Genomic DNA, 129882 nt, shown 5'->3' with positions numbered 1-129882 from the left:
GTAGGGCGCAGGCAAAATGTTTGGGGCGTAATGAATCTTCCGCAACCCCCAACAAAACCGTTTCGATATAAAAAATTTTTTAAAAAGACAAGGCTAAACAGGAATGGATGAATCATAAAAACGTTTGTGGATGAGGGCTGTTGGGGAAAAAAAAAACCTTAGGTAAGAAACGAACGGAATTGGGAATTTAAGCAATATATGAGTCACCCCGATTATTCTCATATTTCAAATTTTAAAGTTCCAATAGTCAAATTTAAAAAGGAAATGCAGAATTTCTTGCCGGAAAGCAGTTATGGGGCAGGCAACCCCCAGACGGTCATAATTGCTTAGATTACCTATGCGTGATCCTTTTTTTTTAAAAATTTATGATAAATTGTTTTACTTTTACAATATATGTAGGTAATGTTTTTTAAAACAATTTTAAAAACATAATTTATGCGGGAAAAAATAAAACCAATATAATCCCCCAAAAAAAAAATTCCGTAAAAATCTGGAAAAGGGAATCTGTGTCATTCCTTTGGCCTGAATAAATTTCATATAGCCGAAGATCACCACGATGCTTGCCCGTGCGCAGCGCTTCCCCCTGCTTCTCTTTTGGGGAAAAAAAATTAACTCGGTAGTTCCAAATTTGAAGCCCAGATCACGTCAGTCCCCCTGATCATAATAGGTAATTCCCCGGGGTTCCCTGCCCCCTTAAAAATGCTTTCCACAAAAAAAATTCAGTCATTTCATGTTCAAATTGAATTGGAACTTATATTGTAATATGATTGCCTGCTCCCTATAATGCTTTCCCCGGCAAGAAATTCTAGTATTTCCTTTTCTAATTGACTATGGAACATTATATTGAATATAGAAAAATCGGGGTTTCCCCCCCAAATTTTTTTTGCTTAGAATTACCCCACTTAAAATTGGGTATTGTGGCATTTGGCAACGGCGTGGTTTAGCTCTCTAAACGGAATTGTTATTGACAAGTGTTGACACAGGAAAAGTTATGGCATGAAGTTTATTAAATTTTGTAAATTTTTTTTGGACAAACAACAACAGAGGGTTTTGTTCGGCAAATTATCAAGGCCGAGCGGGGGGTATGGATAGGGAGCCCTTTGCTATTTTTTACCGATCATAAATAAGTAAAATGTTAGGTACTTGAGATTTAGGGGATGGAGATAAAAATAGTTTCAAAAAAATATTGCAGAAGAAACCTTAGGGAAGGGGAAATTCGGAAACTGGAGTGTATAGGGCCCTTTCAAAAAGGAATGGGGCTAGGTAAGGGAAAATAAAAAGAGATCAAAAAGGGTAACACTTTCTGATGGCGGCAAAACAGGTGGAAAAAAATAGACTAACAGATGGATAATTGACAATTGAAAACCTTTATGGAAATGCTATTAGGAAAAAATTATAAACCTACAAACATGAAGGCGGGCGGTTTGGGCCTATTTTTCAAAATTTTCGAGGACGACAATCCTCGCAGGCCTTGCCCTCAGGAGAAATACAGGTGTAAAACAAAAAGGGCCAAAGCCACTAAAGGGCCATATTTCATAAAAACAGCATTCCTTCAGCTATAATTTTAGCCTTGAAACCAATCTTTCGGGCTTTAGCAAATCCTGCCTTCTTCGAAAATGTTTACACGGTAAGACGAGAATGTAAAAGAAAGCATCAATAATGTCTTTGGTCTAGAGTCCCAAAAAAAAAGTTTTTGTGACATTAAAAACACACTTGAGTTTGGTGCTTATGATGCTATTTCTCTTTTAAATGATGGCAACTGCAAATGCAAAATGTTAAAGGCGTAGGCTTTGAACCTTGAAAGAGGAAAATTGACGCATGAAAATTTTTGATAAACGGTGCGAGAGCAAATTGTCGATAAGTGACTTTCAAAACAACAAGGAGAAAACCGGGAAATTTTTAAAAGAAGGATTGAGGGGGATTTTGAAGAGGAGCCTGCATAGACCCGGGAATGCCAAAACTTTAATAAATTGCTGTTTTTTTTCTATAATTTTGTTATTGTTTACTCTATTTGTGGCTGGGTATAAGTTCTATTTCATAATTTTCTCTGTTATTTCTCTTATAATGTATTCTAAACTCAAAATGTTTGAAAAAAATATACCCAAATTTAAAATTTTTTTTTATTATCTTTCACTCCGTTAGCTATAGGCCAAACCCCGCATGCGTTACTTTTGTTCTTTTTTTTCCCAAATATAGATAATTTTAAAATATTAAAAGCATTATACCTATTCTATTAATATAAAGACACATTTAATATAAAAACCAAATTTAAATTCATATATAGGTAAAAATATTATAAAACATGCTAAATGGGGCTTATTTTCGTTTTTTGCGTTTCCCCCCAAATTTTATTTTTTTTACAGTTTTTGCACACAAAGGTACACGTTTCTCAGAAACACGGGAAACAATCAACTTAAACTTTTACAAAAATTTATTAGGTATTTTGGCACCTATGATTTTTTTTTAGATCCTCCTATTATAATTAGGTCCTAAAAAAAATATTCTAAATTCCAAAGTTTGAATTTCAATTTATGGGTTTGAAAAAAAAATCATAAAAAATTTTTTTTTTTTAAGATACAACACCAAAAAAACTCGTATTGCTTAAATCCAAATTATGTTGATAAAAAAATTTGGTTGTTTGGGTCCATTAGTTTCTGAGATAAGGGTCCTATGTTAACATTACAAAGATAGGGTCCCGCTCCCCCCTTAATTGCTCAAAAATGATTTTATTCTGAAGAGATAGAAAATTTTCTTATCACAAAAAGAAAAGATCCGGAAAATCTCCAAAACCCAAATTAGTACGAAAATATGATTAGGACAAGGTACTGGGCTATAAATAATAATTGTAGGCCTTTTCTTCTTTCCCATATTTCAATAAAGACCATAGATGTAAAAAGCAAACAATGTTTTTCTTAAAATCTCGAGGGTACTTTTTTTAAGCAAGGGAAAACAAGTTTTAAATTTTAAGTAGATAAAAGTCCTTGTTGGAATCCTTGACAAAATAAAAAGAACCTCATCTTATGGGCCCATTTTTAAGAAGCTGCAACCCATTTTTAGATACTCACGTACCCTCCATTATAAAATTAAAACATGATGCAATTATACCCTCTGAGGTCAGACATTTAATTTTTTTAAAGCTATTCAGAAAAAAATCCCATTAATTTTGTGAAATTGACTATTTAGAGTGAAGGAAAAGGATTTTTCCGGGACTTTGCCATCGTTCAGTAAACAAAAAATCATAAACCCCCCATGAAAAAATGGAAAATGTCCAGAAAAATCCTCTTTCCTTCCCCAACCTTCCTTGTCAAAAAAAAACTTAAAACAAAGAATTGATTTAGAGCCCCTTTTTTTTTTTTTTTTAATTTTATTTTTCGCAATTATAAAAGCTTCTTTTTTAAAAAATTACAACAAAATTTGTTTAGAAAATTTTTCCCAAAATCTTTGCTTCATTCTCATGTTTTCACATTCAAATTGAGACAGGATAAAACTTCTCCAGGAATTTTTCAGCCTATTAACCTTAAAAAGCCTTGAAAAATTTTCAGAAGGATGTTAAAACCAAGACTTTGATATTAGAGAACAAATTTTTTATCGTCTCTTTTTAAAATTTTTGTCTAGGTGTTCTTAAAAAAAAACATGGATTTTAAAAAAATTTTTAAAAAAGTTAAAGTGTGAAATGTTATTCATATCTATTAGGCAAAGTTATATAGGGTTGCTCCTCAAGAATATGAATTAAACCCCTACAGACCCCAAAAAACTGTATGTAATTACCCTTGTTTTTTATTTAATTTCCAATTTTAAGTTTAAAAAAAATTACTTAGCCCAAACCTGAGATCTAATTTTATTAGAGTAACAATACCTCATTAATTAATTACTTAATTCACTTCATATTTAAATGATAAATGATAGAAATTTTCAAAATACTGCGAATTCAAAGAAAAGGGGGGGAACATTTAAAAAGGGGGAAAAAAAGGTAAAAAGTAATCCGAAAAATCACTTTGGCTGTTTTAAAACCTTCCGCATGTATTACTTTCCGTCCTTGTAACATTACTTATGACATACAATATTTTAATTTGTTATGATTTTTTCCCGATAAAAAAATCAGGAATGTTTAAAAAGTTTTACAGGGCTGTGTTCTTTAAACATTTTACAGAATCCCGAATTTAAAAAAATGTGTAAAAATATCAAAATTTTTATGGGTCATGGAAGCCCTGATAGAAAAAACTAATGTTGGGCATGGGCTTAAAGAAAGGAAATGCATGGCCTACATTGTTATAAATGTGTTAATATCAGGCCCTGAGGGGGTTAAATAGGTTGGGCTGGGTACTAAAGGGAACTAGTGTAATTTAATGCTGACCCCTTTTTTTGAAAATTTTGGTCTGTACTCTTGTACACAAAAGCACTGGGTAAACCTAACTTTTGATCAAGCCACTTTCTGGGGATATCATGTAAAATATGATGAAATTAATTAAAAAAAATCTTTGGAGCCTCTTCTTTTGGGTTTTTCTTTGTGTGGTCAAAATTGCAGATAAAGGAAAAGCTTTTAAAAATGTGGGGTCTGCCCGTTAAAGGATATGGGGAAAGTCCCCAAATTTCGAAAAAAAAAAAATAAGAGTTGGGCCCCTTTTTTAAAATTTGAAGATTTGCCAAATTCTCTGTAGTAGGTTAAAATTAGCTCCACAATTGTAAGTGTTTTGTATCACTAATTTATGGCAAATTTCCCCATGAATCCTGTTTCCTTCCAATCCTTCCATCGTCAAAAACAAATTCAAACAAAGAAAGGTTAAATTAACTGAAAATTTTTTTTACTATTGGCAAAACACTATATTTTTGTGACAAATGACATATTGTGGTATTTTACTTGGGACAATTGTTAAAGGAAGAAAGTAACTCAGGTAAGTTTTTAATCGTGTATTGTAAGAAATTTTTTTTTTTTCAGTTTCCGGGGTTTCATTTTTACGTATTTGATAGAGTCACAATAACTTCCTATCAATTTATTAACAGAATCTTAAAATTTATTTTCAGCATCATAAAATCATACTATTTTTAGTTTTGAAAAGTTTTTACAATGTTGTCTAGCCTCAAACGAAGATTAGATTAATCTGTTAAACCATGTAAATTTTTACTTAAAAAATTAAAATTACCAACAAAATATGAACATTGATTTTTTAAGAACTTATTGGGGAAATTTTTGTCATTAGAATAGGTGAAACGTGACGGGATTAAAATGTTTTCTTATGAAATTTTGACAAATTTGTTGAAACCCAATCCTTCCTTTGCTATGTAATTCTCTTGACTTCTTCAAATTACTACACCATCCCCTTTTTCCCTAAAATTCTTTACATACTTAATCCTATATATAATTTTTCCCCCTCTATACAGGATTTTTCGGGACCCTTGTGCTATCTATAGAGTCAAAAAACGAATTCGTAAAATGATTAGGAACTTTTTAGAAGTGGGGGTGTTTTTTTAAAGATTTTCAAATGGGAACATGGTCTGTAAACCCCCTTATTTTAAATTTCTGTTACCCTGAGCATTTTGGCCCAAAAACTCAATATTTGGGCCATTCTATGCACAGGGGTAACAAAAAGTCTAATTTAGGTTTTAACAGTAAATTCTGCTTTAAGCCCCCCTTTGACTTCCTAGGGATACTTTTTTGTATATGTTTATTACATACCCATCAGGAAATATGGAGTGGCAATTTTTTTACTTCTTTTCTCTAATTTAAAAAAAACATAAAAAAATTAAAAGATTAGAAGATACGAAAAGTCAAATATTTTAAATAGCAACCTATGCTACAAATACACCCTTTAAAAAACCCTATTCCCCTTGAGGCCAAGAGGCGATGAGAGGGCCTCAGATATTTAAGAAAAGTCCGGGGGTAGTGAGGCTTAACTGCAAAAGTCACACTCCCCACTTTTTAAAAAATTTTGAAAATACAAAAAACTGTACTTGCATTATAAATAAATAATTTGGAAAACCATTATAGTTCTTAGAGTTGGCATTCCCACAAATTAGATTTAAAACCTTTTTTTGTTAAAAAGCACTCTAACATAGTGAAAAAATGCCTTTAAACTTTGGAGAATGGGGGTTTTATTCTCAAAGGGAGAATGTTAGTTTTGCAATAAGTAGGGAAATTGTTACTTTTTGACCCCAAACATTGTAGCTTTCAAAGCAAAAAATAGTAAAAAATTAATTGCTTAGACAAAATTTTGGGGGTTTTTATAAGGTACGGTATTAAAACTCAAAAAATAAAGAAACGAAAACCCCAAATTTTATTGCCCTATTCATTTAGGACTTCACGTATTTTAAAATTTGGTAAAAAGGGCATCTCTTGGCTCTTTGGAAACCTTTCCCTCTCGTCACCAAATTATTTCGACTTCAGGGATCTAATCATGTCTAAAAACTCGGGGGTTTCATTCTGTCCCCATTTTTTTAAAAGTTTTAGTAGAAGGTTTTACTCAGCCTTTTTTTTCCTTTCCAACATGTTCCTTTAACAAAGTCATGGTCTTATGTTGTTAAGGTTCCCCCTTTTTTTTACTATATTTTGCTGCTTTTTCGGATTTGCTTTTAGGCGATAGGTACTTTCTCCTTGTCCCAAAAAACCGTTTCATTTTACCATTACTCTCCTTAGTAAAGTAGACCCCCCCTACAAGACTGGATACCAAAAGCCCTGACTTTTTCTTGCGTATGTGTTGCTCCACCTCGATTTCCAATCAAGGTTCACAGTATCAAGCCAAGTTTTTTTTACTGAGCAAAATTTCCTTTGATGCAATGTACCCTGTGGGCTTACAATTACTTCACATCGCTTATCTCCTTCTCGACTTGCCAAAACCCTATTGGGGGGGAAAAAAATATGACCTGTCATTGGGAAAAAATAACTGTACCCCTGAGTTATCAGGTGCTTTTACAAACCATGAGACACCTAGTAATTAAAATTTAAATTTTTTTTTTGACCCCCCAACCCCTCGTAATAAGTCGAAAGTCTGTAGGGGGTCAGATCAATAGAATTCAAGTGTCATATAAACAGGGTGAAAATTCCTTTTTTTGGTCCTTAGAAAAAATCATTCTTTTCCATGTAAGCTGTTACATTATCTTTGTCAAGTTTGGATTTTGAATGGCCCTTTACAACACAAAAATTATTTAAATATAGCTGACGGGGGTAGTAGGAGGACTGACCCGGAAGTTTAGGAAAGGGGGTTGATTTTTTTTGGCAATCGAAAGTTTAATATTAGGAGATCTTCAGGGTCTTCTTGTAACAAACCGAAAAAATGCTTGTGATCGTAGCTTGTGGACCCGTTTCTCAACAAGAACCATGTTTCGCTCGGCATCACTCTTTGTCGGACTTTTTTTTTTTCTGCCAATTCTAGGCAAGTAGAACATATTCCACCTAGGTGATCCGAATCCCAAGTTGTATTTTCTATTAAAAATATATCTAAAATAAACTGTCTTTCACTTTAAGGTGATCTTCCGCATTGGTCTGATACATTCGCCAGAGCTTCTTTATATTTAGTTCTGCAGGCAAATTTTTCCGGCCACTTCGTTTTTTTACAGTAATGAGTTTCACTGCACTTTAAACTATTAATAAACGTCATAATACTTTCTTTTTTAGCCACAAATTTTGTTACCGATAGTGTCACCGCCTCTCCCCTCCTTCGGGATTTCATGTTTGTAATAAAAAAACCCGGGCAGCAATTTTATTAAATTCTAAATCTGGAAATATTTAAGGCCCCAGAAAAGTACCCAAACACACCGGGAACCATTTTTTCTCACGGTTTGTTATGAAATATTTTGCTCTAAGCTTGTTTTTTAATATTTTTTTTGGTTTTTGGGGCTTCTTCGCTTTTATCACGTTCATTGTTATATGCTTTAGAACAAAGTTGTCTTGGTATATTTTATCATGTTCCTTATAAAAAGCAGAATGAAATCTTCTTATGTCCTGGGCTGTCAATGATCGGGAAAGGGTAGGGCGCCTTTGGTGTGGTTACACGTAGGAAAATCCGGAAAAACCCTTCGGAGCATATCTGAAAACAAAAAAATAAAAATAATATGCTGATTCTAACATTTTATTCAGCAATTATTTCTATTTTCTTTTTCTCGGGAGAACCACAATGATATATTAGCATTCGTGTCAAAAGTAACAAAGGCCTAAGTCCTATTTGCTAAAATTGCATACGCTAGAGAATGAAAAGCATCCAAAAGCTATGCCTCAGCCCGGGTACGTAAGTTAATATAGTTAAATAAGTAAATATTTATGCAATAAAAAGTTTTATTTTTTAAATTTTAACCCGGTCTTTGAAACAGGGGCAATAGGTTATGAACATAGAGGTTATGTTGAAGGTTTTGGTTACCTTTTCTTTTTTGCCTGGGCTCTTTTCCAGTGGTTTGGTGCTCGAACCTTCTTCCTGGGTGGTTTCTCCTTTACTTTATCACTTTTGGGCTTACACTAATATCCATTTTTAAGCTATTTAACGCATTAAAACAGAAACAGTACACCACTACACGGACTTCCTACTTACAAAAAAATTAGCAAAACAGACGATACAGGGTGGGAGTGTCACGTGACTCAAACAAGCCTTCCTATTGGCTGAAATGGGAGAATGTGAAATTTTGCATTCAAAGACTTGGAGAATGTGAGTTTTGAAACAAACGTAATTTTCAAAAGTTAAAATTTAAAGTGGGATACTGTTGTTTTGCTTTAAAACTCTTAGATCAATATGTGCAAAGCTATGAATATAATTAGAAATAACCCAAAAGGGCAATTTCGAAAAAAATTGGAGAATGTGACTTTTGCAGTTAGAGCCCTCAGATGACATCGCTCGCGGGTTTTTTTTCCGAAAAAAGTCCCGGAAGGCCTACTAGATGGGCTTTCGAATATTCATTATTCAGCAAATGTTGAAATATGGCATTTTTAATTAGTCTCTTTTTGAAATAGTTTACAGTTATAACATTCTGAAATTTGCTTTAAAAGTACACATGCTACAAGTTTGCACCTTTTTTGTCACCTTCTTTTTAAAATTTGTTTCGACATAATTTTACATAAAAGTTTTTGATTATTTTTAAATAATAATACTTTTTTTTCGCTTGATCATAAAAAAATTAGTTTTTATCATAATATTTCACATATAAATTCATAGCTGAATTTTTTTAAAATTTTCCCCAAACTCCATCTAGAAAAATTGAAAAACTATATTACACTAGCCTACACCCTTACCCCAAAGTTCCTAAACGGGGCTTAAAAATAACGACGAAATGGTGATTTTTTATTTCAAATTACATGTCATATTTTATAATTAATTGTGGGCTTTCAGTAATGTGTAAATTTCAAAATCTCATTTTTTTTTAGTATTGGTCGGGAAAAAAATGTAAAACGCTCTCATATTTGATATTTGGGTTGCACGATCTTCATATATAAGTACGGTTTTAAGGGACAAAAAGTCTTAGTCCCGAACATTTATCATAAAATACAAAACCAAATTTTAAAATTTTTTCTGGTAAATATTCTGTCATTTTTATACTCATGTTTGACATAGAGGACCTTCACTTGCAGAGCCAATGCCAATCAGTCAAAATATTGCCTTGGAAGTTGAGTTTTAGTAGCAGCAGTACAAGTAGTAGTGGGAAAAATTATTTATAAGTACCATAACCTTTTTAACCTGGGTATTCCGCTTTTTATTTATTTTTTAAAAAAAGTATCCTCGTCTCCCAAAAGGGGGTGGTCTTAATCTTTTCACTAAAGGCTAAAGGAGCTGGCATCTTTTTTCTATAAAAAAACTAAGCCAAAGCAAACATCGGGAGGCTTCGCATAATGTCTTCGTCAAAATTTTCTGTTGTCGATATATGTCGAAAAAGAACTGCCCTGTACGATCAAGTTTGCATGAAACAAATTTAAACATCAGGAATGAGTTTTGTGATGGCCCATACATGGGATTGGGCTTAGTTTCATTAAACCCCATAAGTGGTTGGTAAAATTTTATCTACCCGTCTGCCAAGGCCCCTTAAAATAAAAATGAGCTATAAACTTGCTTAAATTTTTTTCCTGCTTCATCAAGTTTGTTACCTGATATGCTCGTGTCGAGTTTTGTTAAAAATTTGCCACGTTTGGCTTTAACCCCCCCTTTTGGGTGAAGCAAAGAACCAACCCTTAAAAGTCGAAAGAAAAGGGCAACCCGCCATATAAGCCAGCGCTGCCTTAAGAGTTTGGGTAGTCGGGTAGCTCCCCCTAGTTTTGTTCACAAAACAGTTTTAAAAGGGTAATAAACAATAAAAAAAGTTTTCCCAAATAAGCAAAAAATTCCGTGCAATAAATGAAGTCCGCATTTAAAAGAGCTTTTAGTCAAAAACGTCAACGAGGTCTTGAGTTTTTTGGGACGTAATTAAATAATTTTGATTGGAAATATTCTAGGCTTAGTGATTTTGACCATTTTTATCTTACAGTTTTCAACAATAAAAATATTAATTCTTTACTCTGTAACCTTATTAACATCGTTTTACAAGTCCGATTATTTTTTTAAAGGGGCCTTTTGGGGCATTTTATAGTTGTACCCAAATGCGTCGAAACGTACTTTCTTACGATTTGAGGGAGTAAAGAACGGGCAGGGGGAATTTTTGCAGCCCTCTAGGGGGCAGGCAATGGCGCCACTGTTAAGGGCCCACTAAATTGGTGGGTTTTCGGTCGTTGAAAAAAGATTATTTAAGTGAAGTGGCTGGTGTTTGAAGTTTTACCCTCGTTTCAACTGACAAAAACAAGGTGTATCAGTTTTATGGATGTACTTGTGGGTGACTTTCTTGTAGCTAAAGTGCCCCATGACCACAAAATGGGTGCGATATAGAACCGGAACTGTAAATTTTTTTAACAAAAACTCATTTAAGACACACTCCGCATAACGTCGCCTGAAAAATTGTTTGTTCAGTGGGCGCAACGGCAAATTTTCTCGCCGCTTTCCAAATAATCGCTAAGGATCGAACATCTGGAATTTGTCCATCGCATTTCAAGAAGGTGTTTACATTGAAGCCTTCTCCAACGTAACAGGGTGCGCATGTTCAGAATGCGTCCAAAATTAAAGCAAGGACAAAACCCATAGCGAAACCTATGGCATCGAACATAGAACAAATGGGAAAGGTCAAATAATAAATCTCGTGAATCAAAAATTGTTTTAGAAGCATGTGGTGATCTGCGATGTATTAATTTGCAGTCATCCTCCGGATTATCACGCCTTTTTAAACCCGTTTGGCCCGTCTGGTAATTTGTTATCTTGGGACAGAATACACGGCGGGTTGAAGTTTCCATGATAAAATTTACGTTACTTATGGTTTGAGGCAAACACGCTTAAAGGGTTTTGTGACTTTGGGTTTACTAAATGGGAAAAAGATTCTGTGGGGTGTGCACAGTGAAGTTATTATGGTTGTGTTCTTGCACCCTTTGGGGAAATTTTTCTAATAAAAAAAAGAGATTAACATGTGTTTTTAAATAATCATGAGAAATATAACTTTTTTTACGAGTTTTAAAACCTTGAAACCCTTTTAAAGGGTTAAGTAAAGAAAAATAATGAAGTAAACAAATTTTATGTTTCAGTGGTTTGTAAAGCGTTATATACTAAACCTTTCAGGGTTTTTAATTTTTAAATCACTTAAATCTGTGAAAACGTCCCCATTTTGGTAGCTTTTTTTTAAAATGTTTCTCTTTTTTTTTTATTGCGAATCTTTTTTAAAAAAAACATTTTTAATATTTTTAGAATATATTTAACTTGTTTTTTTCCCATCGTTTTGCAAGGTACGCCCCTTCCAGATCTTTTCAAAGGGCAACAATGACCTGACTTAATAATTTTTCTAGAATGTTAGACCCTACGTACTGGGGCAGTCAAATTTTACAAAATCAAAGATAGACGAAATGATAATATTTATTCTTACTCTTTGAATGCCAAGAGTAAAAAATCATTTTGTTTTTCAAAAAATTGCAATAAGGGATGAGATTGATCATGAGTGTGTAGTGTTTGTTTTGGGTATGCTTTAATATAGTTTTGGTAGGTATAAATACAAATTTTATTTTTTGGTATTTTACCTACTACCAGTTACTACTAGTTTTAATTCGTCTTCTAGCAGTTGCTTAGTTAATAGTTATCACGTTTGGTAAATTGATGTTGTATAGCATGTAAGTATCCAAATAATTTATCGTGTAGCTATTTTTCAGGTTTTTAGCTTTGTTAAACTTTTTTGTTTTGTTTGAATTCATATGGAAGGTTTTTAAAACAGAAAAATCTTTGTGAAAAAACAAACATTTTTTAAATTTTTTTATTTAAAATCTTTTATATTCAGCGTTACCTAAAATTGTTTATGTTAAGGACTAAGACCGAAAAAATCTACTTTAAAGAATCTTAATCATGAGGTCAGGGAAGAAGAGAGCGACAGTAAAACTTTTTACTGTGGTAATTTGTCAGAAGAAGTAACAGATGAAATTCGTTATAAATTTGTTTAATCAGGTGGGCCTTTTTCAAATATTGAATCCAAAGCAAATTAAACAAATTTGTAAAAAACACTGTAAATAGCCTAAAAATTTTGTAATTTTTTTTTATTTTTTTTTTGTGCACAAAAAATTACTTAAATTTGTAAAAACAAAAAATTTTTAAACAAATTCCTATAAGTAAAAAATACTGTTATTGGGGCTGCAGTATGGGCTAATATTAAGCTTCCAACCTCGAGAAAAACGATAATTTTAAAATATCTTTAACCGATTTAAATGCTACAGACATGTTTGTTTCCCCCCCTTAATTAATTCCCTATTTTCTTTCACATAAAACTATTTTTTCACTATAACTTAAACTGTTTTAAAAGTAAATAACAAATCAGTTCGACCATTATTGTTCTAAAGTAACTGAAAACAAAGTTAAGCCATTGGGGGGTATTTGAGTTAACCGTTGGGACAGGAAAATACTGTTGTTTGTCAATACCAACAAAAAAAAAACGGTTTTTGAGTTTTATGTTCCCATGCTGGTTCCCCGTGGTACATTTTAAATAAAAAAAATTCAACTAGGGTAATTCAAAATTTAACATAAAATAAAACAATAAATTAATAAATAATTAAATTCTTTTTGACTATACCACAATTTTTGGTACTACCAAAATCCTTGACTATACTTTTTTATTAGCTAACATACGTAAAATTATAAATTAAAAAGTTAAATTTACCTTAACGGGGCATTAGACCACTTTTAAAATACTTATTATTTTAAGATCACTTTTGCATTAATGGGTAATAAAAAAATTGGTATCATAAATTTAAATGGGGGTATCGTTATTAATTATTCGCTCATCCTCCTGAACAAAAATATAATTGTAGAAATTTAAAAAATTTTGTCATTTCCCCCCCCCTTGAAACCTTACTTTGCAGGGTTCAGGGGACAATAGGTATAAGTTAATAATGTAAACTCTCTTTTTTGCCATCGGGCGAAATTTTCACATAACAACAAATTAGCAAGTCCCTCTGGGAGTTAGCCTTTTTCCACTATCATTTTTTTTTATTTCCTTTGGTGTAAACCCTATGTCTATGGGAAAAAAATAGGGTTACATTTTACATATTTTAAGGGCCTTTTTTTAAAAAGTTGCCCCAAATTTTTTTAAAAAATTTTTTTTTCAAAAACATGTTTTTTTAATGTTACTTTTTGGGGAAAAACCCAATAAACAAGTTTTTTTTATTCCCTCCCAAATTATTTAAAAACCCCATACAAGGTTGGTGGGGAAGATGGCAAAACTTAACAAACATAGATATTGATATGTATTACAACATGGCAAAAACATTGATTAAAAAACAAATTTTTTAAAAAACAAATTTTTTAATTTGGTTTTTTTCAACAACCATTTTTCTAATAAGATTTGTTGTATTTTCTGAAAAAACAGACGCCTTCTTATTTAAATATACAAATTTACATAAACAAATTTAATAATATAAAAAAAATAATATTTAGGTAATTGTCACTTTAACACCGAAGGGGCAAAATACGAGTTTCTGTTAGTAACTTTTTGGGAATTCCATGGAACAAAAAAAATAAAGTTTTGACGGAGGGGAAATGGAAATAATGAAGTTCAGAAATCAAAATGGAACAACTGTTCAAGCGCTGAGCAATTTTTTCCTGTTCTACACCCACACGGGCACAGTGACCTTTAGTGACCAGATTCAACCTCGGATGACTCATCGGATGCACGCCATCTTTGCAAACAAAATGAAAAATAATATGAAAGACAGAATTTTTGACCCAAAAGAACAGTTTTTCTTAAATTTCGAGTAAAAATAAATTAGTTGTTATCGATTGAGACAGTGCCTGGGCATCAGGGGGGCCTCGGCCCCACGCTGCCCTGCGCTGATTCAAGGAATGAAAAACACCCTCAGATAGTACCTATCATAAAATCCAAATTCTTGAGGGCTCAGAATCAAAAATATAAATTGAATTGAAAGGAAAGGCAATTATGTACCTATAAAAAAATTAATACATAGAATACCCCAAAATTTGAATTCGTATTAAATGGACTTTTAATAGAAACACTTACCTTTTGGTTTTCCCACGAATGTACAAAAAAATAACCTTTTCGGTCGAAACGAAACCCCTTTTTAACATGCCCAACAAACCCCCCCCCACACCCAATTCACTACGTTTGGTCAAAAGTGGTTGATCCATGATCGTCACGCACTCACTTAAATCCAAACTAGATACACTTACTGTGAAGCACTGACTTCTGCCAGGAGCATTCAGATAACAGAAACGCTATCAGTCCCAGCCGCAATAATATTTACGACACACCAGTTCACTACATTGGTCAATAGGGATGGTTGATCCATGTTGTCACGCACTCAGGGGAACCAGACAGTAAATTTTATTTCTGACTTCGGGCCCCAGAGCGCTCAATAACAGATACCTATCAGCCCACCTCAGATAAAATTTAAAAAATCAACACAGCACACAAACGAACATTAAAACTTTAAAACTTAACATTTTATGTATATACCCTCTAAAATCATGTTATTTTCATTTCACCCCCTAAAACCATATATTTTTTTTTTCGGATAGAAAAATCGTTGAAACTTCAAATTCGTGATTTTGCCCCTCGCCCTTTTAAATCTTTTAAATTTTCCCAAATATTTGTGTTCTTTAAAAAGAAAATTGTAATATAAGTAATGTAAACAGTTGAATAAAATTTTTTAAAAGACTTTTACAAAGTGACTTTTAAAAAATTGTTTAAAATTCAAAGTTTTACAATTTTAAAAATTAAATAAAATTACCATGGGACTCAGTGAAATCTTATTACCGATTATCTGCGAAGCCATTCAATAGACAATGTTTGGATAAAAGTTTTTCCCCAAGTCTATTTCTTTTGGGCGTTATTGTGTCTCCTTTTTCGGAACAGCCCAAAGGGACTGGGGATACAACAGGAACCAAATTTGCTTAGCTAAAATATATTTTTGGGGATAAATAGTTTCAATCCTTAAAAAGCTTCAAGGGGTTTTTCCCTTTAGGTTTAGATGAAACACGGTTTGTAGACAACTACATATTGAACCGGGGCCACTCGGTATTTTTTTGCAGCATTATCTAGAATGGGGGTGGAATGGTACCCATGTTACTGTAGAAAAGGATTGGTAATTAAATGAGGATTAAAGAAAATTATATTTAACGCATATTAAAAATTTTTATTGTTAACAATATTAAAAATTTTTTTTAAATGTTTTTTTAAGTAAACAAAAATCCAATTTAGATGAAGTAACACGTGTAGCAGGGGGGAAAAAAAATGTTTTGTTGCAATCACAAGTATAGCATACAAGACTTGAAATAATACAATTATAATAAAAATGTACCAAAAAATGCAAGCTCAAAGAAGTCATGAAATTCTTGTGATTACCCAAAATAAATCCTTTGAACGGTATCTAACACCCCTTTTTTTTAACAAAGTTATGAGATTTTGAAAAATATTTTCAAAAGAGTGTTTTAAAGTTTATTTTTGAAAAACCAACAAAAAATTTTAACTCCCCAACTTCTTTGCGGGTTTAAAAAAACTCGGGGGACAAAAAATTGAAAAGAGGTGGGGGTGTACAAGGATTTTTCTATTAAATGAAAAAAAAAACGTACAAAGTAAGCAAGGGAAATCAGAAAAAAGTCAATATTAAATACACCCAAATCGTCTTTTTTTTGGGGGGAGTCCCCATTGTAAAAATCTTTACTAATTTTTCAATAAAATTTTCACAAATCTTTTTCAACTTCCATTTACTTTGGGGGGGCCTAAAAACCCACCAAATTTCTAAAAAAGTTTAAAACACACTTTCTTTACAATTTTATTTGGTCATACACATTTTTTTCAAAAACAACAAAGTAATAAAAGAAAGATTTTAAATTTTTTCTATAAGAAAGGGGAACATACTGAAAAATTTCAAAAAAAATTTGGGATCACGGAAAATGGGGTAACCCAAGCCTATTTTAAAATTAAATATAAAATATTTTTTTATTAGGTATAAAAAATTTAAAAAATTTAAAGTGGGTAAAGTAAATATTTATTTGTTATTATCTAATTGCACTCTTTTCTTCTAACAAACTTTAAAAGGTTTTTAAGGGCTTTCCATTAAAATTAAAAAATGCTACAATCTGCCCCTCTTGGATTTGTTTGGTACAAAATTTTGGGTAAGGGGTAGATCAAACAAAAACTAACGCATTTAACATTTTCCAAAATTATTGTGTCAATCAGTTGTTTTTAATATTTTTTTTTTTATAACAATAAAAAATATAATTTATTAAAAATTTTAGTATTTTTTTTAATAGAAGAACACCATATAGTCTGTCCAAAAATTCCCGACCCCCGACCATAGGGGCCGCGGCGTAACCGACCGGCTAAAACCGGTTTTTGGAAGGGGGGGGAATACATTATATAGGCTTTTGAATACGACCCGGTCACTCGTAATCACAGCGCTCTGTTCCATACTACTGCCGTGTGTGTGCGTCGCATTTCAATATGACTGAACGTGTTTACAGCGCATTTGCATTGAATTTTTTCCTAAAAATTGGCCATTACTTTTAAGACGATTACTACATCAAAAGTTTATGGGGAGTGTCTATGGGGGATACACAAATAAAAAGTGATTAGGCGGTTAAAATGGCCGCATATCAGTGGGGAGTGTGACAATCTGGGAGGCCTTACGGGCCAAAACGCTGAAAATGTTGAAAATGTTCGTGCAGCAATTTTAAATTTTGAAAATAATTTTAACACTAATGTTGAGTTTTGTTTTGAACATAATAGTTTTTAAAAAATGTTGCAATTAAAATTCGCTATTGTTCACATCCACAAAATCAGAGATAGAAGTAAGAATATCATGCATGTAGATTTTTCCCTTTCATTTTTTGTTCCTGTTTTTTGATTTAAGGACAAAAGTGATGTGCAGCTTTTGGTTGGATATTATTAGAATACATTTTTTGTTAGACAACAACACATAATATTTTTTTTTTTAAAAAACAATTTAAAATTTAATCGATTAGACATCCAACAGGGAAAAATTACAACCCAAAAGAGGGGAAAAAAAACCCTGGTTTCAAGTTAAATCCCCAAATTTTTGGGTTGTTTGGGAACCACTGTTTTGGGAGATCATGTGGAGCCTCCAAAACAGAAACAGAGTTTCCCGAAAATTAAACTTAGAAAAAATTTCATACTCTGTTCCCCCGAAAACATTAGATTTGTATGGGTTGCTCATCTAAGGGGTTTCCCCGATTCAATATGGAAAAAATGTCTGGGAAAAATACCTTTTTCGAAAAATTGTTCATAGAACATTGGTAAAGTTTAATTTTTTTAAAATTTAAATTTGAAATCATTTTTATTTTACTTGTTTTTCATAATTATATAAAACATTTAATGTAAACTTTGTTAAAGTGCTAATATTTATTCCCGTGAGTTTAAACTGATTTTTTTTTGTTTGTCTAAAGGGGCCCTGATGATGCGAAAAAAAGTTTGGCATATATCACTGTCCTATACTAATTTGTCATCTAAACAGTATTCTTTACAGAAAATGTTTACTTATTTCAAAGTAAACCTAAAAGGGAAGACTACCAATACTACTCTCTACATTTATTTTTATAATGTATTTTACCATGTGATTAAAATTTAAACAAAGTTTATTTAAAATTTTTATTATGTTTTATGAATTTTGTTGTAGCTGGTCCTGTGGAAGTGTGCAAGGCCCCAAAAACAAAATGGACGACCCAAATCATTTTCATTATACCTACAACATAGTGCTCATACCTTTTGCCTAGAATTTTTCGTTTAAAATTATTTAAAAGGAATTTGAAAATTAAATATCGCAGCATCTTAAACATACTCCCATTTTTGATCACATCTCTCAAATTTATTTTACCTCCCCCTTCCTGGAAATTATGGTCAGAAGTTTTTATGAAATAATTCAAAAAAATCGCAAAGAACAAGAATTAGAAACCCTGGAATGGAGAAAAGGAACAAATTTGAACGGGAAAAAACGAAGAGAAGGGAATTTGAAGGGACGAAATGGCAAGCACAATAAAGTAGAGATCCAGATGAACCCAAAAACATGGGCAGAACTCAATCTTTGAAAAGGGAAAGGATCATTTCCAAATGGTCACCACAGGGGGACTTACAAAGGCAAATTTAAAATGTGAATCCAGTTCAAGAAGCGAAATCCCGCAAGCCGGATTATAATACCTTTTTGCAAAAGGGGCAACAAATGATGTTACCTGGCATGATGGGATGCCGGAATGATGAAAAGAATTCCCCGATGGGTTGGGGCCCCTTCTGGGGGGTAACAATATGTTTTCCCAGCATCTAGGAAAAAAGAACGGAGGTAACAGAGTTTTAAAAGTAGGGATGAGGGGAAAAAAGACCTTCAACGGGTGGAAGAGGTTCAAGAGGGTCACCCTACAATGAGAACAAACCCAAGTTATCGGGGATGTCACAGCACAGATCGGGGGGATTCTTCAACACGTCTCACATGACGAGAGAACGGGGTAGAAGAATTTTGCTGGGCAGTGAGATTAAGGAAAAGAATAAAGTTAATTGGACTAACAAAAAAACATAATATATAGTTTTTTAAAAAATTAAGTTTGTTTGGATTATAGTTTTTTAAATTTTAATGAATTCAATATTACATATTATTAGCAAGTGTGGGAAGGCAATATTTTTTACATTCGTAAGTATTTTAGGTGTTTTTATCGTTCTTTTTTACTTTATAAACGCCATAGAATCATTTTACCAAAATTTAAAAATATGGCTATGCATATAACAAATTTTTTTGTAATATTAGTAATTCATCATAAATGGTTTTTTTTCCCAAAACAACAAAATTTAAAATTTTTTTTTTTAACCTTTTCATCAAAGTAAATATAATTTTATTGCATTTTAGGTTTTGGTTAAAAAAAAAACCCTTCGGCAACACTTGTTGTGGTTTGGTATATAAAGTTGCATGTTCCCTGTTTTTAGGGAAATATTTTTTTTCTAGACAAAATTTTTTTTTCACCATTTTTAATACTTAAAAATCACTGGGTTTTAAGAGTGTATAGTGTTATTTTTTATTTTTGTTTAACATTAAAAATTTAAAAAATCTGATAGCAAAAAAGCCTCATTTTATTTTGCACACTGTTTAGGACATTAAATAACTTATTTTTGGATACAATTTTTTTTTAAGGATTAATAAAAAATTTAAAATCTGTTTAAAGAGTACCTCAATTTTCAATAGCTTAAGAAGTTAAGGGAGAAAAGGAATGGTTTCTTATATTCTAGGCTATCATTGGTTTCTATACCAATCCAAAACATTAACAATTGATATCACTTTAAAATTATCTTTTTTTTGGGAAACCCAAAATTCTTACCCTATTCTTACCAAAAAATATTTAATTCCAATGCAGACAAAAATATTGTGGGCTCAAATTTTAAACCCCCCTTAGCCTAAAAGTTTTAATACATAACGCATAATTATGGGTACAAAAAAATCACCTATTAACTGAAATTGTTTTCTGCCGACAGGAACATCTGCCAAGAGGCTGCAACGCTGGTGAACAAGTATGTATCATAGGAAACAGGACTGCAAATTACTTTTATTTTTTAAACAATAATTTGTTAGTCCCCTTACATACCTCCCGTTTTTTTTAAAACATAAAGTACAAAAAAACAGTTTTTAGTGATGGTAATTTTTTGTATTACCGATCAGATGTCGCAAAAAAAAATTGTGAGATGCTGAATATAAACATAGAAAAAAAAAAAATCAAATTTTATTTTTAAAAAAAAAAATTATTATCATTAACTACTACTCCTTTCCAAACAAAGTAGCCCAGCAAAAAATGTTTTGGGATTTTAGTAATTTGCTTATGCGTCCACTGTCTTTGCTATTGGCTTTAGAAACCCAATGAAAAAAGCCCAGTTTGGAATCACCCATCCCGGGTTTTTTTTCCTTGCAAAAAAACTGTCCAGTGTTTTTAATTAAATTGCAATTTTGTATAAAAAATATATTTTTTTTTTTAAAAATTTTTTTGTTCTTACAGATTTTGGAAAATATTTTTAAAAAGATACGTTGAAGTTAAACAATTAATTTTTTATGGGGTTTAATCATGGTCAAAAACGCAATTATAAATAAATTGTTTTTAAATTTTTTACTAAATTGGAAGAAAACCATATTAAAAATTAAACTTTTTTAAAATTTTTTCAATTTGAGTGAAAATAACACACATTGATTGATTTATTAATCTTTTCTCAATTCTTTAAAAAAATTTGCTGATCTTGTTATGTATTAAAAAACGAATTCCCGCACTGCACAAATTTTTATCATTTTAAGAAGTTTCTAAAAACTAAATATTTTATTTCAAAATTATTTTTTTGCCTTTATCCATAAGAACAAAATACCATGTTTTTAATTAGTACAAAATTATAATAAAAAATTTCACAATAAATGTATTTTCTAAATATTACAAATTTAAAACCATGCAAGAAAAAATACAAACACACTCAGTAGATTGGGAAGTAAAATAAATATAGCCTTTTAAAACAAATGTGTTCTACAAGTCATGAGTAAAAAAACTTAACCATCATGCCCAACAGGATCACATTAAGCTTTTCAATGGAGATGAAATGTATACTGATTGAGTTTACCCTTTTGAGTTCGCAAAAATTTTATTGAATAATGGGTTTTTTGTTTTAGCCATGAGTTTTAAATCTAATGGTAGAAGTCCTAGAAGAACTTCAAGTGGCAGTTATGGGGGTTTCCCAAAGCCTTTTTTTATTACTGTCTTATAGACAAAATAATGATTTTTTTTAATTTAAAGTAGATTGCTGAAATTTTAATTTTGCAAAGTTGTAACCATATGGGTTTAAAAAAATGATACCTGTTTTTTTAACTAATGTTGAAATTTTAATATTTGTTACATTAAAATTAACTTACCTGGGCCAAAAAACCCCATTTTTGGGTAACAAATTAGTCACAGGAAACACAGGCAGAAAAACTCAAACAGAAATGTGAAAAAAAAAATATCGGAATTTGAAGAAAGGGTTTTTTAAAGGGCTTTCCCGATACTTCCCAAAGGGCCCCTTTAAAATTTTAAGAAAAAATTTTATAAACTGATGGGGTGAAAAAAGTAGTTTGATAGTTGCCACAATCCATCTTTTAGATTAAAAAAATAAATTTTCTGAGATGACTGGCAAAGGGGAAAGCATTATAACCAACTAGCCTGAGATTCTATAAAAGAATGAAATTCTAATCCTTTTTGGGGCAGGGAAAAGACCCGGAAAAAAAACATCCCTTCCCCGTGATTTAAAATCTGATTTTCCATGTAACATTTTTTCTTTTTGGCAAAAAGCTGAAAATTTCACTATCAAAAAAGTCCTTTTACTGCTTTCCCGGGGGACGAATATTTGGATGGGGGTAGGGGCCCTCTCCGTCAAGATTCACGAGGGGAAGGCTTTGGGCATTAATCTGTCATGCCTCCTTGGGAAAAGGGGAGGCCACCCAGTACCAAATCTTCATCAAAGCGACAGGGCTGGACATCCTTTTTTTTAGGGAAACAAATGCCCTTTAACACTTATTGAGCCCCCACCAACAGTCATCCTCCCCAATAGACTAACCTACGATCTACCCTTGCATTCCAATACTCAAATCTGCGGTTAGTGATGGCCGTTCCGGATATCCAGGGGTTTTTTAAATTTTTTGAAGGGAGTTCTTTTTACGGCACAGATTCTCAATTGAAATTTTACTAATGTTTTTATGGGAAAACTGTCTAAACTACTAACAATATTTACATCTCCAGGAATCAACCCTGCCCCCTCGGTTAGAGAAAAGCAGCCTTGTACCAATCCCAAGATATTGTGAGACCTTTGACTGTATTGGTTAATCTGTCATCCGCACAGGATTTTTCCCCCCCTTACTCCAAAAAAAATCAAAGAATCCCAATTTTCAAAAACGCGACCCTACACCACATAGTTATCGGCTTGTCCGATTTTGCCCTAATAAGCAAAATATTCAAAAAGCTCTTTTTATTACGAATGGTTCAGTTTCTTTAAAAAATACAATCAGCTCTCAAATGAACAATTTGGATTCAGAAAGGCAAAAACAACGATAGACAAGTTGGAGTCTTGTTAAGATAATTGGAGGGCTAGAACGCAAAATCATACATTAAGTGTGTTTCTCGTTTTAATAAAGCATTCGATTTTGTTGACCCCCTTGCGCTGTTGACAAAATTGGGGTCCATGGCATCTAGGCATGCCTCCTTGTGGCTTAGTTAATTTTTTAAATCAATCATCACTACCCCACGAAAAAATTATGCAATATGCGGATGAATGACTTGTTTTAAAAAGCAAAAAACAAAATCGATTTAGAACAAAAAACCTTTGTTGTAGTAAAAAGTTTGTCCAACATTTCACGCTTCAATCTAAAAACAACCCTTCAAAATCCCAAATTTTTAAATTTTGCTTTGGTAATATGGCCCGGGCATTGTGTTGGATGAACCTATTGAAGAGGTTTTTTCCTCGAAAATTCCATGGAATTTACCTTGATCAAGGTTTGACAAAGAATTTCATATTTTTACGTTTCTATAAATTACCTCAGGTATTGAGGTCTCTAGCTAAATACTGCTCTATTTAAAAGGGGATAAGGGCTTATTATGCTTGAATAACCATGTCTCACCTAGGACTAGTGAGGCCAATCTTTAAAATGCGTTTTAAGCTTCAAAAAAAGACGATCCATAATTGCAAAATTAAAATTAAAGTCGGCAAAGCCAGTTTTTAAAAAAATTGCAACTGTTACTTTGCCAAGGTCTTACATTTTAGAAATGTCATTTGTATGCTTAAATGCACCTTGACCAACGATGGGATGTTCACTCGTACGGACAAGAGGCAGAGAAAACTTCCGAACCGGGAACAAGACGGAAGTTCATGAAAGTTTGCCCTCACAGGCAGGAGTTCATTCTCAAGAGATTGCCAAATAAAATTTTTATTCACCTTGTATAAAACTTAAATCCTGTTTTAAACGTTGTTTTTTTCGAATGCATTTTATATCTCAACATTTTTTGGTATATAACTGGGAGAATGCACAATCAGAAACTTACCTCAATTGAGGGTGGGAAAAAAAGGGGAAGAATGGAGCGATTTGTGTCAAAATGTATGTTAAAAGAAGTTTGATGTGGCTGTTTTGTCAAAAAAATTAAACTTACGTTTGCTACACAAATGAAAATTTTGTCTCCACAATTTTTACTTGCTATTAAATAAACCACGCTGTGGGAAGGGTTGCCCAGATTTTAATGTAACGTCACTTTTTGCTGTCCCAAGTACAACTGAATCGTACAAACCAGCCAAAAAAGAAGCCCACTGGAAAATCTTTAAAATTTTTATATGAAAACAATTTTTCCCGGCTTATCCACTTTTTCATGATTGATTTTTAGTCTGTATCTGTATTACTTCTTGACAAACTAAATTGTCTAGAAACGCAATCAGAAAAAAGAGTCTTGAGGAGAAACTTCAGCCCGTCCTTTTGGAACTAAAATAAACTTGTATCGGTAACTTCAAGGATCACTTATTAACAGTCAAAAACCATTTTCATAGTCAAAACAATGTATTGAGGGTTGTTCACCCTTTAGTTTATCCTTTTTAATTTCAAAGCTATTTCTGTAAATGCTTTTGATACGCCCCCCCAGATACGTGTTGCCTTTCGTAGTACCCTTCGAGATACCCTTTTGCAACTCAAAACTTTGTCCATGGGCTAGTGCTGGTCCAGCCTTTCATTTAAAGGATGACCCGTTGTTATATAATAAGTAACACCTGTTAAGTCAGGGGCAGTTAATTTTAAATCTACAACGCGGGTTTTCCCCCCATGTGTTGGATGGGTTTGGTTATTTCCCTGTTGATTTAGGACTAAGTAAAGGTGTGGTAACCTAGGGGGCCCGTTCAAAAAAAATAACCTATTTTCTGAAAGAGGGGTTTCCTGACAGCCCCGAGTATTTTAAGACAATTTTAGTTTATATCTGAAGAGTTCTCTCAAAAATTTTATATTATATATTTTTATATATTAAATTTAAATTAGATGGGGAATATGAAGATTGTTGAACAGATATAAATAAAATAATTCTTTTGCTTTTGCCTGTTTTAAAAACTTTACAGCTTTACTGGTCCAAGTTTTAGATACGAAGAAGAACAGGGAACCCCGAAGACGAAGAAATTTATGTTGATGGGTGAACCAATTTTGGTATAAAGGTCTGGAGTAAGTAAAATATAATGACCCCCATATATTTGTGATATATATATATATACAGGGGGTTTCAAAAGTCCTGCACGGTATAATATTTTTTGAAAAATAAAATAAATCAACAAGTTTTTGGTACACAATACTACACCCAAAAAACTACTTTTTTTAAGGAACTTCAGTTTTTCTGTAATATCATGGGACGTCCCGCAAGGAGTCGGAAAAAACTTAAAAAGGAGATAGGTCAATAGCACATCATTTTAAAGGGCTTATCACAGAGTTTAATGCCGAAAACCGCACTCAAAAAGATTGATCCAGTACAAAATGGCGGCTGTTCAAAGGTTTTACTTGGTTGCATTTTATTAGTAGCCATAACCCCATGTAAAGCAAAACTGCAACCAAACGAATACTGCAGATAACTACTACATTATGCTTGTCAGTTGTACAGAAGTGAATTATGACGTTAGTTATCCTCAAGGGTTACAAATTGTGTCCTAATATATTGATAATGGGGAAAACCTGATAACAGTAACGATTAGAAATCTCTTATCTTTGGTCGCAGTTAGGACTTTCTATTAGCCAGTCTATTCGTAGTAGGCTATTCTGTAATCAATATTGTGTTTTCGGACGAGTGTTCATTTATGCTGAATGGAACCGTAAACAGGCACAATTGCCGTTACTGGAGTAGCGAAAATCCTCACTGGATACGGGAGGCACATACGCAGTATCCACTAAATGTCAATGTCTGGCTTGGTGTGATAGGTAACCAGTTGGTGGTTCCTTTCTTTATTTGAAGGAAATTTAAATGCAATATCGTACCAACGTTTGCTGGAAAATGAAATTACACCAGCACTTTGAAACATGTTTGAGAACATTTCCAGAATATCTGGTTTCAACAGGACGGAGCACCCCCTACACTACGGCATCGACGTAAGAGCCTATTTAAACAATGTTTTTTTGGCAAAGGTGGATCGGAAGGCGGGGACTCTAGAATGGCCAGCACGTTCACCAGAATCTGTCTCCATTAGAATATTTTGTTTGGGGTTTCCTTAAGGACAACGTCTAAAAACTAAGCCTCAAAATTTAAATGAACTGAGACAAAGAATACTTCAAGAATGTAAGACGATTCCTCAATTTTATCTGCAAAATTCTGTTAATAGTTTTTATGTGCGTCTTTCCAACTGTCAAATAACCGAAGGTGAACAATTCGAACATTTACTTTGAAAAATTCGTAATTACACCATATTTTTTAAATAAAACATTTGAACAGCCGCCATTTCGTACTGGATCAATCTTTTTGAGTGCGGTTTGCGGCATTAAACTCTGCTAGATAAGCCCTTTAAAATGATGTCCATATTGACCTATGCGGGATGGACAGCACTACTAAAAACAAGAAAACTAGAATAGCCTACTATAAATAGACTGGCTAATAGGAAAGTCCTAACTGCGACCCAAAGATAAGAGATTTCTAATTGTTACTGTTATCAGGTTTTCCCCGTTATCAATATATTAGGACCAAATTTGTAACCCTTGAGGATAAACTAACGTCATAATTCACTTCTGTACAACTGACAAGGCATAATGTTAGTAGTTAGCTGCAGTATTCGTTTGGTTGCAGTTTTGCTTTACTGGGGTTATGGCTACTAATAAAATGTAACCAAGTAAAACCTTTGAACAGCCGCCATTTTGTACTGGATCATCTTTTTGAGTGCGGTTTGCGGCATTAAACTCTGCTAGATAAGCCCTTTAAAATGATGTGCAAATGACCTATGCTCCTATTTAAGATTTCCTTCCGACTCCTTGCGGGACGTCCCCATGATATTACAGAAAACTGATAGTTCCTTCAAAAAGTAGATTTTTAGGGGTAGTATTGATGTACCAAATCTTGTTGATCTATCTGTTATCGTTCAGAAAATATTATACCCGTGCAGGACTTTATGTACACCCTGTATATATATATATATACAGGGTGATTCATGAAGTTCTCCCCCCACTTCTACAGCACATTGTACTAGTAAAAATAATGAAAAAATGTTATATAAACATAGGTCCGAAAACGCTTCGTTAGCGAGTTACAGCTAGCGAAAGATTTCGCCTGAATTCCTGGGTAAAGAGTAAAATAAAGCCATACTGAACTTTTGGAAAGGTTAATTAAGTAAGAAATATCGTGGATTCTTATGTATTTTTACCTGATAAAGCTAATAAAATAGGTTTCAGAACTGTACCTGTAGTAGTTTTTGAGGGATTCAGGGTTAAATGCAAAAAATTGGGCAAAGAAACAATGTTTTTTTAAGTTTGATGTACAATAACTTTGTTAAATTGGTAATAAATACATAAAATCAACAAACATTAATTGTAGAGAATTTAATTCTGAGAAAATTGATATAAATCAAAGTTAAAATAAAACAGAAATAATTTAAAAAAAAAAATCGATTTTATTCAGTATAATACTTTTACTTTTTTTAAAGGAAAATTAATCGGGTTGGGCCCCAACCGTAGCCCCTTTTTTATAATAGATGTTCGAAAAATGGGGGCCTTCTTTAATCAAAATTTTTTGCACCCAGTTTGTGTATTGCTTTTGTTGCGTTTTTAAATTTTTTTTCAGGACCCCCCTGTATCTCCCACACCCGGAATCCATAATAGGGAAAATTAAATTTCATCACGAGAATTCACTTTTGTCTTGTTTTACAATGTCTTTCACCCATCCCCAGTTGCAAAAATTCCCAATGGAGATAGATCTGGTGATCTTGGTGGCCAAAGGGTGAGGCCCTCCACGACCAATCCAGTGCCCAGGAAATTGAGGGTTTTAAAAGTAAGCAAAAAAGGGAAAACGTAAAAAGTGGGGGGGTGTTTCCCGTCATGCGGGGAAGTAAAAATTTTTGGGGTTGAGATGTAAAGGAACATTCTCTAAACGGGTTTGCGGCAATTTCTTTTTAAAGGGAAAAATGCAAATAGAACTCAGCTTTTTAGGCCCCAAAGGTAATATAAAAGGGTTTCCAAATAAAGGCCGTTTGTGAAAAAGGCCACCCCAAAGGCATTGCGCTAAATCGGTGTTGAAAGTTCTTTTCCCCACTACCTCATGGGGTTTTTCTTCTCCCCATGAGTGTTCATTGTGCAATTTTATTGACACCATCCCGAGTAAATTTGTCCCTCATCCGTAAAAAAAATTTACGCTTGTAGATTTGGATTATTAAATATTAAAAAAGTTGAAAAACTCCAAGCGAAGCGGACCATCCCCGCTGTAGATTTTGCCCCCTTTTTTTTATGAAACGGTTTAAAATTTGTTTCGATTAAGTAAAAACCCCACACCGTTGGGACTGCAAAACCCTCCTACCCGGCCTGGGAAATACGTCGTTTTACTTACCCCGGGGGACTGCGATGAACAGCTTTTAATAAAAAATTCAACATCAAGTTGGACAGTTTGTTCAAAAATTGGTTCTAGATTGGTGGGTGATCCTTTTTCCCCCGAAGAGAAACGAAAAGTTCCTGAAATTTTTTTTGGTATCTGGAATCCTCCTATTAGGGTAACGTAGTTCATATTCTTTCTACAGCAGCTTAGCTTTAAACCATTAAAATTTAACCCCAAAAAAAAACCATATCAGCTTTTTCCCTCTATGAAAATTTAAGTAAGGTTTTTTTTTCGCTGAAAAAAACAATCGAATTATAACTAAACAGAAAAATTGCATTTTTTTAACACGATTCACAGAACCCGATCTCCTGCTGTAGCTTCCAAAAAAAAACCAATTAAAAAACACGTTCTAAAAAGTAACGTAAAGAAAAACCTTTTTTGATCAGCTGTTATTCGTGCGTTAAAAAACTTAGAAATTAATAAAACAAAAAACTGCATTTCGATGATTAGTAAACAATTTTTTGGGGGGAAAAGTTTTCTTCATTTATTTTTTGGGAAAAATTTTATGTAAATTTTTATTAAAAAAAAAAAACAAAGTAAAAAAACAGTATTTTTATTTACAAAAAAAATTTATTTAACAGTTAATCTTTGGGTTTTTTTTCAATTTATCTCATATTAAAAGGGAAAAAACTTTTTTTTTTTGTTTTTTTTTAACTAAATACCTACGGTATTTTTTTCAGCTTGTAAAAGTATTATTTCTGAATAAAATCGATTTTTTGGTACTTATTTCTGTTTTATTTTAGACTTTGATTATATTAATTTTTTTCAGAATTTAAAATTTTCTTTCAATTTAAAAGTTTGTTATTTTATGTATTTAATTTCCCAATTTTAACAAAGTTATTGTACAACAAACTTAAAAAAACTTGTTTCTTTCCCCAAAATTTTTTTCATTTAAACCCCAATCCCTCAAAAACTATACAGGTACAAATTTTGAAACCTATTTTTTTTAAACTTTATCAGGGAAAAATTTCATAAGAATCCAAAAGGGTTTTTCCCCTTTCTTAATTTTAAAATTTCCAAAAGTTTTAAATATGGCTTTAATTTTACCTTTAACCCCGGGAAATTTAGGCGAAATCTTTCGCTAGCTGTAACTCGCTAACGAAGCGTTTTTGGACCAAAGTTTAAAATAACATTTTTTCATTATTTTTCCCAGTACAATGTGCTGTAGAATTTTGGGGGGGGAGAAAATTCATGAATCACCCTGTATATATATTTTTTTTGGGGGGGGGGGTGGGGGGGGGGGGGGGTGGGGGGGGGGGGGGGTGGGGGGGGGGGGGGGTGGGGGGGGGGGGGGGTGGGGGGGGGGGGGGGTGGGGGGGGCCAATGCTGATTTAAATATATTAATGGAGGAATTATAGATTGCTCCAGTGTCACAAGACAACTTAGTTTAATAGCGAGGGAAGAGGCCGATTCTTGAGAAGGAAAATATACACTTCAAACTCAACATATTATTAATATGGCTTCAGCCGCTCTTTTGATTAAATCAGGAGTTTCAGGGCATGGTTTAGGCCCTTATCAAGGCATCATCTCATAACGTGGACAGATTTGCTGATATTCTATGATATGCCCCTCGATAAGGACTCAATCACTTCCGTTTATTTATAACTTCTCTTATGGTTGCCAGACCATTTCCTTGAAGCAAATACTCCTTAGGTGATTCGTATACGTGAATAATTTTGGTGCACAAAAATCGACCATAGCACAGAAAAATTAACTGTTTCGTTCACAACGAATTATTAGTTGAAAATGATAGGTTTATTTCGATGAACAACAATCTAAATGTTTGACAGGTGACCAAACAATCTGTAACAAGTGAATCTGAATGCGGCGACAAACCGATCAGCGTGATCCGGGACAATCCACACGGGAATTACGCCGGCTAATCACACAAATAAACTGTCGCTGGCTCTGACCAAATATCAGTTATTGGTAAACATTTCCGTTTCATTGAATGTAATGAATAGCATTTCAATTTGTTATTGTCTAGGAATTATTGAAAACCATAAAGTGATTCTAGAAGTTGTTTCGTGTCAGCTTAAATTTATCACTCTAGATTATGCAATAAAGGAAAACTTTATTGAATTGTGTACTTTGCCTGTGTTAAAGTCACGTGTATTTAGGGAAATCTTTTCCTTCCACAAAGCAGTAAGAGGTAACGTGTCATAATGCTACGTGGCTCCGCCGAGATGTTTACTACACATTCTACTCAGAATATGGCTCTCTCTTTTTACTACGGTATTAGAAAGTGGTCAGTAAACTAAGAGATTATATTTAGTAGAAAAATTAATTAAAATTTAATCTGTATTATTTGTTAGTGAAACGAAATATTCAATTAATTTATACGTACGGATAATCCAGTTCTATAAAGATAAATATTGTTATAGTTTTAATCCAGTATAAGATTATTTTAATGTAGGATAAAAAACATACAGAATGGCATAATTATGCGTAAACAAATGCATACCACATTAACACATTAAACAGTTAAGATAACCTCCTAGCAATGTAAAATTATACGTGCGGCAAAAAATGTATGTATTCTAAAATAAAAATGCCTGCAAAGATCCGTTATGCATGGTATTAAATTTTCATTCTCCGTTGGGTACCAACCTAACTATTAAGGATCCTACCTTTTACATAACCTTAATAAACCTATTCACCTCAAGTTGCGTAAGAAATTACTGGTTTATGCTAACATACCCAAGTTTAAATTCCTTAAAAAACACACAACTGCATCTAGTTGTACACTCTAGAATTAAATATATGATATATTGTTTCAGTATTGGATTTCATGCCAATTTAACTAAGTGGTTCAGATTCATATCCTTTTTCACTCCAAGATTCTTCAACTAAACAAAGTTAAATTTCATCCTTGTCCGCTGTATTTTTGTTAAACACGCTGATAAAAGAGTTCACAGTCAAACAAGTGAGAAGGAGGGCAAATATCATATTTGAACATAAAATATACAATTAACATATTTTCTTGTGAAGATCTAAACGCAGTTATATTTTTACCTGAGGGTATATAACAAAACTGATTTACTCTAAAAATTGAGATCTCATCATACTAGCTAATACATTCTCCATAAAAATGAATATTCACAAATTAAGCCATCCAAACAATTTATTTAATAAATAATATAATAACAACATAAATTAATAATTGGTTTAGATGAATTTTGACATTTTAAATAAAAACCTGGCAGATGATAAAAAAAAATGTAGGCTCTAGATATAAATGCTGGAATCAGAGAGAAAGCGAGGATGATTTCTCTAAGGAGGTCTCATGTCTCTGATAAGCCCGAGATTAGTTCCTTAAGGTGTATATGAAACACAACTTTTTCTACTTAACATTTAATTCATCATCTTTTCATCCATACTAAATTATTTCTTTTAACATACTACCAAGCGGTAAATTTAGTCACTTTTTTCTGGATCTAGCACGGATTAAAACTGAGATTTCAAATAAACATAGAAACGGATAATAAGATTACAATATTTAGTAGTACCAAACGTCAATATAAATTTTGCCATGATGTTGTATTTTACTGCTCATTTTGACAGCCTTATAAATTGGAACGAATCAGTTACATATGTATGTATATGTAAAAATTAAATTTTTATAAATATTATTGTGCTGATAAAGTGAGTCATTAGCGTTGTTAATATATCGATAGAATATACTATCCAGCTGTAGTAGATACCATGTAGAGCAAATTAGTCGAAGCCAATACAAATAAAAATTAGAAGACTAAATTACCTACTGAAGAAGCAATTTGTAGTTTACAAATTTAAATCCTTCTGAATCTCGATTCTCAGAGGTTTTATCAATCCCATCCTATTTTCATTGGACGAGATAAGTGCATTGAAGATAAAAATTATACATCAGATTTGGCTAGTGTTCTATGGTGTTCCTCAGGAATCAGTACTTTATTCAGTTTTATACAATGTCCCATGTCAATCAATAATAAAACTTCAACAATACAAAATATTATCATGTAACATCCGATTTATACAGTTTATATTATTTATAATAACGATTCATTATTTCTCATATTTTCTTCCTAAAATTTAAACTAAATCCCTACCATGATGTTTTATTTTGTTAAATTTGTGGCTACAGCTTTTCACTTACACAAGGTCTTGAGTGATGTAGTCATGAGGAACACTATTTTCTTCCACATCTTAGTCCTCAATGTTTCTCATAGGGATTGAAATTTTCTATGCAGTCAGTTTCAATATTTAGAAATTATTGAAAAAATAAGTTTTTTTTTAGAAAGAAAGACCCCTGAGAACACTTTTTATGTAGCTCAGGCTACATATATATATATATATATATATATATATATATATATATATATATATATATATATATATATGTATATATATATATATATATATATATATATACAGGGTGTATATTATGTCTGGAAACACCCAAATATATCCTTTAATAATTTAAATATAAATTTGAAACCTCTTACAATCGTGATAGAGATTGGGCATCTACTTTTTGGAACAATGTTTTGTTATGTCACACCAACGGGGGACGTCCTGCCGAGGGTATCGTGAATATTCTTAATGGAAGCCTATACCTTGTGATACATAATTTTAAAGGTAATAGCTTACTGAATTGAATGCCACAAACCGCATCTCAAAGGAATTATTCTATCAGAAGATAGAGCATTTTTAGTATTGAAAATTTACTGATGTTCAACAATGTAATTTTAACATGGTTCTTGCCACAAAATGTGTTACACTAATTTTTTAGCATTTTTTAAATGTTCAATTAAAATAAAATAAACAATTTATTTTTAAGCTGGTTTCATTAGTACAAATTTACCAGTTTTTATTACAATGAATAAAACTTATGAGTCACTTTCTCTGATTACTTATGAATCTGTACTTGGTGTTTTCCAGTCAGCAGGAAGGTTTAAAGAGACAAAGGTCACTAGCCTATGAGAAACATTATTGTGTTATTAATCATCTGGTCTACAGGTTTCAGTTTGTTGAGCATGGAGCTTTCACTAGACAGGTCTAAGCTTGGGAATTACAAATGGACAAAGGTCATATCATTCCTGTCGAGTTAATCAGTGTCTCTGAAGCATTGCTGTCAACAAGTTATCTAATTACAGTAGTTCAGTTTTTATTTGGCATTTTAATGGAATTGTCTGAAAGAGAACGAATTACTCTGTTGATGATGCGAGGATATGGCGATCGTCAAAGATCTTATCGGGAAGTTTGTAATTTGTTTAATGACACTTTCCCAGAAAGGAATCCCATAAGTGTTTCAACAATATCAAAAACTATTGAGCGTTTTGAAATGACAGGGAGTGTACGTAATCGGCCAAAGTCGGGTAGGATACAATCTGCAACAGATGAAGAACATGCACTAGATGTTTTGCAAACATTTATTGAAGACCCACATACATCGCTCAGAAAAGCTGCACAGCAACATGATATGCACCCTATGTCTGTGAGTAAGATTTTGAAAATTAATAAATACAAACCATTTAAAGTTCATTTAGTCCAACAGTTAAGTGAGGATGATTACGACAGAAGAGTTGAGTTTTGTGAACTTGTGATGCGCAAATGTGATGACAATAGAGATTTTCTGACCAACATACTATTTTCTGATGAGGCAACTTTTTTCCTAAATGGCAATGTTAACAGGCACAATTGCCGTTACTGGGCTAGTGAAAACCCACATTGGATTACTGAGTCCCATTCACAGCAACCACAAAAACTGAACGTATGGTGTGGAATTTTAGGTAACAAAATTGTTGGACCCTTTTTCATCAATGGAAATTTAAATGCCGAACTTTACTACAATATGCTCCAAAATGAAATAATCCCAGCTATTCAAATTGCATCAGGAGAATACTTTGATAATGTATGGTTTCAGCAGGATGGTGCTCCACCCCATTATGGGAGACAGGTAAGAGAGTATTTGGATTTAAGGTTTCCTCATAAATGGATTGGCCGAAGAGGAGAAATCGAATGGCCTCCAAGATCTCCGGATTTGTCACCAATCGATTATTTCCTATGGGGTCATTTAAAATCCAATGTTTATAGAAGAAAGCCTCAATTTGGAAGACCCAAGAAACAGGATTATAGAGGAGATTGCTTTGATAACTGAAGAAATGTTAGGCAACTCTGTCGAATCATTTTACACAAGATTGGCTCATTGTCAAACCGTAGAAGGAACACAGTTCGAACAATTGCTTTGACACCAAATGCAGGTAAAACGTTTGTTGTAAGACTTTTCTAACAGCATACATTATTTTTTATTTGTAATAAGAAATCAATAACATAAGTATTTCCATAATTGTACTGTAATAAAAACTGGCAAATTTGTGCTAATAGAACCAGCTTAAAATGAAATTTTTGTTTTATTTAATTGAACATTTAAAAAAAATGCTAAAAAATTAGTGTAACACATTTTGTGGCAAGAACCATGTTAAAATTACATTGTTGAACATCAGTAAATTTTCAATACTAAAAATGCTCTATTTTCTGATAGAATAATTCCTTTGAGATGCGGTTTGTGGCATTCAATTCAGTAAGCTATTACCTTTAAAAGTATGTATCACAAGGTATAGGCTTCCATTAAGAATATTCACGATACCCTCGGCAGGACGTCCCCCGTTGGTGTGACATAACAAAACATTGTTCCAAAAAGTAGATGCCCAATCTCTATCACGATTGTAAGAGGTTTCAAATTTATATTTAAATTATTAAAGGATATATTTGGGTGTTTCCAGACATAATATACACCCTGTATATATATATATATATATATATAAATATATACATAAGTAGTTAATGTATTGTCACTACTATCCCACTTTCAGAGCAATTCAAAATTCAAATGAAAATACTGTCTTAAATATTATAAACAGATCTACAAAACCATGTTATAAAAATTTTTACGACTCCTTTGTAGCTTTAAAAAAAACAGAAAGATAATCTACATATGATGTAACAACTAATCTTTAAAATCAAACTGTAACATGTTAACAAACATTCCAAAATCTATAACATTTATTTTTTTAAGATTTATAGAAAACATATTCATTTTTTTACGTAAAAAAAGTATAATACAATTTTACAAAAATTTTAAATTGCAATTTTCAAAAAATGGATGAAACATTTTTCAAATTTATTTGACAAAAAACTTATAATTATTTCATACTGTGTCAAAATTGTATGACTACTCATCATGCACATTGTGCGCCTACTTTATAAGCTTAAACCTATTTCCAGACATAACATTTGTATTGCTCATAACATTTTCTCTATGAACTTCAATAGTCTGACTTTGAATGTCATGTGTTTTCACCCATTTAGTTCCAAGAAAACCAATAACAGCGCGTACTCAAAAGTTGGAGCCATTTTAACCCTTTGGAGGCCAACGTCTGATCCATCAGATATTTGCACTATATGCCTGAAAAACTAATGTCTGATCTGTTGGATATTTAGGAAATGTATATTTAAATTAAATTAAATAATTTTATTGATAAAATATAGTATCATGTGTTATTTATTAACAATGTACCTAATATAACAATATCTGCAATTAATATACATCCACTACTTTCCAATATTTCATTATCAGCTGCTGCCAGCTACCACTGACTGCATGTAACCTGTTCCATTCCTTATTCTGTTTCAGTTGAAAATGGTGGGTTTTTATCTCTATTAAATTGCTCCTATATTTGTTTGATCATGTTCTAGAGCTCATTTAATTAATTGTGTGCTTTACTTTACGATGAGCAAGTGAAATTTGAGTGATCTTCAACTCATGCCAGCAATGTTTTTCATAACATCTTATAAGCCTGTTGCAAACAATTACAGAACACAATCATCAAAATAAAATTGTAAAGAATAATAATAATAAGGAAATTTAAAGGTATAAATTTTAATTTGAGTAAAGTTTGTAGTTTTTACAATTTGCAAAGATTATATTTACTGCTTTGGTAAATTTTTTTTTAATATAGAAACCTTGCCAAAATTCAAACAAAGGTCTGAAATTGGGAAACAATTTAGCAAAATAGTAGTAGAACAAACAAAAAACCACAAATACAGTTAACTATAAATTAAAAAATATTTTTCTCATAATCCATGAGAAATATCAGTTTCTTAACATTTTAATTCTTAAACTTTCAAAAGTTTACTTTCAAAACTTTAAAGAGGATATGATAAGGAGTAAATCAACATAAATATCATCATTGTAGGTACAAGCATTACAAAGTCACAATCATATTGGTAAAACTATGCAAAATACCTCAATTGAGCCCTGTCTTTTTGGTTAGTGTTATTTTTTTGAGCAGTCTCCAAAGAATTAAACATTAAAACACAAAAGTATTGACAGTCTACTGTACATGGTGTGCATGTATCAAATGCTGATCACAATGCTTTTAACAACCATATACACTCTCCTATTCAGAAAGACTTTAAGTCATGAAATTATGAAAGAGAATTCTGTGAATGTGACTGCTACAAGGGTTTCAATTTTTAAAGGAGCCTTCGATATAAAATCATGTGAGAATAAACCAAGCTTTTACAGTCAATGATTATAGACCACAAAACATTTATCTGCACTGACTAATAAATAACAATAATTATACTTCCATTTTTTAATATTTGTTGTTATTTCTTATATACTCTAGTCTGCATATTCCAGGGTATAATCTGCATTGAAGACAATTATGTGTCTAGTGCACAAAATAATTACTGATAATCATAACATTAATTTTCATATATTAAAAATAAATATGAATTTGCAATGTCTAAAAAAGCATCCTAACTAATATTAAAAACGCAAAAGTGAGTTTGTTTGTTTTGTAACAAATATTATTAATTTAAAGAGCCTGTTAAACATAATCGATTGTTCTGTGTAAACATTGTTTTATGATAGCACAACCATATGTTAAATTTAACCACAATTTGTCAGTTTGTTTACATTTAACCCTCCGTAACACACGTGACGTTGAGTTACACAATCACACGCGCGCGGATGAGTGTGACTCCACTATTGATATATTTTACATTTTCTTAACAAATCCTAATTCTATGAAAGATTTTGTAAACCTTTTTTAGTATTTAAACATCTAATTGTGTGTTTACACATGCTTTTTTTAATTTTGGTGGGGTGTATGCATGTGTGTTTTGTAATAAAATACGGTCAGTTTTTATTGAAGAATTTAGTTTATTTTCTCTACAACTAACATTAATAATTGAAAAGAATCACATGTTTAATTTATATAAATGATAATAAAATTAAAAAACATTATTTAGCATAATAATGAAAGTAAAATATATGATAATTTTAATTTAAAATATTGTAAAAGTTATGTTTAACTTAGAAAAATTGCGTTGAATGAATAACGTCTTGCCAGCAGTCAGTCTTTGCCTTGTTATTTCTAGTACTTATTCATGACTAAAACAATAACTGTTTCATACTTCCTATTCAAGACTTTACAAGTACAGTATTTTTACAACCAGATAATAATTTATAATTAACGAAATGTTTAAATCTATCAAAAAACAAAATGCCTTGAGTAAAGTTCTATAACAAATTTTGTTCAGTTGGAATCTGAACCTTCTTCTATAATTTGAACTTTGGCATCACAGTCCCTGCACACATAGCTTTGAATAACTGTTCCATACACAAATATTTGTGGCATCCCTTACATGTGAATCGGGTTGGCCTGTTCTTTTTTCTGTCCACAAAAGCTACACCTTCCATGAGTTTTCTCCCTTTGATCCAGTACATGATTTGGTTTGAGTTGCTGGCAGTCCAAAATTATTCCCCCAGACGTAATCTTATTGACGTTGGGGATGTTTGTCTTCGCAACTCTTGCTCTGATGTAGTCATCAAGTAGGTCTTTGGCCAGTGTTTTAAGAAAATCTTTTCTCAGCAGGTTGGTGTTTCCACTATTGGCCTTATGTATTACATAGGCATTGATGCCTCCAATGTTCAAAAATGAAAAAAATACCACTAATGTCCACCTCCTGGTTATTCTTGCAACAGAATAACGAGCACTTTCATCTTCGTCGACTTTGTCTACACCTGATTTTGTTGGCATTATAAAATGTAATAATTGCTGGTTTGTGCACTTCATTATTTTCATCACTTTCCACTTCATACTCGTTCGTAATGAAGTGTTGACAGGGCCAAGACCGACCTTGTTTTTCTCTCGGTTTGTAAGAGACAAGTGTGGTATTTTTCTCTAAAAGCGAAAACACTTGAATCTACTGGGCGATTTTTTACTTCTTTCATGAAGTTTGGGATTCCCCTTCGTTTTTTTTTTTAATTGTACCTACAAGAGTAAGCTTGTCATTTTCCAATAAAGTCTTGAGCTAAAGGTATTGACACAAACCAGTTGTCACAGGGTTATATTGCGGCCACTGTTAGAGATTGGGCGCACAAGACGTTTTAACGATTTCATGTGATGAGTTTCCGCATAAGTAGGGTCCTGGTTGCTGCCGCCCACAGTAAACCTCAACATTGTTTGTGAAGTACATCTTAGCATCACACAAAGCAAAATATTTTAAGACCGTATTTGGCGGGCTTGCTTGGAATGTACTGTTTAAAAACTGCAACGCCCACGGAAAGCATCCAACATTTCATCGATGGTTACTGTTTCAGATAAACTGTAATGTTTCATGCAGTTGTTGTTAAATTTGTCCAATAAGAAATCTCACAGCTGCAAGCTTGTCTGTAGCTTTCCTCGTACCTCTGGTCCTATAATCATCAAACGCAAGCATTTTAAAATGAACTTGAATCGGTTAATATTCATTGTCAGCCTAAAATATTCTATGCCTGTACCATCAGTACGCCATAGGTCACTCAAGTCTTGTATGAGATAGCTTCATGGAGCCTGCAAGGAAAAGCAGCCCTAAACAGGCCTTCAAGTCAACAACAGTTATGTCACTTGCGTCTCGGGTCTGGTAAAATTAGGGCGTTGGCTAGAAATATAAATGTTTGTACATCTCACTATCTCCTGTAACATTTCATCGGTAAAAATAGCTTCAGTGGCGTCCAAAGGGCTTTTCCGCATTACGAGCATCTGCACAAACGCCAGGCAGATGTCGTAGAAGATCACACGGTCTCTTCTGACCCTCCAATTTTGATCCGGTGTCATTCTCCACACAGTTCCATCGTCTGCGACATACAGGTCATTAGTAATAACATTATTATTACCTCATTGCCACGAATGTCCTGGCCATTATCCTCCTCGTTTTCAAGAACAGCTTGGTTTAAAACTGGCTCATTATCACTGCCTTCAGCTGACTCCTCACTCAGTGAATTGTGATCGCTTTCCTTGAACATTGTCTTCTTCTGAATCATCCGATGCCCCAATTTCATCTCCTAGAAGTCGAAGAATTTCTTCTTCATCTGGTTGATGCATCTGAAACCAAATAAGAAGTATAATACAAGGTAATTAGGTACAAAGTTCTGAATACATATTTATTGGTTTGAGAACATCTTTTATGAGTAAAACATACTCAGGCTATAAAATCAAAATTACAGATTTTATGTATCGAAAAAACGTGTTACTTACCTTAAAAGTACTCCGGTTTTAGGTTGAACGTGATGAGAGATGACTCTAATGATGAATGCAGTGTAGAACGCCGCGGAGCGATACTCCGTTATATCAGATAATGAAAAGAACGCATGCGGAGCGTCACTCCGCGGGGATGTTCTCAATGTTACTGCTCAGTAGCGACTGAACGTACACGCCCCAACAACCGCGCCACGCCCTTTCTACAGATGGAGGGGGAAGCTACACGCGGGCTCAAGGCTCAACCCATTCTGACCACTATTCTAACAACAAATATACCTACATGCATAGTGTCGCTCCGCGGCGCGTGCGGTGGGGGGTTAAGAGAAATTGAGAAAGCATAGAGGAAACTCGATAGTACAGATAGATTATTTAGAAATGAACCTGTTCGAGCAAGGAGGGGTGAGGAGTTTGAGGGGAGTTGTGGTCTGGGTGAGGCAAGAGGAGTGGGACAGCAGGTGCCTGTAGGCTACTAGCACAATTGCAGATATTAGGGTGATGCGCGTGTAAGCTTCCATCGTACGTGACATAACAATCTGGGGTACTGTTTCTCCTTATATTTAAAAACATTGTATATTATTTCATCACTTTTTTAAGTTTTTGAAAACGAAGCATTTGCGGTGTCCATTTTAAGCACTTATACTGATACGTATATTTTTACCCAAATTTGTTCACACTTAACTCGTGGACCAGACAGATCTGAATGTCTGGCTAATCAGATGAGTGGACCGCCATGCGTGTAACGACGTTTGTCCACTGCACAACCACAATAAATTACATTTTTTAAACCAGGCCTTATATAAAATTTCAAAAACAAAATTTTTAACTTTCAAATTTATTTATTTACAAAATATTACATATATACAATAATTAATAAAATATAATAATTTGATCTATATCTTATGAATCTGTAGTCATTAGTGAATAAATAAAGATACGACACAAAGCAACACAATTTATTAATAACTAAAATATTACACTAAAATAAATAGAAAGATAAATACTTTTCTGTTGTTCATTTAAATCAAATACTTATCAATTCATGCACATTTAAAATATATAACTTACTATACTAGAAGTCTCCCATGTATCAGTATATCTATATTTATGAGCAAATATAACTATTAGCCGTAGTTCGACTTCAAATTTAGAAGTGGATAATTTTACTATGAGTTTAAGATACAAAATCATGAGGCACCACAAACCATTCCTAAAAACAACAAAAATTAGCATAGCTCTACTAATTTTAAAGATTTTAAGGAGGAAATGTAAACATCTATTAAATTATCCTTAAATCTACTAGATATATTATTACCAACAAAAGAAGGTAGCAAAGTGTAACCATGGGAGTAATATATTATCAGTAGTGATTTACTTTTGGATTTTTAGTGATGTAATATAATACAACATTTGATAGCTTTAAAAACTAATCCTTCACATCACTACTTGATAATAACCCTTGTGAGTGTTACATATTGACAGAAACGGCCAAGTACAAAATAATTAATATATCATATTAACCGTATACCGTACTTTTTAATAAATCGTAAAAAGTAAGGGCTCTATGGTGTAGTGGTAGCGCACTCACCCGACATGTGAGAGATCCTGGTTCGAGTCCTAGCAGAGCAATTACTTTTTATATTTGATTTAGAAATTAATACATTTAGTAAAAAATGGAAAATAGTTTTTATAGCTTTCAAGCTACACTTTGGTATTCAACAAGCCACAAAGCCTAGAACGTTTCAGACAAAACAAAAAAAATCGCTTAGCACACCAAGGGTTAACAAATGAACATGAATAACTTTTTATAATTAATTAGATCATTATTATGGATAATCTTTGCATATTCTTGACAATCTGTCATAATAAGAAACGCTGAACGCACAGGCAGAATAACCTTAAAAAGAGATTGGAAAATAATACAATTAAACAAATTAGAGTTGTATGTATGAACTGTTGTTGTTGACATGTAACTGTGTAATAGTACAAGGCACAAGAGAGAAAAATCCAATTAATACAAAACAAAAAATGGAAATGTACAAAAAAGTAAACTCTATTGTTTATTTTTAAATTTTAAACGCTTTCAGCAAAGATGAGAAAATAATACTTTTTTATTTTGAAATCTAGTAACAAATAAAAAACACACTAATTTACTTACATTTGTAGTAATAATTTAAAGGAACCAACATAACATTTTTTAGCTCTAAATTTACAGCTACATATTCAAACCATTCATTACAAATGGTACCAAATCAATCAAAACCAAATATAACAAAACAGTTTATTTATTTAGACTTCAACAATTCTCAAAATCCTTAGTAATATCTGATTTTCTGAACTCATTGAGCAATTAGTAGTATAAACAGTGTTTTTATATAACAGTATTCACTTATACAGCATCACATTTTAGTTCTATAGTTGAACTTCAAATTTAAATATGATCCTAATGATTTCTGCATACTCCTAAATAAAGAAAAAGAATCAGAGAAAGGATAAAGAGAAATGATAAGGCCTAAAGGGAAGGAACTTTTGTTATATGATGTAATATGAATAAAACTTAAAACTGAAAATAAAATATTTGCTTATTTATGTCAGAATAAACAAACTACACGTGAACTTAATCTTACACACTACAGGAAAGGAACTTGGGCTTTTGATTAAGTATACAATGTTTTGATTTATAAACACCATTAATCAATGTACTAAGTACAATCGCGATATGTACTGAAGATCTTTTCTTAAAGATGTAACAAAGTGAATCCATCATTGTAAAACACATCTTGAAACATACATGTTTTATGAAACCTATAGATATAACTTTTAGAATTATACATTATGTGCAAACATTAATACTACACCGGTGTAAGTTGTTTACCTAGAATCGTAAACATGATCAAGATCAGTTTCAAGAAATTGTTTTTTTAGTTACAGATCAAAAGTTACATTAATTTTAAAGTGATCATTTAAAATATGAGGAAAACGAAAGATCTATTTTGTATTGTTAGTTTTTTTGCAAACAGGGTGAAGACATTAATCAATCAGTTCAATTTTCCTATGTAAAATACTAATTTAATCTAAATCTCTTATTTGTTGTGAATTTGAAGTTTTCAACTGAAACATTCCTGTGAATTGCTAAGTTTAAACTAAATTCAATCACTATTAAACAGTATCTTACACCATTGAAACTAACTGAACAGTACTAATTTAAACAAATAAAGCTTCTAACAATACTGACATGGGATTGCACATTTCCACCGTGGCTCACCGTTTGTTCAGCTTGAACCATACAGAGAATATCGTGAGAATATAGAATACAACACCACAGAAGAGAATGTACTTGATGTCGAATTCGATGTTCACGTTGTTGAAGCCCATCTCCTTCAGGAACTTGGTAGGGTTCTTGTAGTGACAATAGAACTCGTCACAGATCAGCGTGGTCCTGTTGAATCCGTACAGGGAGTAGAAAGAACCTTGGAACGAAGCCCGGAAGTACGACAGATGGTACATGCTTCGAAAGTGGGTGGGAATATCCGAGTAGCGGCTGGTGAACCCGAATATTGACAAGAACACGGTCATCACAGGCCCAAGAAATACTGCAATCTGTAATACATAGTAAACACAAGATTAAATCTGCCCAAGGCTCGCTAAAAACTTTTGATAGAGTAGTTTACAATGCTTTGTCATCGTAAGGAGCAAAATACTTAAAATCAAACTATATTTCTTTGATATTCACAATTCGTTGGAAATAAAACAACAAATTTGGACTGTTATGAGTGTTATTTTTGAAAATTTACTCAAAAATAGTTACAGGATCACCAAATGTTTTTACAGCCGATTAACCATTCAGATATTTCTCTTGTTTTTTGGTTATTAAATTTGAATTAATACACCACTAATTTTCTCCTAACTTAACCCAGACCAACTGGTTTAGATAATAGTTCAATTAAGTTTAAAAAAAGGCACATACAATACACAGTTTTATGATCATGGAGTATACTGATATGACTTTATGGTTGCATACTAGTTTTTGAGAACTCATTTAATACTATATAAAGTCAAAGTGGTATAACCACTTTTTACGTAACCTCATTATAATACCTTATTTTAAGTCGCAATATATTCTTGTACGGTATGTTTTATTTTGTGTAATAATAGTCTACACCAGGGCTGCCCAACCTACGGCCCGCAGGCCGAATCCGGCCCACGAGTCAGTTTTATGTGGCCCGCCTTTTTGCCAAAACAACCAAATTTTTTTACAAGCATTTGAAATATTAAATAAATACAAATTTTGAGAACCAAGCAGTCCAGCCGATTTCACGTATTCATTTGGTGGAGTATGAGTGTTGAAAGAAGTAAAGTAGTTGCATACAGATTTCACTGACTACGGTGGTGGCTGGCGGCTGGCGAATAGAGCGCGTGAAAAGCACGGCACAGCGCGCAGTTCGGCGACGTAACCCCTACCCAACTCAAGGTCACCACTCGCCACGTAATTTGTATGTCCTAGTATCCTAGTAGGATTAATTAAAATCAATGTATTCAATTTATTGGTGACTTTTTTATTGTTCCCTCAGAATTAGAGCAAACATCCAAAAGTCTGGGTTTATATTTATTTCTACTAAAAGAACCTAAAAACATAATATATTATAAGCCTTTACCTAACAACTAATAAATAATAAGAAATTACAATAATCAGGAATCAAGGGCCAAATAACCTTAAAACTCATATTTTGCACAAGATTTCTGGAACAAACCCCGGGCAATACGTTTTGTTTGGGGTTCCAAATCCCCTGGGATGTTGGCCCGCCTGGCCATAAAGGCTTTACAATGTGGCCCTTGGGTAAAATAGGTTGGGCACCTCTGGTCTACACATACATGGTTTTTCAATACACTTGTTAAGTACATTATACATTTAATAGTAGAGGAGTCTTTAACTTTTTAATTTAATGTTGGAACAAGGTGTATTTCCACTAGCTCTTAAAGCTACAAAAACAATACCTATCTTTAAAAAATAGGATAAAATATCTGCAAAAAATTACAAACCAATATCTCTTTCACCTATATTTAGTAAGATATTTGAGTACTGTGTCAAAGAGCAATTATATACCTTTTACCATCACAACAAACTCCTACATAAGGAACAATTTGGTTTTTTGCCACGGCTAAATACAATCAAGGCTGTAGAAAAGTTTAAAATAGATTGTTTAATTTTGAAGAAAACAGTATTACATGTGATACACTAATTGATTTGTCAAAGGCATTTGATTGTCTTTCTCTTACCTACTTCTAAAGTTGTATGTGTACAGAATAAGAAGTAAGGAATTAGAGTTGTTTAAGTAAAACATAGTGATAGGAAACAAATGGTTGTTCAAGGAAATAATAAATCTAAGTTTAGAAATGTGCAAATTGGGGCCCTTCAAGGTTCTGTACTTGGGCCTTTTTTTATTTATATTTTCAATTAATGACTTTGCTTCTATGACGACACAACATGCATTAAACATAATTTTAATAATCTAATAACAGAAGAATAACACTCTATGGAGATAGCACTTGAGTGGTTTCAGGCAAACCATTTATCAGTAAACAAGAACAAAACTGAAAAAAAAATGTTTTCTCTAAATAGTCAAATATACCATAAATTTAGGCCGGTAAAGTTACTTCGTGTATATCTGGCTAGTACCCTTAGCTGGTCTAGTCATGTCAAGCAGCTTTCTACAAAATTATCAAGAGTGGTTTATTTGCTCCATAAATTAATAAATTGTGTAAGTTTAGAGAATCTCACCAAAGCCTACTATCCATTCTTTCATAGTAAACTAAACTATGAAATAACACTTTGGGGAGGCAGTAGTGAATTACAAGAGCTTTTACAGCAAAAGAAAGCTGTAGGGTTATAAAATAGTAAGTGATAGGAATTAGTGCTTACAATTTTTTTTAGAACTTATAATTATATCATTACCATGTATGTATATTTATAACTGTGACCTGAATGTAAAAGAGAATTTAAGTAATTATCAAAACCGTCAAGATATATATAGGTATAGTACAAGAAAGAGATATACAGTATATGGTTGACCAATTTTCTATAAGATTACAGAAAACAAAAATGAACCACATATACATGAAAATTAAATTATTTAATGAGTTGCCTGAAAGTGCATGGGAAGTTACTATTAATAGGTTTAAAGTTATTCTAAGCAAATGGCTAAGGGAAAGGTGTTTTTACAGCATTGATGAGTACCTGGTCTGTGATATTACTGGCTTAAGATTTTAATTATTATTAAGTATTTATTATTCTATTCATTGTTTGTTATTTGAGTGTATTTATTTATTTTAGGTTTTAATCTTGTTATTATGTTGTATTGTACCTGCTTGTTGACTGTTTTCTTAAATAATGTTAAAAGATGTATGAGTAGAATAGTTAATATAATAATTATAATATAATAATAATAATATAAAGAAGATATAATAATTGACCATGATTATAAAAATTTGACCATATCTATTGCACCATTATTGCCTAATGACAATAAAGATCTGAATCTGAATCACTTGAATGATACAATCACTGTACAACGCTTTATTAACTTTAGAATCACACAAGATTTCACACTTTTTATTAATCCGTACTATTTAAAAGATGAAATAATCTAGCTAAGTATCCATTGACGATACCCACACCCAATTCTTTTCTAATTGATGAATTGTGGCCAATGGTTATACACTCACACATACTGTATAAACACACATGATTCAATGCCCATTTTTTAAACCAGAGGAGTGTTTCCAGAACATATATTTCAGTTGAAAACCAATATTTTATTATTTTACCATTAAAATATTACCTTCTATGTGTACCAAATGAAGCTTAAACGATAACATTCAGGAACTAAATAATACACAAAGGTATTAGATTCAACTAGTAAGAGCATAGATATGAAGATATAAAACTTCTGAAGACAAATAAAAACTTAATCTAAAGTTCAGTAGACAATTGGAACTGAGCTCAAACTCCTGTACCTCTGGTTACACTTAACATATTTATTTATCCAAACCAATACAAAGTCCTATAATATTAGTATTCTTAAAATAAATTAACTGATGGTTATTGTATTTACGTAACTTTATTTGTAACTTTAAAATAATAAGTTTACCTTCACAGGGCTTTTAGCATCTATATTGCTTTAATATATTTTTCAGAAACAATATTCTTACCTGGATATTTGGGATTGTTTGTAATTTAGTTTTTAACCCTTTTAATGCACACTGTTTTTTGTTAGTTAGCTACAACTACCAAGGCATATTTGGCACAAAATGCAAATTTTTGTATAAATTACAATAATTTTAAGTAGTCTTTTGAGAAAATCTTTTATTTTTGTCTGTAGGTAGTTAATTAGGCTTTCTAGCATTAATAATTTACAAGATATTTTAATGTTATTATATATTTACTTGTTTTTAATTTAATCAATTATTGTTGCCAAAAACACATAGACATAGAAAATCACAAAAATATTTTTAAACAATACAATTATAATAGAATTGTTCTAATTGACAAATTAACACTTTTTTATTTGTAATTCCAGAACTTATTTAAAATAAAGTGTGTTCGGTTTAAGATCTAAGACTGACCCCAACAGGCAGAGTGGATCCTATCATGAAGCCGTAGCCTTGAGCAGTCAAAGATATCGCTGTGTGGAACAGCACAAAGTACCCAAACCTCATCAGCTCCAGAGGCTGTCCTGTCATGTAGTAGGCTGGTACCAGATATCCGCAGTCACACAGCAACTGTACAGCACACAGTTGTTCAATAGGCAAATGACCCTACCACTTTAAATACTACTGCAAATTTTGATGATGTAAAATGTTTGTTCTTAATACACTTTTAGGGTTTTCTGATTAGTCAATGATAATGTATTTTTTTTAACCTGGAAAAGACACAAAATGTTTTATTTAGTATCAGAATTACTGTTTTTATACATTCTGACAGTGTTAAATTTCTTGTTTGATTTACTCTCGGATTGGTGCAATGTTAATAGTCTGTCTTTAAATTTAGAAAAGACACAAGATTTAGCAATGTCTTTAAATAGATGTAAAGAGATTCAGTCTGTTAAGTTTCTTGGTGTTCTGTTGCAATCTGATTTAAAATGGTTCTCTCACATTAATTATATTTTACCCAGGATCACTAGAGGTATCTTTATGTTAAGAAAATTAAATTACACAGTTTCTAATGATGTTCTTCTTCTAATTTATTATAGTTATATACATTCTTTTTTAATGTATGGTGCCATCTTTTGGGCCAACTGCTCTTACTCTCATTGTCTGTTTGTCTTGCAAAAGCAGGCAGTTCGATTGATTTGTAAAGCTCCAACTAGATCCCAATGTAAGAATTTATTTATTAAGTTACAAATTATGACAATTCCATGTATCTACATTTATCAGTGCCTTATTTATGTAAAACAGAACATACATCTTTTCAAATCTAATAGTGATTACCACAGTTATGAAACTAGAAATAGGCAGGAACTAAGAAATGATTTAGTATCCTACAGTACAACACAAAATAGCTTTAAATATACTGCCATTAAGTTATATAATCATCTGCCATTATACTTTAAAAATCTACCATCGAAAAGTTTTAAATGCTGTATTAAAAGATTGTTAACAGACAATAGTTTTTATAGTGTTGATGAATTTTATGCTATAATTAGTTAATGATTATTTTATTGTATTTTTGACTCTGCCTGTACAATTATGTAATGAATGTTTTCTTGGCAATAAAGAAATGAAATGAAATGAAAATTGTAACTTTTTAGATAATTAAAAAAGAAGATTTTCTTCAGACGTTTATTTTTCTGTATATCAGTATAAACTATATTAGGGTAGCAACTTTTTTCAACTTTCAGTCAATTTTTAGAAATGGTTTTGTACTATATTTGTATATATATGTACTATATATATATATATATATATATATATATATATATATATTATATATATATATATATATATATATATATACATTCAACTGTATAAATGGCAATAGCCTTATTTAATTTCAATTAACATTGAATCGCAAAAAGTACTTGCTCCGCCGGGAGTCGAACCCGGATCTCTCACTTGCCGGGTGAATGTGCTACCATTACATGTCACATATGCGTTTAAATAAGCAAACTAACATATGATCGGAAGACCAAATACCTGTCAAACGACTTTTATTTACATTCAACTATATAAATGGCAATAGCCTTATTTAATTTCAATAAACATTGAATCGCAAAAAGTACTTGCTCCGCCGGGAGTCGAACCCGGATCTCTCACTTGCCGGGTGAATGTGCTACCATTACACCACAGAGCGATTACTTTTTCCGATTCAATTATTTTGTATTTGGCCGTATCTGTCACATATGCGTTTAAATAAGCAAACTAACATATGATTGGAAGACCAAATACCTGTCAAACGACTTTTATTTACATTCAACTGTATAAATGGCAATAGCCTTATTTAATTTCAATAAACATTGAATCGCAAAAAGTACTTGCTCCGCCGGGAGTCGAACCCGGATCTCCAAAAATCTTGTTAAAAATAGATGAATGGATTTTTGTGTTTTAAATATAAAATATTGCGACGAATTCACACCATGATATTTTTCTATCATTTTAATATTCCTAAAATATCACAGAAAAAATGCAGAATTAAAACCCATTATGTCCAATACTGATACAAAATTCGTTAAGTTTCCAAAACTGCTGCAATTATTGTTATGTTCAAACTTTTTTAATTTTTCCAGTTCAATATAAATGTCAGATTTTCGGCACCAATAACCTAATAAAAATATATTTTTTACAAATTTTTAAAAATAGATCCAAATTAGGGTGTCCAAATAAACAGTTCACAGTTTTTCCTTCTCCGGAAATTTTGTTTATATGGATATAACGAGTTTTGAAATTGGGCTACTCATTTAATATCACCTGTTTAAGTATGTATGAATTATTATACTTGATTTTTACTATCTATTGATTAAGCTAAAAGAGGGAGTTTTCAAAACTGGTGGGGCATAGCCTGGAGGAATTTTTGAAAAAGGAATAAGCCTATTTGTTAACCAGGGACCCTAAGAATTGTCCATGTAAAATATCAGTGCAATTAGTACAATAGTTTTTATATGATTCAGTAATACACACAAACACACAGAGAGAGACACCATAGATGTTTTTATAATAATATAGATTAAAATTAATGTTACATATAGGTAATTTAAAATTTATATAATCAATATCATTAATTGTAATTATAGAGTGAAGTCCCTGTTTATTTACTTATATAACGACTTCACTATTTGCAATAATATCATTACAAGGTATAATAAATTTAATATACCTGTTGACTTAGCATATTTGATGTATTCTGACATTGTTAATATGCCATAATAATAATATTGTGGTTGTTTAGACAGTGGAGTGTATAATGTGACACTAACCTTATTACTGAATTAGTTACAACTAGTTAATTTTTTGTTGTTCAATCTTGAATACTATTTTTATTTTTTATTTTGTTCCTAAGTGTTACGACAGTACTAACAAAAGGAATTTCAAATTCCTTGAATGTTAATGAAGGCATTTTCACAAACTCTGAAAATCTCTATGAGACTATTGAAAATCCATAGGTATATGTCTAAACTTATAAAATCTAAAGCCTAATCATCTCTAATTATTTTATCTGACCTTCAATTAAATAAGACCTTAGACCAGTGCTCACCTGGAAAGGTATCTCAATGAGGACCACAGAGAGACAGTATGGTGCCAGGGAGTACCATCTGTTGAAGTATTCCCTCATCAAGATCTTGAACTCCAGGGGAACTAAACAAATTTTAAATCACATTAAAAATTGTACTCAAAATCAGTGGCGACTCGGAAATATTTGCTTAATGGTTCACAAATAACTGGTACAGAATATTCCTAAACCATTTTAAGAACAAAACTTATTTTACTGAATATTTTTTAGTACTTCAACTATAGTACTATAATACTATACTACACTATAATGAATACAGTTTTAACACACTTTAATGATTTCAAATAGTGTACATGTAAGACAAAAAAATCTTAACATGGAAAATAGAAATATCAAATATAAAATAAATAGCTTACTGATTTCTTTTTATATGACTATAATAAACAAATTTATATTTCTAGTATGCATTTGTATATTGTTAAATCAATAAAATGATACAACTACAGCAATTGTAACTGTATACAAATAAAGTCTGTGTATATGGATATTTAACACACATTAAACTTAGAAAAAAATCCCAATGCTTGCAAAAACAGATAAATTTGTTCAATAACAAGGTCTGCAACTCATAAAGTAGTTGACCTGTGTTTAGTTAGCAAGTGATCACTTACTGGATTGGGTTAATAATAACTCTTTGTATAAAAGTAACTATTCGTCCACTCTCCCTAACTCCAACACCCTATTTTCATTGTTTAGATACATATAATAAACATTCTGCTCAATCTAAGAAGCTTTAAGGAGTGGTTGTATTGTGCTTATACAAATTTGGGAAATTCCAGAATAAAATAACAGAAGACATTCTATTGTTTACACACTTAGTCTGAGTATTTCAGCAATTCTTTTGAAAATAATTATGTAATACTATAATTGTGTTTAGTTGAATAAATTAATCAGTATAAAAAACAAAATACAAGGATATTCAAAAAGAATGCTGGGATTTTGAACTGCAGTTATTTCTTCTTCTATGGGGCGGCCTATTACCATGCATTTAAGCCTCAAGGACCTTTTGCACACACGGAAGCACACCAAGAGGCTGACCAGTCTTTGGTTTCAGCAGTTCTACAAAACACCAAAAACAACTGATCAGGTCCCCCTAGGGAAATTTACCACCCTTGACCAGACTACCAAAGATGGCATACCGCTCCCTTGCTATTGCAGGACAGTCAAAGAGCAGTTTCCTCCTGCTCGTCGCATATTCTACAGAGTGGATCCTCACGAAGGATAGATGCTTCCTCAGGTGACCATGTTCCCTAATCAGACAACACCAATCTACTTATTGAGAGAAGATCAGACATCTTCCAAGGGGAAGGGTAATGTAGAACCATTTTACTTATTCTCAGACCCGGATGCGGCCTCCACCTTCTCTCATGTTCAGCGTAAACCCACTTCGTGACAGCTCCAAATATTTTTTTCATACTTTAATACGAGGGTCATTCAATAAGTCCTTAGAAAAAAGTAAACATAACCAAGAAATAACTCAACACATTTGTATAAGACTTTTTCAATTTTTTAAACCGGTCAAAAAGTAGGATTTTGGAAGATCTTAAAAATAGGCATTTGTTTGGAGGTTACTTCCTTGTTAGACGTAAATCGTTGTTCACCAAGCTATTTCTTCCAGTATTTCTTTAAATAAGAAATAGTCACGAAATAGGGTGCCAAATTTGGTCAATACTGTGGATGTTGTAACAATATGAACTGTAATTCTATAATCTTGGCCATCGCAACTGTGCATGTGTGCACCCATGCATTATCTAGATGAAACAGAACCTTTTTCTTAGTTTGAAGTTTGTTTTTGACGATGGAAGGATTATCAGGGAAAGATGGCAAATGTCCGGAAAGTATTCAGGAAAGTATTTGCACCTGATTTCCACAAGGTGGCCAGATCTGGATTCATCTTTTGTCGTTGTACGATAACATTTAACTAATTGTAAACAGTTGCAAACATAAACCATATGTGCCATGAAATTAATCCAACTATGCTTTGATTTCTTTCAGCGTCAATCATTTCAAATACAAACAAGTGTTTAATCACTGATCGAAACTCACTTTTATCCACTTTTATGGACAAATTAAACTTGTTTACTTCAATCGACAACAACAATTAAACTATTTTTTTTGTTTAAAGGTTATTTTTTTTTTTTTTTTTTTGACGATGGAAGGACGATGGAAGCTACTGTGGTACTTGACTCAGTTAGCGTACAAAGAAAAGATTGCGGAAACTTTAAATACTGGCAAATATACAGTTTTAAATCTACTGTGGTACTTGACTCAGTAGCGTACAAAGAAAAGATTGCGGAAACTTTAAATACTGGCAAATATACAGTTTTAAATAAAGACCGACTGATTCATTTGAACGCAAAGTAGCAAACACCTTAAGAAAACATAAAGAATTTTTTTTCAGATAAATTTAGATCTAAATTAACTCCTCACCACTCAAAAATCCCCCCATATGTATGGCCTTCCCAAAATCCACAAACCTACCATCCCTCTTCGGCCCATCATTAGTTCTCGTGATTCACCTTGCAGGGAATTGTCTAAAGTCCTCTTGGACATCTTAACGCCATTGGTAGGAAAAACTGACTCTTTCATCAAAAATTCCAGGGATTTCGTAGAGAGAAGTCAAAATCCCTAAAGTTGACTGAAACTGACAAACTGGTAAGTTTTGATGTCGAAAGTCTATTTACAAAATGTACCAGTTCCAGAAACTCTCGGAATTATTAAATCACGTCTCAAAGAAGGACCAAACATTAAAGGATAGAACTAAACTTCCCGTGCCAGTAATTATGGAACTGTTTAGAACTATGCACTCAATGCAATTATTTTGAGTTAGAGGGTAAAATTTACCGTCAAGATGAGGGGATGGCAATGGGTTCTCCACTGTCTCCTATTTTCGCCAATATCTTTATGGAGGAATTCGAGCGAAAAGCTTTGGCTTCAGCTCAGTTCAAAAACCGAAGATTTGGTGGAGGTATGTGGATGATACCTTTGTTATTTTTTCTCATGGGAGACATTGAATTAAATAATTTTTTGAATCACATTAATAGTATTTCTCCTTCCATCCGCCTCACAATGGAAGTGGAAGTCCAAAACAAGCTTCCCTTTTTGGATGTGTGTGTATTAAGAGATAGGGATGTCCTTAAGACAACTGTTTTTTCGAAAGATAACACACACAGGAAAATATTTAAATTATCAATCCAACCATCAAAAATTTGTCAAAGAAGGAGTAGCCTACTCGTTGTTTGATAGAGCAAAGAGCTTGTGCTCAGATAAAGATGGACTAAAAGAAGAATTTAAGAAAATTGAATCGGATCTCAGAAGCAATGGATACCCTCAATTAGTAATTAATAAGTGCAAACGAACCAGAAGAATCATTTCCTGAGTCAGAAAAACAGAATTGTGATAAATTTGCGTTTATGTCAATCCCTTATGTGCCGGGATTATCGGAGAAAATTAGAAGAGTAGGTAGAAAGTACAACATTAGAACCGCGTTTAAATCACACAACACTCTTAGACAAAGTCTCGTAAAAACAAAACCAAAAAATGGCACACAGGATTCCAAAAACTGTGTTTACAGTATAAAATGTAGCTGCAATAGGGAATACATAGGCGAGACAAAAAGACCACTAAACGTAAGGATAAAAGAACACAAAGAAAAAACACGAGGAAAGGGTTTCACAGAAAAGTCAAAAATTGCACACCATTGTTGGTCCGAAGACCATCATATGAATTGGGATGAAGCCCACATAATACATCGGGAACCACATTTCTTCAAAAGGAAATTAATTGAGGCAACATACATTAAATTGGCAGACCAACCAATCAGTCAACCATCAGTCGAGATTAGGCCGCTTTGGTTGCCAATTCTAAAAAATGAACTAAAGAGAAAACCAAAAGTATCAAACGGATCGGATATTAGTAATAAACCAATGCGGAGTCACAATATGGTTTTAAGAAGTTCATCTCGCATGAACCAATAATAACGAAAGGGCCCATTCCTGTTCCCCTTCCCTTGTATTTCCGCCATCTTGTTTTAGCCAGCCGTCACGATTGCCATTGGCTAGTCCCTCTGGTCAGTCGTAGGTGGTTAGTAGGCGAGTGAAGACGTATTGTGACCTATATTCCGTAGTTTAGTTTTTAATGATTAGTGTTTTGTATAGTTTTGTATTAAGTGCATGTCTTTAGTGTTAGTGAAGTTGACAACAACATGTAGGTTGTGATTCCTGACTTAGGCGTGCCACAAACGCTTTAGTAAGATTTGTTTATTTTAACCTTGTTTGTAGTTTTGTAATTATGTATTAGGTTAGTTCTTTACCTGAAGAAGAGATCAGATTGCAGATCTCGAAACGTAGTGTTACTGTTTTTCTTGTTTCACTGAATGATGGCAAATGTCCGGGAAAAATCCTGTTTCCTTCAATTAAACTATTGATGGATACAGCTGAAACTTAACAGCTGCCTACTTTAAGTACAAGTAAGGAGTGCTACTTTATAGCAAAAATGTATTTTCAATACTGCGATTGCGTCTTCATTGAACAACCCTCGTATGTTTCGATGTGAGCTCTATTTGTTGCTCTGAGGATATCAAAATGGTATTCTCTGTTTAACAACTTCTGTCTCAATGTTTATGATTAAATTCGTGGACTGTTGATTTGGGTATGTTTAACTCATTGAGGAAGCAATTAAACTAGTATGTCTAGGACTGAATGTTTGAATTGATTTTGGCAAAAAATGCATGCGTGTACTAAAATATTAATAGAATGAGTTTGAATACAGATAAATTAGTCAATTTTTCAGGACATTTTAGTTTATTTGGTTGATCTACAGGTGTTACTTTCTCCAAATATTTTTTTTATTTAATTTTTTAGTACATATTTACAAATTGTTTCAGTGAAAAAAATCAAAAACAACTGCAAATATTTTATTACTTTTTTGCTTATCTGTTTCATTCATATTTTATTCAAAACAGCACAATGTTTTTTATATGGAAAACCCCCTTTTTTATTTTATTACTTAATTATAAAGCATAATAACAAAATAATCAAAATTCACTTACATTTTTTCACTTTTTTATGATTTTATGATAAGCTCCTGAATTAGTTGTCTGGGAGATGAGATAAAACTGTATGTTACATTTAACTGTTAAAATGAACTATTTACATTACATACAATGACCATTCATTTACTTTTTTTTAATTCACTTTTGTGTCAGTCTTAAAGTATCTTTGATATCTATAAGACCAAAAGATCTCAAAATCCAACAGATCTGGTGTCGTTGATCTGTACAAGTATCTGTCTACTTCTGAAATATGCAAATTGTCTCCCATGAGATAGTGGAAAAACTAAAAACGCATTCAACAACTATAAACAGTTAAACAATAAACATTGAGAACACGATACATAGAATGTAAGCAGAAATTTAAAGCAGACATTTAAAGAGACGAAAATTGAGCACATGGCAAAATGCAAACAATAACAAAACAAGCCTATATTAGTTGTGGTCCCAGTGTGCAAACATAACAAATCGAAACGGATAATTACTTATAAGGATTCACAAAGGCAAAAAACTGCGATCCAGCAGAAAAACAAACAGTTCAATCCCACTCGGCCGCAACGAGTGACGCCCGGGCAAGCTCCCCATTGGGTTAACTGAAGACTTCATCGGACAATTGATTTTTTTGGGCTTCCAAAGCAAGATTGTCAGATTTCTTCGATTTTGTAATCACTTGTTTTTGACCGACCAGTTGAATGTCCTTTCAACACAGTTCCTGTGTCCCGAAACTGGTTAGATCAGCAATGAATTGGTGAATGGATCTGGTGAATTTTGACCTCTATACATAGCTAGAAAGCAACGCTGCACATTAACATTATATTGCAATTCTGCGTACCACAGAACACACTGTGCCTTCTGTTGCGCTGTAAACATTGTGCTCGCGACTTGCGCCAGGTGTGTCAGTCATGATAGCTGACTGCCACCGCAAACTGTTCTGCGCTCGTCAGAGTCAACATTTCCTCCCATGCTATACAGAAAATAAAACTTAGTTATTTCAACTTCAATTTGACGTTTAAATCCTTTATTAATCTTAAATAGTTTTTAAGTAAAGATATTCAAAATCCCGGCAATTATTCTAAATGCATAAAAATTAAAATGTGTTTTTATAAATATCTTTGGGTGCTTTTGAAAAACAAATCAAATTTGCATTAGCAATCTTCTGTATAATATGCTTTTTTTGAAATAAAGATGAAAGCTATGAAGTTTTAAGTACTAGTGAGTAGGTTGTATCAACTTACGTGACCATATCTTAAGTCCTTTAACAATATAAAACCTTTACTAATTGTTTAGCTGTTCAAAATTTTAAAAGGTGCAAGAGTAAATAGATCTTTGATTTTAAGTTATATGTCTTATGCGAACGACTCACAGGCAAGAAGAACAGACATCTGGCCTGTGTAGTGAAGGAACAGGTTACTGCCATAGACAAAGATGTAGTTGGCCATCAGTGTGTTAGCGTTGTTTCCAACATCGCGGTAGAGGTAGCCAAACAAGAGGGCGATCAGTATGTGGATCACAAACCTCAATGCAAATGAACCCTGAAATACACATGCTTAAGTTATAAAAATCTATTTACAACTTTTGGTTTATTAATGTAAACATATTTGTGAATTAATTTATTATGTAAACTATATAACTCAGTTTGAAGAACGTTGAGAAGACAAGTTTTAAAAGTTTATACTTAGTAGCCTATATTGTTTTTTTATATATACACGAGATATGTTCAGAAACCGCCACTGGAGTCATCATACATTTCAAATCACCCAATATAAATATTATTTGAGCAAAACATTTTTAATTTTCATGATATTTTTATCCTGAATTCCCTATGAGTAGATATTCACAAAAATCCACTTCAAAATTTATTTTAACCATATTTTTTATTTGGCAGTTAGTGCTTAAATAACCGTTTACCGAATTTAATGAAAAAACATGGTTTGTGGAAAATTTAACTGTAAAGTCCTTTTTTAAAATTTGTTAAGCACATCAATGTCAATTTTCATACATCAATATCTGAAAAGGAACAGAATGAAAACAATTGACAATTTTATAAAATGTCCTTTACACTAATAAGAATATCTCACGAAAAACTTATGAGCCAACTACATTTTGAGTTATAGAGTTGTGAATTTCAATAAAAACAATACCTTTTTAATACACTCGTGCAATGCTAAATTTGCAACTAAAGGCTTAAAAGTATCTTAATTGACAAAGTTAAATGATACTTGCATCTAGAAATTATTATTTAAAGTTTTAAATAATTAACTCTATATTTTAATTTTTTTATATATATATAAAAAGAAGAAACCGATCTCCTTTTATGCCTTAATCTGCTCGTCCTCATGAGCCTGTGTGAGGATCTTATCAATCAGAATAAGGGGGAGAGTCGATACAGTACAAGGTCGATGGTACTGATAAAAAGTGCAGTGGTCATAAACAGAATTCGAACCTGCACTATCTCTAACTCAGACTCAAAGTCCAACGTCTTAGACCACTCGGCCATCGGCATTCCCATGCAATACTTGAGTTAAAAAGTATGCTATAAATGTTAATTTGTTTAAAAAATATGTAAGTATACTATACAAGTATGTTTCTAACTTCTAAAACCCTTCGTCAAATGTCAACTGACACATCAGTTCTCGTGTTACAAGTTAATATGAGTTCTACAAGTGTAAACTTGCACTCTTCCATCTCAAACTGCTTGTAGCCTACAGCCTACATCTTTCCTGCACTTAAATGTCTCTGTAAGTGGTGACATGAACAACTTCCCCCCCCCCCCCCTCTAAACATAATATTCATTGCTTTAGTATGAATGAGGCTCAGTTGGTGATAGTTATTTCACTAGTGAACCCTGCTTGGTCTTACAAAATGAAATTGACAGCATTTCTGATAAAGTAAGTGGGTAGTTTTCAAACAGTGTGTGCAAACCGATAGACCTGAGCTCATAACCCAAGTAATGCCCATTTAGGAGTTTCTGCATTCTCTTACTCATAAGCTTATGCTTTTAAAATCCTATCATTTTCTATCAACACTCAAGTTCAACATTTCAAGGGAACTAAAGAAAACTTGAAACATAACCACAGTTTAGAGATCAGTAATTTTGCAGAAAACTTCACATTCACAGTCTAGGATCAATTACATTTTCATTGGACTAATACACAAGCAACTCTTCATCCGTTTGTAATACACTACAAAAAAAGTGGAAACATGTGTTGCAAATCTATTTGTGTTACTAGTGATCACCTCATGAGGGAAATTTACAATATTGTACTAAATATTGACATGGTTATGTACTTCAGTGATGGCATATTCAATACAAAAATAAGAAACATTTTGTTCATGTGTGCCAAAACAGCAACGATTATGGTGTGTAAGCCGAGTGGATTTGCTTTGGCTCATCGCTTGGAAAGAATTCTTGTGATGGGATTAGTGAAACGATGCAAAAAGTAACATGAGCATCCCTTAAAATGTGTGTATCTTCATCTGAAATTGAGTGAATGGAAACAACACTGACTGATAGATAAGAATATTGTTTGCTGGTGAAAGGTACAAGAGGCTGCCATAGGTACTGGATGTTCCCAGTAACAATCAAATGAGGTTTTTTGCTACTTCCAAAGGCTTGAGCTTAGATGATAATTGGACTTCAATATTATTTACAAATGTGTCATATTTCACGAATAATGACATTGTTGCCTATATATGATGTGAAATAATGGCTTGGAAAAGTTAAAAACTAAAGTGAAAATAATAATTATGTTTTGGTGCATTTCTTTCATCCTTATGCACCAAAAACTGGCTTCCAGCTGTCAAAAGACGATACTGCTTGGTTACCTGTAAAGAAAATAGCACATAAAGTGACTGCATTGGAACTCACAACAGTGTCTGGAAGAACACACAACATAAATGATAAACTACTGTGCAATGAAATATCACGTTTGTTCATCCCTTAATAAAATTATAGCTACAAGTAGTTACAAGTAAAGATTAACATAAAAACATAGAGAAAACCATAAGTGTGTGTACTTTATGCCAGTGTAATACATGAAACATATGGGTAAAGTTAAGTTAAAGAATTATTCCTGAGATACTATAATTACTGTCCATTTTTATTGTAAAAAAGAAGTAATTAGGTGTATTGTTAGTTTAGTAATTTAAATATCATTTAACTTTGTCAAATAATTATAAGCCTTTAGTTGCTGATTTAGCATTGCACAAGTGTATTAAAAAATGTAGTTTTTTTTTTTTTTAATTCACAGCTCTATAACTTAAAATGTAGATGAATGTATTTTTTTGTGGGATATTCTTATTAGTATAAAGTGCATTTTATAACATTTTTATTTGGTAGCCTTCATTTAGTGACTTCTTAGCAACTTCCTTTTGCCAATGTTTTTGATCAATATTCAACAATTATGGGACAAATTTTGCTGCCACATGTTTCATATCCAAAACATTTTAAACAATTTCACGGCATGAGCCAATTGATATGCCAACATCATCAGCAACTTCTCTGATAGTAATATGGTGATTTTTCATAACACTTTCCTCCAATTTTTGCAGGTTTTCGTCAGTTGTTAATGTGCTGGGACGTCCGAACCAACCATCATCTTCATTGTCTTCACAGCCATCTTGGAAACGTTCATACTCCTCATAAACCCTTGTTTTACTCATAGCAGACTCACCATAGGTCTTTTTAAACAATTCTCACACTTTGTTACACATTATTTCATTTTTGACGAAATATTTGATAGAAATTCTTTGATTCATTTTTTTAACAAACGAAAAGAACTAAGTTCATAAATCATGCCTAACCTTAGCAGGTGCCACTTAAAAGGTAAACAATGAATACAGTTTGGAATTTGGTTACACTCTAGGAGCATGAGTACCAACATAATAAAAAATGTGTTTTGACAATCGGCCTCTCGAAACCCACAAAACGTAAAAATTCCCGTTAATTTTTGAATACACCTAGTATACATAAATAAATATATTTTGTAAATACCACCTTATTATATTGAGATGTATCATGATGAACACAATACACACACACACACACACACACACACACACACACACACACACACACACACACACACACACACATACAAATCTTAATTATTGCTAAAATATATATGAAATATAATAAAATGTAAGAAAGAAGGTTTCACATAACTTCTATAAATGCACTAAAATGATGTTTTAATTTCATTCCAATTATTTTGAAAAAAAAACAGCTAACATTTTCCACAATTAAGCTAATAAATAATACATACTTGAGATATATAGCCAAAAGTTTTGTTTAACACATTAGTTTGACTATCAACATTTCGAACTACTAATTCAAATATAGGGTCTCCAAAAAAGAACCCAGGATTTTGAACAGCTGTTACTTAAAAACTATTCAAGATAACTAAACTATTTAATAGTCAGATTGAAGTTGAAATAACAAAGTTTTGTTTTCCGTGTAGCATGGAAGGTAAAATTGACATACGCAGAACAGCTGCACGGTGGCATTTCGCTATTATGACTGACGCGCCTGGTGCCAAACATGAGTATATAGCACACAGAAGGCACAATTATGTGGGTCTGATGATGTGTTCCTTGAACATGAAAGGCCTCCCAAATATAAAATGTAATAATTATTGGAGTTTTTGTTTATAAATTAAGTTTTTACTGCCTGTGTATAATTTATTTTTTAATATAAAAGAGTAACACAGTTAACAACAGGTTTCCAAATGGTTGGGTAGGCAGGAGTGCACATATTCCCTGGCCTCACAGGATATCCGATTTGACCCTATTTAATTTTTTTTTTTTTGTGGGGTTACTTAAAGAACATTGTTTATGCTGTAAATATTCGTGATTTTTCACATCTGCGATCCCAACTATAACACCAGAGATGCTACATAACACTTGGCGAGAAATTGAATACCACTTTGATATCTGCAGAGGAACAATTAAAGCTCACATCACAACATTGACATATTAAGGTATGAAAATAAAACTTGTTCTTTTCTCTTCAATGTGACTTTTAAATCATTTAGTTATCTTGAATAGTTTTTTAAAAAATGGCCATTAAAAACCGCAGCATTCTTTTTCAGTGATCCTGTATTTTGAAATAAACAGAATCCAATTTAAAAAAAAAAATTAAACTACAGTTTTACAATTGTTGCAACATAAATTATCACAGGTGGATTTTTAAAGTAAGAACTGAAGGATTTTTGAAGAACATGATGGGGTAAAACTCACTAGACTTCTCCTAAGGATGATAATGTTCCTGGAGTAGAGATGGTAACTTTGTGCCCACAAAGGTGCAGGTTTGGGCTGACACGAACTGAACTCTATCATCTCTGCAGCAGTGCGCTTAGACGATTTTATCACCCGCAGCGGTACACCTGAGGCACAAACTTTACATAAATCTGACTGTCCTTACATTTTCATGGCCAACTTAATAATACAACAGTTGAAAAAACCAGGAGATAATTGTAATCTATTTAGAAATTTTTTAATAATACTCAGGTTAAATTTACAAATCCTGGATATGTGTTTCATATAGTTCAACAATAAAACTTCTTCCACGATAACTTATTAAAAGTTCTGTAATCACCAAATAATAAATTTGTTATTCATATTTGCAACAATTTCTTCTCTTTAAAAGAATAATGACATTTTTATGGAATCGAACTAGATTCAAATAATAAAACTCTGAAAAACAGTACAGCTATTGCTGAATACTTAAATTTTAATTTCTTAAAAATTGGTCTCAATGTTTACAGATTTCTGTATTTGAGAAATGCAATGAAATATTCTTTGTGTCAAATGGATTTTACCACAAGTAACCAACAAGGCTCTTAATACATTTGCATGGAATTACTTTTGTAATAAACTGATACAGCTTATTTGGAAGAAGGAAAAGAAGGTTGTTTTTAAATACAACAAAAATACTATTGTCACTGATTCATATTTTAAGTGAGGCTGATATCTGAATTGTTTTCAAATACATTTAAAGATTACATAATTTTAACCTTAACATGTGTTTCAGATTTTTATTTAATACAAGAGTTATTTATAACTGTTTTGAGTGTTTCCACCTGGAGACAATAGACTGCAGCACACTAATGACATATAGCAGAATGTTCTATGATAGTGTGTCAGCTTTGAAAGCCTATAATGGACCAAGAAATGGATAACAACCTTGTAATGGATTATCGGACATGCATGACTAGCCTGGGTTAAATGTCACAAGGCTATAAAGTTAAACATTATATACCAAACTACTTTTAAACATTCATTTCTGACATCATTTTGTGTTTACTAGGAAATAAACACATGTGTTTCAACAATAAATAAGTGATCATATATATGAAAATGAGATTTTTACATGAAACACATCTAATCTTTAATTACATAAATAACCAAAACAGAATAAATTGCTTTTACGACATACAATACAAACCTGAAAACTACAATATAGGGAGTAAAAATCCTAACTCTTCGATCAAACACACACTTTATCAGGTGTGTGGTTGAACTTGGCATTATGTGCAAATGGAGGACTGGGAATTATGAAAACCCTCAGTGTCAGATTTCACTAAGGTAATTGAAATGTAAATCACATTAACTTGCAACTAACCATTGTCTACTGTGGACTCCTCGTGCTCCGAGTGTGGGACTAGTGGTCTCTGGTTCTGGCTGGCAGCCTTGGCCAGTGTCATGGTGTCACACCCGTACTCCCCCACTGCTACTTCTATCACTGTTAATACAACACCGTGTGGATCAGACGGTTTCCTTGTTAAAACTACCTAGAGGTCATTTATTATACATGGCTTAACAGAAGAATATCTAAAAATAGTACAAAAATTGAAGTGCAGAACTTCAGGGGAACTTTTTCATTTAATTTCAAACTGTTTGTTAGAATCATCAACAAAAATATTTTAAAACGCCCAATATTACAACTTAATAATAACTAAATGTATTCTTTTGCAGACATGACTATTTAATCTATTTCAATAAAGATTACACAACTTAGCTTTAATTGTGTTCTCTGGTAATATACAAAAGCTTTTAAATCACTAAAATGTTTAAAGAGCCGGCTATAGTGAAAGTTTCTCCCCATAACAACAACAATAAACTTCAAACACTTTTACACCTTATTTTTAATTGCAGAATTAGGAAGTGACAGATAGACATACAGACATTAATTAACTTCACTAACACTAAGCCAATAACATATTTCATTGTTTGGATTTCAGTCAGACCCAATTTGTTGGGGACACAAATTATTGGGAAATACAGTATAAGGCAAAGACAACTGCTAGAATCTCATTTTTCTCTCAGATTATCACTTAGGAAAATGTATAGCTCTATGAATATTTTTTGTAAGGACATTAACTTAATAACTATCAGACTAGTACAAATAGTTAACACACACTGATAGTCCAAAATTATTTTGAATGCAGTAGAGATACTAAAACTTTAGTTCACTTTGATAAAAAAAATATCCAAAAATTTCCAAAAGTATACACAAGTATTTTTTGTTCACTGTCAGATCGAAATCTCTTGAGAGAGAAAATCATTACATAAGTTAAACTTTTCTGCTTTGTATTCTTGATGGAAGTGAGTAGTAAAATATTTGTATGATTTGATATAAACAAATTTCTTCCCACTCATACAGTTTTAATAAGCTATATATCTTTGAATGGTCCCAAATTAACAGACTAAATTATTTTATTTTTTTGTATTAAACCAAATTTAATATGGTCTGAATTAAGTAATACTCAGTAAAGTTAAATATACTACTACTATTAATGCTTTAGATGTTTTTTTTCTTGTACCTCAATTTTCATAACATTAAAATATAAGCTAGATAATAAAGAAGGGTTCATTCAAACAACAACAACCCAAAAAAATTAAAATAACAACGATTTAAGAGAACAAAGGTGTTATTTAACACTATTGCATTTCTTTTTATGGTTGTATCAATCATATTAACTTTATGTTCCAATCAAACAGTTAAAATAATCAAAAATGTACCACCGCGCATTGCAAATATTAACACATTGTAATTTACACCAATCAGGTGACTCACAATAACTAATAATATTCTAATTCTAAAAATGGAATAATTTACATACATGGTTAGTCAGTATATAATAAATAAATAGTTAATAATAGTAAATGGAGTGTATACATATTCTTTCTTAAACTTCAATGTGATTAGAGAGTATTCTAAAAATCAAAATTTTTATCAAGTAAACAGTAATTCTCTGAAGAGTATTCTTCCTCATCAGGGGAGGCATAAGTGATTCCAACACCCTAAGTAAGAGAAAACTTTGGCCCTGATACTTAGTGCACTTTATCAAGTCATAATATTTATTTTAATATTTTTAGTAACAACTTAAGAACTGTCCAGAAAGTAAACACTGCCATTACCTTGCTGTTCACTAATATAAGTTAGATCCTCTACAAGGTTTGTCTGTTAATTAACAAGACTGGCAATCATGTGGTACTGCAATCGCAAGCAGCACACTCCCAGGTGGCGCAAGTGTGTAAGCTAAACTGGTAGTCACATCCAAACACTGACAAAATGAGGGCCACACATGGAACAAATGCTGTTGAGTATTTGTCATGACAGAAAATATAACATACAGAAAACAGAGCATTGGCTGAAATAGCACTACACTGTTAAACATCGCTTTCAACCGGACAAAAATGCTTCAGAGATGCTTGAAGCAGGTTTACAAAGATGATGTCCCGTCAGTTGCTCACATCTTGCATTGGCTCACAGAGTTCAAGAATGAATGAGAGACAGTTCAAAATTGTGTAAGATCTGATTAACATTTAACAGGTGGTTTGGACAAAATGGGGCCAAATTAATCATTTTCTGAACTTCCTCTGTGATTTATGTGGGACTAATCACTGAAGGTCTCAAATGAAATGTCAATACAATATTCTCCAGGGAATTTTTTGTACAAAATCATCAAATGGAAACAACTAGATTGTCGTTCTTTGGAAGCTTCACCACAACAACACTTCGCCCTACTCCAATCTCATTGTGATTGTCAACCCGACTCAGATAGGGGTTGTCTTCTAGCTACAGCCAATGTACAGCTTCAATGTGAGTCCAGAAGATTTTATATTCCTACAGTTCAAGGAAAGCCTGAAAGATCAATGTTTCGAAGATGTTTTCACCATCCAAAGGACAATCACACAGTGTCTGTGAGAGATTATTATTATCAAAGAGTCTTTGCAACATGGAGTATTGATTTCCAAAGAGAAAATTTTGAATACTTATACCAATTGGGCCCATAAATTCTTTTCAGACACAGTCTCATTAATTTACAGACAAATCCTGTCTATATATGAATATTCAATGCTATTTGGTAGAAATAATTTTTAATAAACTCTAAAGTTAAAATAAATTGCTTATTGATATAAAATTCTAATTTGTTCAGACATCAACATCAACATTGTGTTGTGCTGTAACAAATATTTTATTTAAATGGAAGGAAATACGTCATTAGAATTACTATGAATAATGATTTGTAGTGAAACATTCTTTATTTTCTGGACAGTCTTTCTACATGCAAGAGCTAGAGTACGAAGCAAGCAGTAGCACCTTCACCCAACAAACCCAACATGCAATGATGAATTACATACCAGATGAAATGGTAATTGAAATAAACAAGGAACACGAAAGCGGGAAGAAAACAAACCAAACAGGCAACACAACCAAAATACTCGGGAGGAAATCCAAGATCTTCTGGTGACCTGCAATCGCTTTTAGTCCATATACTTGCCTAGGCTAGAACAATGCACTACTATTAAGTTCTTCATTTTTAATCCAAATAAACAGTTCATTGTGGCAATATGAGTCTTTTGTTCAAAATTTCTTCATTATATTATTCTAACTTCCTTTTCTGATATGTTACATTACATAAGATAGTCAATATGTCTTGAAAATGGTGTGAAGAATGAGACACAATCACACAGTATTTTGTTAGATGTGAAATATATTGGTTTATTATGATATAAACATTGACACAAATCTTAACCATAGTAAAACTATATGAAAATATAACAAAAGCTATTAACAATACATGGATTTTAATACCCTGTCCGTTTGAATTTTCTGGACCCTGTTGTGCTTTTGTTCGTGTTTGTTCCATTTATTTTTTTGGTAAAAAAGCATGACTTTAAATAAAATATTGCTATGACCTTATTTAGATTGCTATATAAGATTTGTTTATATGTGCTGATTAGGCAATGTATTAACAAAAAACTAATGGATAAAAAACTAAAATAAAAAATGTATATTATTTGTAGGGCATAAACTAAAAATAGAAATAAAAATGTTTCAACTCAAGCATTTGTGAATATTTTGAACATTTTTTATGTGATATAGAACAATTATTGCAATAACTGTTCTATATCACAATAATTGTAACAGTTTAACTGTTGCAATAAGTTTTACTCACGTTTCTTACACATATAAAACATTCAAATATATACTTTTGTTTTCTTTCACATTATTTTGTGCTTCATTTATTTCAAAACTTATTAAGAATCCATAACCCTATTCAGCATTATCAAAATTTAATAAAAGAGTATGGAAAGCAATTTCAAGGATTAATGGGCTATATTGATTATCCTGAGATTCAAGAATGTTTTTAGCAAAAATACACCAAACATACTACCATACTACATTTAGAAATAAACACAGACTAATAGTGGTACAGGATTTTTAATTAATTTTATATGCAAATGAACTCTAATTGTTGAATAGGAACAAAACTCTTAATACAAATCACTAACAAAAAATACTGTACGGCATTTATATCAAAGTTAAAAGGGCTTCTACAAACCTTAATGACTAGATTAAACAGTTTAAATAATAACTGTATACTATAATAAAGCCGTATAGTTGTCAAATAGCCGATAATGCACAATGTCGTAAGAGCAGCAGCGTTCGAGTAGGAGTGAAATTCAACGACGTCGCCAAAACGACGATAAGTGGAAAGGATTTTTTCATATTAACTAATTCCCATCTTACTTTTCCATATTTAATTGTGAAATTAACAGTTTTATTATTATCAATTAAAACACAACTAAGTTTAACTAAATTAATCGTACCACAACACACTCACATTTCATAAAAAAACAGAAGCGTTGTAAAAAAACTTGAATAGTGAGCTTCATATAAAGAACTTTATTGAATAGGCACTTGTATTATATATATAATAATACTACCAGATTAAAAGTCGTAAAATATAAAAAATAAATATGGATCAGTATTTTTGAAAATGGTTTTAATTTAAATAATGCTGAATCGTTATTGAAATATAAGTTGCAAAAAATACTCTACTATTTACTGAAATAACAGCCACAAAACTATTGATAAGCAATTTGACATGAATTATAAAATTGTCGTGCTTTTCTATTTGATATTTGATAAACAGTTAGTAGCTGTGATCATCCATCACACAATCTGGGTTGATTTTATTTTCAATTGTACACATGTATAGTTATCTCTTTTCATTATTTATAATATTGCTACTAGTATGAGTTACCAGCAACCTACTAAATTCACAGTTTTGGACCAAGACGATTTATTACACTCTTCGTTTTCCTTGTACAAAGAAACATTGAAACAAACTGCTATGAATGATATGCAAACAAGACAACAGCAACATGCTGACGACCACATAGTGGCGGACTCACAGAAGTCGGCAGGATTGTGGCTGCGAGGACAGACCAGGCCAAGAGCAGCAAAGTGCGGGACGACGTTGGGCACCGTCCCGTGGTATATACAGTGGCCACCCGCCACCGCATAGAGGTTGTCGAACTTCTCGAACACAAGGGCACTAGGCTGGTGGATAGTGCAGACGACGGTGCGGCCCTCCCGTGCCAAGTCTTTGAGCAGTTGGACACACGACGATGTTGAGGAACTGTCTAGCCCTCTACCATGTAAACACAGCTTCATTAGTGTTAGTCACTAATCCAGAACAACCACATATTTTATTGTTTTAAATAATTATATGTAAGGAAATAAAATACATGTGTTAGAAATTAATTTTTGTTTAATAAAACTTTTATTTCAAAATAATCTAACTGTACTTGTTAACAGTGCATTATAACTATTGATGCATTAATAATAAAGAAATTGTATATTATCACACATCTATCAGCCACGTAGGATTTCAAGTAAATGAGAAAATAAAACTGTCATGCAGTTCTATAATTAAAAAGAACAGTTTCTCTTGACTCAAACCAGTATCAATGTTTTTCAATAGATAAAGTGAACCAACAAACTTTTACTTTTTAATTATGAAAACATAACTTTTACCAACAATCACTCACTATATTTCCAACCCATAGTCTGCCTAACTTAAATGAGCTTCACATAAAGGCCAACAACAAACATACCAAAAGGGATGCATGAAACTAATGAATATAATAATATAAAACCATAGTCTGCTTCATTTGAAAATATCAAATGCTGTTTTCATTGTTGGTTAACTGGACGATGCTTTTGCAGTTATCACTTCATGTACTGTACAAGGTGGAAACCAAAAATTTTGAATTTTTTAACTTTATATTTTATTTTTTTACAACACAATCTTTCATACATTTGTCCAGTAGGACATTTCATTGTGTGAAACATGTATTATGTTTATCTTCAGTAATCGCCCACAGCTTCTTCCTCATTTATTTCATTTATAGCAACAATGATGTCAAATCTGAGCCCTATCATACGTCTTATTCATGCATAAAAATAAGAAAAATTACATGGAGTTAGGCCAGGTAAGTAAGGTGATTGAAAAGGTAGTACCATGCCATTGTTTCCCACTCAAGGATGCCTGTGTGTGCAGGTGTACTGTCATGGTGGCAAAACCAGTCCCCTGTCTGTTACAAATCGAGTTTTTATTGACAAACACTGTTGTCTAGTCTGCTTATAAATTGTTAGAACAATAATTAAATGTTCAATGAACTATCAAAGTACCATGAGCACTAGTTTCCAAATTGTACATCCGGAAGAAAACATATGTTTGAGTATTTTCCTTACAATCCTTTGTAAGCTGTTCTGAAGTATAGAACTTTTACAGCAGCATTTTTTACTGAATAAGAAGTCAAATATTTCATCTGCACGTTGTTCACTAAAATTAGCTTGAACAAAATTAAGAATGAACAAAAAAGCACAACCAAAAACTATCAGTATAGATGAACAGCAGAACAAGGGTTGTGTCGGTGACACAGGCAACAATAACCTGAAATGAGCTTAGCTTCACATGCCTAGCAGAATTGAATACTAAACTGCTACACAAGCCTTGCAGCACTATTCTTGTTCCTTAGTTACTCTTGGCAAACTCAACATTGTGATGTGTAGGATATATCACTGGATGATGAAGCTTGGGTTGCAATCTCTATAATGTTGAAATCTATATTTAATGAAGAACTTCTATTGTTTCCCTAATGAAGTTGGGGTACAGCACTTGAAACATAAAGAATGGTCCTATATCTGGGATTGATGCAAGTTAGTAAACTCATTCAATTGACAGTAATGAAAAACACAACAACTAGTCTCAGTGGATCTATAGTTAACATTGATGGAACAGAGCAGGAGGAGACTACTCAGGAGGACCTCAGCTCAGTCGATTCTCCTGAAGGAATAGATTTTGGATGGAGGTGCTAAAAGTACCATTCTTGCATGATTATGACTCAGGAGCTTTTTCCGTTGCAAGTGTGTAATGGTGATGATGTTCATTGTGGTGAGAGTTGTTTCGATTAACTTATTGGCACAGGAATGTAAGTGCATGTTTACCACCCAAGCAATGATGGGTAAGAGAGAAACCATTATGATGGTGCCAGCTCAATGGTTGCCTGGGTGAGTCACCAGGATGAGAACTTGAATGACACTAGAGACTGCTGAGAAAATGGGTTAAATGTACTCATACTGAAGTAGGGTTTTTACTTTACTCAGTTCCTGAGTCAACTGAGCTGTCTTCAACACTACTGATACCTCAGTGTGTATCTGTATCACATGGGAAAGCTTGCTTCATCCACAACAGAATACTGTGGTGCTGAGCTAAACACGATCCCCATGTCTTTTATGTGAAAATGCTTCGAAATTAAGATCGATACTCAATATTGAGATTGGTGGTTTTAATCCAGATGTTAAAAACAAGACGATCACAAATGAGAAGTTGAATTTAATTTCTGAATTGAAAACTTTTGTTCCAAAGAGAGAAAGGGAGCTTTTCAGACCTATAACCTGGAGAGCTGAAAGGATCTCAAGAACATGAACTGAGCAACAAAAATAGGTATACTTCAGGGGGCAATAATGAAAATTTGAAGGTTTTTTGCCTTGTTGCAAATCTAGACCCTTACCAAGCACTAGAATATCAATTGATCTGTACCACAGGATGGAGCCTGGCTAATTTATTGCAACTTGGTTTAGTGGTTACAGCGTACTGGCCAGAGTCCTGGAGAACAGACTCTGAGCCGGTGAGAAAGCTTGGTTTTCTTTTTAAACACTATCGTACAAATAGTAGTTCTCTAAATGAAAAAAATTGGAAGTATAGTAAAAATTAAATACTCTCAGCCATTATCATCAAGACACCTAAATGAACAAGGGATGGGTTTTCAACTAGTGAATAGTAACTTTCAACTGTGTAACTTACGTGGTAGGTTCATCCAGGAATATAAGTGGTGGGTTAGTTATGAGCTCTAACGCTATGGACAGTCTTCTCTTCTGACCTCCAGACAATCTGCCGGTGATGGTCTTCTTCTGATTGGACAATCCCAGCATTGAGAGCAAGTCCATGATCTGTTATAATTATATAGTTAATTTCATGTCAGTCAATTCATACACAATTTATCACATATGTGTTACAATCTGTATAATCGGAAGACCCAGTATATAAAATGATTAATATTTCTCCAAAGTAGGACTTTGTAGGGCCAGTAGAAAGGAATTTCATTCCTTAAGCCTTAGTACTAATAACAAAATTATGTGATTGTCGTCTCAGCCTATAGGGCCATGATAGGTAGTTCTCTGTGTCAGTTCGGCGAATCATGACCATTCCCTGTCCCTCAGCTCACCAAGAAAATCTTAATGTTTTTCTGGTCACCTAATCAGCACCTAATTAAATTTTTGTAATATTGCGCATTACAAAAATTCAATCCTTACCCGCAAGGCTAGAAAGTGCTCTATCTCTTGGGCAAATAAGGACCTAAATTATTATTTGCACCACATACCCCAGAAGAAAGGTTCCCTTCTAGCTGGCTTGAAACTTGAACCTTGCAATTGAAACTATACTGGGTACAGCAAAACATGATGTGCCTCTTATATTTGGGTAACCCTCTGGATATCCAAGAGTGGCACATCACTAACCGCAAATGTTACAGAGAATGACTGTTGGAGTAGATAGAGGTCCCTTAATGTTAAAGGCTCTTGCTAACATGGAGATGAGCAAGTGCTGTCCCCTATCCTCTGACTGGGGAGGCTGAAACAGAGAGAGCTTCCTCCAAAGGTAGTATAATTGAGATAAGAACTGTACAAAATGTAGTACATAGATATATTACTACAAATAGGAATTAACTTGAATTACCAAAATGTTGGCTTTTAAAACCGAGTTCCTTTAAATATATAGGACAAGTATTACATTATGGAATTAATTACTACTAGCATTTCAACACGTGACAGAAAAAAAACTTTAAAACTTTTGCATCATTGGTTGCCTAAACATTCTTTCTATGGGCTAAAAAAATAATTTGAAAAAACTATGTCAAGTTTATTATAATGTATACTGACAATATACATAATAAAATAAACTTTGTTGGGAGATTAGATGCAATAGTTGTCTATTAATATAAAAGATTACAAACATTGTAAATTATAATTATGGTTAAGGTGTTAGCCAATGCAAAGCAATTAGCCAACAATATCCTTTTATTGATTTCATTTTTAAAGAGAAAATGACTCCCCCACCAAATTCAAGTATTGTTTATTCAAGATTATAGATTTTAGTTTGTTTTATTTGGAAAGAAGTTCTTTAACCAAATTACCTGCATTCTTTTGGCAACACTAGATATGCTGTAGCCCAACTTGAGATGTGCAGCCATCATCATAGCCTCCTCCACAGTGAGGAGAGGCCTGAGTTCGTCATTCTGCTGGATATAGCATGACACCCTTAAGTAATGTTTCAGACTGGCATCCTTCCTGTCCTGCCCATTTACCATCACAGATCCTCCACACCCCTTCACCCTAGAACACATACAATGTTTCTGATACCACATCTATACTGCAACTCAACTTGGGACGTACAGCCATCATCATAGCCTCCTCCACAGTGAGGAGAGGCCTGAGTTCGTCATTCTGCTGGATATAGCATGACACCCTTAAGTAATGTTTCAGACTGGCATCCTTCCTGTCCTGCCCATTTACCATCACAGATCCTCCACACCCCTTCACCCTAGAACACAGACAATGTTTCTGATACCACATCTATACTGCAACTCAACTTGGGACGTACAGCCATCATCATAGCCTCCTCCACAGTGAGGAGAGGCCTGAGTTCGTCATTCTGCTGGATATAGCATGACACCCTTAAGTAATGTTTCAGACTGGCATCCTTCCTGTCCTGCCCATTTACCATCACAGATCCTCCACACCCCTTCACCCTAGAACACAGACAATGTTTGTGATACCACATCTATACTGCAACTCAACTTGGGACGTACAGCCATCATCATAGCCTCCTCCACAGTGAGGAGAGGCCTGAGTTCGTCATTCTGCTGGATATAGCATGACACCCTTAAGTAATGTTTCAGACTGGCATCCTTCCTGTCCTGCCCATTTACCATCACAGATCCTCCACACCCCTTCACCCTAGAACACAGACAATGTTTCTGATACCACATCTATACTGCAACTCAACTTGGGACGTACAGCCATCTTCATAGCCTCCTCCACAGTAGAGGCCTGAGTTCGTCATTCTGCTGGATATAGCATGACACATCTTAATCTTGCTAATTTTCAACCAAGTCATGGCAATAAATGTGTAGACAATCATGCTACCAATGTTGAGTTATAGCTTCCAACATAACTGTAGGCACTATGAAAATTTCAGATCATGATTTTATTTGGTCAGACCATAATGTTGCCATTTTTACTAGGCTCCCAATTAAACCTTGTAATATTGAATTATACCTAGCCTAGAATTATAACTGAGTAAAATGTAAATAATACTGTATAGTTTCTCTAATGCTAATTGAAATTTGATCTATAGTTTAAATAATGTTGAAGATGCTATTAATCCCTTTATGAAGTTTATGCTGTTTCTTGAATGAAAACTGTCCTATTGTAAATATTGTCCTATTGTATTTTTACTAAAGTACTAAAGAAATAGTAAACATTTAAAGGCATGGTTTACCTCTGATTTAGAGAAGGTTAGGAAACAAACTAGCTTTGTATAGTTAATACAAGTTATTGCTAAGTTTAGAAGATAAGTATATTTATACAAAATGTAATGTTCCATATAAGAAATGTATTAAGGAAGCTAAGCTTTATTATAATGAAGCTTTAATCAGTAAATCGTATAGCAAATGCCAAGCTGCGTGGAAAGTAATTAAAGGTGAATTAAGAATAGAAAATAGTTGTTTGATAACTTATTTGCCAAATTAGCTAAATGGCCATTTTCTTAGTATGGGTTATTCTCTTTTAAATTATTTTGATAAGCATAATGATTTTTCTAATAGGTTTAGCCATACTGCTTTTGTAAATAATATTACCATTTTAAAATCTAATTTTTGTAAGAGATTATTATGTTGGAATTCTATAAGGAAGTAGGTGATATTATTAATTTGTTTTATATTTTGTTTATTATACTGTATTTACAACACCTATTGCTTTTATAGCTTAATCGTTAATAAACAATTTGATTTTGATTTGATTTTATAGTTGCATTTCAATAAATGTTCAAACCAAATACCAATACATTAACACTAATTGAATTTTACTTATAATTTCTTATCAATACATTAAAATTCTTATTGTCCATGTGGTATTTTAAAGAGGTAGTTTGTGTTCATTGTAAAGAAAGCTCCAAACCAACATGGAGAATAATTGGCTGTTTTCTCTTTATAATAGTCCGTAGCGGATCCACCACACCACCTACCATTAACAGATACTCCTCGAATTTAATTTAAAATTTGTTGGTTTTTCCAGAATAAAAGTGTTTGATATTAGTCTTGAATGATAACCCAGACATATTCATTATGATATATTAATATCTATGGCACTTTATTTTCTTAGTTTATGCAAAATTTCATCTATTTATATTGTCTAAATAAGTATATAAAACTTCTGACCTTAGTATTTCAACTTAGTATGACTTGAATTGTTAACACTGTTTAAAATCCTACTTCATCAAATAATTAAAACATTAACTTTCTGTTTAACACACTTGTAATTTTCTCACTTACACTATGATACTCATGACTGAAGTTCGATAGGAGTCCAAAGTTACTTTTTGCATTGTAAGTGTATTTTTAAATGTTAATGTTGAAAACTGACACATTCATTAAGTTACAAGATGTTTCAGTACATTGGAAGAAATCCGTTAACAAGAGTAACAATTTCAAGGACTCTTGACAAATTTGGTTTGCACTGTTGTGCGAAAACGTTATTAGATATAGAGATGTGACATATACAGAATTTTATAAAACTACAAAACAAATATCTCAGAAAATTCTTTGTACATGTCTTTCAAAAGATGATATTAAATTAAATTCTAAAAGCTAGTAACAATACAGCCCCTGACTTCAGAGATTAATAGATACAATTTTAGTAAAATTCAACAAATACTTCAATAGCACCTTTTATTGTATTAATCATAAATTATTAGATTTTTTAAACACATTAAACTGTAAAATTTGCATGTTTTTTCAATGGGCAAAATACATTTAATTAAATAGAAAATTCGTTAAATTCATGTTGAGGTAGCTAATAGCTAAAAAACGTATATGATGCATATCCTTTTGTTTATTGTAGTGCCAGGCAACCAAAGTAAAAGTAAGTACAATTGAACAAAAGCCAGTGCAAAATTATAAGAAAAGTAATAAAAAATAAGTGCTTTCTGACAACTGTTTCTCTGTCATCATTCAGCACAGAATGTAGTGACATGTGCAATCTAAATAGATGACAAAATTTGGGTAGCTGTTTGAGGGGACATTAGTCAACAATTAATAACAAATTGATAAAAACATTATATTCTGTAAAAACAACGGGGTTAACAATTTTCCACTCCTGAGATAAAAAATTAAGTGTATGGCAATAGTGATTAGTATATACTGAGTTAATAGGTTGTTATTGACAACGTAATGTAAACACTCGCTACACTGTTTTGTTTTCTTTAAACCCCAAAGCTCTCGGATTTAATAATCACTTATTTACAAAAAATGTTATCCCTCTAGCTTCAGATTATTACTACTTTTCATTTAAATTTTCAAGTTTTTACTATATAAATAACACTTGCTTTTACAGCCAAACCCTCTTGCAATTTAATGTGAATACATGATACAATGTGAATCCCTACTGTAAAATTAATTAAGTTTAAGAACACATTATATAATATAAATATACAATTCCTTATTGGATAATTAATTTTTACTAAAGCAACCTTTTGGGATTGAAACCTCTTTTTCTCCCAAAATTCTTAAGAAGATAAAATGATTATTTACATAGTGTGATTAACATCTGATAGAGGAATAACTATAAATATAAAAATAACACATAATTATAATACAAATTTAAACTAAGATATATATTCTTCGAAATTCTCATATTATAGTTGGTACAAATTCAATAGATATGTTTTAAAAGTGTTCAATTTGTTAGTTAATTTTGCCAATGCAGCTATTTTATTTTTATCTATATTTTACTACTGTTAGTTTAGTCATTTCATAAAAAATACCTATGACCATAAAGTGTAATTGATACCTTTTTACAGACACACTTTCAAATATATTCAACGAATGTCAATATAATTAATTTTTAAGCTATACTTTATTATGATAATAATGTATATATGCCATTGCATTATAACTATATGAAAAGGAGCTATGTTGGTTTATTCTCCAATTGGAGACTGACTAAGATAGAGGGATGATTAAGTCTTGTACTTTTTTTTTTTTCAACTTGTACTAAAGGTTTATTCTCCAATTATCCTCTTTTTATGCATCCTGTGACTTACACTTAGTTTCAAGAGAGACACAATATTGCATGCAATACCACATGCCTCTTTAGTAATAACATGACTATCTGCGAGAAGATGCATGTGCTCCATACAACTGACATGGAGCATCTTGAAACAAACATGCCTCTCTAGCAGTGCAGTAAAGCTGTATATTCTTTCACCTTCTCATTTGGTTTTTTCAACTGTTTGCCAAACAGAGGCAAAGTGCATTTGGCAAGCCATACACCGCTCACTGCAAGGGGTAAGATGCATCAGAACATGCTATATTACACATAAACAAACATAAATAGAAACAAACTTTTATAATATTATATATTATCTTAATATATAATAATTATTATAAGATGATTTGAAAGTTTAATAGGATTGCAACGAGTATATATCATAATTAAGTGTAAAATATGACCAAAACATCCTTCTGAAAATATTTAAAAAAATCATAAATACAAAACCGAATAAACCCAAAAGTAAGTATGACCATTCTCAAGAGCAAATTACACATTTACTGATAGGAACAAGACAATAAAGGAGGCAACTCACGTAAAGCCAGCCAGAATGTTCAGTAAGGTGCTCTTGCCTGCCCCCGAGGGCCCCATAATAGCAGTCAGCTCACCTGATCGGAACTCCCCACTCACTCCATGCAGGATCTGTTTCTGTGCTGCAACAAACAATTACGGTAACTCTCATCAACAGAAGTATGAACACTTTATTTTACTAGACTCTATAATGTTCGAGAGAACATGATGGCAGTCAGCTCACCAGATCGGAACTCCCCACTCACTCCATGCAGGATCTGTTTCTGTGCTGCAACAAACAATTACGGTAACTCTCATCAACAGAAGTATGAACACTTTATTTTACTAGACTCTATAATGTTCGAGAGAACATGATGGCAGTCAGCTCACCAGATCGGAACTCCCCACTCACTCCATGCAGGATCTATTTCTGTGCTGCAACAAACAGTTATGGTAACTCTCATCAACAGAAGTATGAACACTTTATTTTACTAGACTCTATAATGTTCGAGAGAACATGATGGCAGTCAGCTCACCAGATCGGAACTCCCCACTTACTCCATGCAGGATATGTCTCTGTCCTGCAAAAAATGCTTACAGTAACTCTCATCAACAGAAGTGTGAACGATTTATTTTATAGGACTCTATAATGTTCGAGAGAACATGATGGCAGTCACGTGGGGGTTCACAGCACCTAATCTAATAGCACCTAATCTCACAGCACCTAAAAATTTAACCGTCTAATAGCACCGATTCTCATAGCACCTAATATTATAGTACCTAATCTCACAGCACCTAAGGAAATGCCCGAGAGTCGCACGGCACCTAAAGAATCGTGCTGGAGTTTTTATAGCACCTAATATCACACCACCTAAAAGGGAGGAGTGGTGGGGATCGCCGGAGGGATAGGCCGCCACCACTGTCCGTGGCCAGTGGGGCGACCGTCCCGTTGAGTCGCGTGGTTAGGGGAGAGCTTTGAGTTGGTTATTGACACGTGCTGTGCGGGTTGCAATTAACGCGCTCGCAGGAAGAATTGAAGGCGGTGGACGTTTCGTTTAGGAATTTATATTATGACATATAGTTATTTTTACCGGATCCCGGCGACCTCTCTTCACACACACTTAAAACGTCTACCACATTAAAAATATACCCCTTTATTACATCTGAAAAAGTTTGACGGCTTACTTAGGTAGTAATTAATATATATATTATAGCGAAAGTGAGATATTTTAGATATGTTTAATTGATTGTGATAATCAAAAATATGAAGAAAAACACAGTTTTCTTTTAAATTTAAGCTTTTCTCCAATTTAACATCTCCTCCTAATTCAAAAATAATTACAGTTTAAAAATATAATATATCATTTGTTGTATGTCTCTTAAAGAACGACATACTGATAATTCAGAGTTCTAAGTTAATAATTAAAGGGCGTAACAAGTTTTTTGGGAAACTCATTAGACTTGTATTTATTTATAAATCACGCAATGCTTATTACTAATAGTCTTTACTTATGAGTGAGGGTGCAGAACAAGCGAGGTACACAGTAACTGTGCCGGAACCTTACTACATTATGGCTTAATGAAACACACATACCAACTTGCCCCGTGTGCCAAAAATCACAAGATAAAATATCGACAGTTTTATTTTCACATAAACCACAACAGGAAAATGTTTAAACTCATAACTTTAACAGAAAATCAATAGCGTCTTTATGAAGATTAACTACCATAGCGACTGAAATATAAAATTGCAAAACCCTAGAAAAAGTATATTATTATTTTTCATCTTCCCGCTACTCGAAAAAAAGTTTAAATTTCACACACACACACCACACACACACACACACACACGCACACACACACACACACACACACACACACACACACAGAGTTTCTCGTCATATAAATTGATTATAAGTATGTTAAAGAAGATAAACCTAGATTACTCGTTTTCATGGAAGTAGTACCCGCTATAAAAAACTACGTTTTGCTTTGTAAACTTCCCTTCCTTACTTCCTTGTAAACTTCCTTTGTAAACTCGGGGAGCCCATTGTCTTGATAATGTTTTTTAGTCTGCCTAGATCAGGTTATTTCATGCAACATCTTTATTTTTCTTTCTCGGATCGTAATGGGCTTATTTTAAATATTCAAAAGAATACTTTGTCTGAAACATCTAAAAACCTTGCTAAATCCAAAAGTACAAGTGACACATTAAAACCTTGCTAAATCCAAAAAGTACAAGTGACACATTTAATTTTAATTTTTTCCAGAATCCTCTATTGATGATCTGACAAACCATTCGTTTTCACATGATTGGAATGTCGTACTTAGTAATGGAAGAGTATTCTCTACCCAAAAACTCGTTCATGCATATTTCTCCATTTCAGTTCATAAATAAACATTATACTCTACAGTGAAAAAAACAACGTTCCACAGTTAGTGAGATTAAAGGTCGAAATCAAAATTATTGGTATAGTGGGGAACTGGACCAAATGAAAGAAATTTTTGTTTTTGGAGAAATCGACAAAACTTTCTACTAGTGTTAACTTTCTACTAGACAGGCTTCGTGTTAACTATTTAAATCTCTAGAAATGTTATAAAAAGTCCGTAGAAGATGCGAACTCACAATGTCGCAAAAATATAAAAGAGCAGTAACCAATATAAGGCCTGGAGAGAGGTTTTTAACGCCAATATAAGGCGTTTTCGGTGCAGATAAACGAAAATACAAACATTTAGCATCTCAATCGACATTATCAATAAATATCACTCCAGGTAACTTAAACCATTTGTTTTATCAACTCGGTTAACACCAAATAAAGGGTAGTATCAAAAAGCCTCATGTTAATAGAATGAACTTAATAAGAAATTACCATATTTTGAAAGAAAAACATTTATCTTTGTAGAAGTCTTCAATTGATGAGGTCATTTAAAGCTGTCAAAAGAGTTAAAAAACTCAGAAAGCAAAGACATTTATAACAAATCTAAACAATATATTTTAACGAATTTACCATACGTTTTTGAACCCATTAACTATATGTATATCTGCCCGATTCTTAAGAAAGGGTCTAGGAGTTTCCCTGAGAGCTATTGCCCAGTATAAATTTTACCTGTCCTGTAATAATAGAAACTGTTTTACATGATGAACCTTTTGCGTATCTGGAAAATACATCAATCTAAATTTATTACAATAGAAGAGGGTAAATACACCATTGATGCAGTTTATTCACTAATTAAGGAGGTCCTAAACACTTTTGAGATTAAAGCCTTTGCTCAGGTAACATATTTTGGCTTGAGCAGGGCCTTAAAACTTAACTATTACGGTATTAATGGGAATCCGGCTTTAAAAGAGTTCTTCAAAGACTATTTATCTAACCGCAGGCGAAAAAGTTTGTTTCTATCAATGGAAATTTGGTGATCGGGATTCTTGTACGTAAGGGTCAGTCCTGGGCCCTATTATGTTTTTATTATATAAATTAATTTCCTACCGTTGTTAGGTTAAAATCTCTTTTATATGCTAACGACACAACTCTTTAGAATAAACCATACAAACTTTGACAAACTACAAGTTCTTGTCATTGAATCAGTTGAGAAAGCCTCAGTGTGGTTTAGATCAAATGGATCTTTACTAAATGAAGTCAAAACTCAAAACATTTTGTTTACTTTACGACAAACCCCTACAATTGACACACCAAATTATTTCTTTTCCTTGTGCTAAATTTCTAGGAATATTTTGGTAGAGTAATTTTTTTACTTAGACGTATTATAAATTGTTTTACTGAAAAATATTTTAAATCTGCATACTATGCCTATTTTTAATCAATAAAAAGGTATGGCCTAATATTATTGGGTAATAGCGCTAAAATTAATGAAATCATTATCCTGAAAAACAAAGCTATCAGAATAATAACAAAATCACAACCACTAGAACACTGTGAACCACTTTTTTTAAGCTTTGGTGGAAACTTTTATAAATTTATATATTTTTGACTCAGTATTGTATATTACAAAAAACATGTCATCATTAATTTTGACTAGCAACTTGCATAATTATAATAGCAGAAATAAATATAATATTGTTTATTGAGCATTGCAGAATAAACAAAAAACAAAATAGGCATGTTATAATTACTCAGAAGACAAATTGCAATATTTGTTGTATTTTTCACGAGGCACTCCTGCTGGCGTGCCTCATAACTGTGCAGTGAGCCTGATTCAAAGGTCTACACATGTGGTCTTTCCTTGTGCCTTGTGCCAGTGCACTGAGTGCTGAGACACACTGCATGGTTTGCCAGGTTAATCTCCAATGCCCGTTATGTAGGCAAGTGTGAGCCAGGCAATAATTAGAGTTTATTTCTGATAATTATAATTTTTTATATACAATAAAAAACCGAGATTGAAAGCCTATTTTTTTCTATATTATAAAATTTTATTTCTTTCCTATGTAATACATCCTCTATAAATAGATTACAATGGAATGGATATGTTATTAATAGTATCATATGGAACATTTTTTAAGAGGTATTCAGATTGCGTCCTAAACAATTAATAACTTTGATCCTCAAAAATCAGGAAGATTAATTTTAAACAACAATCATCTACAAGTAGACTGCGGCAAACTTCTTACGACGCAGTGGGAGAGGACTGAGAGTAGTCGGTCTCACTCAGTATATACAAGCAACAAAAGTGTTTAATATACGTTTTGATGTTGTCGTCTTGCACTGTATGTCATGTTATATGGGTCTTCTGAAGCCTTACTGTAAACTTGTTCTCAGTTTTTTTTCAAGTAATGTTCTAATAGTCCTCATCCTCTTTTTAAGATTCACGACTTGTTTAACATGGTCTCATACATTCATTTTTAATCTATGAATGTTCAGCTTTGACAATGTAATTTAAACATTAATTTTAAATTTGTTATGCAATCATTACTAAGAGAGATATTCGCGCCAATACACCAAAAATTCAGAGATAGCAGGCTGATTAATAATTTTTATAAAGACTCATAACAAGTTGTTATTTTCTTTGAACAGCCAAAACAAGACACGCTCTTATAAGTGCGTTACTGGCGCAATCTGTAATAAGATATACAGGGTGATTCAAAACTAAACGGCAATCTCTCGGGAGCTTATTCTATAGCTAAAAACAAGTAAAAAAGTTCATATAACCATATGCCCGGAAACGCTTCGTTAGCGAGTTACGCCTAGCGAAAGATTTCTCCCGGATTTTAGAACCCTTGGTGAAGTCAGGCCGTATAAAAATGGTAAAGGTAGTTACAAAGATACAAATACGATTGTTTTTTTATGTTTTTATATCTGAAAAATCTATTAAAATTCGTACCAGAGCTGTAAATGCAATACTTTCAGAGATATCTTACGTAAAACACAAGAATTGGTGCAAAGAAATAAACATATTTTTGTGTTTAAACGTAAGATTACTTCCATAAATGTTAAATAAAGGTCATTTTTTTCTTAAACAGATATTTGTAGAACATTTAATTCTGAAAAGATTCATGTGAATTACTTAGGAAAAAAATTAATAATAGGTATTGAAATTTAGCTTTATTTAAAAATAAAACAGACGCACAAAAAATGCATATTCTTATCTGCATAAAATATTAACTAATGTTTAGGTTGTGAGTAACAGCTGATCATTTATTCAACACTTTTTATCGTCAATATTTTCTTTGCAAAGGGTTGGCAATATCAGCTGATCAACAATTAAGTTCATGAAGTAATATTTGAATAACCTTCATGCTATGTATGTGGTTTGCATTTATATTTGTTGTATATTTGTATTGAATATGTTGGAATGTGTGCATATTTATGAGAAATAAAGTTTATTCTATTCTATTCTATTCTATTCCTTTATGGAGGTTTTTGTATTGTGGCGTGTGAAGATTGTATTTTGTGAGATCCTGTGATTATTTGGAAATATTTTATACAAGTGTATAAAAATATTTTATTAAATATTTATTTTTAAAATATTTTATTAAATATTTTTATAAAAAGTGTATGTAATTATCTTAGTAAATAATGGCAGATAATGTAAATGGTATATATATATATATATATATATATATATATATATATATATATATATATATATATATATTATATATATATATATATATACTAGCAGTTACCCGCGGCTTCGCACGCAATTTTCTGTTGAAAAAACTGGACAATATATCTATGTATTCTTTTTCTATAACATAATAAACAGTCTAGAGATAATCGATAGTCACTCAAAGCTATTCCAATCTCCTGATCCAATTTAGATTTAAGTGTTAAAGAACAGAGATTTGGGATCCTGAAGTCGTAAAGTGAAACAGTTTTTATAAGATTAGTATTTCCCTCCCACATTCCATGTTAATTTATTGACGTTCTTCGATGGCTTCAGTAACAATAAGAGTTAGCCTTTTTATCCCAATGACGAAAGTGTATCGTACAACTCAAAAATTGCTGCGGTCAATATGAGTCTGTTCTGGTCGTTTAAATTCACCCCCGGTCTAATCTATTTATAGTTCCACAATTGATTTATGCTGTTGCGCTAACAAAACAATGGTCTCATATGTTGGTTTCGGAATCTAACTTAGGTTAAATTTTGATGATTAAGTGATTTTGATATTTTAAATTTAACCGATCGCTAAAATATGTATTATGTATATGTATGTATGTATATGCTTCAAGTAATAGGGCAATATTATCTCCATTTGCTTTTCAATAACTACAGTAAAAAGGCCATACACAATGTTAAAGGAACTAACCAGATTAGATTACGTTATGTGCAAACATTCACAGCTTTATACAATAAGGTAGTTGTTATAACAGCGTATAAATAGCATTTCTATTGTATTAGATGGATTATTGATCATTGGCGCAATCTAAATTTAAAATTAAATAACTTCGTATTTGCAATCTACATTACACTACTGATTAAGCACTTTACAATAATTCAATATTTATTCAAATCTAAATGTAAACACATGTTTCTGCCTCTGTACTTTTTGCGATTCAATGTTTATTGAAATTATATATATATATATATATATATATATATATATAAAACTGCTAGTATATATATATATTATATATATATATTAAATATATATATAAGTATATATATTTAAGTATATATATAAAAAAAGTTTGCTGTCTACGTATCTACTGATCAAGCACCGTTCTGAAATTTAATTTGTATTAAAATGTTTCTGCCTGTTTTACGAACATGAACTGAGTGTCAACAACTTTTAAATATACTCAGTTAAAATTCGATTATGAAACAATATTAGAATAGTTTTTTAAATTGTAAAATATTCCAGGCAACTATTTTGATCCACCTCTTCTTATAAAAATTTCTTAACATTTCAACGGATTACTAAAAATTTGTCGAAATAAGAATATGTTGTGATTCATTTTTATGTGTAATATGTAGGTCTTATTTGTAATCGTTACTATGGATATTATTTCATATAAGCCCATAAGCCAGATTGAAAGAATTTAGACATCTTCACCTTTTTAAAATGTATACTCATGCCATTGATAGACAACAATATGCACTTTTTAATAGAATATTAAAATAATATTCTTAAATCAATTTTTCAAGTTCAAAGTTAAAGTTCAATCTTCTTTATTATCTAAAAAATACATAATATAAATAAAATTTACCTCCCAGTGCACCTCAAGCCGCGCGTGCGGGAGTTCAGTTTGAATCATAATTACAATTATCTTAGTGTTCATTGTCCAATTCATATTTCCATAACATTGTCTTCACTTAAACTAAATTCATAAAACTAGCCAACCAAAGCAGTGTAAATCTAATAAATGGTATACCACGAGATTATTATAATATTACTTAGAAATAAAGCAGCATTAACAATATGTACAAAAAAATGTAATTATAAGCATTACAAATTTATAAGCAATAATAAATAGAAACAAAATTGTATGGGCTCCTTAAATTCACCCATTTGTTTCTAATAAGTAATATCATATTTTTTCAAATTGAGCCTGAACGGTATCCTCCATTTTGACAAAACTTCTTCTTTGCAATTTGGCAAAAATGTCCTTAGTAATTGTTTATTTTTGCTATTTACTCTTACCTGAGCAGCAGTTCTTACACTTCCATGATTCACGACGTACTTGTCCCATGCGATTCCATGTGCTTTCTAAAATATCAGCACAAACGAAGTGTAGATTTTGTTTTACATTGAGAACAAACAGCATGTTTCACTCACATGAGGCAGAGGATCGTCGCAATCGGCACAATCACTCATCTTGATAACACGGAGAACAGCATTAAGTTAAATATTAAAAACTAATATAATCCATTTTTGTACAGTTTGATTTTTTTTACTATAACAGCTCAGGTTAGTTTCGTTATTTTAATGGAATGAATTATAGAAATTGCAGTTTGACTTATAAGTTTATATAGTAATTATAAAATAAATATATTATTTTTAATGCAATGTAAAGAACCGCCTATTTATTAACGCTTTATGAAGAATCGAAAGGCTTTAATTGAAATGGTTTGTTGTGCGTCCGTCTGTGCGATAACTCTTATTATAAAGGCCCTAGTGACTTCAAACTTGGTACATATGTCTTATTGGTCTAAATAAAGAACTCTATTGATTTTAAGATAAAGAAGAATCGTCTGTGCGCTACCACTTATGTTACAGTCTGTCGAGTCTTTCAATGCTTCTAACATCGTTCGGGTTATTTTAAGTAATCTCGTATTTGGTTCACAAAAACATTCATATATGTATAGTACTTGTATTCATTATAACACTTATCTAGCAGTTTGGCATGAAATAGCAAGATTTTTCGGCTGAAAGTATAAAAACTCGTGAGTCAAATTTCACTGTTATAGAACATTGGGAGGTTAAAAAAGCTAAACTATAGTTCTTCTAATGGTTGAAATTCCCTATGGATGTTACATTTTAATCCAAATAAATTTGCTTTTAATGTAAGTCATGATACTTACGTGTATAAAATATTTACTTTGTCTGACGTAGGGAAATTGCAGAAGAAGTGATGAATGATTTAAGGCTTTGCCTATTTTATATAGATTTGAATGCAAAATTATTACCGGTTTTCAGTGCACGGAATATACGATTTGAACACATTTAATTCCAATGACGATAAAAACTTATATAAAAATGTAAAAACACAATGAAATTAGATGAACAAATAATTTTCATTATTGGTTATGTGCAAGATTTGCGGTTTGGCCTAAACATTCATTCAAATTCAAGGTAAATAATTTTTGGTGCCATTATTAGTTGTAATCAACAACCGCCGCAACGCCATGCGCACGGACCCTTCTCTTGTGCGAGGAGACAAATGTCTATCTCGTGTCGCCTCGCCTTGTGCTGTCGACTGCTCGCCCTGCTGTAGAGGACAGTAATGGCGGGTCGTCGGGAGCGGGGGTGAGGGGCAAGGTTGGATTCTCCTCCATCCCCTCTGTCCCCACCAAGGCCCCTTTGGAACAAAGCGAGAGGTGCTGTGACACTGAAAACTTGAAACAGTCTCACGGCACCTAAACGAACCGTGGATCGTTGCACAAGTACCTAATCTTATAGCGCCTAATATCACAGCACCTAAATGACGACTTTTTTTCTGTAGGTGGTATGAGATTAGGTGCTAAAAGATTAGGTGCTATGAAGCCGCACCGGCAGTCAGCTCACCAGATCGGAATTACCCACTCACTCCATGCAGGATCTGTTTCTGTCCTGCAAAAAATGCTTACAGTAACTCTCATCAACAGAAGTGTGAACTATTTATTTTATAGGACTCTATAATGTTCGAGAGAAGCCTAAGCTCGTATTAGTATTATTTAGAGACAATGCTATTTAGTCTGTAGCTGAATAATTAGACTTTTTCAATGCATGTAACATGTTTCACGACAAATAAATGAATTTATCATTATTATTATTAGTTTAGTATTTAATATTATAACAGTGAATTTGTGTAGTAAAACTCAGTTCTTAAACTCAACAAAATAAATATGAAAACACAATATAGACCAAACTTTTTAGTTATAACTACCAGAACTATATTCCCAGATATTGTTCTGGTTAATGAACTAAAAATGTTTCATAAAGAAGAAAAATAATAATACATTTTCTCGTTCTCTAGTAAACCATTGTCAAATCTTTATATTTTTAATTATATTGATAGTAAAGGATGATCAGATTTAACAACTCTATTAGACATATTCCACTTGTTACCCAAAAAAAAACGCTATTATTTTGTAACACAAAATGTATGTGACAAATACAAGTGATTTACTCCCATAAAACTTACTCATTCCAGCTACTTATTTCCAGTAATACATTCTGACGACGTCCAACTTTATTATACCAAGCAGGAGTCTATTATTCATAGATAAAAGTTCAGTCGGAATCAGTATTCAACCCGTGTACAATCGTTCTGTGAAGCGTGCCTTGTTTTCAATTCTAGTCATGGTTCTGAACCACCATCAAAAGACAATAACAATACTTCAACATCTTCTTTACACTTATATACTACTTAGTGAACAAATAGGTGCATGTTTTAAGATAGACTAATCAGTAATTATTCATATATTCAAAAGAAACACTTGCAGAATAGTGTTGGGAAATAAGTAGTTAATGTTTCTGCATGCAGCATCACAAACAGCTCTACAAGAATAAAAATGTAGAAGAACAAAGTTTTTGCCACAAGGAATTGTAGCCATGTTAAATCGTACTTGAAACCATCTATCTTGAAATCCCACAAAATAATTTATAATTGAAAGAATATGACTATGTTTTTATTTAGTAAAAAATACATATTTTCAAAAGTAATTTAAAAATATATAATTAAAACTAATATTTTGTTAAAAAAATTCCATCTCTTATGTAATAAATACATGCTATTTCATATCAGTTACAATATTCATATACATACTGTAAAAATGAATCTTTCTCTTCAGTCGTTATTTAAGTTTGGTTTCAAAATTGTCTAAAATTACAATGTAAAATATTTATAATTCCTTGTAAAGTAATAAGAGAATTTATTTTAAAGTTTTTTCTGTCTTCAGGGAAGGTACCTTAAAGGGTTATGAATATGAAATTAAATGATATTAACACAACCAAACTGACAGCAACACTGCCAGCTGCTAGGCAAACTAAGAATATAGAATGATATATATATATATATATATATATATATATATATATATATATATATAAAAAACAAGAATCATAATTTCAGCCAAAGTAGTAAAATATAAAAAGACGATTACGTATAAGCTTTTAGCATATTTTTTAACAGATCTATGCAGCATAAAGCAATAAAGCATGTATATATCAAAAAAAGTAAAATTAATGGACATGACTGTGTACAGGTGATGGATATGAAGGTCACACACTACATAAATCGGCTGACATGTTCACCCTACTAAAAACTATCTAATTCTGCAAGTCATTAATATACTCGTATACAATGTATCGGATCCTAACAACCATGCAGCCATAAATGGTAACTCAGGGGGAGGTCAGGAGAACAGTGATTAGACTTTTTTTGTAACTAATCATACTACCAACTCACCAAAATAAATTATACCTGTCACACTAATCTATTTACTTATGACAACATTTCTCAACATTATACAATAAAAACTGTATCAGAGGATATGTTTTACATAAAAACAGAAAAGATCTGTTCATTTACCCTGTTCCAAACAATTCAGATTGGATCAGGATCAAGGCTGTTAACAAACAGAACAAAAGTAGTTTTTAAAGAAGAATTGAGAATTTTCTCTGTCCCACTTGACGTAAACAAACTAGGATGTTTACTCTAACTCTGGAATAATAGCCTGAGAATGATGTCCTAGCTGAGCGGTTAGTACTTTTACTTATCACTCCAGGGGTCTGGGTTCACATCCTGGTTTGGGCAAGGCCTTTCCAAATGCTAATAAGTAGTAATTTGAGCCTAACCTAAAAAATGTGATATATAGTTCTGAGTTAAAAGTTATATAAAATCTACATAAAAATTTGGAAAATAAAAGGTGTATTTAAAATCAAGCATTGACTGGTATTAGATAGAGCTGATTAAGTGTAATAATAGCACATTCAGAATAAGTCTGTAGTCTAGAGGGTAAATCAACAAACCTATTGTGCCTGCAAGATGTTTGGTTCAGCAATTAAAGTAGATCATTGACCTTAGTTTCAGCAGTGTTGCTGACAACAGATCATTGTCACTGAACTATTTTATGTCATCGCTCTGGCTCTTACTCACTGGGTTCATTGGCTCAATAAGTTATTTACTAAATAAGTAATGCCATATTTTCCTACATAGTGTTAGTAAACATTTATTACACTATTGATAGCTAATTGTATTTTATAAGCAATTATGATGTCTTTTAAATTTTAAAATATGTTTATACATTCTTTTATCAACAAGAATCCCATTTTTTGTATGACTGTTTAAAATTATATAACCTATTTTAAAACAGACGGTTTTATTCTATTGTTAGTATTCTTAAAATGAAAACCAGACTACTAGCCATTGTAAATGTGAAAATTCAAAAAGGTTCTTTAAAATAACTGACTATAGGGTGCACTAAAGGGGCACACTACGACATTTACCAACAACTCAATATTATGATAATGAAATGTATATTGTTTTATTTCAAAGTGTTCAAGAAGAAACATTAGTAAATACTGCCACAAATTTGCAATTTACCATTTAAAGCCAATTCAATAAAAGCAAAGAATCAATTAAGATAGGTTTAGGGACCTCATCCATCCTAAAATAGAACAAAATCGAAAAATATTTTCATGTTAATTATATGAAAAAATTTACATTAGGTAAAAAAACTTAAAACCAGATCCAAATCAGCCTGCAAGCTGAGCACATATTTCACTGGACTTTTGAATATACACAACAATTAAGTTGTTGCTAATTCCATTTCAGAGTTAGGTAGTAAGAAGTGAAAAATGCATACAATTTTGGTTAAATTCCTGTAATAATTAATGCACCTGCAATATCGGATATATGAGATTTACTTTTTAGTGTATGAAGAGCGATCGGATAATGTTTTGTCTTATTAAGTAAATGCAATTACGAGGAATAAAACTGATAAAGCAGTTAGTTATTAATATGCCATGATGCCATCAATACATAATTTAACAGAGTTCATAAAATAAATTTAAAAGTCTGAATGATAATTTTCAATCCCACATGACCTTAATCCAAATTGATCTGATGAATACAATTGGTTAATTCAATTAAGCAGTCAGCACAGTGACTTGGTATTCAGGATAGACTCTTGACATCTGGCATTGACAAGGAAGCTCTACAGAACTACAAACAGAATATTACTAATACAGTTGTATTAATGTCTTATTAATATATTTACAGAGAGTTTGCTTGTATAATATCCCTATTTTTGTGTGAAGAAACCAATCGTGTAAATGCCTATCTCTGTACTGAAGGGAATCAGAGGTTCCTGATATCATGAACAGAAGTAAGCATATCACTGAGTAGGCCTATTGTTCTGCAGTTACATTGGTACAAACTGTTTTAAGTTAGTACACAACAAAAGCTTTTGAATGTTAATTCTTGGATATTAACTAACGTAAATAAGTTCTAAGTTTAATTTATAAATATTTATAGCCTAACTATCACATGCAGGCAGAAACATGACATCTACTAGTACTGAATTAGACGAATAGTGTTGTTTGTTGTGCTAAGTTAATGCTGTGATTATTATTTCAACCATTTATATAAAAAGTAATAATTCTGCAAAATAAATGTTCAAATTACTATGTAACATATTACACACAAACCATTCGTGTTTGCACTAAACTACTTATACCTTAAAACTTTAATATTTATCTTGTAAATTTTCACATAAATTATAAATAAGTTACTTTGTCAGTGATAACATATCACTTTATAAACTTTAGATCGCCAGTTGGGTTTAACATTGAGCATTTGCCTTATCAAACAAGCACCAAATGTAAGTACAAAAATTACAGTAAAAATTTGGAAAAAACACAACTTCGGAACACATTTGGTATATAGTATGGTTATATTCTTTAATAAAACAATTTTACGTTCCACAGGGAGCACATATTGAAGACACATAACTGTACGCATGGTTTTAAAAACCATCTCAGCTATGATAGAGATGATGATATTAAAAGCACTAACAAAATTTATCAACAACAGTCTTCCAAGTGTTACACATGTACACCCAAATGTGTTCAACAAAGAAGTCATGTTTTTGGAACCCCATAATAGAGCATGTTTTTGTTTTTTTTTTTTTTTACAATTCGAAATGCAGTAATACTGTCAGTGAGCCCATAGAACAAAATCTGGATTTCCTTGAATTTGCTGTTTTTACAACACATTTTGTAAAATAAATTTTGCAAATCTCTATGGATATGGGAAGCACAGCTGTTCAAACTATATCAGAGGCTCAAAGCTCAAGATCACCCTACACTCCATCAAAAGATGATGCTATTTCGTCAAACCGCTAATAATATAAAAAATTAAACTATAATCATAAAATGTAAATATTAATTATTTTGATCTATATTATAATGGTAAATATTAACTTTACTTACTACTCCGATTTATAAACATGGTTTTAAATGAGTACTTAAAAAATTTGTTTTAAATTAGATTCTAAAAATAATTATAACACGTTTGTGTTTTATTTTTAGCGAAAACGTATTTCACTGTTTCTTCCAAGTTTATCAATGTGTAGTATGATTTTCCAAATACTGGTAGAATGGTTCTTTCAACATGTTGTACATTTTAAATTACAATCTTCAATGCACTGAGCATTCCATTATGTTTGGTTTAACCAACTGACCGCACTGTTGGCAACTAAAGACATTCCTCGAGATAGTATCTATCAGGTAACACGAAATTCCAGTCTGACCACTGGCTGAATGCTTCCGGAAATCAGTGCAGCACCTCCGTCGGTGTTACTAAAGCCTGCACTGTTAAATATATTATCAAATAAACGTGATATTTATATTTGAGGAATAAAATTTTGCTTAAAACATCGAACCGATTTGTTATTCAAAATGCGGAGAAAATTATTTAATGAAATCAAAACTTTCCGATGGTTAAAAAAGCAGAATTGTGGTTTATAAACGTAATTCTTAATTTCTACTGAACTGCCAAGTATAAAGATATTGATTGGCCACTTATGATCTACTAAACTCGGGACGCTCAGGTATCATATTCTAGTTCGTATTAACAGTGCCTCAAAGCTAGCAAAACAATTAGCTACACCACACGATGCTTATTGGCTAGTTGAAGGACAGGCTCCTCCTTCATTGCTGGCACTTTCTGTAACTCGTAACACTACTGTTACTCTGCCGCTATATTCTCATTGCGTTTATTATTATTGCTTTTCATTCACCAATTAATAAATGTATGAATGTTACACGTATAGTTTATTTAGTAAATACGAATAGTTCAAATATTTCAAATGGACTTTATGATCATTCGGTTATATGTCGTAATGACCTAAATATACTCTTTACATAACAACATCGCTACACTATCACAAAATTAGTGGCTGCAATAATGCCTTACTTACTCGAGACCCTACAGGCAATACATAATGTGTCAGCAATCTCTTCTGATTTTTGACAGTAATTATTATTATTATTATTAAACATTAGTACAGAACAAAAGCACTAAAAAGCTGTAATCATGAAGTTACATCTGACTGATTTTACTCTCATCTCAGTGGGAAATCAAAAAGATTGCTATTTTGACATTGCAATTGTTGACTATTGTTTGGCAGCTATGCTGGATAGACAGACGAACTTGACCAATGTATGTATATTGCCAGGATGTAGAACGATAACGCTGGCAACCTGTCATAAAATGTCACATGCGTCATAATTGCCTTCCGGTGAGGAAATGTTTCCGTTCACGCAGCCACAAAAACTGTGTTACATCATTATTAGAAACCGCATTATTTAAATGGGCGCACAAAAACCGTTTGGTAGAGAATTTGGGGCGAAGAACTAAGCGATTTTACTATTTGAATATTGACAGCTCAGACGTTTTATCAACACTTTAAAGTAAACACATTGATTTCAAAATGTTTACATTTAATTTACAGTAAGGCAATCGCCAATATTCATTATGTATTTTAATTTATAGCATTTTGAACTGAAGTGAAAATATTGTAGTGATACTGCAGTGCTTTAACGTTTTTAAGACATCTAAATCTAAAACAACTACAAAAAATCGAAATTTAACATTTAAAGAAAACATCGACAACTATTATAGCTCTTCAGGTAATGGTGTATAAAATAACATTTGAAGTATCATATAGTTAGTTATCTAACAGCCCCTAAAGATTAGACTGAAAGCTGTATAGCTTAAAATTTGTCACTCAAAAGAGTAACATTTTGGGAGTAAAATTTTCAGAGATGTGTATATATATGACCTAAATATCGAGTTCAGTGCTCATATTTACAAATGATAAGTTATAATTTATTGCTTATTACTCTATTGAATCTAAACAAAAAATATATATTCTATGTTTTCATTTCTTATGATAGGTACTGCGGAATTAAATGCAAGATTTTATCACACTATTTCCTGTGGGATGAAAAATAATCAATTTTAAATTCTCTCTGAATTGTTCATTCCTCTTTAAAACAGGTCGGAGGGCTTTCTTTAGTAATATTCCATAAAAATCTCCAATTAAATTATTTCTGTCCTGCCCACAGTGGGTCTAGAGTTCTCACGGCTATGGACCACGACATCGTGTCTTGCGGTCGCGGTAGTGTGAGAGCATCTCGCCCCCAACAATAAGCATCGTGCTCTTTCTCTATCAGTGGTGCACTGCATTTTATCGGTTTTATCTTATCGGATTTCCTCCTTAGAGCCATTTCGCTTGGGGTGCAGTAGTGACCATTCCAGAGCACTGACACATTACTAGGTCCACGATACAGGAAAATCTAAAACGGTACGTAATGAGAATCCTTTCCTATTAACATAATAAATGCTTAAGATTTTTTGAGTCTTTTGTAGAAGAGGGCCACCAGTCTTGAAATATGTTCTATAGCAGTGGCATATTGTTTGAAGGGTCTTATTCTCCCAAACAAAAACTAAACTCTTTATTGATAAAACGCACAAAACTTGTTTTTATTCTTGATCACACTCCGCCACCCAAAATGCGAGTGCTGCCCCGCGCTGATGTCAACGAAAGAAAAACATCCCTCAAGATAGTACCTATCAGTAAAATATCAAATTCTAGAGGGGCTGATCAGAAATATAAATTGAATTGTAATGGAAAGGCAGGGTTCAAACAATATGTGACAAACGTCTTTGTGAACAAACTTACACAAAATTTGGCATGGTTTTTTTAAACATGTAACATATTTTTATTCCGAAATTCCACCCATAAACACTGAAAAGTAATTTATTATTAAAATAACAAAATAATTACTACATGGTCGAAATTGTTAATATACGCAGCTAATAGATACATTTCTCAGCGATGTAGTAGTGAACTGAAAATAGCAATAACAGTAGTATTCTCTAATCTCTACTGTGTATGGTGACAGTTTTGAATTTAAACCATTTAGTTTATTCAACATATTATTTAATCAAACACTGTTATAAAAACTCTATTCATTTTTTTAAATCTGAACGTGTACTCATAAGGTACAAAAATAGCTTGTTTCGACATTGTGGAACGGCATATTTACGGTAGCTGAAGGATAAAAACAGAGGGACCGGACACTAACATGACTCAACGACCATTCGCTCCGTGACTCATTTGAGGAAAGAAGCGAGCACGTCAAACATGTGACCATCGTCAGTGGAATCACGAATCAATGACCTTGACACAAAGTGCAATTTTTTTGGGCCTAGAAAACCATCGCAGGGTTAGCGGATCAGTTTTTGCACTGCTGAGGGATCCGATACTGATAAGGTATATAATAATTAGTAACATTCCTATTTTGAACCAATGAAATAGGATGATGATACATGAGACAGAAATTAGAAAGCAGAAAATGCATTGTATTGTGACAGGTTAATAGATACTCTATTCATACTTTCTAATAACATACAACGAGTATACAAAGACAGCACGTTTGATAGCCCTCGATGCAGGCATGCATGTTATCTTTTAGAGAATTAAACTTAATTGTACAAATTATATATGTGATAGTTTGGACGTTTGAGCTTAAAGCAAAAAAAAAACTATGTATGATTGATTGTATTGAAATTTTGCACGAACACTGACAAATAATATGCACTTCAAATACAGTATGCCTACTTCAATTTCAAAATTATAATAGCGATCCATATTACACACATAAGAACTTGCACTAAGAAATCTACAGACTCTGAATTTAGGAATTGTCCACACTGACATCGTTGGAGTTATGTAATTAAATATTACGTGAGATTGCGAGAAATTCGAGTTATTTATATTTTATTGATGTTTATATGACCTGTTTTACTTTTCGACTTCAGCGCCCCGAAAACTGCTCTTTAAACTTGCCACACTTATTCTAAAATTGATTAGGAAACTGGAATATCTGTAGTGACTATCACTTATGTCAGGAATGTTTCGTATGCCATTTAAAAGGGATATGCCTACGAAAAACCTTTTATTAAATAAAAAATTACGGAAATGCTAATATACAAACAATATTTCAAACACAATTCAAATTCGTTGACTATATATATATATATATATATATATATATATATATATATATATATATATCGTTAGCAGGATTCTAGACACTAGATCACACAGGCTTATTATAAAATAGTGACTTTATACTCTGGGAGTAATAGAATAGAGAAAGGATCGACGACAGGCTGAAACAGTAAAAACTTTTGTTTTAACGGTAACGGTCCATCCACATTAAAAGAAAATAGCAGTATAACATTCCGTAGGGTCAGATTCTTCGTTTCAGTCTTTTACAGCTTATATAAAAGGCAAATAATAAAAATTAACTATATGACTGAAAATCGTGGAAATGCGTTTTTACTTGTAGCTTGACAATAAACTTAAAATTAAACGACATCATTCTCGTCCGTTTTGAGATCACCATAATCTCTAAGATACAATATTCATCGCTCAGTGATACAAAAAAATCAGTAACACTTCATGCAAACAAAACGTGTTACTGATTTTTTTTTATCACTGAACAATGGCAAATGTCCGGAAAAATCCTGTTTCCTTCACATTCCTTCCATCGTCAAAAACAAACTTCAAAGAAAGAAAAGCAATTCAATAATGATTAGACAAAATTGAGAAAATACTAATCATATATGGGCTCTATAGTATGAGTGTTAGGCAGTTATTCTCAGAACTGAAAATCAGATTAATGGTCTAGAATCTGGTTATCTCCCGTAACTAATCTCAGCTAGCGGAAGTGCCAGTTTAACCAAACAGAGTAATCATATAAATTTGCTTAAGAACTCTTTATACACCAACGATATTCGAAAATCTTAACTATAACCGTATTACAGGTTACCTTACTAGCTACATTGCGACCTTCTGTAAGAATTTAAATGAAGAGGTCGACAGGTGTAGTTTTTACGCCAAAGGTCTTTTATTGAATGTCAGGTTCTTTCAACCACTTCTTTTCACCATGACCTAAAAACAGTATGATGTTTATTGGATTTTACGTGGTTTAAAAATTGTTCGCGTTTTGTCTTTGAAGCAATCGTTGTTTCTTAGGATATATTTTTTACTCCACAGCCCTCAAATATACATTTACTAAATATAAGTAAATAAATAGAAATAATAAAAACCTATTTTATATTTTAATTATTCCACAGTTTTATTAGTATTTGGGTATATTTAGTAATAAAATCCACATGAAAACGGAGATTTATTGTATGTATATAAGATATGACTTAGGAGAATGATATGTAGCCCTATTACATAAAATGAAATGTTTCTTTAAGTAATATTTCATTAGAAGACCTCTCATTTTATTGGATTATATTTTATTAAAACTGAAATTTCTTTGCATTATTCAAAAAGTCATACTTAATTTACACACTTGTAAAACAATTCACGTTTCAGTATCGAAAACTGAATAATATCCTAGTTGAATATCTTGTGCTGGGGTTCCTTAACGGAAATACTTGTATGAAGTTAGATTCCTAATGTTTGCCTAGTTTTTTCTTTTAAAACGTAATTGCCAATCAGGAAGCCTATAAACGCCCTAAACCCCACAGGTCAAACAGGAAGCCAATAAGCACCCTAAACTCGATAATTCAAACAGGAAGCCAATAAACGCCCTAAACTCGGGAAGTCAAACAGGAAGCCAATAAACGCCTTGAACTCGGGAAGTCAAACAGGAGGCCAGTTTTCGCCTTGAACTCGGAGAGTCAAACAGGAAGCCAATAAGCGCCGTGAACTTGGGAAGTCAAACAGGAAACCAATAAGCGCCTTGATCTCTGAAAGCCTAAAAGAAACCAATAAGTGCCCTGAACTCGGGGAGTCAAACAGGAAACCAATGAGCTCCTTGATCTCTGAAAGCCTAAAAGAAACCAATAAGTGCCCTGAACTCGGGGAGTCAAACAGGAAACCAATGAGCTCCTTGATCTCTGAAAGCCTAAAAGAAACCAATAAGTGCCCTGAACTCGGGAAGTCAAACAGGAAGCCTATAAGCGCCTTGAACTCGGGAAGTAAAATCGGAAGCCAATAAACACCCTGAATTCAGAAAGCCAAACGGGAAACCAATAAACACCTTGATCTCTGAAAGTAAAAAAAAGCCCATTAGTGCCCTGAACTCGGGATGTCAAACAAGAAGCCAATCAATAAGCTCCGATGCTATGTCTTCTATATTTGCTTTGCTATGGCTAGAATTCTTACCTGTACAGCACAATCCGTTTCGCTGTATACCAAAAACACACACATTGCACATTGCGTATTGGTGCTAGAGGACATGCGTATTGGTGCTTAACATGCGTATAATTTGACTCTCTTAGGACAATATACCGATACAACGAAGTATCCACGGACCAATTGAACATAACGAAAATCTTCATCGAACTGAGTGTATGGGCAACTTTGCTCCCCTTTGACATTTTGATCCTAAAATGAATATATTTATTTTCCTTAGACCGAGAAGAAATAAGTACCAAAGTTCCTAGACCCTTTTAAGAACAACGACACGATTGTCAGGAGAACCTTCTGACGGATCCTCAATAATATGTATCAGATCCATCACTTTATAATTTTTTCTATAGAGGGTACTATCTAGCAAGAGGTAGATGTATCAAGTTCCACGCAATGTGCATAGCTGATCTCTTGAATGCTTTGGAAGAATCCCACGCTCATATTCACGGTAGTAAACGACGATGCGGAAGGAGAATTCTTGCTAATAATAATAATAATTCTTTATTGCAGTAAAACAATTAACAAAGTTGCATTGCAAGCGTCACTTCAACATATCGATTAAAACATATATAGACTAAACCTATATTATCATAGTCACAGTCAATTCCACATATTAATGTGTGAACCTAACAATATATTGTATTTTGCATGTTTTGCATATCCAAAGGATAAATAGATTAATAATAAAATGCTAATTTTCATCCCAGCGGCCCATCTTTAACTCATCAACGGAGTAAAATGCCTTTGACAACAAAAAGTGTCTTAATCGAGATTTGAATTGTTTGGGTTCATTCATTCGTTTGAGATCTCCAGGGAGCTTATTGATTAACTTGACACCCATTTGAGATAGCAAGTGTTCGAACATAGTCGTTCTATGCTGTTCAGTTCTGAAGTTGTTCCTGCCTCTGGTCTCGTACTGATGGACGTCTCTGCCCTGAACCAGTTCACGTTTCAATCGGCAGTACAGAGTGACTTCGAGAATATAGAGGCTGGGTAAGGTCAAAAATCCAAGCTCCCTGAAGGCAATTTTACACGACTCTCTGGGTCTTAATTTCGAACTTATTTTAACAGCTTTCTTTTGTGTTCTAAATACTCTACCAAATTTGTATTTAGAACAGCTGCACCCACAGTCTCAAACCGTAGGTCAAATGTGGATGTACAATGCCACAATAGGCTGTTTTCAGTATACATCCAACGAGCAAAATTTTGCTAGTTTGCGTAAAACATAAATGCCTGAGGCAACCTTTGAAAAAACTCTGTCAATGTGATTGCTCCAGGTCAGTGCCCGGTCCAAGTACATCCCTACAGAAACTTGGTGGATTCTGCTTCATCTAGGATAGCTTCATCCGCCATCACAATTGGTCTGTATTCGTCTTCTTGTTGACGGAGACAAAATTTTATTACGTTAATTTTCGCATAGTTAGTTTTCAGATTTATCTTTGAAAAGTGCTCGATGCATGCGTTTAGTTCAATAAAGGCATTGATCTCAAGATCTTGTTTTTTATTTGACCTGATGCAGAGAGCCGTATCGTCCGCATATTGATCGTCTCCGTCACCTCTCAATTTTGATGAATTCCATATGTTGACGTAAATGAGAAAAAGTATGGGCCCCAAAATTGAACCCTAGGGAACACCGTACTGCATGTTTACTTTGCCTAACAGGGTGTTCGCGATCTGCACACACTGCTCTCTGCCACTGAGGTATGGCGAAAGCCATTTATGCGGCTGACCTCGGACACCACATAACCATAACTGATGCAACAGTGTCCCATGATGCACACAGTCAAAGGCCTTTGAAAGGTCGAGAAATATGCTGAGCACTTTTTCTCGCTTCTCCAAGCCATCAACAACGCAGTCAATGAGTTTTTGTTACAGTATCAATAGTCGATTTGTTTTTCCTGAATCTGTACTGCTCAGGGTTAAGAAATTCCAAACTGTTCAAGAAATCTTTAAGCCTTGTAATAAAAACCTTTTCGAAAATGTTGCTCAAGACTGGAAGAATGGAAACAGGACGATAATTACTTGCGATGCAAGGATCATCCTTTTTAAAGATCGGAACCACTTCTTGCTCTCTTCAAAAGCTGAAGGGTAAACGCCTTGGACGAAGGACAGATTTATCAATTTAGTAATATTCATTATTGACCATAGAAATCATATTTTTAACTTGTATACAAATCATCAATCGTTTAAGTAACATAATATATCAGAAAGTTTAAAAACTGCGAATTGTATTTAAAATTAACTCTGAAATGCAGGAAAAAATTATCTGATTACTATTCCTGTTATTTACAACTATTAGTTTACAAACCAAGTACCCTATAGGTTCCATTAACCATTGAATAATGTTGTCGCGATGAAAATTGCATACCGGCAGCAATTTCTTGGTACATTCACTTTATGTAGCAAATAACGGTGATTAGCTTTAGCACATCTCGCTATCATGGCACAAGTAACGAGCTATCATAATACACACCTACGTGACCGTGCACCGAGCGATCACTCCTCACTTTCCCAACATCGACTGGTCCTGGCCGGTCTGGTTTGATCTTTTTGTGTTGAAGGCTTATTCCTGTCTTTGGCGACTGGTCGACTTCTAGTCAATGTCATTTCTTTCCAATCTCGCCACATTTACAATGTTCCCAAGCTATTTTTAGAAACCAACAACTCAAGAACAATCCCAACAAATACTGATTAATGTGTGTTCACAGGTATATAATAGTCGTTCTGACAGTAAACCTTTCTGTATATTTAATACTCAAGCCAACAAAAATAACAGGACTAAGAATAAAAATAGAAAACGGGTGATATGATGGGCCTTTCTATCCAAAATATCCCCATTACAACTGTTTAATTCACCCCATTCTCTCTTGTGGGAGCGGCGAATGGGCTACTCTACTTCTACCCTGCTGGCTCAACAACTCTAGTGATAATAAATGTAAATGGCCGCCTCGGAGAATCCAATTTTCTGGGTTAGATTGAAACCCGTCGAAAACTATGCGCTATGAAACAATCAAATCCCGGACTAAGTGATCAACGACAATATTGTGTTATTGGCCAACATTGTACTCTTGAGACAAAACTAGCCCCTATGCAAGAAAGTAGCCAGGAAAAAATTTGGGGGGGTCCAGACAACTGATATTTTTTCGCAGTGGACAGAGAGTAAGGCCCCATTTTGTTCCTTAAAATTATTGGCCCGTTTATTTGTTGAGAACAATCTTTCAGCAGTACGTGTCAATAATACTGAATTATTTAAATCATTATAATCGTTTACTAAAAACTTCATTGAAAAAATTGAAAATTTGGTTAGGGGTCCGTCGCTACGTCCTTATCCTAATGATGATTGCTTATGTCGATATTGTATTACTTTCTAAACGTGCAAACCACTTGAGGCAGACTCAATTTACAGTTACAAGGTGAGAATCTTCACATCTAGTACATGCTATACCAGGTTTACACCTTCCTTCTTCAGAATGCGAACACCTGCTCTTATGTACTAAGCCTTGGCCACCGAGTCACGTGTAGCATCTTCAACATACGACAACATGAGTTGGATGACAGCTCTGTATCAGGTGAACGGTTGTGTGTGACTCGGCACTGCACATTCTAATGTCATCAGTTTTGTTGCACATACCCTTGAGAAGCATACGATTCGAACAAATAATACACACTACGTTATTTAGTGGGCCACACTCGGTATGCCGCCCTTGTCCTTCCGAGTAGCTGACCTACACCTTAATAGCATAACAGTAGACCTGCTCTTGCTCCTCAACAGTGCAGAATTTCTCAGAAATAATAACACAGACAAATTAAAATCTATTGATAAAAATTAACATTTATTAATCGTAAGTTTGGATTCTGAAGGAATGCACGTCGTTTAACAGACAACGACAACACTTAGGATGTACATGTAATACCTAAAGTTATTTTTTGTAAACTACATAATAGTCACTATCCAGATACGTGATACTAAAGCTGGAGTAGACCAGCGACCAAAGAATACCATGGTCGCTGGAGTAGACGGCCAAATCAATTAACGTGGCGTTGATATTCGTTTCGCCACTTGCCACGCAAACATGTATAATAAATACTGAAGTTAAAACGACCATCGTGAAGTACCAATTGTAGTAAATTAATCTCGTTCAACGTAGAATTAAAGATCTAAACAAATTAAGATGAGTTTCCTTAAAAAAATACTTGTATATCAATTATAACTTTATGAAGAGGAACTACATTTCGTATTTGATACTTCAATGACGACACAATAATTAAACCATAAACGCATGTAAGTTTTGTCAAGTAGAGTACAAGGGTTTGGACAAGAGCCTTGGCAATCCAGTAAAGCCAAAAATAAAACTACCCGCAACTTACAAAATTGTAAGAAACTTAATTTACTTACAACTTTTAAAAATATGACACATAGCTTTAAAATAACTCAATGTGTGAATAGCCTTCAAATACAACCGACTAAAAAACAAACACAATACGAATAAGGTGGTTGGTCCGATAGCACCGATTTCGCTAGCGCGCTGTGACGAAATCACTTGTAGTCCGACAACACCTAATAGTGTCTAATCCTGTGAGCGCCGAATCATTCGACCTTATTGTGTGAACATGGTATATGATGGGGCAGAGGAACTTACTTATTTACAAATTAAATTAAAAAGAAAGAAAAAAAGACATATATATTTATATCATAAAGTACAGAATTTACAGTTTATTTTTACTTAGTTTTAAGATCACAAAAGGTAAAGATGGTCCCCTTTGTTGTCAATGCAGTGCGCTAATCGAACTCTGAGGTTTAGTTCAACTTTTTTTCCAGTAAATTTAACAGTATGTTGGCGATAGCCAAAATCATTGCACGGGGCTAAATCAGGCGATTATGTTGGCCAAAAGAGGACGCCTATTTTGGAGTAAGGCGTCCTGAGAAGTGATGACGCAAAACTGCCATTGACACACGCTGTAGCACCGTTCCACTGGAACCATACATCTCCCACATCCATCCCATTAGGTGTTGGCAAGAAAACCTCCTGAAGCATACGGATGTAACGGTCAGAATTCACTGAAACTGCCTGTTCATTACCTTCAAAAACAAACATGGACCAATGATTCCAACTGTCGATAGAGCACACCAAGCAATTACACGTAGTGAATGTAGAGGTCTCTGATGAAGCTGCCTGTAGTTAGCAGTGCTCTAATAGCGCATGTTCTGTCTATTGACACATCCTGACATATGGAAATGAGCCTTGTCACTAAAGAAAACAAGTGAGCCTTGAGGCATGTCAAGAAGCGCCTCACATGCATTTTCTCGAGCAACAAAATCAAATATGCCTACATTAAGTTTGTTCGCAACAGCTAAATTGTAAGACTGAAACTTTAGTTCTTCGTGAAGGACTCGCATTCCAGAACGAGCAGATAACCCTACAGCATTTGTGTGTTTACGGGCAGAGCGCTAAGGGAATTACAAAACAGATAGCCTTACAATGTCAATGTTTTGAGGTTTTCTTGCTGTCCTTGGAAGTCCTGGTTTGCTTTTCTTGACATCACCAGTTTTCCTGAAGTTGTTTACCCATGAAGCAATAGAACACAACTAATGGCTAGGAACACAACTACAAGTTGGGATATTAAAGTGGGAACAGAATGCACGTTGCGTGACGATGATTGAGCGTCCGTTTGAAAAGTAAGCTTCAACAGCGAACTCACGCTCGAAGTGCATCCACTAAACATGATACAGACTAAACTGAGTGGATCAAAAACTGTATGACTACCTCTCGAATGCCCCTACCCACTATTCTCGGAATAGCCGTCGCTTTACGACGCCCAATTCAAGTTCCTCCGTCCCACCTATATTGTCGGTACGAGCGGATGTTTTCATGCCTAAACTTAGGTGAATTCGGTGGTAACGGACTTCCCCAAAACAGATACCATAAGAGAAAACAATAAAAACACTACACCTATAACTTAAAGTATTACAGATCAAGGTAATGAAGAGCTCAGAAATTAAATCTGTACCAAATACAGTGTTTCATAAGTTAGAGAAATCGGTCTGTAATTTTCCATCCATCAAGTTTCCACGTCGAAACATTGTTAAAACAATTCAAATCTTGAAATATATTGGCCTCGCTGGGGTAAGTAATTTTCAGCCGATAAGTGCATCAAGAACTGCAATGAAACTACCTTGGCACTTATTTTATAAAAATGGAAAACTTCAGTGACGCTTACATTCTACACTAACTTTTGTCGTATAGTTAAGGAACATTGTCTCATTTTAAAGACATGATTAAAATGACTCACATTCAAACGCTTTAGATGTAATGTAAATTGCGTATTTCTTGAATATTCATAGGGCAACATAAAGTAAAGTACGACGTTTATGAATAAGCTAAGGATATAAATAAGTAAATGGCGTTGGAATGCGTATGAATTATAACTTTCGTGGCTTCTTCTATAATTCTGCAACCGCATTTAAGAGTTCCTGAAGTTTAAACATCAAATAGGAGGGGGAATTTGTAGCAAACCTAGGCAATATGTAACTCACAGCACCTCAATCGTGACGTCACAGCCCAGCGCGAGACAACCTACCGGTGAGAACAATGGATGAGTCTGATAGACAACGTATTTGGTGCAATCACCGGGTTTAATTATTACTGACGCGAGACAGCAGCTGATTGGCAAGGTCACTCTGTCGCGTATTTGTTTTTCGTCACATTCTTCGTGAATGAATCGATTTATGTTCGAGTTATAAGCTTTGAACACTCCACTACATTAGTTTTGGTTTTTGAATCTTCAAATATTGTGGAACACAACGTACAGAAATAATTATAGAACGGAGAATTGCATGTTTAACATATACTTTTTAAGTTAACTTAACTACGGTAGACATACATATCCACAATAAGACAATAAATTAAATATAATTTCCGCCATAAGACCTTAACACAGGCAGGAAATTACCATTAACTGTGATGATTTCGTTATATTTAATAACCCAAAAGTTAAACAAATCGTTTTACTGGACGATTACTTTACTTTTTACTTGACATTATTAAATTATTGGTGCTTCAAATATAAGTACGGTTTAAATTTATACATCCCCAATATTAATACTCTACAACAGAAGTATTGTCGTTCCCTAGGAATATACAGAGTTTACCTTCAAGTCTTGCACATCCCTTCATAGAAATAAGTTTTAGAATACCTATTAGAGAAATAGGAGACATCGACCACCATCGTGTTCGTAGTTAATACGAATGTAGCGTTTAAGGGTTACAGATTTAGTGTGGTAAAATATTTCTCACCAATTTATTTAACTATTACTAATGGAATAAACTTTTAGGATTTGTTCCTAACGAACGTCACGGAAAGATCCTGCTCCTTCTGGAATCCCGGCTTCTGGGTGTGTCCGATCGTTGACGTTCGAATGTGGGAATACTGTACACGCCCCGTGCCGATTGCCGCGCATTGTAGACGAAGCTCTTAATAAATGCGCATATACATACAATTAGTTTTCACGCATAATTAACAGGTATCGCTTCAAAGCGTCGTGAAGCTGCAAACCACGAGGGTGCGGCTTCCCCTACCAATCATGATACCAATGTGGTGTAGGCCAAGTATAGGGATACTAGTTGGGGAAGCCCCCTTAACACACCCTGGACTCTGAAGTCACGCTTGGAGGTGGTTATTCCGCAAACGGACACAATCACTGCACTGAATTACCCACCCACCCCCTCCCCACCGATTTTAAGGATTTTAGACTCCTTTCTGACTATTATATTGTCAGACGGTATATTGTGAATTGGATATGGTTTCAATATGAGTAAATATTAAATTTAAATATTGTCAAATTGAATGAATATGAATGCTTCGGATAACTTGCGAAGATCATTAAACTGTATTATCACATATTCATAAAATATGTGATACGAAGGAGTATATTAATAATTGTTTACACAAAACGTAATGATCTGTGATTATGCGAAAAACAAAATTCTTCTATTTTAAATAGAGTTAACTGGCACATATATACCGTACTTCATTTGGAAAAGTTCCGAAAATTTGTCCGCCTTTAAGATCAGTGATAAATTAGAAAACCTTTAATCTCTGAACCTGTTAGTGCCACATTGCAGGAATCGACATACTAAGGGCTCAGTATAACTTTTAGTGACATTAGAACGTGATTTTGAATAATTAATTGCGTTTATGTAGCGAGATAACATAATTAGTTGCTTAGTTTACACATTTTTCTAGCTGTAATATGCTTTGACACACGGTCACATTAAAGTTTTAAAACACTTCAATAACTTTGGCTTACAAAAAAGCAAGTAAGTACTTGATGTATAATAAATTACACAACGACGACTATCAGTACATATTCAAAATTATTTAACACATTTTACACCATTTTGCATAAATTTGTATCCATATCAAGTTTTATTATTTTCGTCGATACATATTTAGTTATTAGAGTGAGTGAAAATATACAATGCCACTGCTCCGATGTCAAGGGGGAATGACGTAACAGGGAAGGGGTGCTGAATCAGACAACCTGTAGTCGCTGTTGGCACTGTCTCAGCAGTACAGCGTTCAGTTGGATCTTTGAGACTAATATATTTGTCTTCTTGTTAACGACCACTTGGCAAGACCTGGTTGTCAGCCTCACATCTCTGCTGTAAGGAAATCCCAACTCATATTTCCGAGACAGTTCTACAAACTTTAGACAGTACAACCTACCTTCTCTTGGGTTAATATTCTAAACGTTTAGTCACAGCCTTTTAAAACACATTTCGGGAAGTAATAACAATTAAATTTATTAATTATTCGACTAGAAATTGTAGTTATATAAGATAATTATAACCATATTGTAATCAGGTGCATACATGAAATGTAGTTTAATGTAAAATCTAAAGTCTACAGATGAAATCTCGACATCACGTTATACATTCACATTTTTTGTTTATTACGGTAGGCTTTAACAGTGTTCAAAAAATCAAAGTTTCTGTGAGCTAGAGAGGGTACTACAATGAAAGAGCGCACTGAAACAAATCTTACCAATGGCTTTTACCACTCTATTTTTAAATTTTTTTTCTATAGGGGTTGTTATAAAAGTAATAACAATCCACAACTTTAAATACCTATAACTCTATGTGTGGAGATCAATATTTCCTGTATTAAGGAAATGCATCTAAACAGGATTTACTAAAAACTTTAAAATAAAAAAAAAATGACCAATTGAAGGTCGACTGCATTTCCAGTAATCAGATAGCCAACTTCCGTACATCCTGCATACATTCACCGACAATATTACCGTAATTGACGTATTATGCACTCGATTGAACCTGGTATGTAGAGTGTAAACAAAACATCAAATTCACTGCACACGATTCTTAAAAAAATAAACAAGATTTTGGTAGAAAATTTGCTTTTTACCTTTTGTTTCACAGTGAGAGCAATACCAAATTATGGAGACCAGAAAGGATTACTTGAGTATTCAGAACTATACATTTCAAGGACGTAGCTGGAAGTGAAAGTGTTGTTCACCTGGCGAATCCTACAAATGATAATTTAGTTGCTGCAATTTTCAGCTCGGAAGGCTTACACAACAGTAACACATTTCCGTTTGTATCCGAAACGAAAATTCACGAGTCATTATGTAAACTATATTTCTAATGTATTGTATACAAAATTAAAAAACTGGCGTAACAAACGATGTTTTGTCTACCTGAAGGACTACTGTACAGAATAAATATTACAAGATGTCAATGACTTCGTCCCAAATAAAATCATGAAGTGACAGAACCTCTACAGCAACGTTGTGGTGACGTTGTGGTGACGTTGCGGTTTGCAGTGCTCATCATACATCACGTACTCTAGAGATTTCGAACAACGCAATATTGTTAGTGTAGTAAAAAAAAAAAAAAAAAAAAAAAAAAAAAAAAAAAAAAAAAAAATACTTGACAATATCACCTATCATTGGTTTTCTACTTGCATTGTGAGCTTTTATACACATCCAATTTTAATAATGGCATACGTTGAGTGATCAACTTGATATTATCATTAGTTATTTCTTACAATTATAACTGTATTATAACTGTATAATGGTACGCTGTGAAACAAAATAGCTTCATAATACAGTTATAATTGTAAGAAATAACTAATGATAATATCAAGTTGATCACTCAACGTATGCCATATATATATATATATATATATATATATATATATATATATATATATATATATATATATATATATATATATAACCTTCATACCTAAAAGTACAGTTTATGCAAGAAATATATTGATAAAACACAATATTATTGTATATAATGTAAGAATGGGGGAATGAATTGATTTTAATTAGAAAAGTATAATTATTTGCTACATCTTTCCGGATTCTTCAAAAGGTTAATAAAATCTTCACCCCTCTCCTTTTTACTGATTTTACAAGCACAACTATATTTTTACATAGCATTGAGGAAGGTATATCGCATAATTGTCTTCTAACGTAAATTAAAACTATTGAATTGTCACAATAATGTTTCGAAAAAAAAAAAAAAATATATATATATATATATATATATATATATATATATATATATATATTATTAAAGTGATTAACACACGCCAAATTGAAAACAGATTTTCAGTTTATATTCATTGTTTTTCTTTGAAATCTCGTATTTACAATGGTATACAAGACGGTACATGACAAAATTTTCAGATGATAAATTACAATTAAACACAACTACTGTTAAGCACATTTTCAACGTCCCGACTTCAATACAAATTGTATTGCCTATTATACAACATAGCACGTGCTATTTTTTTATGAAAATTTATCTTGTCAGTTGGCTAAAATCCTGTTAATCGTATCTGATACTCTTTTCTTCGAAAATATAATTAAAGTACTGATTTTCGGACTGAGGTCATTCAGTTCATATGACGTGGATTAGGCTGCAAATGCGGTTAACGATCTCGAAGATGATAAGACCGAAGGGGAAATTCTCTTAATAAAACTTATAGGATATATCCGAGGCTTTGACGGAAGCAGACAATCCCATATCACAGACAAAGAATCAAACATAACAGAGAGTTGGCCATTAGTTTTAGCGAGCGCCGTATTGTGCGCTGGGTGCTAGAGATGGAAAATGTCGTTGTTTAGCTGCAACGCGTTGCGACGTTATTCTGCCAACCGATAACAGGTTGCGGCAACGTGTTATTTTAGCAAACTGTTATCGGCTGACCGTTGCGCCTCGTCTATCCATTGCGCAACGTTGGTTCAATAACGTTTTTCCAGTGGCTGGTTACCTATAGAAACGTTACTGAAATACCGTTACTAAAACATGGACCACCATTCAGTTAACGGACTTTGTTACTATTATTAAGTGTACAAAATTCGTTCATTTAGCTGCTTAGTCTAGTTACTATAATTTATTTTGAGATAATTAAAAAGTATCTTTTGGTTCAATTAAGTACAAAATACAGAATCGGGTTTTTATTGTTTGAATGTAAACATTTCACAGCGCATTGTACATTTACACTATAGATAAACATTAAAATATTCAAACTGAAAAATGAAAATATTTTAGTTGTATTAAATATAATTTACACTAGGGATTACTTTATAAAAGCTATAGACAAAATAATACAAACCAAATAAAACGTTTCTGTAAATATTATTATATTAAATGAACACACCCTAGGCTTTTTTTATAAAAGTAATTTATATACAAGACTAAAAGTTCTTTAAAATACATTTATCTTAAAAAATAACGTGTTTTAAATTGCCCAAATTGGTAATTTACACGGAAAATTGACAGTAAAATAAAACCGTTAAATACGTGTTAGTTACACTACTAGTATGTAAATGAAGAATACATTAAATGGATACATTACATCTAAAATATAATTTATTACGAATGTGAAATACATATTTGATTATAAAATATATTGAAATAATTATAGCCTACAACTTAAGTAAGATTTTGTAAGTGTAAAGTAAAAACGTTTGGACAGTGATATTTAGCTATAAAAATGTACTGCTGTGATGTATACATAATATTTAACTGATAACTTATATTAACTACAACAAATAGTAACACAAATGACGTTTTTATAATTGCAAAATGTATACATAAAAAACTATTTATCACAATATAAACAAAATGGTTAACACTGCTATTTCTAATTAAATCATATAGGAAACACTTTATAAATTACAAAATATATACATACATAAACATATTGTTCAAATGTACATTACAATTACACTGTCAAATATTGTACTTTAGATTAAATGAAGATACACGAATGTATGGAGATTCAAAGACACAATTAAGCATATTTAGAAAATAAAATGGGCAATATAACCAAAACTGTACACTATGGCTTCATATAAGATTAATTGCAAGAAAAATGAATTACATAATTTCATATATTTAACTTGCAGAACTTATATATAACTTAAATTTTTTGATTTCTATTTACTGTAGAAGATTTAGATTTCCATTCAAAAACAGCAACTGCTCTGCTCGTTTTGAACTCAGTCTTGATCGGCGTTCTGTCAAAAAATTTCCTGCTTTTAGAAAAAAGTCGTTCACATGGGACGGATGTAGCCATGACGTTAAAATTTTAATTTCACCAATTTGCTCATAATAGGGTATACATGTTATGATTCTCTTTCCACCAGCCCATAGGATCTTTTTTCCGTCCTTGATAGCTGTCATCTAAGTACCGGTTCAACTCGACAATTGCAGCGGAGGTCTTCGTACCTGAAACCAATTCCTTCATAGCAGTGAACTCCAAAAAGCTTACAACGCGTTAAAGTTAAACAAAAAGTAAATACGTGTAGTTACAAGTAAAAACCCTAATTTAATTTATTGAAAATTCTAAATTTATGAATAAAATTTTAAAAGCGGTTACCTGTAGGTTTCTCCTTGGCAATTATGTTGTCAACGTCCTCCCAGACGGAAAATTTTGCGGAATCTACGTTGCCATCTTTGTTTTGAGTGTTACCAATTTCTTCATCATCTGCTGTGCAAGGTTTTGCCATGTGTCTCTCTGTCCCAGATTTGCAGCTAAAAGTTCTGTACATGTTTTTTTGATCAATTGCTTTGCAGTTTCGTCTTTGAAGACAGCAAGTTTGAATCTGGGATCTAAAAAGAGTAGCAAGTGCTATTGTTTTGCTGTGTTCAAACATTTTCCATGCGTTTCTCGAGACCATGCAGCAGTTCATTAATAATATTTTGAATAACTGGTTTGAATGGCTCCTTTTGCATTTTTTTACACACGGACATCAGGCCTCTTGTTAGGGGTATCACTTGGCTACCTGTCACGTAGCGTTCCCCACTAATCTGTGAAGTGACCTCCTCAAAAGGACGTAAGATTGTGCTTAGCTCTTTGCATAATCCCCACTCTTCCTCCTGACAAAACAGGTAAATTTTTTTATTTATTAAAGCGATAGTAGTTTTTAAACCGCGTCCTGCAGCTCTACAAATCTGGAAACCATATAAAATGTAGAGTTCCATCTCGTTGAAACCTCTTGAATAAGTTTTTTTGGCTCAAGGCCCATATTTTTTCTGGGATATCAACAGTTTTTCAGTTGCATTTGTGCTCCTTTAAAAAAAGTCACTATCAATTTTATTTTGTCAATTAACATTTTTACCAGCTTTAACGCATCCTGAAGAATCAAGTTTAAGGTATGGGCAAAACAACCAAAGTGCTTCAATTTCAAGTCCTTTTGTGTACCGCCCCTTTGATGTTACTGGCATTGTCTGATACTACGACTAAAATCTTATCAAATAAATGAAATTTGTCAACAATAGTTTTGATCTCTTTTGCTAGATTAGCACTTGTGTGAGAATCAGGACATTTTAGAACATTCCAACAATATCGACTTTATTTCATAATTTTCTGAAATGTAATGGACAGTTACGCCCAAATAACTTTCAACATTTGTAGAAGTCCAGGTATCAGTGGTTAGACATACACTTTGTACTGAGTTTAACTCATTCCGAACAAAATTCAAGCATCTCTCATGTTCAGCTGGAAATCATACTATTGGAAATTGTTTTTCTACTTGGCAATTTATATGCGGGATTCAAAGCCGACACAAAGTTAACAAAAACCTCTGTCTTTCGACAATTGAAAATGGCTGAAAGTCAGTAATAAACAACTGTAAGAGAAGTTTATCGAGTTTTTTTTACGTTGAGTCTCACTCAGCTTTTTAGATTGGGGTAAAAATGATCTAATACTTGACTGGTTACCGTCACTAGAAGATGAAAAATATGCACTTAGTGGATTTGAATTGGTTAGCGCTTCTGAACTTGGTTGTTCGGGTTCATTACGTAAAATTGATGTAGAGGCCTATTGTAGATTTTTAGTAGAAAATTAAAGCTGTCGTAGGGCTTGGCAAGTTAGTTGAAGTTTTATCTTTTTTTGGTAAATTTACAGTAGGATGGCGCTTTTCAATGTGGTGTCTAAGATTAGTTATAGTTGACTTATAATTTAATACTTGCCCACATAAATCGCACTTAGCAGTTTTTATGTCAGCGTCAACCACAGTATAGTATGTCCACAAGTAACTGGTTTTTTTGCTTCTTGTTACCACTCATTTTTTAATATAAATTAATTACAATGTAGATATTTATAAATAATAAAAACAGTAAACACAAATTAAACGTGTTATTTCACATAACTTAATCACTCTACAATTATTTGTCAAGAATTATTTTAAAGAAAAACATTAAGAAATATAGTTATTTTAAATAAAAAATTTAAACCACATATAGTTTAATAAGGCAGAGATTACACTGTATGTTGCTCTTGAACAAATTAAAACAATTGTACTGCGGGTGTGGGAATGGGATCATAATAGAATAAACAAAGTGAATAATCAGGTCAGGTTTTTCATGTCCGAACAGGCACCATCCACTCCCCCCAAGCCGCAATGTCGCGTCTCCAGTATTTTGATTATTTTACTTTACTATATTATCGTTACGGGTGGTGTTGTAATAACAGATCAAGCTGCTGTTGTCATTGTCAAGCCGTAGATAGATTCCCGGCAATGAAAATAATTGTCATCCTACAACTCTGTTGTTTGTCATAACACCGTTGCTCAAATAACAGGTGAAGAGTTTCCAGTCTGCTGCCGCTATTTGACTGTTACCAGCACAGGCTTACCGTTGCCGGCAACGAAACGAATGAATTCATTGTTCGTTGTCATTCCTGTTATAACAGGGAGTTTCTGATAACACGTTGCGGGGATTAACTGTTGCCGCGCGGCAACACTGTTTATTTATCCTGTTATGTTAAATAACGCCCATCTCTACAGACAATTTGTGATATTTTGGTTCCCGCAACGAGTCCCACTCCCACTGTTGCGCCAACATTCTGTATAGACACAATCTTTAGTCTGTGTATACTACACAATACAGAAGGACACTAATCAAAGTTATTTGTTGAACATCTGTTAATAAATTACATTTGTCTGAATTCCCAAAGATTTACTTTTTAATAATTTAGGATAAGTACATTGAAAACAGTAAATATATCAACACTTTTACATATTAATTGCATCTACATCCTAGTTTCTAACGCGGTAGAATTATTTGTTCCGCCAAAAATAAAGACAACAAAACTTAAGTTATATAATTATCAACATTCAGAGTGCCCTGTATATACCAGAGACGAGTAGGGATAATATATATATATATATATATATATATATATATATATATATATATATATATATAAAGTGAAGTCATCTGGCCAGATTACCAAATCAGCTGACCACGACGACTGACTGTGACTAGACGCCCGCCGGAAGTAGATCACATGACTCAGGATTGTATAGCTTCATTATGATGTAGTGAGGCAGTCGTTGGTTGTCGAAATCACGATTTTGAGTTTATTCACGAGTTACTGCAGATGGTTTTGGAGTTAGGCTAAAGCCTATATAATTGCGTATTATATATGCTTTAAATAACTTTTGTGTCATATTTACGAAAATATGTCGCATTTTCTGGGAATGGTGGCGTAGTATTGATGTCTTATCTCAGAATGAAAATTGAGAATAATATTCAATTCACGGTGTAAAATATTAATAATGTAGAAGTAGATTTTTATTTATTTATCAAATTTCCAAATTTATTGGTATTATTTTAGCATTATAAATGAAATTAGTCGGAGAAAATTACTGTACAGATCATTAAACACTTAAACAGCTTACAGTGAAATCAGGAACGCGTTTATCCGAAACGAGTTCATATATCATTTTATCTAAATGAACTACGAACAATAAAAAAACGAGCAAGATATAAAAATACAAAATTTTTAAGCACATCCATTGCTTATGTTACCAATGTCTGTTATATATTGGGTCTAAAATAGTATTTAGTTTCTACTTTTGTTTAAAATATTATAACTAATATCGCACTAGTTTTATTTTATTTAGCGGAATATCGATTATTTGAAATATCAGTAACAAAACGATTTACCCTTACACTCACTATATGCAAAAAATGAGTGTATATATATTGCTTAAAATCAACAAAATATCCGGTTTATCCGAATTCTCACAAACGAAAAGTATCTTGATCAACAAAGTTCGGACAACTGCGTAATAATTTGTAATAATTTGACACTGTGCCAGTCATTCTTAAAAAGAACACAATTTCAACGGTGATAGTGTGTTTTACATACACAACGTACTTATTTATATTGTATTTTATCCTACAAATAGTTATTACTTAAATGATTCTCTTGTTGAACACTGAAAACAATACGTACCGACTTCATTAAACTTCAAACCAAATAGTGAACTAAAATGATAATTATATAAAAGAAAATTGTGTAATTCAAATGTGTTTAAGCAATAAAAGACATTGTAACTTTCTATGAAAATATATCAAATAAGTATTCAGGTAAATATCGTCTTAACACACATCTGACACAGTAACAACAGTATGTGCGGGCGCGTACGTGCGCCGCTGTGCGTCATCACGCTAGAGTGGGCTAGGCGCTATTTACAGAGAAACGGAACTTGCAAATGCTCACGTGAGAGAAGTGACGCGCATATCTGGGCCTGACCGCGTACAGTAACTGGAATCTGCATACAAGCTCAAGGTCAGTCGGTGACTCAGAACCATCATGTCGCCACTCGTCATCACACTTCCAGATTGTAGCCACTGTTATCTTCAACAGTTGCCGTCTCTTTATTAACTGTGTCGATCGGTCAGTTGGTCATCAATTTAATTTGTTCCGTAATATCACAAATAAACCTAACCTGAATGTCACATAAAAAAAATTAAGCCACTGTTTTTTTTAGCTTTTTGTGAAGGTATATAAACATGTTCAAACGACCAGCGGTAATTCCTTCGCGCAAGAAACACGTTCTTCGTGTCAAACTTTTTATTTAAAAATGTGTAATTTGCTAAAAATAAAAAATTTTCTATGCTTTTACAAAGGTTTTTAACACAATCAATAATAATATGGAATATGTTTCAAATAAAAATATGAAATATTTACCTTTCTAATGACCTTTATAAGTTTGTTATTTTTGAAGAACATCATTGCTTTGTTTTAAAAGAAAATTGTTCTATTTTGAATTATATTAATGTATTTATAATATTTAAACGAGATAGGAATACGTTTTCTTTTGATATTTATTACAATGCAAAGCAAATTTTTTGTTAAATCTAAACAGAATTATGTAGTAGTACTAGTACGAGACATATTACAAGCCTATGTTGTAGCAAATAAATGGGTTTGCTGTACTACGGCCTGAGATGCATTATATCACTACAAAATATAGATTAGTTTCTTAAGATAAAACTAGTATTAAAATTATTAATTGGGATTTCTCTACATTATTAATAAATAATAAAGCTTAACGGCCAGGCTTGCAAATGATATTTCTCGTAATATTTGTCATATTAGTTATGGCTATTGTGCAACAAAAATATTGTCCATAAGTATAACCGCCTAACGGCCAGGCTTTCAATGATATTTCTCGTAATATAATGTTATATTAGTCATGGCTATTGTGCAATAGAAATATTGTGCATAAGTATAACATCCTAACGGCCAAGCTTGCAATGATGTCTTGTACTATAATGTAATATTAATCATGGCTATTGCGCAATATAAATATTGTGCTTATTGCATACGTAATATTAATAATTTAGGTTCCTTGTTACAATGTAAACAGTTTACTTAATAATAACTTCATAAATAATATTTTTATTTTGATTACTTATGCAAAAGTTCTCAATAATAACAACAGTCTCTCAATGTATATTTATTTTAAAAGTAAGGTAACATTTTTCAAGTCAAAATTTCATTAATACTGCCAATGTAACAATATATACAGGGTGTTCAGTAAGTGTTCCAATACTATATGGTTTAACAATATAGTGGAAGTTCATATGCGAACTTTAATGGATTTTTAATTATTTTGATGAAATAATTTAAACGTCCGCCATTTTAAAACGGGTAAAATGATTTTGTTAATATTTTATTTTCAAAAAGGTCTACCAAAGTTTAATACAATTCTCAACTTTCATAAGTTCATCTTAACTTGTTCATAACACAATAAACACATATAGACAGATAGACGGGAAACTAAAGGTTTTAGGACACACCTTCTATGAACCTTTTTGCTCATTTTCATGTGTAGAACAAAATCCCAAAGTACTGGAACACTTTTACTGTACACCCTGTACAAAATATACTTAATAAATAATGTTAGGTTAAAATTGAGAATTGTAATCTTGAAGACTGTCAAGGGTAATGTTGTGTTAGTATGATCTACATTAGATTGATGCAAGGTCAACAATACTGTGAGGACAATATAATAGCAACAATTCAAAAGGCATTGTTTGTATGGCTGCCACAGGACTTCCTGTATCAGTGTCAGAGTCACAATTAGCTGCAGGTCATGCTATTGTAATTCTGAACCAATCATTTGAATTGTTATCACCTGACTAGTCTTTGTACTATGTTAATAACTGCTACTTGAATTCAAAATATGTCTAGTCTACTGAACATAAACAAACATTTGGATAAACCACAATGAAGAATAAACAAACATGTTGGAAAAGGAAGAAGACACTTAATGTACAATTTGCTAAATAAATTTACATTTTGAATGGCTGCATCAATTGAATTTCAATTATAATTAATCTTTATTTATTTATTATCTCACCAATTATTACTGAATAAAAACTATGAACACGAAAAATTGCATATTTACAGTCGTACATGATATTCACAACTATTATATTACAGTTGTGTTTTAATAATAATAAATCGATTGATTGAATTACAAGAAAAGGTATAATGATAAGAAAACAGATGATCTTGATGGCTTTTTAAATAGCTTGTAATATGGAACAAGTGAATTAGAAATAATCTTTTGAATAAGTTGAAAAAAATACAAAATTAAAAAGGCCTTATGAGTTTAATTTTCTAACTCCAGTGGAATCAAGTACAAGAAGAAAACACCACTAGTTTGTTTCCTTATCTCCTTTGATTATCTTATCTTATCATCAATGATTATCAGAGCTCTCTGTTTGTTTCCAAGGGTTTCTTGTATATCACAATATAGATAATGAAATAATTATTCCTGTATGGTACCAGTTATAGAAATGTAAATATATAAACAAGAGCTTCAACACAAATCCTTTCAGTGTGATATTTTTAGTGCTAATTCACATTTTTACCTCAAATACAGCCAAAGGACTATGAACTAAAATTAGCTAAATATATAAAGAATATAATATAAGTGAGTTATATAGCCTACTCCTGAGATATTGTATCTGAAAGTGGACTGAGTTTGAATTCTACTCCTGGCAATTGGAGTTTATTATTCGGGTACACTTACATGAAAGTCTTCTAAAGTACACAATTAAAATATTTAAGTTTCTTATAAATTTTCTTTGACTTCAATGGTTCTAAATGTATGAAATTTGCTGGTATTATATATTTTGGAATAAAATAATTGAAACTGTGTTATCTAGCAGAGGTAAGGCTTAATCGATCTGTTTGTTCATAATTTATCATTATAAAACTTACAAAAAGATATTACATACATATATGCACACATGGACACATACACAAGCATACCTTGTTCAAATTATGTCCACTTTGGTTATTCCATTTTATGTGGTCCAGTGTAGATTTATTTGTTTGTTAAACTATTTCTGATAAACAATTTTATTGTGGGAAATGTTATTAATTATTTTAATAATAAAGTATGTAATATATACACATAAAAACTGTCTCAAAAAAGTTAAAATAAATAAAAATTGTATTTTTATTTTGTATATACTGTAAATACGACTGAACCCATGGATACTTAAGTTTCATCTTTCCAGAAATGTAAGTGTGGTGGTGTGAAAGCAGTAACAAAATACAATGTGCAGCACATAAAAGTCAAATAGTTACCCAATTTAATGGGGATGTGCACTATTTTATCACATTTATAAGTTTAACTCTGCTATATTACTTGTTCCTGCTTATTCTTTATAATTACCATACAGTACTGAGTTATATTAGTTTTTTATTACAGGTATTTAATCAATAGAATTATATTTATTTGTCTATGTACGTCGTTCTTACCAAAATGCTTTGTCGTCATATCTGTGACAACGCATTTCAACTGTAGACTGTTGCAGTGATAGATCATGGCAGGTAAACTCTGATACCTATAATAAGGTGGTTAGACAAAAACCGATGTTTTATTTGAATATGTTAAAACAAGAAAACTATTTCGATAACATGCGGGTTAAATGAAAGTTTCCAGTTACAATTTACAGTTAGACACAACTGGACCCATGCTGTAGTATATAGCTCTCAACTAAAAACTTACCTATCCTAAATTTTGTCCAAGACCTCGTTGCATATGTTATATCCTTGAATGTGAGATCAAGTGCTGGCCGTTTTGGGAAGTGATGACCCATGAAGTGATAATTGTTGTTTGTTATCTGATCCATAGCAGGAGGAGTTTTCTTTAAACTGCTTGGACTTTTAATTTCAGTCATTGTTTAATTTTATTTATCCAATCTTATGCACTAATACTGTTTGTTTCTGTTAACTTTTGAAGTCTAGAGCATCACATTTCACATTTATTGCACACACTTTCTGTCCACTTGATGTGTTATAAAACCTGGAAAAGAATACAACAATGTATAAAGAAGTATATTCAGTTGATATTTACAATTAAAAACTTTACTTTCATAAAATAAAATTATTCATATTTTTCACCCCTATGAGCAGCAGTTTGATAATGTCTACTACATCCCTATTAAAAACTGTGAGACATTGAAAACTTATTTAAAGAGTATATTAAAAAAAGGTAATGTTATTTCATATAAACAATTATAACTAGTCAGGTAATGTTATTTTTGGAGTTATGTTCATTTACGCGGTAAATAAAAAGAAATTGCATTATTCATCTTGAAAGAAACATTTAAAACAAAGAGAATCTAATTATTTGTTCATTTAGACGTTTAAATACTTGTAAAAATAGCATAAATTATATAGGCAAATTTTATTTAAGCAGTTGTTTTCTGTACAAATTTTAAAACAGCCTCATCATCTATTTACTTAAACTAAAATAAGAGTGGTAAAATCTAATGGTAAGAAGCCAAAAGAAATGAGAAGGAACAGTTATGTTTAATTAAAAATTGTAAGGAATATAAAAAAATGTTCTTTGTGATAAAAAAGACATTACGAAAATAAAACTTACTACAATTTTATAACATTTTAATGCAGTTACTTATAATTGAGATAAAATTTCAGGATAGTTAATTGTTTTTGTTTTATTCAGTCTATTAATTAGCCTATGATTAATACAGTTTAAATTCAAAATAGAAAATGTTTCAAAATTAGGGGAGAATGAATAAAAAACTAAAATAGGATAAAACATTTACTAAGGATAAGAGGTTTGGAAAAACAAGATAAAAAGTTACAAATAGGACAAAGTGTCATATACCAAACAACATTAAATTTCTATATTCTGTAACAAGAATAGCAAATATTAAATCATTATCTATTTTCTTAATACTGTATTATAATTCTTATTCATATATATATATATATATATATATATATATATATATATATATATATATATATATATATATATATATATATATACTTATTTGTTTCTTACTATAAAAACTAGTATTTGTACCAGCACTGATCTGAGCAATGTCCTTTCAGCAGTTGACATATTTACACTAACTACTTAGAAACTCTAAAGTCATAAAAGACCAGATTTCATGGGAAGTAATCATGCAAAACAAAAAAGAATTTATTAATGGCTTTTTTGGGACAGAGACAAGATTTAATCATTGAATATACCTAGCCACTTTTGAGCATGCAAATCAATCTTCAAAAACTCACTCAATAGACCTAGGCCATAAACAGGTTATCATCTTTATTATCTTTAAGAAAACTGTATCAGATCTACAATACATTATCAGAGCAGAACAATTACTCTTCCAAATTCTAAGCAGTTCATAGGATAATGTACATAAGTACAGGAAAAGTTACAACATTTTTACATACAGTACCATGATGCATAATATGACCACCAAGCATTCTATGGAACTTGGTACTACAGGAATTGTACTCTGTTACATATTAACATGGCACTACATTACCGTGTCTTCCATTGTAATACATATGTCTTACAGAGGTATTTAACATGGACAACGTGGTAAGGATACGATATGCGGATCCGGTTTTTTATATCGAAGAATGTAATCATCGATACCTAATATTCGCATCTCAAATCCTAGACTATCAATCAATATAAAAGTGTCTGTAGTCCGCAACAACAAACATATGAATGTGAATTAAATTAAAATGTGAATTTAATATTAACAGTGATAAAACAAAGTATTATAACCAAAATTAGGAAAACTGAAGACGACCATATTTACTCCTCTCACAGTTACATTTGTTTCTTTCCCACAAATTTCACATAATGGATTTTTCGGTACGAGTCCTAGTACCTAGTTTTGAAGCCACTTAAAACATGTCTTATCATCTTTCAAAGCAATGGTGTGTAGTTTTCTAAAATTGACTGCCATTCTTAATAATCAAATGTTACTTATGTAAAGTTGAAATATTACCTTACGTGTATTACTTGAAAGTGTTTACAGCTGTAGATATAGATTATTTAAGTGAATTAATTGTTCAAAGTAATTACTTAGTATCGATTGATTATATCGATGGTTATGATTGAGTAATATCGTTTGCCAATTTCGATATAAAAAACCGGGTCTGCTTATCGTACCCTACCCAACAACGTAAACACAATCTCAATCCTGAATTCCAGGGGGAGAAAAGAACTGTTCAGAGGCTAATATTTCAACTCTGCCTGAGTTCACAATCATACATTAAACTGTGGAAATAACCTACTATCTACATCTCCTTTAGGTTCTTACTAAATATCTCTTGACACCATCAAGAGTAAAGGTTTCTATTCTCTCCAAACAATTTGCTTTTCAACTCGTTCAGAAAAGGTGTAACAGGGATGGTGTTAGCTGGTGGGGGATATCTAGTCCAATGTTATATTTAAATGTTATATGTGACACCAAAACTATTCTCTAAAAATATGTTATGGTGATATTTGTCTATTGTCTATTTAAGGTGTAAGCATCAATTCTGATTGGATATATTTCAGCAGGACGTAACCTACGTTAAACAACATCTATTTCAAAATTGGTTGGTTGAGAAAATAAGAAACACTCATGATGAATCTTATTTTTATAATACACTGACAATTAGTTACCATGCTAAACCCATGTAGGCCTATGTTAACATGATTTGGTGATTAATCATGGTTAACATGATTAACATGATGAAAACAAACCCAAGTAATTTGAAATAGCCTATGTTGACTTCTTTCGATATTTAGGTCATAAATCATCCTAATCCTATCATAACAAAATTTTAAATAGACTATTAGGTTCACTAAGTGGTAGGCTAACCTATATAATCAATTTCATTAAACGGGATTTACATAACAAAAAACAGTCATACCACTGAAATCAATAAAAAGTAACAAATTATTTTATTTATAAATCTAAGAATATTGTTAATCTTTACAACTGTCAGTTTTAAAGGTTAGGTCCTGAATAACCAGGATTTAAAATAATATATGTGTGAGTAGGGTTAATAGGCCTAGTGTGGACAATAAAAACAAAACATTAAATGACTATTCGTGTTACAATTAAAACTTGGAAAATGATACTGACCAAAGACAGAAACTGGCATCAAAATAAAAACATATGCATTTGACAGCACACAACACAACAAGTCCGATAAAGATCACAATTGACACAGTACAATTTATTTGTTGAACGTCTAGCCGGAATCAGCTGATTACAGTTGAGGGAACTAGGGAAATGGAACACTATAGGCCGGCGGCGCAGCACTTGCTAGTAGAGCATCTAAACAAACGAAACAGCTGTTCGCTTGTATTCTGTTTTAAGTACTCACTCCATACCAGTGTTGCCAATCAGGTTCCTATTAATAACACTCCCATATACTTAAAAGTATCCTCTTCTACACTCAAATGTTACCAAAATACCCTTTTTACGCTCCATAAAATATTGTTTTTTACAAGAGATGTTTGCAATGTAATAAAAACCTTTAATAATATACTTTAATACAACTTTTAGACCATAATTATTGCAAAGTAATTATTACAAATTTGTATCGACGTACCGTACTTACCTCTCTGATTATAATAAATTGTATACATCCAAAAAACATTGTTTAAAGATCCATTATCCACTAAACTTGATCTTTTAGTCTTACTGTTTTAGCCAAGCACTGTGACTCACTTGCATAGTGAATATAAATATATAAAACTAAAAATTCATATGTACGAGAGAAGCAAAGTTATTACATATTAAAATCATATTTAGAATCTGTGTACATTGTAAAACGTGATATTGTGTTTAGAGTGTTGCCGGCGTCCCTCGTTATCCCCACGAAAGTGTCCTTTTCCCTGACGTTAATCTCAGACAGAGTGTCTTCGCTTAGCCTGGCGACGTTCCAACCTTGAGTTCGTAGGGGTTGTTCACATTGCAATTTCTACTTCCTTGGAACGATACTAAAGGTGATATACTGTGATCAGATTCAGTAAAGTACTCCAACACTCTCCAGTCCGTAATATTTTGGTAGATGTTTTCCCGTCCGTCGAATTTGGTAGTACTCCCAAATTCACGACAACTAGACCAACTCGTGCAGCCATCTACAAAATGCTGTGAAATTTAGTGTCCGTCACCTGCATTGCCTATTCGACAGCCTTTGCGTTAAAATCGCCGACGAAAGACAAAATTCCACCAAGGGGGCGAAGTAAGTCGCCAAGGATGTCCATCGTCTCGTGAAAATCGACCACACTTTCATTGAGTGTGAAAAAGAAGCTGACAAGAGTGACCTCATCGATACTCACCCAAACGAAACCCCGCCAGGTACCGTGGATATTAACGAACACGATCGTGTTTCGCAACCAGCTTGCAGCGGTGCCTAGGACATCACGGGGCCAGTACAGGGCATCCCTGTCACTGTACTGCTCGTATTTTGTCATAGCGTTGATTTTGTGTTCCCGGACGAGCTGCGACACAGAACAGGCTATCGGCCAGGAAGGTGTTCCAGTTTGGGGGGGGATACGTTTTGCAATAATCATATAAAGCACCAGGCTTCCACCTTAGAGTCTCTCCGGCTGTGACTATAACCTCCCCCAGTTTAAAACAAAGGCCTTGAGCTCTTATCTCGAGTTCTTTGCAGTCCACCTGAAGATGGGCGAAACCGAAGGACCGGAAGCACTTTGACGCTTCTAACCCCAGACTGATCCTGCAATTGACCCAACCGACTCTTGTACGGGCCGTTATCAGTAGCCTGCCGGCCGCACGCTCCGTTAAGTCCACGATGGTCAGTCTCTGCTCCCGCCTAGTAGACTAGTTGAGTCACGAATACCTTGAGACTCCCCGTGTCAGTTCCCTGATTTCTGGTAATGGTGGTATTGACTTCCTCGACCATAGTTATGCTGTCGAACCGCCTTCGGTATTAGCCTTCGATGATTTATACTCAGTTCTATCGCATATCATTCAGTGCAGCACAGAAGAGCTAGGTCATTGTGGTTTTCCACCTAGTTGCAACACGACACTTCCAGCTCTTGTCTTCCTGATGGCTTGAACCTCAGTGCCCGAGTTTTTAGATTTTACTTTCATCCGTATCTCCTTTATCAGGTCCATATAAGTGTTTCCAGTTCTATTCTTATAAGGACAGCCTCCAGGTGAGTCTTTTGGGGCTTTTTACATTAACGGTTTTATCTTGGACGATCTAGTAGCAAACTGTTTCACATCAGCTCTCTCCCCTTTAGCCGCCCATTTGCTACTTTTTCGGGCCCTGACTGCCTCCGAAATTGGAGCTCCTACTTCTGGGTCGGCACTGCCTACTGGTCCGACATCCCTGTATCAAACTGACTCACACAGCGATGCAGTTCACGTATGTCTCAAGTACGAATGGCATCCTATAATTCGTCTGACAGACCGCCCGCATCTCCTCAGTCTTTTTGACAAAAAGTTCGAAGTGTTCTCGTTCGTCCTGATCGGCGTTGTCAATCTGTCACCTCAGGAGCTCAACATCGGCGAGGTCTTTCCTAGGGCTAGCACTTCTCAAACCGCAGGGCGTCGGTAACTCGGAGTTAATAGGGCAGGCGGTCTCCTCTTAAAGGAACTCGACAGCCGTAGAACCATCTTTCCCACCAGCGTCACGTACTACTTTCTTAGAAGCGTCGTTAGCTTTCCTCTCCTTGTAGTTCTAGTTTGTACACCAGTAGGTTGGCGTCTCCACTTTTAGAAAAGCGAGCAATCAATCTGCTCTTCCTGAAGGGATTGGCCATGACCATAGAACTTTTATTAGCAGTTACGATAAGATTTTATGAGCGCTTCATACGACAAGGAACAGGCCGGAGTAACCAGGAGCGGATGTAACCTCGGACACAAAATGTTCTACTCCACTTCCCTAAGGCCTGGTTTTAGTTTTCTTCACCCCTGAATACACGGATGGACAGGGGCTCGCCAGTGGTAACACAGTCGGACCTCTGTGTATATTTTGCATTACCTAATCAAGAACCAATGTAGCAGGCTCATGACCTCCACCGATGCCACCCATCGGCAGAATAAATTTACACAGCCCACTGTCAAGAAAGGTCCGAGGTTTTCCCCGGACGTTGGGCACTCCCATCCTCGACGTTGGCAATCTTCAGATAACCTCTCTTAGGAAGAAGAAGTTAATATGAAAAAGGAGAAATAGACCACTGAAAATTTCAGTGAACATACGAGGGGTAGGCAAGAATGGCCATTCAAGTACAAAGGTATGGGATCTCACTTGGAAAATAAACAAAATAAGATCCCGTGAAAGAGAATGTCACAAGTAAGTAGAAGTAATTATATTACCCCGTGGCCGCTGTTTACGAAATTATCAAAAATATGAGCCCCTGCGGAATGGGATTTGACAGTTAGTAAATGTTATTGAGTTGATCTTTTGGGTAACCATGAAGGCAGAATAAATTTGTAAGCATGTTGAGGGTAATCATATGAGATTTTTAACATGTGATATAATAACTCGTGTAAAAGTGAGTGGTAGGATCTGATTTCAGCGCACTCTTGCGTTGTAGTACCCTTCCTAGCTCACCGAAACTTTTATTATTTCAACACTGCTAAGAAACATAGTAATAAAATAAAAATTTGAATGTATTATGTGTCAAGATATGCCGAAATAGATATAATCTGTAGACTTTAAATTTTACATTAAACTACATTTCTATATAGGCAAGAATGAGTTCTTTCTTTGCATTTCGGATATTTGTTTGCTACGGCTTCTCGTCAATTATTTGCATTTTATTTGAAGAGTCATCGTATGTAGTATCGAAGTTGGGCTTATAGTCTTCATGCCATAACTTAATATCTTCATAATCATAACCTAACGACGTTTTGTCTTGTTCAAATAAAATTATCAGAACTGAAATAGCATATCAAAGTCAATCACTAGTGTTGTAACACCCATGTAAGGTGAAGGTTCACTTGTAAATGAGCCGTCATGGTTGACACATAAATCGAGTGGTTTACTTCGATTGTCAATGTCAACCACCTCTGAACGAGCTTTCTGAACTTCACACTGTACTACTTTAACAGCGCTTTGCACAAGACGCTAAGCTTTCACATACTGATTTGTATGTTTATTTTCTGCATTAATTAATACTGCATTAACGTATACTGTACTGTAATGTATACACATCAATTCAAATGTATGCTAAATGGCTCAATCTCTCTGTTCTTACAAGTGTAATCAAATACGAGTTGACGACTTTGCAGTGTGTACTGTATAATTAAAATGCCAAACAAATGGCAACTATCAGCGTATCCTACATTCTACACTGTTAATATGAAGACAGAAACCTTCACAGTTATAATATCAGAACTGGCACAACGAAAAATTCTAAACAGCTTTACATAAACACTGTCATCCTATACCGCATTGTCATTAAATGCACCAACATACCATTTTTGCGGAGTTACGTTCTTTTAAGTTCTAAATAATGCAAAACGGAATGCTTAGGTTAATATAGTTACTTACCCTTTTTCATCTATTGAGATACTGTTTATTCAAAATATCTAAGATACCATCATAAAGTATAAACTAAACATTATGTATAATATAGAAACCCCTATCTTACATTGGCCCTCAGTGACTGACACTTTCTTTGTAGTATAAACAGATATTTAATGTTTTACTGCACTTATCTTCTCTTATGCACTGCTTTTTGCAAGAGTGTTTGAAATTGTTATTTAAGGGCTAATAAAAATTAATTAAGTTTTTCCCATAAGGACAATATTATACATAATTCACTTTTACGCCCTTATTTTAATCATTTTGTTATGAGGAATGTCTCATTTTAAATATGTAGTATTCAAACTCTTATTATTGTAATTTTTTGTAAAGTGTATATAATGTTTAAACATTTAAAAGATAAAGTACAGACATGTTTAAGATTTTTCTGAATTACCCATAAAAAATATCGAAAAAACTAAAAGAAGTTTTGATGTGTTTTAATTATATCTTTAAGATGATACCTGTAACAAAATTCTACGACTTATAAGGACGCAAACCTGTATTATATTCAACATTGTTCTTACGGTGGAAAACTCAAGATTATTTTGCTATAGCCGGTTCTAACGGAACGGATCTAGGATTTTCCCTTTCCCCCTGTCTTTCAAAGCAACAAAAAGGTGACAATAAAAAGGCAAACCTTTATTTTATATTCTGAACTTTAACATAATTTGCTAGGTGTTTATTTCGATTTTGTGATCCATCTGAACATGATTTAACCTCATTCATCCATATTGAATAACAAATAAAACTATTATTCCCGTAAAGCAAAACAAACAAAACTTCTCTAGAAGCCTTTCAACCCATTCTTAAATAATTAATTTAACCCAACTTTAACATTAATCGAGAAGTAAATTGTACTGAGTTACCAGTTAAATTTTGGCTGGTTTATTCAGAACCATGAGTCGTTTTGATATGAGGTAGATAACTGAGAGTATGGTCCATCTTCATGTGATGACATTATTAACTGGTAAATTAACTGATAAATTAAACTGGATATCTCATTAGCCTAATGGTAATGTACAATGTGAGATATTATATGATGCAAAAAAACTTACTACTTTCAAAGGAATTACTTCAGACTTCAGGACTACACATTCTACCTATATTACTGCTACAATAAGTAGGTTAGTCGGGTCATTTCTTTCCTTATCCGCTGAGACAAGAGCTGCTGAGAATGTAACCTGCTACATTGCTTCATCCAGGCCTACAACTACAAGTTCTGTGGCAATCGCTGGGCCTACTTTCCCTCACCGACTCCGTCTCTTCCTTCTCTCGATTATCTTATTGCAGAGAAGTTGCCGCACCAGAGAATTTCGTTATTGTAGTCTACTGGCACTTGAGCAACTCTAAGAATTTATGTCTTTACATTAAGAGGCTCAGTTAAATGTTGATTATTGGATTCAGATTTACACCTTCTATAAACGAGTTCCGATTCAGTCTTTGGTTTATCCATGACCACATTTATTAACGACATCATCCATGTACCCCATAATGTCACACTTGTAAATACTTAAATCACTATAAGCCTATTTTATAATTGCTTCTGAATATGAGATCTTACCTTAATAAAGTTACATTAGACCCGCCGAGTCGAAAGCAACACAAAATTAACATAATCTCGTAAAATCTCTCAAGATTGCATAACCGTCTTTATTTTATAGCTATCTGGAATATGTAATAGGTACATTTTGTACAAGTTACAGTAACTTAAAATAGTAAAAATTCCTGAATATAGAATAACATCCATTTAGAGGAACTTAAACCAAATACATCGATGACTTTTAAAATGTCTGTAACCAACATGTCCGAGATTGACAACATAGTGTACGAGTAGGTAAAGAACATGTTGTATACATTCTTTAAAAATAATCGAAGCGCAACTTTTCAGATCGAATATCAATGGACTTCAGGTGAAGTTATTTAGAAAATAGATGTTTCATGTTCTTATAAAAATATCTATAATTTATTATGAAATTAGATCTTTGTTGTATAGTTTTAAATTTTGAAATCAACGATGACTGACACTGTAATGATCACCATCATACAAATTATTTTACTCTGAAATATCTGCCTGAAAGTAATAGTGTTCTGGTTGTGCTACATTCTGCTTTTTGGGAGGAACAAACGCTCTGTTTAATAACAATCATATCAAGTATAGATTAATCATATTTACGAATTTAAACATTACAAATTTTAGTCCATGGTGTTACTACAATACATTTATATAAACTGTCAAACCCATTCAAAGTTGTAATATCGAACTTGTTTCTTTCTTTTAAATATTTCAAGATAGGTCTATTAATGATCATAAATAATTCAATGCTATTGTAAATAGATATAAACTATACATGCTATGAATCTAATAAACTTAAAAAATGCAATATGGTGGAACATAATTTTATTTTATTATCAATGTAATAAATACATTTTGCTAAAACACTGGAACATTTTGCCATACAATTTTCGTTTATAGTGGTGCGTATCATATCATCGCGTAATAGCCTACTTCATTTGTAAAAGTTGGTAACAATGTTTACAGGAGCACTGAAGAATCAACTGACCATCCAATTTAAATACAAAATGAGATGAGAATTAGGCAAATATAAAAAGGAAAAGAATCCAATTATGATCAGTTATGTCCACAAATAAAAGATATAGCAAAATCTAGTGTTCTGTAAAAGTTGAACAAATTTATATAAATATTTACAGTATTTAATATTTTTATTTGTTAGTTTTTCGTTGATTGCAAAGATCTGGCGAGGAGAAACGGTACAAGAGAATGTTTCAAAAATTAGGAGGAATTAGTAGGTCAAAGTCCTGGTGCACCAGCGCTGCGAGGCTATGATGTAATGATGAAAGTGAGGTTATGTCAGAACATCTCGACTAGCCACGCCGCTGAGCAGCACGCCGCCGCCGTGCCGCGGCTGCGCCAGCACCAGGCTTCTGGGACCGGTTTGGTTTGATGATAGCAGGTATATTAACATTTAACTCAATGGTAAAACTACACTTACGTTGCAGAATAC

At 32.8% G+C, this 129882-nt stretch overlaps 1 protein-coding gene across 2 annotated transcripts; it reads right to left on the bottom strand.

Annotated features, from left to right (window-relative positions):
- Positions 1–42253: 42253 nt before the first annotated feature.
- LOC124356913 (ATP-binding cassette sub-family G member 1-like) lies at positions 42254–122618 on the bottom strand. Of its 2 annotated transcripts, XM_046808211.1 has the most exons (12): positions 122431–122618; positions 119031–119327; positions 77304–77421; positions 72574–72772; positions 71187–71332; positions 68227–68465; positions 63140–63259; positions 61756–61901; positions 56882–57050; positions 50433–50533; positions 47309–47464; positions 42254–43285 (listed from the first exon to the last, which is right to left on the bottom strand). In XM_046808211.1, the coding sequence occupies exons 2-12, from the start codon at positions 119200–119202 to the stop codon at positions 42947–42949; spliced, it is 1905 nt and encodes a 634-aa protein (XP_046664167.1). In that variant the 5' UTR covers positions 119203–119327; positions 122431–122618; the 3' UTR covers positions 42254–42946. The 2 variants fall into 2 exon arrangements, with proteins under 2 accessions (XP_046664167.1, XP_046664166.1); XM_046808210.1 differs by lacking the exons at positions 77304–77421; positions 119031–119327; positions 122431–122618 and adding an exon at positions 72848–73006 and having other exon boundaries at positions 72574–72639.
- Between the last annotated feature and the right edge of the window lie 7264 nt (positions 122619–129882).

Source organism: Homalodisca vitripennis, chromosome 3 (assembly GCF_021130785.1).
Source record: "Homalodisca vitripennis isolate AUS2020 chromosome 3, UT_GWSS_2.1, whole genome shotgun sequence".
In the NCBI taxonomy this organism is placed as follows: Eukaryota; Metazoa; Arthropoda; class Insecta; order Hemiptera; family Cicadellidae; genus Homalodisca; species Homalodisca vitripennis.
Note: the sequence above shows the minus strand (reverse complement) of the source record. Positions and strands in the feature narration are given on the sequence as shown.

Coding starts and splice junctions, on each gene's coding strand:
- LOC124356913 (XM_046808211.1), bottom strand. CDS start 119,202: ATGACTGAAATTAAAAGTCCAAGCAGTTTAAAGAAAACTCCTCCTGCT. Junction 71,333..72,573: donor GTGTTGCCAAAAGAATGCAG/GTAATTTGGTTA, acceptor TAATTATAACAG/ATCATGGACTTGCTCTCAAT. Junction 68,466..71,186: donor TTCCTGGATGAACCTACCAC/GTAAGTTACACA, acceptor TTTACATGGTAG/AGGGCTAGACAGTTCCTCAA.